Source organism: Camarhynchus parvulus, chromosome 6, assembly GCF_901933205.1.
Source record: "Camarhynchus parvulus chromosome 6, STF_HiC, whole genome shotgun sequence".
NCBI lineage: Eukaryota > Metazoa > Chordata > Aves > Passeriformes > Thraupidae > Camarhynchus > Camarhynchus parvulus.
In genome coordinates this window covers 7,441,079-7,585,257 of record NC_044576.1, presented here as the reverse complement: position 1 = coordinate 7,585,257, position 144,179 = coordinate 7,441,079, and the positions used below count along the sequence as shown (strand labels likewise).

Here is a 144,179-nt window from a genome sequence, read left to right as displayed (position 1 = left end):
ATTAGAGCTAATGAGAAGATCAATCAAAGAAAATTCAAAGACTTCCAGATATTACTCCAAATAGAGATCAGAGGAAAAGTGCTTTCACATCACTGGGATTTTCCAGTGTGTCTGAGGGACCTGACTTCACAGGTTCACAGTACCTGTCCTGAATGTGGGTAGAGGAAGCATCACACAGCACCAGCTGCACCTACCAGTGGGCTGGGCAGCCTGAGCTCCTGTCCTACAGTGAAAATAAAGGTACTGCACTAAAGGAGCAAGATAAAAACTTGGCAATCAAGAACATTCTTGAAAAACTTTTGCGCCTGTGCCAAGGGAACATCTCAGCTGGTATCATTCCAGACAGGAGCTCAGAGCAAACAGGAGGAAGGGCAAAAGGCAGAGGCTCTAGCAGAAAGTCCATCAATGATACCTTAAGAGACTTGAACTGTGAGCCAAGAAATTAATAAATTATGACATCAAAGTCTGCACTGATATAAGTGACAGGGGGCTAATTTAATATTTATTTTTATGTTGGGGGAACTCATTACCTACAGAAATGTTTATGTGCTCTCTAGGGAAAAAATCACTTTTTTCTTCTTAAATTACTGTTATTGGCATCCCTATTGACAGGGAGAAATACAGAAGCACACAAAACTGCCCAAACCACAACATAACACTTCAATGTGCCCATCAGCTAATGCTAATCTATAATTGAACACAGTGTAGGTACTCAGGAAATCCATTAATCTATATAGATTGTTCCTTCAGGATGAGTGCTTCAGGTTACTTTACATAAGGAAAGGCACCCAAGGTCTAGGACACTGTCAAAAAACTCACAGATCTACAGAAACACTAACTAGGCATTTAAGGGGAGACATCAGACAGCCAGAATCCTCAATAACTTCAAAAAGAACACACTCGGTGAAGATGTCCACCACAGAAAATGCCTGCAAAGATATAAAAGGACTTAACTGGCTTTGACAATCAGTCAAAAGTTGTCCAAAATTGTGATCCCAAGGTTTGGCCCTAGCCATTTCTTTCCTTTACACAGATGGTCCTTCTGTTTGACTGAGAAACAAATTTAGCAAAGACAAATACATAAATGCTTTAACAGTTTTTAATGCTATTTTATAATTGTCTCTATTACCAAATCAAGGTGTGGGGCAATAAAATTGAGACAAATCCCATGAAAATCACAACTGAAATTAAAAAAAAATGAAGTTCTATCCCCAGCTTTATCCAAAGGAGACACAGCATTTCATGAGACTTATTAATATTCTGCTATGTCTAACTAGCAGGAGGTGTCTATAATACACCTTTTATAATAGGAATGCTAGTGTGCATCTGCCCCTTGTTCCTCTTCTGCTCTGCAGTGTTTTCAGGCTATATCTGAATTTCATTTCCTGATTCCATTGGTCTCCTTGGTACTTAGAGAGCCAAAGCCATCACTGAAACCTTGGCAGAGGCCAAATTTTAATTCACCAGTAATGCAATCCATTAAAAATACAAATAAACTGCTAAAGTGCAGTTTACATTTATGCCAGTTGTGTAGGAGATCTTGTCATTGATTTATCCTTTGCCAAACTGTTTAGCACTCTGGAACAAAACACAGACTTTCTGAAAGCTGCTCTCATTCCATTCAACAACACAGTGCCTGTGAGTGAGAGGAAATGCTACTTCTACAGTCATTCCTCCTTACCCTGAAAGGGAAAGGAATACAGATTATTGCTATGGTACGGAGAACTTTTATTATTTATTCACTTTTCTTTCATTTCTTGACTTCACAAAAGCATTCATTAATTTATTTTTTTTAAGTCAAAGCCATTGATGACAGTAAGGAATCACCCTTTACTGTACCATGAGGTGTTGCCTGCCACCCTCCAAAGGCACTGCTCCAAATTAAAACATGATTAGACTCTAGGGTGACCTTGTGAAAAAGTAGGGGTGTGTTCACTTTCTCTGCCTTCCAAATCAACCTTGCTAATTTAGAAGTAAAGAAAAGATGGTTTTCCTAATTGGCAGCCCTGAAAACTCTTAGAGTTTTCTGAGACTCTGAGTATGTGATGTCTCAGTAACAATAAAGACAAGGAAACAGTTAATGATTCTCAATGAAGAGCACAAATACTTAACAAGCCTGGGAGCTACCTGCAAGCAGACACCAGCTCACACATCCACAGCTGGGCTGAAACTGCGAGGCCAACAAATAAAAAAGCAATAAATACTTATTTTCTTCAACAAAACATTAAGCCAAAATTTACAAAACAAAGATTTTCAGAGCTGCTCTGCAAGAAAGTGCCCTATCTGCCCCTTAATTCCATACAGCAGTTTTAGCCAAAGGTTTTCTCTGCCTATTTGCTGAAATGACACCCATTATAGGAGAACTATGTGAGCATGGGCAGCAACCCAAGAACTCCCTGGGATGGGGGAGGCCACAGACCCCTGGGGGCCACAGACCCCTGGACACAAACTCTGGCCCTTTTTTAGGGGAAACAAAAGCCACCAGCCCTGTTCCCTGATGTCAGTTTGCAGGAGGTGCTTGGCACTGCCAGGGCAGCCTGAGTTGGAGGTGGTGGCAGGTTGGGTCCGGAGATGTCCTGCGCTGTTTGGAATTTTAGGAGGCACAGCAGACTGATTTTATTTTAGTGCATTATCCCAAGGAGCTGGCTTCAGTCACGGCCAGTGGATTTAACTCCATGTACTTGAGGAAAATCTGAAATTCCCCTCAAGAGCAAAGGACCAACCTGCACTCCCAGCAGGCTCTCCAAGGATTACCAGGAATCAGCCTTTATCCACATGAGAAGCCAGAGCTACAGAGCAGGGCACTGGGTCACCAGGTAATCCCCTGCTGGGACAGGAGCAGAGGAAGTTGTCAACTTGCTTCTCTGCCACTGAGGCTCCATGCTTTGGCCACCACAAAACTGACCCTAAGAGAACTTGGCTGAAAATGCTGAGCTGGGAGTGCAGCATTGATTGGATTGCACTCCCAAGCCCTGTGAGTAATCAGGAGCAGCACTTGCTGGACAACTTGCAGCACTTGAGTCAGTACTTACTGGACAGTGGTAGCAGCCACTGTCCAGAATAAAACATACCCAAATTACAGCCATTCTCTATCTACACATCAAGAGTCACAGGACTATCTTTCCCACGACACCACTTACCTGCTTTAAGCCCGTGCTGTTCCTTGCAGCACGACACAAACATCCCTTCGTGGTTTAGAGGGTGACACTGGAAAAATCTGCTGCTGAGTGGAAATTAAAACTTTAGCAGCCATTAAGCCAGGGAAAAGATGTTAATTCCAGGAGCTAAATAGGGCAATGCTCATTCTGCCACCATCTACATGAGCTTCATTTAGGTGTTCCTGACAAGGTGCATGTTTCTTGCTCACACACAAACTCTTCCACCTTCAAATGCAGCCCCTGCCTGATCCCAAACTGGTGTTTGCATCAGGGGCCCAAGGTGAATTTGGAGACTGGTCTTCTTTAGCCCAGCCTTCTCAAGAGGGAACACACTCTACATGTCCCTGTGCTGGTGGGAAAACTTCCAACAAATCTACTCCTGCTTTTTGCAAATGTCCAAAATGAAAGGTCATATGGAATGTGCCATGTGGAGCAAAATAAGATTTGCCAGCTCCATTTTCCCATGTTGGTATCTAGAACAAAGTCCACACAAACCTTCTTGTGTGTTTGTTTTAATGCAGCTCCCAATCTGAACAATTGTGGCAACCAATATACACTAAATATAACACTGCTGATTACTTTCACATGGCATCCCTTCAAGCCCAGGTGTAAGCCAGAAGCAGATGTGGACATTCATCTTCTCTTTATTTTCAGGCAAGCAGGCCTACCTGCCCAGCTTCATTCCCCACCCTTGGGAGGTATTCCTGCTGCCTTGGATTTACAATGCCAAAAGGTAACTTCTGTGAGGAGACTAACATCCCTGCAGATAAAGGAAAGAAAGGAGTTCTCCTGGAGGGTACTTCAGAGCAGGACCTGTAACCAGGCCCTCAGAGTATCACTTCTGATAAAGTCCTTTTATTCCCACTGAGGAACAAGGGAAGGAGAAAACTTGGCTTCTTAAATTATGCCCCTTAAATCAAGATATCTCAGTATCTTATGATGGAACATTTTGGGGTTTGAAGCTTTTCTTGTTTTTTTAATACTTGAATTCCATCAAATCCAGGCTATTTGCATAAAAAACCCATTTGAAAATAACTAGCTAGAAGTGCCAAATTGCCAGCCCAGGAGGTGAAGCATTTTTTATGAGCATTATGCTGTTCTCATGAGCAGAAGGGCACATTTTCAGTACCCTTCTCAATGCCTGGCACAGAAAGACCACCAAAAGGTGGGAAGGATTCATTTCAACACTCTTTGATATGGTACAATCTTTACAAAAAATGCTAAATGGCTTTAAACATGTATCAACTTGTACTGTCCTTGGTTAGGAACTTGTAAAAAAATATTTTGATTAATTTCCCATTGATTTTCAACTCATAATTACCTTTACAGAGACTACAAGATATATAATGTGTAATGCAACTTCTAACCATTTCCACCCTGAGATGTATCAGAAAAATGGGGAATTTAATGGCAGAAACTTCTTGTGACTCCTGGTAGGTTTATGAGTTGTCAGAGTGAAGAATAAATGCAGTAAGTTGATGGGAAAATAGAACAGCCATTGTCTACATGTCATAGCTCAGGTGCAGTTTCAGAGCTGAGAATTTCCTTATCCAGCACAAGCAATTAAATATATGCTTATCTTTAAGAAATCCCACAGGAATTTAAGCAGTAATGATGAACAAAATTTTTACTCCTCACTTTGAAGGAATATTTATAAAACAATGTCCTAACTGAGGCAGAAGAAGAATTTCATTGTGATTTTCTCACTGTTGAAATTATTTCCTCAACTCTGAACTATTAGTTTTAATGTGTGTGTATGTATCTCCATGAAAGAGAACAAAAAAATACCCTGTCTTCCTTCTGGAACCCATTTGCCCACACGTTGAAAACACCAGAGTTTCTGGAAAGGGAAGCATGGATTACAACATACCTCTGAATGGCCACAAAATGAGTGGTCGAAGCATTTTGCAATTATCTTTCTCAAGTCCATTCTCAATTCTGATTATAAGTCACCTTTAAGTCCACTCCCTTGGACTTTTCTCATCTATCAGCCCCTCTGGCAAGCAGGTATTTTGTTTGTCAGCACAAGCTCCTGTTCAGCTGTGCTTTGCAACAGCCCCTGTCTTTTCCCACAGCCAAGCAAAGCACCGAGCATCTCCTCTGCTTTGCTGGGAGAGATTTCTGGAGAGATGGTGCGTGGATATCTTGTTTAAACAGTGGCTGAGGGAAGAGCCCCATGATGGATGAGTTGCTCAGTGGACTGGCTTCCCTAATAACTCACTAAACCCAAACAGCTCATGAATTTCTCTTTCCTCACAGGGCTCAGAAATCCATGCAGGATTCTGTCTTTCAGCTGCTTAGAGAATGAACCACTGCAAGGGTGGATGAAGGGTGGAAAGCTTCCCTTTCTCTCAGGTGTTTTCTGATAATAGGAAGTGTAGAGAATGCTCAGGATCACAGAAAGGCTCCTGGTGTCCTTATTCAAGGTGATTACAGCCAGCATTTTGCACACACTGAACAGACCATTCACACAGGGCTGGGGCTGGGTGAGAAGATGAGTCAAAGAGCATTCTCCTGGCTGCTCTTTCATTTCAAGAGCATTCTCCTGTCTGCTCTCCACTGCTCACACCTGTGGCAGTGTCCACTTGGACAGCACAGTCAGATGCTCTCATACAGTTTAATCACAGCCTGTTCTGAACTCTTGCTCCTGTTTAGGCAGCCCAAAACTCCTCCTTGAACAAAGAAGGATACCTGTCTGATAACTTGCTTAACATTTGGGCTTCCTAAGAATCACCCATACTGCAAACAAAAAAAGAGACACAGGACAACCATCTCAAAGATCCTCACATGTGCAAGACCTGTTGTTCCACTCCCACCACAGCAACACACATCTTGAGGTCTTGCCCCTTCTCCCTTTTATCATATTTTAAAATGTAGCAAATCTGTTAATTAGTGTCAAAGAAACAATGCAAGCTAGCTGAAAGCAGCTTTTCTGCCACTGATCACTGACAAGCTAATAGGCCTGACATTTCCTTCAGCACACTACTCCTTTGATTAATGCAGCTGCACAATTACTTTTTTTTTGAAAATTTGTGTAATACTCTCCCATAGCAGGAATTGATTTACAAATATAAGACAAAGATGAGGAAGAGGTGGACTTTCAATACGGGGGAAAAAGTTATAATGAGGTTCACAGTCAGGGAGGCTGTTAAACTGAATCTTGGGCAGTTTATTACTGACTTAGGGAATAGCAAGGATCTCTTTAAAGGCAGAGAGGGGTCAGCAGCACTTTCCAGTGATGGGCACCTGTTGCTAAAAATTCTTGGAGGAGAATTCTCTTATGTGAGACTGCCAACACTTTTTCAAAATACTTGCACAAAAATAAAACCCTTCTTCGGTATTTCAATCTAAATTATTGAAAATAAATTGCTTTTTTTGTTATCTTGTTGTTCTTTGTCAAGTCAAGCTGCCTCCAGATGTCTATCCCAAAGCTCAAAGGCTGCTCCAGCATTTTTGAGCAAAACAGATTCTCTTGTCTTCAGGCTTATATATACCAAATGCAATAGTGACTTTACATCCAGTCTGAACTTTGTATTTTCTAGTGTGACTGAATTTGCCATGTGAAACACTCAACCTGAGAGGTTCAGTCTGGATTTTTATTTTCAGATTTTCCTTGGCAAAAAGCCACCACCCTCTCTGCTTGTAAACATGATCCCTTGTCCAAGATCATCAGTGGAGTTAGTGGACTGAAAAGTGGAACATTTGGTTGGTTGTAGTTTCCAAAGTTTTTTAGAAGAGTCATGGTAAAATCAATACCCTCTGATGACTCTGCCTGGGGTTCTTTCCTGAGGAAAATATCATATGTGACTTTACAGTATGTTTGTGCCCATCTATCCTGTTCTCACACTCTCCTTTCCTCCAAAACTTTCCCTTACCAAATTAGAAATATAAACACATTCAAAAATGGCAGCCACATAGAAGAGAGTTTTCTTGGCTGTAAATTTTTTTAGCTGATTTTTTTTTGTGTGTTCCCTACATAGTAAAGAGATGAAAGGTGTAAAATCCACTCACTCCTTAACACACAGAAAATCCAATCCCCACCAAGGATCAGCCATGGAAGCAGATTTGGGAAGACTGGAACCCTTCAGCAGACCCTCTGCTGGCTGAGCTGTATGAGAAAGGCTGTGCTGTGACCAGAGGGAGATGACCAAGCAGCATTCCACACCTACAGACAGGGATATTCCCTTGAGAGGGACAGATTGAAATCCCTTTCCACCACAGTTCCAAAAGTGAAACCTCACAGGTCTCCCCTGTCCACAACAGATGTCCTTGCCACCAGGCTCCTGGCTGCTCCTTGCTACAGCATGTGACATTTTCCTCAGCTTCTGGAGATGCAGAATTTCCTGGACACTAATGAGTTTCCATGAAAGGTTTCAGTTTCAGTGAATCAGCCTTTCCTAATGAAAAATGACACTGACAGGAATTTTTCTGCCAGCTCTCTCACATTGGATAACCTTCAGAAACTCAATTCACCTCTGTGTTTCTCCATCTTGAAACAGGGCACTAACACCAACCTCTTTTTTAATAACCTTCTCTGAGATGTATGGACAAAAGCACCGTGTAAGAGAAAAGCATCATTATTATTTACTAATCTAAGCATCACTGAGATAATAAGGAAAAGCAAAACACTACGATACTCACTGAGGTAATAAGGCCATTCCTCCGGCATCACTTTTTAAATGTTACAGCTTAGGCTTTCTTTTTATTTTCTTTTGGTAGGTGCCTAAAGGATTGATATAATTCTCCAGTATCAAAACTGAAAAAAAAAGTTTCTCATCTCTTAAAGTAGGCAAAGCAACCAGAAAAAAAAAATCTATGAGCATACAAACAGCCTCTGATGGTTTTGTCTCAAAGCAAGATCTTTTTGTTGCTAGCATTTTCTTCAGCACACAAAGAATCAGTCCTGGAAAACATCTCCATATTGCAAGAGCCATATCCGGAATTTTACATTTCAGGGATAAAACTCTTCCATATCTCAGAAAACAACTTAAATTCCAGTAATAAAAGCAGATTAAGCATTCAGTATCCTTCCACTCACATCATCAGCAAAAAAAAATCCCCACAGAACAATGTTTTATAGAATAAATCTCCATATCAACAAAGCATCTATATATTTAAATGCCATTCAGCAGAGATTACCACCCAAAGCTATTTCTCAGCACATTTCAGTGAGATTATAAAATATTCATACAGGACACAGAAATGTTCCAGACATGCAAAAAAACCACTCTCTTCTGCAGGGAGCCTTGAAAGCACAAAAATGTAACCCAGGTTGGGAGAGGACTCTTCATCAACACCAGCTCAGGCTCAACTCCCATCCTGGACAGTCTGGCTATAGGAACAAACTGGGACCTCTGGAACAAAGGCAGTGGGAAAAGTCATGAGAGGGTGGTGATATCAACACAGATTAACCAGCTCAGACTGATGTTGAGTGCAGACAAGCCCATTAGCTTGAGATACCCAAGAAAGCACACAAACACCATCAAATCTCCAGAGAAAAGGCCTCTTTTAGTTATTACAACCTGGAATTCCTCTGGAATGGGGCAGGCACACCACCGTACATCAGTACTTCATGTCCTGTTTCCTTGCTCTTTCACAGTGATCAGGACTTTAGCATATGAACTCTTTCTCATTCTAAAACCTCTGCACACAGGTGCCAAAAAAGCCCCAGAAGTCCTTGCAAAAAAGAATGGGTGGCTACATATATCCCAATACATTTTGTAAGGGCAAAGTTCCAGCCTACTGTCAATAAAATCATAGAAAGCAAGCAAAGAACAGTTTGTATTCACTGACATTCACAGCCTGCTCCAGCAGGTTTTATCCTGATTCTCTACCTCCCCACAGTTCCACTGTCTTTCAGTTATTCAGGTATCAAAGTATAAAAACCCTTCTGTAATCAAGGAAAATACAAAAAAAATGAAGTCTCCTTTGCTACCTACATCTTCTTTCCCTACCTCTTCCATTTCCAGAGAATTTTTCAATCAAGAGGCAATATAGCATGACCATAAAAAATATTACAGGCTCTTAAAAGACCCTCTTGGCGTTGGAAAGAGAGTTTAAAATGTTAAGTAATTTCTGTCAGCTTTCAAGTCATTAAAAACCTCTGGAAAAGATTCAAACTCTGTGCCTGGGAGAGAGAATTATTTCCGTAATTGAAAGAAGAACAGCAAAACACAAGTCCTTTAATAGACACAGACTCGTGGGAGATTAAACAATCAGCTATCTTGTCAACTCAAAATGTACACCTGGGCTTCTTTTTTCTTGATTTGTTGGTTTCAAGGTGAAAACTTATTATTTCATAAAATACAATTAGAGCATTTTGCATAGGAAGTTCCAGATCCCTAAATTTAAAAAAAAAATGTGTAGAAGCGGTGAGTCTTCACACAGAGATTAATCCACAGAGAGGGGAGATGGAAGCTAGCCTTCCTGCCAGCCCGTAATGAGTTTCATACTACCTACAAACTGAATGCATCTACTTGTGAGGTGCTGTGAGTTATTCTCATACCTCAGGCACAGAGCAGATCGTTTAAAGTGACTTTTCTTATCTGCCTGGCATGGTTAAGTGGCTGCTGTGCAAGAAGCCATGCAAGGAAAGAAAGGTGTCCCCAGCAGGGGACATCGAGCACAGAGACAAAATAGGAGTCTGATGTGCAGCATCATTGGGGCATCTCTCTGGCCTTTCAATACCTTCAGGTACTTTGCTGAATTTATTGTCAGAAAAGTCCCTTGGTTTCCATCTCTCAAGCCCAGCTCTGCTTCTCTCCAGAGGGTCAGTCTGTTTCATCACTTCCACTCCAGTCCAGGTAGGCAGCTACACAAATGATGAATGAAAAACTGAACTCATACAATGTTCAGCAACAACTCATGGTCAGTTCTAGCCATTTTAGGCCTGGGGAGTTTATTTGCTTCCTTATTTTGCTGGGACTTTGTTGTCATGCTTGATTTGGGGTTTTGTTGGATTTTTTTTGGGTTGTAGTTTTTTGTTTGGTTTAAAATCTTTTTTAAGTTGGCTTATATGGCCCTAAACAAATCACAAATCTTAATTTGTCTTTTCTAGATGTCTTTCTAATAAACATTCTCTCTTTCTTTGGTAACTTGCTACAGACTCACTCTCTAATCAGGTTTGCAGCCTGGGGTTTGCATGTATAAACAGTTTCCATTGGCATTAAGAGGAGCCATATTTGCAGAATCAAAAATTAAATGCAGCCATTAATGACTTGCCTGTTTTTGTTCATTCACTGCTCATTGTCTGCAAGGCTGCTCTTTTATGATAGTGCTGATTGAGGGGATCAAAGCACTGCATCTTATATATATACATATAAAAATTAAATTCAAGATTTTTCTAGTGCTATTGCTCCACAGAGGTTTTTATCCTGCACTAAATCCCTGCAAGACAGACACACAAATATTGGGAAGATTTATAGGGTACAAGTAACCAAATAAAACCAAATCCACTGGGCTGGAAGTTTTGGTGTCTACTCTTCATTAACCAACAAATACAGGGAGAGATGAGTTAGTGCAGAGAGATAAGCACAACAGAAGCAATTAAAGCAAAGTGCCTCATGAAGGACACTGCACAACGTTCTAGCAGAACTTCAGAGGAGCTCAGAATGCCTGTTTTACCCTACCTTTTGATAAAAAAATACCATCAAAAGGCCCAAATACCTATCCAAACAAGAGCCTTAAGACACAGCTGGCACAGCCAGTGCCTCTCTGCCCATTTGGCTGATAAAGGATACTCACTCTATGCTGCTTCTCCTTTTTATCTTTATATCTCCTTCTCCTTTAGACTATCAAGGCCACAACAACCATCAATTACATTTTGCAAAGCCTAGTGACAGAGATTATTCAGATTCTCACACTGGCAAGTGTCAGCCCCAGACAGAACGAACCAGTAGCTGAATCCTTTACCTTGTCCTAGGGCTTTGTAGCATGTATGACTCACAACATGGTGCTTGCAGAGCTGTTTCAGAGTATTCGGGTCTCATGAGTGTATTTGAGCTGTTCTGTTACTACTGGATGACTAATTCTCAGGATATTAACCTTCCAGCAAAGGGCCATGCTCAGCTGCACTGCTCTAGTTGTCTTTCCCCCATCTAACAGTGATGGCCAGTGAGAGCCAAACCTCTGATGAGAATTGTAAGAAGGAAAAAAAAAGAATCCTTACCAACATCTCCAAGCACCAGTGCTGCTTAGAGCAGCATTTTTTCCTTCGAGAAAAGCAGTCACAACTTTGAGAGCACTGAGTGAGTAGTGATGCATTCTGAGATGCTCCCAATTACATAGAATTGGTTTTAAGGCTGCTTTCAAAAGAAATGAAGGGGTCTAAAATGCAAAAGGTTATTTGAGAAGAGGGAAAGTAATAATAGAAAACCAGACTGGATCTAATGAGATCTAAAATTAGAAATTAGAAGATGAAGTAGCAACATAATACCTAAACTGTTAGCAAATAATCTAAAGAGGATGGAAAATAGGAATATAGCAAAGGAAAATTGGCAAAGAGATGGGCAATTCAGGGTTAGTAAAATATTCAGAAAAGCTTCATTTTTATAATCAGTTTGTGGTAATAAAATGGAGGTGAGCTAAAATGTAGAAATTCAGGTAAATATACATGCAAAACACTGACTGTCTGGCAAAACACACGCCAGGTAACAAATCATGCCAAGAGCAATCTAACTCTTGCTCACCAAGCACATGAACTCCCCTATCTCTGTGCTGCACCAACACATCACACTTTGATTCTGCCCCAGGTAGACACCCAATAAAAAGGCTTTATCAGGAACATTTCTCACAATTCTTGCTGCAGTAAGTTACCTTGGTGAGCTCCTGGTGGGTTTTATTTCTTCACCAAGACATCCATGGTGCACAGGGCCAGGACCTGCACTTCAGCACCTGCCTGCTCTCCTCCTGTCCCCGTGAAGGATGGATGTGCCTCCAGTGCTGCTCTGAGCAAGCTCTGGCCCCAGAGCAGGGACACTTCCACTGACAAGCAGCACCTGCAGTTTCTTGCATGCCTTTCTTTTTCCCATGGCTCCAGCCTCCATCTTTCCAGGCACAAGTGGTCTAGCTCCATCTTCTTGATTTCCCGCCTGCGCACCTTTATGAGGTCCCCCTGAGCCATCTCTTCCCAGGATTTGCCTGGAGTTATTATTGCTTACAATTCAAGTCAATTTTCTGAGTGCTGAGCTCTGATGAGAAAGGTTTAATATTTTCAGTGCTTTTCAGCACAAACTGAATTTCCCATGTAAGCCCAAGCCCTTTTCCTCAGTTTCATAATTAGAGATCATGTACATTGTAGTAGAGCTGGTAAGACCAGGTAGAATTATTTAAGATCCAGTTGCAAATCTCTCCAGTCCTTACCACAGGCTTTTTGACCTTTTGGATCTCTTACTGCCCAGGTGAAAGCCCTAATCATAGCTACAAACTGAACCAAACACCACAATCCCCCTCAAAGGAACATGAAACCCAAGACAGTCTTACAGAAGCTCTCTCCTAACCCCCTCTCACCAGCATCACCAAAGATCCTGTCTGACAGCTAATCAACATTAGTTACCATAACTACACTGCATGAATTACCTTGTGAAGGGAAAAGAATCCCCAGCTGTAAGTTACATTAAAACACAATAAATCCCCTATCAAAGTCATTATCTGAATCACTGATGCAGTCAAGTGCAAGAAGCATCTGATCTGTAAAAGGGATTTGTTTATCAAGCAGAATTTCAAATCTTTAGGAAAACAGCATCAGCAGGAGCAGCCTCACAATTTAAATCTCAACACAGAACAATCTCAGATATCAAGTAAACATTCTGCCAACAATTAGTTAAATTTGAAGAGGCAGGAATACTGAATGCAGAGAGCCCTATTTTCCTGTCCTTTAATAGCACAGAGGGTTTTCAAAGATTATTTTTTCATTGCATTACATTCAATCAAGTCATTTAATAGTTCAATTTTGACAGGGCCCATGAATGTACAGCTCCCATTCTCTCCCTCACCAGTCAAAGCAGCCCCAAATTTCACTGCAGAGCTTTCTGAGGCACTGAGATGCACAGAGGAAAATGTGCTCAGCTTAAAAAGATAAATGCTTGTCAAAAGCAACTGCATTTCCTGCCCATTGTTTCCTCCCCTATTCATTAAAACTTATTGCTCTTCTTTTATCAAAATAAAAATTCTGTCACAGCAAACATAGTCCTAAAGTCTACAGTTACCAGATGTGAAAATGTCAATATATTAAACTTGTGTGTACACAATGAAGAAACTCCAGCCAAGCCACCAGGCTTTGTGTTTCTTTACTCAGTCTTTCTCTGTAAAAAATGTGCTCTAGAAAACTGAAGTGTAAATAAGAATGTGAACTACCAACACCCTGAGTGATTTCCAATAAATAGGGAAAATGAGATGTTCTCTCTCGCATTCAGCAAATTAACCAAATAAGAAGAAATCTGTTGTGATCCTAACAGAGAAGGGAGGTTTCTTTACAGATGCTTGCATCATAAAATGGTTAAAAAAAAAAAACAGAAAATTTTGCAGGTTTAGTAGTTGATTAAAATGTAATGGAAAGCATATTTTAAAAATACTTTATTATTTTTCAATTAGGATCCTTTAAATCATGATACTTCTACACTGAAGATAAATGGATTTTCCAGGGAGCTCGGCTGCCTTTCAGGTAGTTGCTTATTTACCAGTACCAGAAGCAGGGAAATATTGCACCTATCCCCATGAACCCAATCATGAAATTTCTCCATTATCTCAAGTCAGCCTGGGCTTAAAACTTAACCAATGTCAGATGTAATTCCGTGTAGAGCACAGGATTCTCTGCCTGCCTCAAAACCCTGAAGAAGAGCAGCATTTCAGCATCTGTTTTTCATGCTCTCCAATTCAGGACTGCTCACTAGTACACTCACTTGGAAATTTTCAAAACCATTTTCAGCTTTGGATTACAACATCTGAGTCTTATTTTTTTTTTCAAGTGAAAAACAACAATTGAAAGGCATTTGCTCAAGTGGGAGTTCAAGTCCTTTTCTCAGGGAACAGAAATTATCTGTGTGGCAAATGAAGAGGGTGGGTTGATTTTAGCAGAGTTAGGTGGAGGCCTGTGATTTGGCCAGGTTTCAGGAAAGACAGCAAAGTCTACACTTACAAGAGAATTGTCTCCAGCAGCACATGTGGCATCTCAATCTTCCAAGTTATAACTTGACCTCCACATTTTTCAAAGTGAGTTTAAAATAAAGTATTTTTATTGATGCAATCCATGAGATAACCCTCTGAGAAATCCAATACGCTATTCAAACATTACCATTATTGAAGTTCCCAGAAGTTCAACTAGACACTTTTCAGAAGTGAATCTTGAAATTTCTCATCCTGTCCTTTTATTATGATAAGTGCCCATTGATTGAGACTATGATGTGCATCAAGCACAAAGGGTTAATTGCTGTGCATCACTTTTGCTTAAAATAATCCCAGTAGAAAAGGCAGCTGTAACAGCCTATTGTGTACTTACTTTCAGGGAGTCTGAACACATTTTCTGTGGAAACCATGGCAATTTGAATGTTCCTGGCAAACAAAGAAATAATTACTCTTGCAGTCATTGAAATCAACTATGTGCACATGATAGAAAAAAAAAACCTCGGAAAAAAGTGTCCATTCCAGCCTTCTTAGACTGCAACAAATTACCCAAACTTAAGGTATAATCAGCTTGAGCAACAAAACTTGACAACCTTCTCTCTCACTCCTTTTTTCATTCTATTAACTCATTGCTGAAACAGCTTAAAAAATCTGTATAAAAGTAAGGCCTTTCAAGTACATACAGGTATTTTAAAATCTGCCTCTCTTGTGTGCTCTGGGAGTCAGAGACAGGTAAAGGAAAACACAAAAGGAAGCTAGAAAAATGGAGAAAATGGAGGAAAACTGAAATAATAAAATCTTCAGAAAAAAGCCCCTCCACACATAAAACTGCTGACTGCTGGGTAGCTTGGAAAGCATTCCTGCTTGTTCACAGAAACAAGAAATCCCCCTGAAAGTGGGATCAATTCTAATGAAATTCATAAATCCCATGGAGCAGCTTGGAGAAGGCAGGGACAGGCTGTCCCTATGGTAGGACAAATGTTTGCAGAGTCTGGAAAGCAAAGATAATAGCAATAGCAATAAATTATAGCCATTCCCAGCCTTTCCTGAGCTTCTTCCTTTGCTCTACAAACTTAGAAATACCAAACACAAATGTTTAGCTCTTCATTATTTCATTTGCAGTGATTCCTCCAGCCAAATCACAAAATATAAACTGAGAGCTAAAGAACAGCTGTCTCAGAGAAATGCCAACAAGCACAGGGAATTTGGGAAGTACCACTGAAATCTAATGGAAAACCAGGCTTCTCCTACCACTTCAAAACTTCTGTTCAGCCAGTGCCTCTCTCTGAAGAGAATATCCCCAGAATACCTCCTTGGCTGAGGATGAAGAGGAACCACCCTGCCATATTAGCAAAAAATCCCTGCTCAGTGCTGACACACCACAAGAAATTGCTTCTTGCTCCTCAGAGAATCAGGTGGCAGCAAGGACAAACACTTTGCTCATACCCAAGGTCACTGGCCCAGAGCACTGGTACCTCTGGAGCTCAAATCCAACACGTGCACAAGGTTTGAGGCACAGAAGAGAAGGGCTTGAAGAAATGATCAGGAAGGCTAGAAATAATTTATTTTCTCGGGAGAAGCAATTGTGTGCAAATGATCTCCTTTGTACAATTAAGCTCTTTTTTCTTAGCCTGCTAAGAAATGTAAAAGGATGGACAGCCTAACAAAATGGTTAGCAGAGGGAATGGGAAATAATGCAGTTTATTGTATTTCAGATTAGCTATGCTTTCACAAAAAGACTGCTCCAGCAGGCTGAACAAAACACCATTCCCTTGTGGGTTAGATAGGAGAAATCACCTTTTCAGGTTTTAATTTTAAGCTTAAATTTATGAAACCCTAATCCACGATCCATTGAAGATAGCATTTGCCAGTACAGCCAGCAAAGCAGGAATGCTTACAAGCTTTCAGAAGAGTGTATTTTAAAGGAGAAAAAGCATTGGACTCAGCCTTTTCCATTGTTCCCATAGTTCTCTGTTTGGCAACACTTCAAAAAGGAATTGGCATAAGAAGCTGTACAATCTGTTCTCCTTAAACAAGCCAAAGATTTTGCTTTTTTTTCTTCATCTTTTGATATATAGGGACTTTTTGCAAAGGGAAGGGACAAAACAGAAGACAGAGATCTATTGTTTCTTTTCCTTTTTTTTTTTTTTCACATGCATCCAGATATAACCATTGAACAGATCAAACACCCCTTATGTCCAGCAGCCAGCCCATCCTGACAGTGGGATATGGCACACTACATGTTCAGGACAAATGTTGTGTTATTTCCCCCAAGCTCCCCTTTAATCTCCAGAAAACTGCAGTTAGGAGAGTTCTGGAGCCAGAAACAATGTTTTTATATTTCCAAGCCTTCAGAGGAATTGTCCCATTGCTTTTCTGAACTCATGTCAACTTTTAGCATGGGGAGCATTCTGCAAGCTCTGTAATCAACTATTGCTTTTTATCAGTGCTGAACCTGCTGGTTTTATTTGCTATCCCTTTTCTATTGGAGGAGGGGAAAAAAAGAGAACAAACTCTTCCCTCTCTCTGCCTTGCTGTTATATTCCCTCTCAGCAACATCTTTTCTACCCTAAAGGTTCTTCCTCTGTATCAATGATTGTGCTGAGGTTTCAGGACCTCCTTTACACCTTCCTATGTAATTTTTCCAGCTATACCCAGAAGTAGAGGGAACCAGGAGTATGGATACGATTCTGGATGGGATTGATTTGTTCTAGTCTTTCTAAAATATATCTAACACATTATATGTATTTTTAGGAGAGTAATGAGAATTGAGCTAATATTTATCTATCAGGGTGCTAAAATCTGATTCCTAACTGAAAGAAACAGCTCAGAATCCATTTTTTTTAATATGTACAGATGGGATTATTTTTCTCTTATGTTCATCACTTGGCATTTATCTCCACAAAGTTACATCTGCCATTTCTTTCACTCAATGACTTCAGCTCAAATAATCTCTCTGCTTTTCTTTCAGGCTGCCCTTGGTCATTAATATACTGACATTCTTAGGACTGTCAACAAACCATCTCCTGTCTATTCAATCCACTTTCAGAATTGTTTTGACCATGATTATCTTGAAGATCATACGTTAATCAGCACTGACTCAAATACAAGCTTCTCTCTAATAACAACATTCTCCACTTGAAAACTGATCATCCATTTCTATGTTCTTTCCAACTTTTTATCCATGCAACGGCAAGGACATGCAACCTATGGCAAATCAGTGGGCACCTTCATTCTTGAAGCTGCTTTAGTGAAGATAAATCTTCAATATTAAGGTAACCTGCATTATTGGGAATGCCCATATCCATTTCTTTTCCAGCTACTAAAAAAATTAAAATTGACAAATCTGTGAGGCTTAAAAAAAATTAAAATTGACAAATCTGTGAGGCTTAACCTTATCAGAAAGTATGCTATTTCTGCACTATGATCTCCTGTAGAGCCTTGTCAATGGTTCTGGTCAAAGGGTCAATGGTTGATGTGCTCTGATAGAGGTTCAGTTTGCACCTGAAACCCCAGCTAAAGAGCCACAAAACCAGGAAACAGAAAATACTGCAAGCACTTCAAGGGAAAAAAACTAAACAGGAATTAGAGTCTTCCATATACCATTAAAAAGTATACCATTAATGTTTTCTTTAACTCTACAGCTTTAACCCAGCTCCAGTTTTGTGCACTAGACATTCATTAGCCATGACAAATCTTTGTCTTTGGTAATAGACCAATAGCAGAATTTTCAAGGATCCAGTTGCCTTCCCTGTAGCAGTGGCGATGACATTTGCCCCTCTGTTTCCACAGAAACTGAGACAACAACAGTAGTACTTGCAAGAAGTATCACACTCAAATACACTGTGGGCTCCATTTGCAGAATGTCTGACAATGAACATCATTCTGGACAATTTCACAGGAGCAAGAGATGGAAAAAATTTACTCATTCTAGATTGGTACTTTAATGTTAAAGTGATGCATTTATCTGGAAATGTATGTTTATTGTACACATCCAGAAACTCTCTCTGTATTTTTATGATGTGATTAAGCAGCCTCAGTTTGCTAGTACTTGCTCATCAGTCTTTGATGAAACACCTTTTAAAGAATGTTGAAAGATGCTATTTGTCTCCTAACTACTGTAGGAGAATGGAACTGGAATTGTGTAATTAGTTAATTTTATTTATTCTGCCATTAGTTTAAGAACGATGCACATTACCTCTCCCAGGCAGTACAACTTCACTCAAAGATTAAATAAAATGAGAAGTATCCACTCAAGATGCAACAGAAAAAGCAGAGAACAGATTGTCTGTGTCCCTATTTAATTATTGCTAAGACTTTAAAATCAATACCTAACTCAGAATATTCATGTCAGCATATCAAAATTCAGAGAATTAGACAGTCCCACACAAAGAGATATGTGGTTTGGTTTTTCTGGGGTGCAGTAGCAGTCAGAGAAGAAAAGCTTTGAAAAATTGATTATTGTTCTTTTCCCAAAATATGAAAGAGAACATCTGAAGTCTCTCTTCTATTTCCAATTCCGAACGCAATGTTTAAAATTAATGAGTCATCATTTTAATACCACCACCTGAAAGATCCATACAAACTACTGCAGAAGAGCCTTTGTGAAATAGATGCTGGAGAGCAAGTGGGCCACTGACAGTGGTCTCATCTTGATGGCTTTTAGCTGAGGCTGAGCTTTCAGCCGATCTTACCAGGCTGGGCAAATCACCCCATCCAGTGATCACCCCATCTCTGAGCTGCTGGACTGACAGAGTTGCCTTGTCTTCTCTGTGCTGGGCAGGAATGCCTTTGGCAACAGCACATTGCTAAACAAACTTGTCTGAGCTACAGCCATTGGTAAAAGTGTGTCTCCAGCTTAGTTCATCTGGCTTTGGAAGTGAATCAACACCAACTGAATTAAATTTCAGTTAATTAAGTTTGAGAGCACCAGCAGAAGGATTAGTGTGAAGTAACTATTCCTCCCCAAAACACAATTCAGATTATTCCCTTTTGCTCGTGTCCCCCCCACATGAAGAAGTTATTTCTAAATCAACCACCCAAACCCCACCCAGCTAAACCTGGAAAAATATATGATTTAGAAACACAGTAATTCCATCAATTCTAACAACTCTGCCTATGTGCTTAAAGGTGCTCACCTCTAACCGAACTAAATTAGGCCTTATGCTTATTTTGCATACTTTTCTCTTCCCCATTGCACAAGAACTTCTGCATTAGTATTCAGAGGAACCAGAGCTCTCTATTTGAGTGTTCTACTCTAGGGAACACAACTCCTGTCTTGTATTATTACCAGCACACTCAAAAGTCTGTCTTTTTAAGAGAAATGCCCTAGTCAAAACAGGAGTTTTGGTTTCCTGCAGAGATTATCAGGAGATAGCCTTTGGTCCGTGCTGTGAGGCAGGTCTGATCACACCCTCGCAGCCTCCCCTTCCAGCCTCACACCTCCAGGAAACCACTGGAAAACAGCTATTGTTTTAATCACAAGTTTCAATAACCAGCCACGCTTGTGGCAGCTGCTGTACTAGAGTAAGAATAAACCTCTGTCTGTATCCTTTCTCTATTTTTAGTATAGTTTTAGTATAGCATCATATCATAAAATCATAAATTAGCCTTCTAAAAACATGCAGTCAGATTCCCAATTCCTCCTTCATCCTGGGGACCCAGCAAATACCACACAAGAGGAAGAAAATCTGTGTCTTGTGCAAGATTATATTAGAAGTACCAAAATGTCATCAGCTCCTTTTTTTTTGCAGAGCTGGAGAGAAAAGTGTCAAATATCCATACCTTTAAAATGTATTTACTCTGTGAGGAGCATGAACTCAGGAAAAAAACATTTCTAAATGCCAAAATCAATTCTTTTAGTGGAAGAGAAATCAATCCGTCCCAACCCTACTGGAAGACACAGTCCTGTGGCACAAGGTTGGACTGTAATGGATCTTCTGGTGCCCATGTGTCCAATCAGCCTGAATTCCCAAACTTTTAACCATCCCTCCTCTCTGGCCAGGCTGTCCTACACTGGCAGGTTCCCCTGAGCCCAGGTTGCTGGAGTGCAGCTGTAACACTCGGATACTGTGCAGCCATCTGTGCAGTCTCGCAGCAACTGTTCATCTAAAATGTCTTCAGAATGCAGCACTGATGAGCCTTTTCACTTCTGCTCAGTAGGTGATAAGAGGGCATTTTACCCCAAGCTGTGGCCCAGATGTATTGGACACTAAATGCATTGCTTCTGTTCTGTTTTCATTTTAGAATGAAAATTAATAAACACTGCTATTTGCAATGGATCAGCTCACTCATCCGCCACAGGATTTCCTCTGTGGTTCTTTCCAGTCACTTCTCAACACTAAGCTATCACAGGGTCATTCATAAACCTTCAAAAAAATCTATTTTGCCCATTTTAAGAGCAAATTTTCTGTCCTCAGAGGAAAAGGCCTGTACAGATCCATGCCATCCTCTCTTCCCCTCCAAGCTTCCAAAGCTGACTTTAACGTGCTGTCCAAAACAGAAAGCTCTCAGAGGAAATCACTGCTTCACTAACAGGCGTCTCTCCTGATATTGCCCAAACGATTTTATTCTCATTTGCATACTTAGTTTCCTATTGCATGTAATTGTGTGTCTAAGTGGTTAATGCCAGTGTAATAATGCCAATTGCTATCCTTTCAAAATTACTCCACTGGCACGGGTCAGTGACTCACCTCCTCTTCACTGAGCCTTTCGTTAGAAACTCACCCTGTTAAGCTGGGGGAGAGCAAAGGTAAACCAGGTAGCACTCAAAACAGGACCTACAGAGAGCAGAAACAGCTGGGCAGGCTGACAAAGTGATTTTACATCAACACAAAGAGGTGATTGGTTACACAGAAAGACTCTGTGTCATGAAAAATCTCATTCCTTCGTGTTCACTCTACTCACTGCTCCTACTTAAAACCTCAGAGTTTGCTCTGCCTCATTGGTTTTCCTGTTAATTGCAGAGTAGAAGGTGAGAAAGTAGTACATTATCTGTGCTACTAGAGATAAACAGGTTATCTACCTGAACATTTGAAATCTGCAGTTGAAGCAACAGCAAAGCATGTTATATCTAGTTTCAGACTTTCTTCTTTGTTTAGGAAGGCAGTAGAGGAATGGTTCAGAGGAGCTGGCAGTAAAACCAAGAAAACTGGGCTAGAGGAGTATGAGGAATAGCAAGTTTGTGGAGTTCAGTAGCATGTGAAAAATCTACATGAAGCATTTAGCTCATTTACATGATGTTCACCAACAGCTGTTCACCAAGAGCTCATGGCACTCAGGAACAGCCACTGTGACAGCTCCAACAACAGAGGTAATTTTCAGGGCAGAGAGGAGCAACCATAGGCCAGCGCACAGCCTGAAAGGCAGGTGAGGTAAGGGCTCAGTCTGAGCACAGGGAGCCTCAGCAGACTTTCTTTCAAAGGATTCCAAGCAATTCCCTCTGTAGATGAAGTCCAATGCCTTCTTACAAAACAATTGAGCAATTCCTTGACTTGTACAGAAGACACAAAAAGGACTCTCCTCAACACAAAAGCTCATGAGGACAGGGGGTAAAATAGAACAGTGTAACAAGTGTGTGCACACAATGTGTCAGAGAATTTTCATTTATTTTCCTCAGACTAAGGTGGAAGGGAGATAATCAAAGCTGTTTGTAGACCCCAGGTAAAACTGATAGCTGTGTGCAGGTCTATTGGCCAACACCAGGTTCTCCTGGTTACCAGAGGATCCTTGAGTCTATTCCCTTTCCAGTGAAGAAAATCTAGAAAGGCATCATTATATAATTTCATAGTTCATGGAAAGAAATAGATTTTTCTCCTCTTGAAATCCTGTTAATTCCCAACAACTAAGTAAACCTGATGGCAGAATTTAACCACAGATGTGACAAAACCAGCTGGTCTCAAAGGCAGAACACCTTTAGGTGACAATCTGTTTCTAGTTCCTGTTCAGATTTAACACACACACTTCTCATTTTCCTATGTAAGATGTCACAGGAAAAAAAGACATCTGTCTCCTACACTATTTGAATTTAGGAATTGGAAGCCTGCCACACTTTCATTTGCACTGAGAGATAAAAATCTAGTGGGTTTGAGCAATTTTGGAAAATGCAGTAGTAGGTAAGGAGATCTTTGGAAGCACAACAAAGATCATGTTTTTGAAGCAGAAGCTTTTGACTTTCACTTCCCACTGCTGAGAAGATATTGCTTTGGGAGAGACAATGCATTAGGAAAGGCAACTCTTGGATACCTGTTGGGAATACAGGGACACAGAGCAGCATAACAACATAAAGCGTGAGAAGTTTTCTCCCTTCTGGAGCAATGAATGGGATGACAACCCAAATTTTGGGATAGGCTCAAGGTTCTAAAGCCCTAAGGTCCATACCTCAACACATAACCACAATTCAGCCTAAGAAAAAGTTCCGAGACATCACCCAGATACTCCTACCCTGGCCCAAAGGACAAAGCTGAACAAAGTTCCTCTGTCTGCTGCTCCCACTTCTAGATAAGTAAAACTTAATGCTCTCTACATAACTCCCCCCTTTGTCAAAACACACATTGCCGTGTTTTATCTGAGCTTGCATCCTCACCCAGGACACTGGCTGGGAGAATGCAGGAAAACACTCCAAGAGGTTCCTTTGAAACCAAAAAACCTGTTAACATAAACCACAATGGCCAACAGAGAGCCCAGATCAGAGCACAGCACCTGTGATGTGCTTTCTTTCTTGGATAAACCCATAAGGGTGAGGGCAACACTGCAGACAAGACCATGAGGAGCAGAGTAAAGCCTGCCCCATAGAGACACAAATATAAAATAGCTACACTAACTCAGCAGAGTGACACTGCTGTGCCTTGCTGCATTCAAACAAGATGGCAGGAAAAACCTGCTGGAGGAAAAGCTATTCTACTCTGCACTGATAAGGGCTTAGTGATTTAAAGGATCATCAGGACAACTGCTGAGGTTTTGAATTGCCTGTTAGAAATAACTCAAGGAAGCTGTGATTTATAAAGATCCCAAAACTCGCCTGGATGGGCTTTGTTTTATTGTTTTGGTGATTTGCTCTTTTTGTTTGTTTTGCTGTAGATTGTTTGTTTCAAGACAGTAGGAAATTAATTTCATTAGTTATTTTAAAATGATGTTTTGAACTTTTTTTTTAAGTCTGATACTTGCAGCTGCGATTTTTTTGTCTGTTTCTTTGATTGGGTTTAACTCTCGCCTCCAAAAAAAAAAAGCCAGCCATACTTTATGCTTTACACAGCCTTATCTTGCGATCTAGTATTTACAGCATTTACATCCTCACCTTTTATACCAGCAACTGTTGAGCTATCTCTCTGCCCTTTACTTGACTTTATTACACACAGTGAGAACAGGGTGGATCCCAGAGGTATTATATGCTCAGTAAAAAAAAAAAAAAAATCACATGCTTTAATCTGCCCTGGGTCTCATTTCACATCACATTTCTTATTTTTGTGTGAATAATCCACTGACTTTGCTCCCCACCCACCCATTACCCACCACTAGGTAATTATGGTCTAATGGTTCTGATCCACAGAGCATGGCTGCTGAGCACACTGACATTCTTCACAGGCTAAAACTGTTTCCACGAGGTTAAATCCTGACAGTTTAGCTGTTGGAAGCAAGCCCCACTGCACATGTAGGACAGGATTACCACCTGAGGGAAAGGGGAAAAGCTGTGCATTAGGCCAGGTGTGTCATCAATCTGCATCTCTCACAACAGCTTTATTAGAGACACGGGGCTTCAGGAAGGCTCCCCTGCACCTCCTGGAAGGACTCAGCCACTGGAACTCCAGCTTCCCCCTGCTGTGGCTCACAACAGCACTTTATCTTCCATTTGATGTGCTCACGGCCCTCAGGTGGAAGACAGCAAAGTGACCAAGCAGATACTCTGAGAAGTACAAATTCTGTGGTGGTCTGACCTTGCTTATCAGCAGAACTGCTTAGGAAGATTGTGACAGCTTGATTCCAAATGCCACCTGAAGGGGAAACAAATGGGATCCAACAGTCCCAGCCTAGCAGTAAGATTACATCTGTACATAAGCTTGAGCAGGAAAGATAACTCAGAGGGGTTCTCTTTCCAGACTACATGTGAACTTTGATTAAGCACTGTTTTATTATTTTATGTTTTATTATTTCAGACATTACCTTGGAAAACTGCTAGATGGTGCTAGAATATATACATATGCAATACTATGCAAATACAGGGGTTAAAGCTGCAATCCTGGCCCCTGGAATTAGCTTTTGGTGAAATTGCCTTGTGACTGCTTGTTGTATAAGAACAGAGAGCTGTGCCCAGGATGGCAGAATCTTGTTTTCTCATGCTTTGCGGGAAGTGAACATAGAGAAACACTCAGCTGGACCCACATCAGAGCCCAGGTCAAGGACATTGACTCATCCCCACACTGCTCAGTGAGAAAGGGCACAATTCTGCACACACTTAACAAACATGCAGCTCTATGCATTCTGTATTCCCAAAAACAAGCCATCCTGCATCAAAAGAGCATCTTCCAGAGAACACTGTGTTCTTTCTCAATGAAAAATATTCTTGGAAAAAGGAAAAGAGGCAAAAGAAGGGAAAAGGAGGAAAAAAATGCAACCAAAAAAAAAAAAATCTGTTCCTAAGCATGTTTACAGCAAAGGAGAATTTGGTGAAGACACCAGTTGTCTGCAACTGGTAATTGTGTTACCAGTCAAGCTAATATTATTGATTTTTGAAAGATTTGTATGGGGAACTTCAGGCATAATATGTCATAAATATACGGGATTACAAATGAGAGATGCAGTTAAAAAGAAGTATGAATACAGAGGAAGTATCACTGGAGCAGTTAGGTTTACACAGTACAGACTTGATCCATAATTTACTAGAGTTTTCATATGGGGAAAAAACTATATAGACATTTTAAAATGGTATTAATAGACTTGAGTCTTAGCATTAATGGCTAAGCATGTGGACACTGAGGGAAAAGAAAGCCCCAAGCAGACTAAGACCAGCTTTAATTGCTGTTAATCTGCAGAGACATTCACATCAGAAATATCACCCTGGCATTTTCCTGTTTACCAGCTGCAGATCAAGCTCTGTAACATTTAATCTTTGTAAGTACTTGCCCTTTGAAAACCTCTCCTTCCCTCATCTTTTCCCCAGCAAATCACCTCCTGTTCCTGCCAGCTTCTCCTGGCTATTCCCTGCCTGGGCAGCCTTCCTTCCAAGCCCCTCTCTCTGCTCTGAAGCTTTTCCTTCCTGGGAGGGGAATATAAGCTTCCCCCTGACAAATGAAAGCCCTGGGAGCCCAGGGCACTCCTGGGCACATTCCTGGAGGTGGGCACTGTGTGTCTGGAACAGGAACCAGAACTGGCTCAGCAGAACTGCAGGGCTGCCATCAAAGACAAAGCAAGCTCACCTAAGGGAGCTGCTGAGATTAAAACAACACTTTTGTGCATAAAAGCACAAGAGCTACTTCAGGAGATCCAGAGCTGCCTTGTTCCTAGAAAGAGGCAACATTTGCACCACCTCAACCAACAAACCTACCCTCAATCTTTGGCAAGCACCAATGACCACAGTGGAGCAATGTTTACCCTTCAGGCCAGCAGCATCTGAGAAACCTAACACCTAATTCTGCCAAGCTACTGCAGCCAATAAGTTGCAGTGTAAATTGATTTGCTTTCAGCTTCTTATGTTTGTGCGGTTCTCCCATATGCAAGAGATTTTCTGCAGAAAATTTCAGGAGTTCCTGAAATATTTCAGAATAAAACGTCAAATAAGAACTGAAATTATAAAGTAAATCCACTTCTCAGAAGTCATAGTGCAAGGTTAATCCATTTGCTCCCAGAAAGTAAGTCTGTCATCACATATCCCATCTCTTGCACTCTTTCAGACCCCTAGGTAACTGGACCCACCTCCAGAGGAGTGCTTCCAGTTATGCTTTGTGCTTTCCAAGAGCAAAATTACATGGAGCTCCTTTCGCTTGACCTTTCCTTTTCCAACATGTTATTTCTACATTTTTGAAAAAAACATGTACAATAATGATAAAAACATCCACAAAGACTTCTTTCTATAGGTCTTTCTACTCAAGATTTTATAGTAGGTCTGTGTGACTTTTCCAAGAAAGCAAATTACTGGCATTGAGGCACTGAATTTATCAAGTTCTTTTTGTACTTTCAACATGAAGTATAAGAGAAAGTTTTCCTTTCCTGGAGGAAAAAAAATCTTAGTTGCCATTTTGCTACTTTAGTTGAGGTAAGGATCTCTTCTTTGTATCAAATTGGAAAAAAAAAGGGGAGAGAAATAGTCTGTAGGATTAGTAGAGTTTATCTAAAAATCATATTAACTTTCTTGACTCTGTGACACTATTATTATCTGCAAGACACCCATTAAGAAAGATTTTAATTCTTTTTTCCTCTGAAAAAAAATATACCCCATTTGTTCAAACAAGTCTAATTGAGGATTCAGGCAAAGCATTCCAGCACATTTCCAGCTCCTGTTCCTTACCTGTGATTGTCTATGCAGTCATGCTGTACCCACCACACCAGGCAATGGCTTTTCCCATAGGCACTTCTTAGATAAATGGCTGCACCTACAGAGAAACGATCCTTTTGAAGACAGAAGAGAGCTCTAAAGTACAAATAAAACACCCAAATCTGGAGAACCACGGCCCTTGAATGGCCAACAGAATTTCCCAGCTTATAAATGCCCAGGCCACACAGCTGATGAAATTAGCACTTGATCACCTAGAGCTCCAAATCAGCAGATGAGGTTCAGGTGGCAGGTGGGAGAAAATCAAGATCACCTGATGCTCATCAAATGAACCAGCTGATTACCCAAACAGTGTTCATGTGAGGTTAATTTGACATTAATGGCATTAATGACATTCACATGTCACTCATTTTGGTCAATTCTGCCCAAAGTTACCTCATCACCTTACACTTCACTAAGCACAACTTCTCTTGCTCCCACACCTCTGCACACCCCAGGGCTACTCTTTTATTCCAGATAATTAAAAATAAAATTTAAAAATTCATTTTTCCACTGCAGAGTCTCCCTATTCCTCCTCATAGTTTCTCCTAGAAAAAAAAAAAAAAGCATTATTAGGCTGTAAACATTATGCTCTGCCAGGCATTTCATTTCTCTTCTGGCTCTGCTGGCTCAGAAGCCTACTGCCTTAGAGAGGACATTTCCCAAAACAGCTTTCTCCAGATCCATCAGGAGCTGGGAGATGCTGGCTTGCAGGCAGCAGAGAACTGGCTGCATGCTGTGGTGCCAGCAGTCAGTGCTTAAATGGAGCTATTTTACCAAGAATGCTTCTCCCAGCAGCTCTGGGCCTCACTAGAGGCTGGCACAGCCCTGTGCAAAGCAGTAATTTCCTTGTCTCTATGAACACATCAGGAGTCCTACTGATTCTGGATTCCTCCTCTTCCCCTATCCCCATTTTAATGCCACTTTTAATCCCACTCTCTTTTCCAGACCATGCTAAGAAACTTGCTTTCTCAGTTCAACACCCTCCAAATCCTGCCTCTCCACTCTCCCAGCAGACAGCCAAGTAGCAATTACTTACCACTGGGCAATATGTAACTACAGGTCTGTCAAATATCTGACAAAAGCTGAAATATCCACATATCAAGTTTGGTGCTCTCTTGTTTTCTTGCAAGGAAACATCATGTATTTTTCCCTTCTGACAGCAGTAAAAAGATGAGGCAAGACAGGATGTCATGTTATTTTCACTAAAATGTTCTTACCCTAGTGCTTATGCTATAAATGTACTTACTGCCTCATCACTAAACTTTATCTTGCTGACAAAAGTTTCCATAACAGCCATAGGATTCCCAGTGGGAAGTATACGGTCTGGATGCCAGCAGCTCCCAAAGAGCTACTGAAAGGCCAAATCACCTCCTTCAGGTACTGCCTCAGAAACAAACCTGAGCTGCAGGAGGAATGCTGGAGCAGTGGAGGAGCTCTGGGTATCAAAGGATGGCAGATGTGTGAGGGATACAGACTGAGAGCCTGGAAAGGCTGAAAGCTGCTGCCAGTGACCAGGAATAACCTCCCTTGTACAGGAGGGGTCCCTCAGGGGCTCTGCACTGCACCAAGGGGACAAGCCTGAGCTGCCATAGATCTCCCCACCCTCAAGAGCAGGAAAAGTGCCTGGGGACACAGGGACAGTGACCAGGCAGCTGCAGGCTGGAGAGGGCCCCAGTCCAGACATTCACAGCCCTTTGGGTGTCTGCAGCTCCAGCCCTTTGGTTGACTGGCAGCAGCTTTCACACAGTGCTGGCTTTGTGGCAGCTGTGTTACATCACCACCACAGAAAAGCCCTGACTCACCATAAAGACCCCCTGCCACATACAGCCTCTCACTTGGGAAAGGGAAAAGAACTCATCAACACAGAAATTAATTTGACAGTAACCTTGAGAGAGTTTGGGGAATTCTGTAGCTTGCCTAATGGCTACAGAGGGACTTTTTGCATTGGGATTTCATGTAATCTAACTGTTTGCTATTTAAACAAAAAATAATCTTTTAGAGCCTGCAGCTACCTCAAACTGAGTCCCCTTGCAATTACAAAAGTGATTGTGTTTGAATAGCTGGCTTTCTCCTTCACTGCTCCACTTCTCTCCACTCTGGTGACTTCTACAGGGAATTACTTCTTTGGACATCGTGGGTAGATGCTGCAGGCATTATTGGATTGCCCAAATCTCAGTGCCTCAGCCTCACTGCTAGTACTAGTCAGGCCAGAAGAGAATTGAGCTGTTGCAAAGCAGGGCAGTTGTTTAGACACCTCTGAGAATCTTTATGCACACTGGAAAAGTCTCTCCCTATTAGCACTCATAACTAGGAGTCACTTAAGCTTTGACTGTATAACACAGTCAAATTCCATGATATATTGGGTTGCCACTGTAGAAATAATTAAGGAAGACAGTGCAGGAAATAATAATTTACACTGGCATGCCTGCAATCCCAAGTTCTCAGCTTGTTCTACAACTGTTAATGAAAAATAGGCAAAAGAGAATGGGTTATGTGATTAATGATACAGTTCTTCCCAGTGCAAAAGTGTCATGGAGGGAGGGCAACACTGTTCAAACTGACAGGAGAAGGGAGAATGCCTGGGGTAACAGAATGCACCTCTCCCCTTGCTTGGTCTCATTTTAAAAAGGTGTGGGGCTGTTATAATTTCATGCAAGCTTGCAAAGTTGACTGTCCTTATAAAAAGAGCAATTATACACACACCTTAAGCACGAAGCAGCACAATAATTAAATGAGTAATTACCTTCCCACTTTTAAGCTGTCATGCAATTAAACTTAATTAAACATTCTCTATACTTCACTAATCTTATACAAACAGAAGAAGGTAAGAAGGGTGTGGCAAAGAAAGGGCATTTGGCAGAAGGTTGAGCCTATTATTCTGTCTATAATAAAAAATAACAGCGTACAGTGAGCTCTAGGTTCTCATGCCATTGCCTTGTTCCTGGCCAGAACAAGGGTTCTGTTCCTGGTCTGAGCTGCAAGATGAGCAATACACTGAGGCAATTCCACACTGTTTAATTTTGGGTGGCATTCTTCTACACAACATTGCAAAATGCTCTTCAAAAGAAACAAGTCCAAGGAAAGGGAAATTCTGTTTTTTAGAGGAGAGGGAGTAAACAATTCTGTACAGAAAAGCTGGTGCAAATGTAAAACAAAATCTTTAATGCAAACACAAGTCCAAGGTTTCTCTTTTCCCCAGCAGAGGAACTGTTGTAGGCACACAATAGAGGAAGGACCAAGAAAAGACATGGGAATTTTGTTGACAAGGAGACAAGACAGCTGTGGTGCAAGAACAATTGTGAACTTGCTCCTATCCTGAACTGAAATACAAATAAGCTTTGTAAAAGCACAGCCCACATATTTCTGCTAATTATTTATTCATTCCCAGAAAGCTGTATCACATCTACTGTCTCTAGTTGCATGTTATGTTAAATGACAAAATTAAGACAAAACATTCATTCTCTCAAGTAGCAATGATTCTGTCTTCCATTGCTCCCTGAGGCAAAGGCAAAAACAGGCAGCAAAACAGGTACATCTAAAAGCAAAACCTGACCAAACTCTAATAGAATAGAATATAGAATGTATCAAACTAGAATATAATGTTTAACTCCAGGTGTCCTCAGATTTTGGCCCACCCTCATAACCCACATGTGTGCACACACCTTTCTGCTCCTTTTCTTTGCTACTGAGCCCTGATTCCAAGTGTCACAGAAGAAATTTGAGCACATGACAGCAAAACGGAGCTGGAAAAGTCAATTTTGCCCTTTTCCACCCTCATTTCTTCCAGCATGCAGAGCAGTTCCACAGAACTGAGACCTGCCATTAATACTAGCAGAGGGGTCTTCATATGGTTTGAAACTATCAGCATGGGATATGATGATGGGACAAAGGATGCTTGAAGATAAAGTGCTATTATTAAAACAATGGAGAAAAACCCAATAACAATACTGAGCAGCTTGCCAAAATGCTGAGCGTGTCTGAATGCTGAGAAAGTGAAAAATGGATGAAAATCACCACATTACACACCCGCCCCTGCTGCCCCATACTCTTTATTTACCATTGCCTGATGATAAACTGCAGCTGTGGTTAAAATGTGTCAAGAAAAGTTTTATGTTTGGTTCTCATTCCAACTCCCACAGCAAGTAAAACATCACAGGTTGATAAAGTCTAAAACACCAATTGTCCAAAACACAGTGCTGTATCAGCTGCTGAGAAGAAATTCACTCTATTCCAGCTGAAAATAGGATAGAAGCATTTCTTTCTGGAAGATGATCCTGGTTTTTATGCTTTGTAGACCAAAACAAATAAATGAACATGTTGAAAACATTGGCAGTGCAGTGTTTAGGAAAAGGCTGTTACAGCCAGTCTGTGTTAGTTTGCAGACAGCCAGCAGCAACGCTGGTTTTGGCTGCTTTGCTCCTGCTGTCAGCCCTCTGTGCCACCAGAGGTGGGCAGGGCCATGCAGCCCCTGCCAGGGACACAGTGACAGGGCCAGTGCTCCAGATCCCTTCCTCCATGGCTGATTTAGAAGCTGAGGACACTGAATCCAGTGCCAGCTACCTCACAGCTGCAGGGAGCCTTCAGGAGAGCCAGCCTCAGCTGTTTAACCCAACCTGGCAAGTTCCAAAGGATGTTTTATTTCCTCTCTGGGACATTATATCATTTTGTTAACGGCCTAGAAGTCAACAATCCTCTATGGGTGGCAATGATTAAGTACTCTGTGATTTGAATTCAGAATCAGCAACATAGAAACCATATTAAAGTTATGGCTTCTGCTTTATGATCCACTGCCCCACCCACACCAGCATGCCTAAAAAAGAAATTCCAGACCTGAACTTGTCCACAACTAACACTTTCTTTCCCACTTTGATTTAGGCTCTGGTTCATAATTATTGATTTTCACTCCCCCACCCCCCTGCTTGTTTTGTTTCCACAAATCTTCCTGTTAGATTTGGTAGTGTTACCTCAAGTCCTGCTACTTTCTGACACAGAGGCTGCACACGTCCTTCCAGCCCCACGAGTGAGACTCTCACCTGCTGCTGAGGAGCTTTGTTCAGAGGGACAACTTCCATGTTACCTTCACTGTGGGAACAAAGAAAAGAGTCATATAAAACTCATTTCCCAATAGGAAAGCTCAAGGCAGCGCTGTGGGGCAGCAATGTCAACTCACCCACACCATCCTGCTCTGGCTGACATATCCAGCCCAGCCTAGTTTTAGCAGATCCAGAAAGTACCTGATTGTTTCTGTGCCAGAACTTTCTTTTTGTATGGTTTCCATGATGGGCCTGACATATTTTATTGCATATCTGTAAATAACAAAGCTCCCCTCTCCTGGATTTACAGCGTGCAGGGAGTGAGGCACAGGCAGCGCAGGGTTGTGTTTAAGGCCAGGGAAGTTACCTCAGGGATGTGTTTAACTATGGAGGTCATTGTCTCTTACTGGTAGGGGCTAAAAATACACTGGGATTTGTTTTTTGCTGGATTTCAAGGAGCACTGTGATTTTTATCAGCCAAATTTGGAATATCACAGAAATACTTAAGGAATGAACAGCTGGGGCCTGCTCACACCAGACTCAGGCCTCACTCTCCTGTTCCCTCAGAATTGCTCAAAAGGCACAAGCAGCCTTCATTAAAGATATATGATTTTTTTCAACTAGGCTTTCACATTACTACTCCAAAAGGCACAAGAACTCTCAAAATTAGAGGCAAAAAACATGGAAAAAGTTAAGTACAGGAAGAATCTTGAGCTTCTCTAGGTGCAATGTCCCCCTCAATGCAAGGTGCTCTGAGGTCAGCTTAGCAGCTGAGCTTGCTCTCAGGATAATCTATTTCAACATTTCACCATCCTCATGACCCATTTTTCTTTCCTAATAACTAATGAGAATTTCCCTTGCTGTAATTTGTCTCCATGCCTTTCATCCTTTCCTTAAGCACCTCCAGGAAGATGTTGGCTCTGTCCTTTGTACGGTCTCCCCGCCATTCCATTGCAAAATGGTCTTTTTATAACTGAGCCCACAGCAGGGCAGACTGAAAGAGCCCTCAGTGCCACTTCCATCTTTACAGTGAGACTGCCATCCTGCCACCATCATCTTGTCTCTAATGCATTGCTTTTCCACTGCACATATAAGCAAGGCCTGTCCTTTTGGCAGCTCACACCACCTCAGGTCTTCAGGTCTAACCAGTAAAGCACAGCTCTACATGTTATGTGTATGTCTATATATATATATCTGTGTGTGTATACATATTATGTATATATATTTATATATGTGTGTGTATATATATATATAAAATATTTCACAATTAATAACTGCACTAAACATTAAGTGAGAAAATAGACAGATACGGATATGCCCTGCTGGAAACTGCCTCCCTGCCACTTTAACAAGCAGAAAAACAGAGTAATAATAACCCCCTCTAGCTTCACTCTGGTGCAGCAACAAGATTATTGGCTGTTCTCGCAATCTTCGTTACTGCAACAATAAATATGGGATTGAAAATAAGAAGGAAAAAGAAAGCCACTTGGCTCAGAGACTACTACTTGGCAATCAATACATGTTGAATAACCAACAAAATTGTGGCCTATGAGAGGTAGTCAAGTCTCACTGTCCATCTTCCTTTAAGCACTGATGTTCATAATGATCCCTCATTTAAAAGTGTTCGTTTCCATCTGGAGCTGCTGGAGTTCAGCTCCATTCTCTTTCCCCAAAAGAGAAGAAAAAGGGAACAGACTGAGGCAGCCTTTGACTACACACTTTCACTTACCAGGCAGTTCTTAACCTTGCCTCTCTGAAGTCTCCCCTAAGCTGATTTGCAAAGATCCAGGGGTACAGAAAATGGGGGGGCAAAACCTGTAGAATTACTCAGAGACTAACAGAGCTCAGTAAGGAGAAAAAATGTTTCACAGATCTCTTTTTTTTTTTCTTTACACCTGTAAATTGGTATAGGGAAGAGTTCTTTCTTTGCAAGCCAATGCAACTGGATCATGAACTTTCATACTTCAAACCCAGCTCAGGATATTAGGACAGAAAAGCACAAACCACAAAATATTTCAGAATAAAACCCAGCGAGATTTACCTTTTACAAACATGCATCCAGAACTCTTTTGTTGGACAAAGTATTTTTTCTGTGGAGAAAAAAAGACCCCTTACTCCAAGAGGTGCTCACTGCCAAAACAAGGAGATGCGGTCTAAAACACTGTCAGTCCTAGCACAGGTTAAGATGTGATCTAAACCTTCATGTAAAGCATGAGACAAGGCTTGTGAAAGCGGTTTCATACTACCAGAAACAGAGAGCTCTAGTTTATAGACTGCGCTTCCAGCTGCCCCCAAGTGCTCTCCTGTATAACACATCAGGCTGTAGGAGATCGTTTCAGACACTCTGAGGGTCACTCCCTTCCACACTGTGCCACATCTTGAACCTTCACTCCCCAAGGCAGCTCTCCCAGGGCACTCCCTCCAGGCCTCCAGCCATAGCCCTAGGCACAGATTTCTCATCTCTTTTGGCAGTGCCTCCCACAGAGTCCCATTACCAAAGCTATGAAAGAAAAGCAGCTTTAAGCTCCTGCACGAAGCTCTCCAGCAAACTCAGAGCTGCCCTGCCGAGCTCCTCACCAGGATCATCAGCCTAGAGCAGGAGTGAGAAAGCAACCCCAGGCACAGAGCAGCTTCAGAGCCTCTCAAAGCACCCCACAAGCACAGAGCTCATTGCTGGATGTGTGTTAGACACCCACGTGCCCATGCCAGCTGAAAGTGCTTCAAGGAAGGCACAACAAAGGAATGCTGGAGAGTCAGCTCAAGGCAAGGAGAAAGAATACTTTGGGAAGCTTCCAACAAAAAGCTGTAGACAAGCAGAACTCCCTCAAGCCTTCTGTGGCTGCTAGGATGTTATGTGACTGCTCTCTTCACCCTCTGAAGGAGTGTGGGTGTCTGTGGACAATGAGCGCTCATTAACATTGATTAATTAACTTGGAATTAAGGATGTTGTTCATCATAGCAGTATAAATGCTACAGACTGAGAGATGTTGTGCATTAGGCAGCAATTGCACTGATCAGAAAGACAGGTTTAAACTGCAAACAGCTGTCCATTAGAGGACTGGCACAGGTGACAGATCAGCATGTGGACCCAGGCCTCATGCAGCAAAACACATTCATGAGTGACCCAGGCTCAGTTCATAACCACTTAGGGTAGGAACCTAAAGGTGGCAAGTTTGGTGTATCACAGTCCTAATCCTCTAAGGCAGTTAATCCACAGTTAAGATTTAAATTCAGGAGAATGGCCCAAAATGCTGTTAAGCCTTCTATTCAGTTGGCAGCTTTTCACAATCTAATTCGCAAGCCTGGGTCCCCAAGCATAATTTGGTCAATTTCGTTTACAGAAACAAAACTCGGGGGAAATAGGCAGCACTGACTGAGGGCTTGTGAAAGGCAAAAGGGAAGTAGATCCATGCATCTGAAGCCATTTCAGATATGGGTCTGACAATGCTGTCAGCCCTGAGACACAGTTCAGCCATGCCAACTGTGGCAGCAGCTGAAAGCACAGAAACAGCTACTTCCCAGACTGGAGAACAACCAATTTATTGTTCATTGGTACACTGAACCAAATCCAGGACTAAAAGCAGAGGGAAGCATATGTAGCAGCTCACACAAAGTGAGGTACACCCAGTTGTTGCACAGAGTGGCAGAGTTGTAAAGTCCTATCCTCTTGTTTGGTTGGATGCTCAGCTCTGACTCCCTCCAGGTGAATAGCAATTGCTTCTTGTGAATGAAAGAGTGTATCATCAGCTTGCTGTTAAGAGGTAATTAATTGAATACTGAAAATTAACATTTCTCCTTTTGACCCTTTAACCTTGTTCAGTCATATTACTTTGACACAGTATTAAATCTCTATCTTATTTGTGCCCACCATCAAGTTTGTAAAAGCTAAACCCAGCAGCAATACATTTTTCTTTTAAGAAATGTGCATGATTGAAAGCCTAAAGAAAGCTGCTATCTCCTGTCTTATAATTCTTTATGAAAGTTCTCTTTGTGATTTCAAAATGGCAAGAAATATGCAATGAAATCCAGTGATAAAATATCTGAAAATGCCTGAAATACTGGTAGTAACTAAAGTGCTTCAGCATCCTCCTCCTTTAAATATCCCCATCTATGAGTGGATATATCATCTTACTTCCACTGAATTCTGTGAAGTCCATGAACAGAACAAACTGCATACACATAAAAATAACACCAAATAAGATGGAATAAGATTCTAGCACTTCTTTTTATTCCAGAACTGAGAATAATAAGAAAATCAAACAAAGCCTTCACTGGAAGTACCCAATTATTTAAAACCCAAAAGGAAATGGAGTAGCTTTTGAGGATAGGAAGGTCCCACAGTGTCCATCACAAGATTTGACCTACCAATTCAGAACTGACCACTGATGACTTCTACACAAACTGAAAAGATTCATAATATCAATCAGAGGGAGAATCCTTTAAACACTTACTAGCACTTTTCAGGCTGTTTTTATTACCTTACATTGATAAGTGCACCTCACACAGGCTTGAATTAGTTATACTGCAATTAAGATGCTGAAAGCAGCCTCTGAAATGGGCATCTATTAACTCTTTCAATAGTCTAATTAGGACTGCAAAACAAGGAATGCATCACAAGGCAGTACACATTTCAGCCAGTTAAAAGCAGTAACTGTCTGAAATTGAGATAAAATTACTACTTGTAAAAACCTTGGAGAAAAATTCCACAGGAAGTGTAGAATTTAAAAGCAACTATTTAAAAAAACACTTAGCAAATTAAAAAACTTAAAGACATAAATTCTTCACTAAAGTAATCTGTCTTACTTGACCCCCTACTTGACCCTTTCACATAAATTCCTAAGGGATTTATTCAAGTGCTTCTGCAATCAAGTCACTCCATGCTAATAAGGTACAGCTTTAGCCTGTTAATATTCTTCCCCTAGTAAAGTTGTTTTCCAGCTTATACCACAAAACAGCCTCTCTGCCATTCATCCAGCAGCTGAGATCTCTCCAGTTCACCTCATATTTGGTTAAGACACTTTTCAATTCGAAAACTCACTGAAAGCAAGTCCATACTCAGTTGTTTTCAGAAGGTGGTCCTCGCTAGGACCACGCCCCGCTGGACAAACTTGTGTTGAGCATTCTCTGCCCACAGCCATGAGGCTGGTACTTTGAGCAGCACGATGACTGATGGCCCTGCTAATAGATCAGTGTCACACAGGCTTAAGGAACGGCTCAGCAGAGGCAGCTTGTGCACTAAACACTGTCACCACTGCTCCTGCAGGCACAGGGACAACCTCAGAACACCACACACCTGGAATTTAACTGCCTTTGACCTTTTCAGGTTTTCAAGTTCAGGATTTAACTGCTTGGCTCCATTAGGAACAGCAGGAAGTGAGCAGTTAAAACCCCTAAAAAGGCTTTGAAAGCTACCTGCTAAATGTTCAGGTGTCTCTCTGCAATTCAGCAGCTGCAGGGGGGAAGGCAGGCTGAGGGATGAGGGAGCAGTTACTGTAGGAAAGGGGACAGGGGGAATAGATGAGCTAAGTCTGGCCATTGTAAAACCAGCAGCTCTAAAAAGACATTGAGGAAGAGTCTGGCAGCTCCCCCTTCATGCCTCATTACACTGGACAATACTCTTCTGCAGGGCTTCCCAGATGTGAGAAAAGTTACCGAGGCTTCCAAAGCAGCAGTTTATTCTGCTCTTCCAAGGCAGTTTGATTTGGGCTTTTTGCCCACTGCACCCTGCAATTTGACACTGAACCTATACAACTGCCCAAGCAGCTCTCGGGGCAGGCTGGATCCTCCAGGCATCTCTGGCAGGAAAGCAGCAGCTGGAAGGGCTGCAATGCATGGCATGGCTAAGGCCATCCTGTGAGCTGCATCAGGGCCACTTAGAGCAAGGAGGGTGCCTTCCAATGTCACACTTCTTAAATCTCAGAGAGGTGGCATGCCATTTCAGTGGGGTGATTATCTCAGTTATAGACAAGTCTATCCACTCCCATACAGTACCTACATTCCTCCTGCCACTGCCTTGCCACCTGATTTGTCTCTGGCCAATACAGCTCGATTATTTTCTAAACCTATTTGTAGATCAATTCTCCTGATTGATGCAGAGTTCTGGATGCTGGGAATAATGTTGTAAAATTTACATTGAGGTACAAATTCAGGTTGTTGTTGCATCACCAGGTTCCTGGAATGATCACAGCAGAGACTGCACCATGGCCACTCCTCTGAGAGGGCTGGTTACTCTCTCAGTTGTTCAAGGACTACTGAGAAGGCCAGGAATGATTACCAACAGAGGAGCCATTTGAGCCTACAAGCTATGGCTCCTACAAATATGTAGAATTTGTTTGCGTCTGTTGCAAAAAAGGAAGAAAACCACCAAAGTATGAAAAATTAGGCATAATTTTCACGGCTATTTAACAGCAGAAAAACTCTTTTGGGTGTTTTTTTTACAGTGATTTCTAAAGACCTTTGGCTTAGGGTCACATATATGTACCCACTTGAGAACACAAATGGATTTTACTTTAATTACTATTTTAGTAGCTTTTCTCATTGCTAAAGGAAATATACGTGTGTTTAAATCAAGGTTTCCCTCCCACAAACTATATGTTCTTATATCACTGGAGTGGCAGTGTCAGATACTTACAGGTAAAATAAAATGTCTAGAATAGTTAAAATCCTTAATGAGTTCAGGTTTTTCCCCTGGTATGCCAAGCCCCAGTGACTATTCACAGGGCCAGGTACAGCTGTGACCCATGAAAGCTGTAAAAGAAAACCAGCTACTTGCCTGAGTAAATCTTCACCATCAGAACAGAGCTCAAATTGACAGGTTCCAGTTGATTTCCCTCCCCAGTCCCCATTAATTACAAGCTCTTTTAATTACTACATGCATGCAAGGGGTGGAAACAACAAGATTTAATTACCGAGCTCCCACCAAGAGTGACCCAGCTTGGGCACTGCAGCAGGAGCTCTCACAAAATGCTGCTCAATGACAGGGCAGGTCTCCAGCATGGCAGCATCATCCTCTGGCACTCAACCCAGGATTGCAGCTGCTGCTGGAAGCAAAGAGATCTCTTTTCTGCCTGTTCCTCTTCCTGTTCAAGCAAAGGGGTGGCACAGCTGGTCACCCCACAGCTGGAACACTGCTGACAGCAAGTACAATCCTTGCAGCTCTCTAGATGGGCAATGTCCATATTGATTTTCTCTCCCCCACTTCTCAGACTCTCTTTCCTAACTCCCCAAAAGGGAGGGTAGGAAGTTCAAATGTTCCAGGAGTGTGCTTTTCCCCTCCTGAAACACACCCATGGCTGCTGTCTGAAGTGGACTTGGGCAAGACCAGAGACCCTGCAGGGAGCTGAGCACCCTGGAAGCAGTTATACTTGGGAGCGGGGCAGACAGGAACCCACACATCCCCAGCCCTTTCACTGCAGGGGATCATGCCTAGAGCCCTGAAGAAGAATGAATAGCCCTGGTGGGCCCACCTGCCCTGACTCAAAACAACCTGTAAGTTTTAAATAGTGGAGGAGAGGGACCATCTCAGTCCACATCAAACATAGCAAGGCATGCAGAAACCAGAAACAATGCAAACAGTGATATTTTCACCTTTACACATGCACCAGCACACCCTGCACTCTGCAAGACCAGTCAGCAGTAACAACTCCCCCCAAAAATGCAGGATGGATTGAAACAGGGACCCAGCACTGCTCAGCCCCTCTGAACAGTGCCTCCAGCCCAGCTGAGGTTGTGTTGAGAAAGCTCTGCTGTGCAAGAGCTCCAAGTGAGCTTCAGGTAGCAGCTTTATGGGTCCCAAGCTGCAGCATGATAAACAGCGTGTACAGAAGCCACCACAGGCTATCAGGAAGGATATTAAGACCTTCTGGTAAAGAACTTCAGCACACACTTAGTCAGCTTGAATTTATGATCTGATCCTTCAATTCTTGGCTCTAGAAGTGACTCACCCTTGGCTCTTTCATACAAGCTGTGCTCATTCCTGAGTATGGCTTCTGGAAAAGACAGACAGGAACTCAGCTGAGCACCAGCTCAAAACTTTCAGCTGCTGCTTTACTTAACTGTTTTCTATTAATTCATTCTTTAAAAAAAGAAAAAAAAAAGTGTTAGCTTCCTGCATGACCAAGGAGAAGAACCAGCAATAAAGGCAGATAAAAGAATAATTTAGAGCTGTGAACTCAAATCAATAAATAAATTGGAGATTGTTCAGTCACCATCTCCCAGAGCTGAGGAGAATTAAAAAACCAATTAAAAACTACACATCTGCCTCCAAATCAGTCAAATGGAAAGTGAAGGACTATTATAGGGCAATGATTGTCAAGAGAAAGTAGATCTTGCTGGACCACCTTTCATGGCTGATCACATAGCAATAAACTTACAAATAAAGTAACCAATATTATAAACCAGGGGTTCCAGTTTTAGAAAGTAATACTCTTATTGATCAGCTCAGAACAGTTTGCATTTGATTCATGAAACTGTGCCTCAGGTTGCCAAGAACAGAGCTGCTTCTTAATTAATAGTAATGAACACCAGCTCAGAAGCCGCACACTTACCAGACCCCAAAGGGGCAGCAGCTGAAGCAGGAATCTCGGTGGGCAGCTTTTATCCAGCCAGAAGCAGAAGCACAGAGATTAGTAAGAGACAGTGTTTACAAAAGATGCATTAATGATCTTTGATGTTCTTTCATAACGTCTCTAGCACTGCCAAAAATAACATCTTTTTGGGCTTTAGCAAAGCACCACAGCTCATGAACCTGCCCAGAAGTGGCTGCATCCCTAATTTTCATAGTCACAACTCATTAATAAGATACCAGAGAGCAGTGAGCAAGCTCATTGTACCTGAGAAATAAAATGCAGTTGTTTTTCTATGGCAGAACCTTCTGGAAATAGAGGAAAAAATTATGGCCATTCATGACTCATTAACATGATGCAAAAGCATTTACGCAAATACAGACAGCAAACCCACTGCTCACATTAGGCAGGCATCATTCCACTTTGGTTTAGGACACCCAGCATCAGCCATTTGCATAGAGCAGATCACTTGCCTGCAGAATTAAATCCACTAAAGCACAAGTGGTGATGTCAGGTCAGAACTTTGTCCCCAGCTTCATCCTCAGGAGTACACCAGCTAAACTCCAGGTCTACCACCAAGTCTGACATTCAGCAGCTGCTTGGCTCAAAGTGCTGGCACCCAAAGAGGGAAAAGGAGCATCTTGTAGTCAGGGCACTCACGTCAGTGAGCTCCTCGAGAGCCCATAAGGTGCTGTTCAGCTGGCAGCGAGGCAAACGGAAATGTCACCTGAATGACTGATGCTGCGCAAAGTAAACATAGACTGAACCGGCTTCCATGGAGCACCTGAGGCACCAAGACAGAAAAAGGTAAAGCATTTCCTTTTTTCAATCTCAGCAACTCTTTTCTTCAATCCCCCTATTTAGAGGGGAAAAGTAACAGCCATTTCAAAGTGCCAAGAAACCCTCTGTACCTTTCAAACCCCTCATGAATCACACCCACATACAGTAACACACATTGCTAATCCTTTCCATGAATCTGGTCCAACACCAGCTGCTCCAGCTGCAACCTTTTAGCTAAAAACCTCTGCACAGAGCACCATGCACCTCAAGACCACAGGGCTACAGCACCTCTTCCAGAAATTTCCCCAGCAGCTGATTATTCAAAGCCTTGTCTGCAGTGCAGCACAGGGAGCTCCCCCACTCTCCCATGCACTCAAGAATCCTGGCTCCTGCTCCTGAGGGTGTCCTGTGTCACACAAGAGGAGGGAGTTACCCAGTCAGTTACCCTGTCACCCACCAGTATGATGCCTGCCAATGGCAATTCCCCTTCCAGAAACCTCCAGAGATGTGGATCTTGGCACCAGAACAATGCTGCCTTGACCTGGCTGCAATGTGCACTTCTATCCTGGTCTAACACACTTCCAGAGTTCACAGAAATCTCAGGGCTGCCTTCAGCAAAGCCTCTGCAAAGCATCAGCCCCCAGACCACAAAACATGCCAGAGAAGCACAAAAATAAGAGAGATCCTGGGCTGAGGAAGTGAGGGATTCATTAATCCCTGGCACTGGTACAGCTGGCAACGTTGAGCATCGAGACTCATCAGGTCAGTCATGAGACGAGGTCACTCTGGTCACCAGAGAGCCAAGGCATCAGTGTGCATCCAGCCCAAACTTTACAACTGCTGAACAGGCAGGTAGCAAAGTCTGCAGGACATCCAGCACTGGGCAAGTGGCCAGAGATTTCCATGCACCTTCCAGCATGGTAGGAAGGCACCTTAACATTGTGCAGCTAAAAACCCAAACAAAGCAACAAAAGAACCCAAGGAACCCCCAAGAAATCAACCATGGAGACCATGTCAGAATAAATGGTCCATTCTGGGAAATGGTCTTCTTTGAGCCATGGCCATTAACTTCCAAAACAAATGAAAAAGACAAGGCACAGCTCTGTACAGAGCTGCCAGCAGCTGGGCCAGTTGCTCTGGGAGTAAGAGCTGTGAATTTCCATCAGATCTCACTCAGGTGCCCTGCCATGGCAGCAGGCTCAGCTGCAGCCAGTCAGAACACAGGCAGGTGCCAAAGGTGTGCTGAGAGGTCAGGCATGTCTTAATGGAGCAAATTAAAGGAAGAAAAAAGAGGTGGAATCCTTATCGAAGCTGCAGCTTGAAAAAGGCTTATAAATAGCATTCTTAAAATGAATCCATACAGTGTCTGCTTCATTTTTCCACAAAGCCACCCAAACCTCAAAGCTGAGAATTAATTATTCCCACACCTTTGATAGCACACAGGCTGACAATAGGGCTTTGGACAGCAAGGAAACATCTCTGAGGAGCAGACTCAGGACACATCCTTGGTTCCACAAGTAAGAGGTTAATTCCCTGTCAGTCTGCTCTCTGCTCTTGAAAGGTTTGTGTCCTCTGTAGTTAGGCAATGAAAAGACAAACTCAGTAATGCCCATGGCTCACTGGGGAAGAGAAGAACAATGAAGTAGCTACCAATAATCAAATCACAAAGTACAAAGACCAAATGTAATCTACGAGTGACAGGAAAGGCAGGCAAGGTGACATGGAGATCAAAAGCTGGCCTGAGTAAATTAGCTGCAGATTGATTTAAAACACAGAGGAAGGGAAAAGATTCAGAATTACTTAAGTTACTGGGCTGATACAATTACAATTACAAATAAAATGAATCCACACATGTAAGCAGCTAGAATACTGTGCAGTTGCATGACAGGAGAGAATGTGGACATGTATGAAAATATCCCAGGGAAATAAAAATAAAATGGTTTGTTTGGGTTCAACTACTATGCATTGTCACTGAGCTGGGACAGGGATAATTATTAACATAGTTGCTCTGTTACTGGTTTAAAAGTTACTGCAGTCTCAGTTAAGTCTGCACTGGATCCTGCTGCCCTGTCCTTCCTCCAAGATATTTTACAGGATTTGATGTTACAGCTTTCTCCTACACCTCCACTGATGCAGCATCCTCCTGCCCCTCAACAGCCACTGCCAAACCTACACTGCCATAAGGCAGCAGCACCTTCCTGCTCTTCAGACTGGTGGGAGAAACCAACAATAACTCATACTACGGTATCTGTGGAACATAAGAGAAAAAACCATCACTACTTAAAAAAATCCTACCAAAAACCCAAAATCTCCCTCTGGTGGATTCAGTCTGCAAGAAATGAATTATTTTACAGAATGGTACAGAGCTCAACTGGCCTGAAAGGTGACACAGATCCAGCAGCAGCATGTTTGCTGAGTACCTTGTTTTATTTCTACAGAGCTAACATAAATAAAGCCCTGGTTGCTTCCTGCTAAAATTAACATAAATCATCATTTAAGCGTGATTTGCTTGCTATTGGTTAAAATAAAGATTCCATCTGGAAAGAGCAACAAGGAAAAACCTTCTGAATAAATATAATAAAGGAAAAATTGTATGTGAACATGGGAACAGGCAATGTGGACTCAGTTTACCTGAAGAGTCAGAGAGACATTTTTTAATAGTTAAACTTCAGGGGTTATTAAGAATCTTTTCATTGTGTACTGGAATAGAACAGCTAGAAAAAAAAAAAAGGTTGAGTCCAAGGTTTCACAGAGCAACAGATCAAACAAAAGAGGCTCCCAATGAAAAGACCCAGGTCTAATACATCACTAATTAAATTCCCTGAAAAATTGCTTGCTTATATCTTTCTCAATTCAGATCAGTAATTGGTAAGTTCTTCTAACCTTAGTTCATACTTGCTCTACTTAAAGAAATCTTTAAATGAAATCTGATCACAACAGGCTTCATCTTTCATATGAATAAAATTTGAATAAAGTTTTGACCCCAAGCACAAGTGATCACTTCCAAGGTCTGAGAAGGAAGTTTTACCTACTGGATACAAAATTCAAGGAACCATATGAGCAAGTAATTATTTCTTTTTAACGATGTAATAGAAGTAAGCTCAAGAAATCAGGTTCATTTAAACCACAATGAAAACAGGACCCAACAGTGAGACTGATTTCTATTTACTTCATCTGTTTTATGTACAGGAAAGTTTATAGACAATTAAACAGCAAAGTAAATACACAGAGGTTCTCCTTGAGTAATTTTCTAACAGTGACCATCAGCACAACAAATTGTGTTGGTGTAGTGAAATGATAATTTCTTCCCAGCAGGATTTGCTCTTCAGGGTTTGTGCATTGAAAGAGCAGTCAAAGATTTCTACAGGGGCTTGGAGTTGCCAACACATTTGAACATTTAGTCTTTATCTCCCATCCCTCTTGTGGACTTCCCACCTGAGCAGTCAGTGAGCTGAATGATCAATATAGCAGGCTGGAACAAGACAAGCCTGCCACAGAGACCAAGCAGGGAAAACAACCAATTTATTCCCGTTCAAATTACACAGATTCTTCAGGGAGGTTTCCAACGTCTGCTTTACCCCTCCACTGCCTAACAGTGGATTGCTTCTCCGCACTGAGCGCCAAACAATAAATCAGCAGTGCTTACTTTGGGGCTGGCCCATCAGAGCAAGGAGGAGAGGCTGAGGCTGCTCACAGGGCCGGAGCCGCAGCTGTGGCTGGGAAGGCGTGTGACACAGGGGACAGGAGCCGGCAGGGCTGGCTGCTTGCATTGCACTGCCCTCTGCTGTCCCAGCAGCCTGGCAAGAACCGACTGCTGCAAACATCCGCTGGCTTGGGCTCACCCAAAGGGAAAGGGAATGAATGCACCGGAGGATTTCTCCACGGGGTTTTTCCCCACGCAAAGCATTTCATCTTGCTCACTGTTATCCACCTGCCTCCTATGAATTTACAATTAAAGTAATAATCCTAATTCTTGTCGTCTTCTGTTAGTCGAGCTCCAAATGCTTTACAAAAAAAACGTATACTATCAGATTTTGGGGTTAACCCTTCAGACACTGCCTAAAACATATTTGCTAAGGCCTGGGCAGTTGATACTGAGCTTAGGCCACTTAGCACAACACAGAGACCCATGCTCCCACTTAGAGTAACAGCTGAAAAGCCCTTCTATAGCATTCATCGTGTAGCCATCAGCGTGTTTCTAACATCCCACCTCAAATTTGCTTGCTTGTTCCTGTACTAGCACATTGCAGGATGGGACACAAGAAAGCATATAAAAAAAATATGCAGTGTTCTGTGTCAGTAACATAAGAAGTGTAATACAGCTCTGTGAAATAAGACAGACCCTCTGTGAAATAAGACCCCTCCATGACCCTTTTTTCCCTTTAAAACAAATAAATTTCTATGAAATCAGATAATATTACTTGGCAGAATAACTCACCAAGATAATCCCTTGAGAAAATTAACACCCTCAAAGCAGCTCAAAAAGGTGTCATTAGAAGCACATTTTAAAGGAAATACATATTTTTCATGCCTAAATGCAAACTCCAAACATACAGTATTTTTGCAGTGCCCTGTATGTGCTAGAAATGCCACACACAGAGCTTTTAACAGCTGTTAATATAATGCTCATGCACAGATCTTAACTAATTCCTTTGAAGTCGGGAATTGAATGCTGGGATGAAAAGCACAGGAGCACGATTGGCAGAGAGCTTGTGCATCATTAGGCTTCCTGCACGGGAACAGCAGATCTGCAACAGCTTAGAAGCATATGGTTTGAACATCAGACTTTGTAGAAACATAAGCTCAGATGCTGGCAGATTAGCTCAGCCTGACACCCTTCTGCTGTGTCTTGTGGCAATAACTGCTTCCCTGCTCCTGCCTGATCCAGCAGCTCTCACTAGGGGCTGTCCCCTGTGACTGGCGGCTGCTGCCACCACTGGGGGACAGGAAAACACAGCAACAACCCACAGAAACCACACAGCAGAGAACTGTAAACCAGGGCTGTGCTCAGAGCTGCCTGCAGCAGTCTCAGTGACACGGAATCACTTGGTCAAAGGTGAGTGGAATTAAAAAGGAAGCATCCCACAAACTCACAACTGTTTGCATAAACATGATGAGCACCTTAGGGATCCTCCTGGAAGATGGGGCCACAGGTTCCTACCACTCCCTAAGGCTGCCAGTGCTGTTTGGGATACAGATTTCCATGAGGACTTCCTTACAGAGCTTCAGAGAACTTTGCTGTGCTGCATGTAACTCACACAGAGAGACCATTCCCTCTCATTTACACTTCATGAATTCCTTCAAATGACTGCCATGGAACTCTTAAAAGATGGAAATTCACTGGATCTAATAAAAGAGTCTCAACAAGGTCCACAAAATTTGTATGCAAGGAATTACTTAAAAAAAAATAAAAATTAAAGACTCCCAAGCAGGTAAATTCAGGAAGATTAATAAAGTGTTCAAGAAAGTAAGGGTGGATTTTTTTCCTCAGGGAATTTTTTTCATGCTGTCAGCATAGAATCTTGCAAGCATTGACTTTGCTAACACCAGTACAATTCTGATTTTATTTATGAGGACACTAAGGCAGAGAGATTAAAGGTAGCGTGGGATAATTAGTACAGTTTGTCAAACTGAGTAGCAATTAAAATGGAATTGTGGAAATAGCTGGATTTTTGTATTACTAAGCATTGAAACCTATCACACCAAATGATCCAATTCCTTAAAGGCTCATAGTTTTTATATACATATGCTTCTGATATAGCTAGATTAGTATATTTACCACCCCTAGACTGACCACTGTGTACACAAAGGGTGCTCTGATATCGTGAGCAAATGAGGGAATGCACAGGCTGCTTTTCTGTAGCACCCGAGATAATGATATTATCAGGTCTCTTCAAAATAAAATCTAAATAATTGTTTTGACTGGAGAGGTGCTGAGAACCCCATGTTGTCAGAATGTGAAGCTCCACTGAAATCTAAATGCTTCTACCAAATTGCTGCCTTTCTATGGAATTTTCAGGAAAAAACCCAAACCAAACCAAAGTGAAGTAACTTCGAATATCCCACGTCTACAAGTGGTTTTAAACACCTCTCATCTTGGACTATTTCAGGGGCTTGCACTGTAACAGGCTTTAAAAGCCAACCTGAGTCATGAAACACTGTAGGCAACTGAAGAGATTCTCAGAGCCTGTGATGGAGGGAGCCATTTTAAACAGCTCAGAAGTTTTCAGATTGTGCTCTGCTTTGGAATAATCAAATTCAAAATCCTTCTTAAGATAGGTTTGCTGGTCAATTACTTCTGCCTTCAGCATCTTACTAAGAACTCACTGTGTTTTCAGTGAGGACTTGGAGCAAACCTGCAGTGCACCCCACATAATGTATGAGACCCAAGAGCTCTTACTGCCTGTGGCTTCAGAGAAAACTATCAGAAATCCTAACAGAAACCTATCCTTTTAACTTTTAGATTGACTGATTAGCACTAAATATCTGAGCAACTAATTTGTAGAGCTGGAGTATTTATGTTCAGTGCCTTCTACTACAAGCCAATTATTGTTGAAATAGCAGCTAATATCCATTACCCGTAAGGGCAAGCAGCAACTGCACAAATCTGGTTGATGTTACAAATAGTTTGATATTAATTTGTCTTGTGGTTCAGTTGTATTCAGTGGTGCTTATAAAACCCCCAGACATTTCTGTCAAAGGGAAGGTGCCAGGGGTGTTCATTCTGGGTTGCAAAGGAAGGGAAATGTCTGACACATCTCACCCTCTCTCACCTTCTCCCCACGTGTAACATTCTGCCCAACAGCAATAAAGCAGCTCTGCTCCAGAGTCAGGAGACCACTGTTCTCACTTTGGACAGCAGCAGACTGAGGAAGCCTTTGTCTCTGGAGGAGGAAGACAGGGAAGCTGTCAATCACAGCTTTTAGGGACACTATTTCCATAGTCATTGCATCAGCTGTTTAACACCTGATGATCACACTGATAAGGATTAAACATCACAGTAACACAGTCTGGGCCACAAGTAACAAAGAGCACACTTATCCAGGAGGACTACAAGAGGAGGATTCATTCTCACTCCTTTCCTTCCTTCTTAGTTTGAACTTGGAAACCCTGTGCAGCTCTTTCCACCCCCAAAACCCATGCAAATTTTCAAAGGTCATCTTGAAGCTAACATCAGGTTAAAGATTACAAGTGCCTGCCTGCAGTATATTTTAAATATTCTTACTTCAAACTACAGGATTTTCCTCCCTTTTTGATCATAATTTCAAACTTGAACTTCCATCCACTGAAATAGGTCAGATTAATTAATGGAGCAGATTTCCTTTCATCTCAAGAACAGCAAACCATTCAAACCACGGGCAAAATACTGACACGCAATCAGGACTTGCATATTTGCCCACGTTGTATTCATTTGGACTTCTGTGAGGAAATAACTCTCTCAGAGTATCTTATGATAAAGATTTTAACTCGTTAAATACTTAGGAAGAGTACTTAATAGTTGTCTTAACTGCACTATAGGTGCCATAACATACCTTTAAGAATTAACCATGCCAGTCCATGTTCATCTGCAATCAATACATTAAAATGTTTAGCTCTTCTAAGACTTTTTTTCCCCTCCTTTTCTTTCTCCTTTTAATAACAGTCTCATGCTAAAAGCCTGCCATTTCTATTGGAAAAAGACAATTCCAAGAAAAAATATCCATTATAACTCTAAGCCTAATTTCCCTGTCTTCCCAGATTTTCTGCTTACAGTCCCGTCTGCATTTTGCACAATGACTTGAAAAAACATAGACATGAATAGTCAAGACAAAGAGATACTTATTAGAATTATGACTTTTATTTTTATTCACTAGAGCAACATTGAGGAAAGAATTTTTACATACAGGTTTTTTAATCAACTTTACAAGCAAATTCCAGTATACAGTATTTACTCTGGCCTGGGTTAAAAAACCAAAAACAACAAAGCAGACAGTAAGGGTACCTCTTGTTTCAGCTAGTATTGAATTGAAGATTTTGCTACACAGGAATTATGTTGGTTTTATGGTGGTGCTTTTACAATTAGTAGGCAGTGAGCAGCTTTGCCATAACAGTGACTGAATTTCCTTGAAAGCACAGTTGTAAGATGACTACACTGAGCCCTACCACCAGGGTCACATGAAATCCACTCTGCTCAGAAAAAGCCTCTGTAACGAGATAAGGAACAGCTACGGAAGCCCTATTCAAGAACTGATTTCCATTTGTACGGCAAGAAAATGTCCATATTAAGAGGATTATGTGCTGTGCAAAACCAGAAATACCTCCCCCCCCAACATGCAACCTACCCCAGTATGACACTTTAGAATGTGCATATGGCTGTGACATGCAAACAAAGGAAATCACGCAAATGGTATTCAGTTTTCAGGCATCGTTACAACAAATCAGCATGTAGATCAAGGCTGAAATGAACTGTACTGACCTAAAATGCAGTCTGGTTGCTATGCCTACTCTCACTGCTGTAAAATGGAAAGTTGAGGAACCCCTTGTTTTTTTTTCTAAACTGTATCAAAATTGTGTCGTTTTGGATTTTCAGGGCCTTTGTAATTATTTCGAGAAAGTTGGAGAGATAATATTGCACTTGTTTCCTCACAACCATATTCTGGGACCATTATTCTTTAAGAGCTATGCTAGTCCTAGGGAAATTTTGCCACTGGCTTTGATTGGCAGTAGGAAGTGCTAGCTTCAGGGAAGGGGAGGGTAATAATGATCTGGCTGTAGCATCAGTGTTAGAATTCCACGGTTAAATTAAAGTCATTGCACAACAAAAACTCAGTACACTATATGAATGCTTTTAAACATGCTAGAGTGCATATCGATCCTGTGAAAGTGATGTGAAAATACCTTGGAAACAGCAACATTACCGGGGAAATTTGTTTCAAACAAAAGCCACACACAGCAGGAGGCATCTAGATTATTTTAGGCACAACTCCAAGCAATAAAGCTCATTTAAAGTGCAATTCTGTTCTTTTCTTTTGTGTTTATTCACTTGTTAAAATGCGTAATTGCCTCTGTACACATATACTGAACAGTAGTTTAATACTTTTGTGAATATTGCACAAAAGAATGAGAAATCAAAACAAAAAAATGGCAATAAATCAGTTTTATAAACCTAAAAAAAAAAAAAAACCCTGAAGATATCAAATACTTAAATGTACACATTTTGGATAATCTGCACCAGTACTGATGATATATCTGCACCTTCCAGAGGGTAGATATGATACCTGCAAATACTCACTTAATCCCATTTGACAAGCGCTCTCAGTGCCTCTCATCTATCACTCCCCAAACCCCATCTTTCACTGAGGTGAAGCTCCAAGCCTCACTTCACCACTTCTCTCCCAGCTGCCCATCTCGTGACAGGCTTTGCCATACTCTGGACTTACTATACGTGCAACAGAGCCTTCCCTGGTAAAGTCTGAAGAGCCCAACCATGCAGTTGTCCTAGAGGGATGCCAGGTTAGCAGCTGAACACAAACACAAGCCAGGCTAGCATCTGTCTCATCCATGATCAAATCCTGCTGGCTCCAGCTCAGTGTCTCACTAACCTGTCAGAACAAAACGGGGAAATGCTATAAAAAAGCACTATAATCTACTTATGTTCCTTTAATACATATATACATGTCCATATAAATATAAGATTTTCTTCCGGAAAGAAAAATTAGGAACTGTCTTTTTAATGAAAACCTTGATCATCTCAATATTTTTTGCTTAATTTGCTTTGATTATCTCCTTAATTTTCAGTAAAGGTGCAGATATGAATAAAGGTATAGATATCTATATTTTTAAATGTAAACATAAAAATTGAAACATCACTAAATCAGGCTGGCGATACCTCCAGAATATGAAGCAGAAGATGATGAATTTCTGTCAATAACATTAAGTGAAAACTGTATTTTTACACAAAATAATATACAACTAACAATAAAATCAGCTTCTCTTCAAGGAAAGTAAACTTAAAAAACACACTTTCCACAGAAATCTATATGGACCAGAAAATGAACCAGGAATCTGATCATTCCCTCAGCAGTCTTTGAACTCCTGAGAAACACAGTTAGCTGCCAGGAGCTAGTTTTGGGGAATAAAAAAAGTGAGTTTTATTTTCTTATTGAAAGTAAATACATACACTAAATACCACTAATTCAATGCTTTTCATGGAAATAAATTATTACCAGAGCATAATTGTTACTGCAATCTCAAGTTGTGGTTTCTGATCCTATACCAACTATAACAATTAACAGTATTTGTCTTGCTATGTCTTGCTTACATTGCCATCACCTCAGTTCACAGAAGGTCCTGCAGGTCCCTTATTTCAGACTGATCTGTAGTTCAGAAAAAGAATCTCCCCCTACCCATTTCCCTCCCCAAACTTTTCATTTTTCCGCTCTATCTTCAGTTAAATAAAATTACGGTGTAAGAAATCCAAAATAATTCTTGAATATCAATGATGTACTGAAAACTCAGGTGAGATGACTCTTTTTTCCTTCACCCAACTGAGGTATCCACCAGGATACCCCCAGTTAAAGGGCTTATATTATAGAAGCTGAATATTGAATTCATTTATGAAATGTCTACACCTACTCACTTTAATTCTCTCAAAGAAAATACTGTAATATGTCAATGTCCTACAGCCAGAGCCTAGAACAAACTAACACTGTGTTGCATTTTACTGACATTATGTGCTCTTCAGGAACAGATTTTGGGCCAAATTGTTGCAGCAGCCTTCTGCTGCTGATTTTAAAACCAACTTGACAACAGGGAAAAAAAACCCAAAACCAGTAACATCCAAGAGAGTCATGGGAAAGATGGGAAGAATTGGAGATGGGACATAACAACAAATTTCTGGAAAGCTTCGTTGGATATGCGCACATGTAACTTGCATCATTCGTGTCATGGTCCCAGAGTGCACCAAGACTACTTTCAGAAAGAATACTTCTCCTAGAGAGCACAAAAATGTAGATTTTTTTTTCTGCTTAGTTTCCCCAAGAAGCTCCTTACCAGTTATGCACTAATTCAGAAATTACCAAAAAAAGAAAAAAAAAAAAAAGACAAAAAACCCAAAATAACACATTTTTGAAAAACTCTTAAGAGTACCAGCTCTGGATTAGACATAGTAAGATTGCTCAAAGCAAATAAGCGGGGTTTTTTTTTCTTTTTAAAAAATAGTTGCATTTTAAATATAAGTTTTATTCTGTAAAATAGTTTCAAATTCTTACACATATGGCAGAGTCTGTGCAAAATTTCAAGTCAGGTACTTCAGAGCCTTTCAATATTAAGCAGAAATCAATAAATACAAGCAGAACAATAAAAGTTTAAAATATTAATTAAAATGCATGTTGTGCAACCTCAACATAGGTGTTCTGGACCCCTTATTCCCAGAGGCTCCCTACTTACCAATTCCTAAGAGCCTGCATTGGAAGGTTTGGACAAACATCCTTAGCACTGCATTTCAAGAATCTACCCAGTAATGTGTCTATTCAACACAATAGAAACACACCACAATCATTTAACAAATGAGGATGTTTAAGCGAGAAGATTCATTTCACCCTGTGAAATCTGCCTAACGTCTGTGAACAGTGAAAAGAGGATAAATAAAGAACAGAGCTACTTCAGATTACAGCAAAACAAAACAACACAACCCATCCAACCCATGAGATTAAATAACATTAAATATGTCAGTCTTGAGAGAATGATAAATACAAGGATTTTTGCATAGGCCTCTGGAATACAGAGTCAGAATTATGGCCAATAAAACATCTGCTAGTCAGTCTAATTTTCTACCACTCTGACCTAACGAGTACTCAGAACCAAGAAGTTCAACAGAACAGCAATTTCATTGTCTAATAACTCAAACAGAGGTAAGAAATAATTTCTGCCATCCTGAAATAAATAGTGCAGCATTCTGGCATTTGTGGTCATCACAGACTTCAGTATTTGCTTAACTACAAAGATTGCAATACTATCTTTATTACAGACCAACGATAAAATAAAGCACTCAAGAGAAACTGCACAGCTCGTAACATCAGCCTCAGAACATGGCAGGATGGAGAATGCAAACCCTAAAGAAGATGCAGTTTGGAACAGTGACAGGATTTGCAGGCTGCAGGTACAGCAGGCTCCAAGGCAGTCACAAGAGGGGAAGTGGGACACGGCGCGGCAGCGGGTGAGGTGTGGGACGGCCTCAGTGTGTCTTTGGTTTCGGGAGGCGGGAGTGCCGAGCGGAGGGCATGCTGTCCCCGGAGTGCGCACCAGCGGAGTGCGTCTGCCCGCCCTCCTTCCTCTGGACTGGTGGCCTTGGGATGTTGGACTTTAGGGAAGTGTTCTGAGGCTCTGGAGGTACTGGTGTGGATTTCTGACTGCTCACTTGCTTGGATTTGATGAAGGACGTAGTTGGTGGGCGAAGTTTAGACACTTTCTGACTCTGTTTACCCTTCAGGTTATCCTGCCCAGATGTTGGCTGTGGCTGAGTCGAACTCCTCAGTGGTAGAAGCTCACATTCCTTGGAAGCAGCGGAGTGATCTGCAGATCGCATGGGAACGGCCATGGTAGGAGGCACTAAAGCAGTTGGGGGCTTCACGATTCTCGAAGTCTTTGGCTGGGAAGCCTGGTTTGTGAATGAGGGTTGAACTTTCACAGGTAATCCAGTCTGCACCTCTGGAGCATCAGCTCGTGTAGAGGTCTGATAGTGGGAACGAGGTGGTAATGTACCTTTCTTATTACTAGCCACCTCTCCAGGTTCTTCAGTGTTTTTGTTTTTCAAATTGTCCAAATATGATGTATTTTCATCTTTTGTGTTTAACTGTACGCTTCTTGAAGAGTTTACGTCATTCAGGCTATTTGGGAGAGAGATATTTGCAGCATTTCGATTCTGATGATTCCCATTGTCATGCAGATCTGGTTTAGGATATTCACTGTGGGCCTCGATATGTGGAGTTTTTATTAGTTTTCCCTGGGCGAGGTCTGTGGAATTGGGAAGGCTGCTGGAAGGCTGTAGTACTTGAGGCTGTTAAAGAGAAAATAATACAAGAATATATTAGGCATAGAAGACACCACATACACTCAGAATCCAACGTGAGCTGACTGGATGCTTGATAAGGGCTGTATATCTGGGTTTTTAAATCAAAACTTTGACTTCAGCAAAACAGGATGAGTCATGGGACGCACACAAATGGAACTCGGAACCGAAGTGGAAAAAAATATACCAGCACTGAAATAAATAACAACATAAAGACAAAAAGGAAACCGACCGGCTTCAAAAGGAAAGATGAAGAAGGCATGGTTGATTGATGGTTCACCTAAATCTGCAGGACAGCGCAAGAATCAACGTCGGTGCAGACCAGTTCTAACCAAGTGCTTAACCCAACACAACAGCTCTGTCCAGCTTCAAGTTCTGCTCACTGCATACTGACCTCAACTACCCCAACCCTTTACTGCACAGGCAGGAAAGGAGTTGGATGGACCACAGGGACTTACAGGCCATTTCCTTGCCTTACTGAGGCCAGAAAATCTGGTGGAAATATGTGCTAATCAGGCTAGTGACTAAGCTAAAGTAACTGTTTTATCTTGAACTGATTTTAAATGGGCTGATAAAGAAGCAGAGTTCATGTGAAAGTAGAGACCACACCCTACCACACCATGGGATAAAGAGAATTGTAGAAGATTTTACATTTTATCAGAAGATACAATCAAATCAGACATGCATCAGACAAGAGAATTGCCAGTACCTCCTCTGGGTAATTTCTATTCTCTTTGCTGTGCCCTGTAAAGAGACTTAAAAGATTAATGGTGTACTACTTTCACAATACTTCCTAGACCTGCAACTTGGATACAGATCTTGGAAGCATTACTAAAAATTTTGCAATTCGTGGCAAAACCAAAATCTATTAAAACCTAAACAACAGTTTTAGCAGGTTTGGATTATTTTTCTTTACAAAGGAGGGGAACTGAACTCCTGCCAACTAGCCATCACTCAACTACCTGGATTCTTACCAGTTGACAGGTTGCAGGTACACAGTAAACAGGCTTATTCTGTTTACTAGTTAAATAGAGTAAATAAAAAAGAAGCAATGTTTGTGTTTGGGAGATTTGACTAAAAGTGACATTTTAGTCACTCTCCTGAATTATTCAAAAGTTCTAAAGAGAAAACCCATCATTTGTCTGGTCTTTTTAGCTCTTCTTTGAATCAGTAGGAAGAATGCAATTATTGCTGTGCATGCCAGATTACTGTTACACATTTAGGGCCACAGCCCATCTCAGGACTCTTTAGGCTTTTCATCTTTTCCCTGGCAGGATTACTACTGAAAACTGAATCCTTAAAATTCTTCATCAAGAAAAAAAAAAAAAGGTTAATGCGAGGAAAATCAAGGTTTCTCAGTCTATTTTTTACTTATGGGCAGTTTTTCCCTTTAGAATATAACAGTTATCTCAGAAGGAAAGGCAAAATCTGGACCAGTGACATCCACTATCAGTGACAGACATGTAAGGCAAATATCCTGAGCAGTCAGAACATGATTGTTTTGGAAAGAGGGAAAAGATTTTTAAAAAAGGCAAAAAAGTCTCTAAAAAGGTTTAAAATGAGTACAAAAACATTATTCCTTATGTTGCCCAAAACTAGCTTAACTTTGTAAATCCTTCATAACCATACAATCCTACAGGAAGGAAATGCTAAACACAAGGGGTAATTGCATACACTGAGAGAATTACAGCTGAAATAAAATTAGCCCTCCAGATATTTTTTCCATTTTCCAGTGTTTATTACAGAAGTTATTATCCTTCCAGTCTAGGAGCTGACAGCCAGATGTCAGCCAAAATGATTTACTGATTTCAGATCTCACCTGAAAAACCAAAACTGCTAATGAATGCAGAAACCAAAGCAATATGTACCCAATTCCCATGCAAATACTACAACAAATAAATCCTATTTTCTAATCCTACTAGAAGTAAAAAGAAAAATTAAAACATTTATAGCCCACAGTATTGTGTCAAATGTGGAAAACATAACTGTCAGAAAATTCAGAAAATTTTTCTCCCTCTAGGAGCTAGAAAGGGTTTTTAAATGCTACTCTTCAAAAACACAGGTAAATATCATCAATAAAAATTCTGACTTAATATCAAATAATTCTGGCAATACTAATCAGCAAAATTCAAAAATTGGTAAATTACAGAAGAAACTAAATTTGTATGGAAAGTAGAGTTAAACACATATGAAGTACAAAAAAGCTATCAAGGTTTCAATAATGCTGTTTTGAATTCTTCTGATAAAGGCTAGGTAGTATTTGAGCTCTTCTCTTCAGGCAATTTTGCATTTTACATATAAAAATAGCCAAATACACGTTTTCCTCATTATCCTTCATAACCTTAAAAAGTCTAAGCAGCTTATTACCCAGAAAGTTGGTGATACTAAGGTAGAAAATGGCTACGTGCTCAGAATTATGAGGACACTAAAGCTCTGGTATCATCTTTGCTCTGCTGTTTTAAATACTGTACTGCTTTATAATTGTGTATTTCTACTCAAGATCTGTCCAATTATCACAATGACAGATTTTAGTATCATCGAATTTCTACATGCATTAACATTCAAAATGACACTAAAAGCAGCAAAATGCCACTTGCAAAATATGCATGTAACATTTCACAAGGTATCCAACACTGACATTATTGTCACCCACAGCTCATATCTTGGTACTAAATACAACTTCTCCTTTTACAAAGAAAGTCTTTGAAATTCTGACCCTGTTATTGGTAAAAACAATAAGCCAGCTGAAGAACTGAAGTACTTGGTGAATTCCATCACACGAAGGAGGAGAAATAGATAAAGAAGCATTCTGCCTTCCAGGCACAGTATTTTACTTCACACAAGTCCTAAAATAGGGTTTTATCTGCATTGTTTTGAGTGCATTTCTGGTAGTATTTCTGGGATGGGACACACCATGATTTGGAATTGACTGCTATGCTACCCAGACTTCTACTTATGTCCCATGAAGAAAACTTGCAGGTAGACAAACACTTGCACTCCGTCGGGATGCTCCTAAAATGCAAAGTTGGACTCGAACATTTCAAGTACAATGGAACTGAAGACACTTACTCCTCCTCAAACTGGAAGTACATTTGACAAAGTGCTTTGTGCACAATGCTCCTTTCTGCACAAAGAAACTGATTTTTCTGTACTGGCAAGAGCTTCAAAGCCTTCCAAATACTGATGTAACCAAAATTACCCAAGAAATAAAGATTTTCATTCCCTACTTCGTTAGCCTAAGAGATTTTTCTATTTCCCTCCAGTACAACTGGCTGTTACATCATCCAGAGAAAGATGACATCCACGGCAACGATTACCACTATTGTACAGTTATCAAACTACTGAGGTCATATTAGCTTTGTGCTGGAAACTGACACATCATGTTGTACTGTTAAAGAAGTTAAATGGACTATTAAAGAAGTTAAAAATGTGGTCATGACCGTGATATACATTCACTAGCTGAAAATTCCCTTCAGTTTTGCTTTGGTTATCTTGATCCCCATCTCAATTCCCTTTAAAATACCTCTGTAGAATGAAATAAAGTCATTTTCTCCCTGCAGTGTCTTGAGGAAGGAGGGAAGCGATGCAATGGAAAATCTGAGAACTGCATGCACATCTCCCACAGACATGCATCATGCACAGGGCAAAGAAAAAACCCAACAGTGAAAATGCGTGAGGGAGAGATGGGAATAAATCTGAAGTTGTACTGTACCACGCTTTATCACAGAAGTAATGGACTAACTTCTCAACTCCTTGCCAATGGCATAATGGAAAGCAGAGACAAGAAAAAGACAAGGACAATGATGTCAGAGGACCAAGACAAAACAATGAGCAATTGCCATGACAAACTGCAACTTTTCACCATTTCAATTGCAATTACCGTGTCCCCCATTGGTTTTTAATCCTCCTTCAAGAAACAAAGGAAGCAACAGTATTTAAATAATGCAGTACAAAAACATTTACAGCAAGACCTGCATGGAATATCTTTGCTCTTACAACTTCAAGGTTTTTAGCAGTTAATTTCTTATACTCCAAATACTGCAACTAGAAATTGTGTGTATTATTAAAACTGTAGAAAAGAAAAAACTTTGCATCCATGTATATGTATGTTCAATATCTAACCCTGAACAGCAAGGTCATTAAAGGCGCAGCATTCCATCCTTGGATCATATTGCCCTCATTTTTCATAACTCAATCTTTCTAGCAACTCACTCACAAGTTGGAAGAGACAACTACCATGGGTTCTTTTTGGAAAGGGGTGGAAGGGAAGGATCACAAACTCTGCTACATAATTCTTTCATTTCCTCATCAGTTCTGCCATCCCTCCTCTCACTGCCTTGGCACAGGATAAGCTGTCATTTCAAACCATGGCCTGTGCAGACGAAGTCCTGCTGAAAGGCTGCACCAGACAGCTCTCATTTTCCACCTCTGTAAAACATCACCATTTCACACCTTAAATCTGTAGTATTTGCTAACACCTTCTTTTTGAACTTCTTTTTGAACTTTTTTTTCTTCTTTCCCTTTGATCTAGCTGTTTTATATCCATATTTCAGCATTAAAATATAGGATTCTGCAGTATGGAAAATGACTTCAAATAATGACACAACACAACGGTATTTTTTAAGCATCATTCACCACAGCCATGAGGCTAGTAAAATAATTAGTAATGTGGCAAAGCATTATTATTCTTTCTGCATAGTCTGTACAGAAATCCCAACTTGGAAAATTTTGCGTTTTCAAAGAAAAATTACTTCAAGTAATACGTAACTACATCAAGGCAGCTATTTCATCCACAAATATGGATATATGTGCAGCAAGCAGATAAGTATGACCATATACAAAATCAAGGGGTTTTTTGCAAACATAAATTTAGTTTGGTACAAGAGTCCTTTCTCTTGTAGTTGACTCTGCAAGTACTGCAGTTGGGAGGAAAGGAATTTTTCCTAAAAAACTCTTCTTCATATAGCTGAACACTCTTGGAGCAAAAATAATTACATAAAAAAGGCAGTAATAAAATGATTCCAGGATGTTTTTAATAATTTGTCACAGAACTTCCCAGCTAATGCTCTGGAGAGCAACTTGTTTCTGCTAACACAAAACTCTGTACACCCTACAAAGCTGTAGCGGTCCATAAAGCTTTGGAAACATTTCAGCAACGCGTCTTTGTTTAAAAGAAAATACATGAAAAAGCACAGCCTGGATCGGATTTATATCACTGGGCATAGAGCAGCTTTGTTCCTGATGATAACAAGCTGTGTGTCACTTGCTAGCATTGCTTAGATTATCTCTATCTGTAATACTTACATGCAAAAAGTCTAAATACTTCTTCCAGGACGTGCACAGTAAGTGGATATGCAACAACTGCAATGCTTGAATAACAAAGTGGTTTTGATCAGCATTTCTGTGTGGAGAAGCACTTGGGGTGAGGGGCCTAGAGAAGGTGGTGTAATATTCCTGTATATTACAACACAAATTCATGATTGCTTCCTTACTAATTTGTACTCTAAATCTTTATTTCTAGAGCTGTATCATTGAAGCTCCAGAACACAAATGGAAAGGGTTTAACTGTATTGAACAAAGTTTGAGATGTCATCAAAATATATCCCATGATCAAAAGAAAAATAAATGACCCTTACATTGGAGTTTAGTTCAAGACACGTGGGAATTACAGGAACAAAATGATTTGGATTTTATTCCTAAAATGAAAGAATTAATGTACTGTTATCAAAGTGTTTATGAAATGCACGCTGCTGAACTGTTTCCAAGGCTGGTGAAAAAACATGAAATTAATAAATGTGGAAGTATTAAAAATTAATTGTTGTTAAAAGTGAAAAACATACATCCAATGCTGAAGTGTGTTGCAGTGCAGTGATATGCCAAGGCAAGTTCAGCAGCAGGTGTGCTGACATTGTGACTGGTGCTTAGAGAGAGCCATAAACCTACACTAGTGTAATATTACCTAGCAGGGATATATTTCCTGTCCTGTACAGCAGGAGGGAAATTATTTTCAGTTGTTTACACACTGTAATATGAACAGTTTACAGATTTACACTCTCATAATCTACAGTGCCTGTAAATGATCTATGTATCCATCAGCTATGAACAGCACAGTGAAGAAACCTGCAAAATTCACATGCAGAGATGTATTTTAGGTTCAGGATCCAGAAGTTAAGAAAGAAGTGCTTGACTTCCAAGTCTATACTGAAAACACAACCAGACTACACTTTGTGTTTCCATCATCATCTCATTAGTGCAAAAGAACACTGACATTGGTATTTTAGGCTGTCCTACACTCAGTGGTGATGCTCAGCTCACCATTTGCCTTAAAACCCCATATTTGGCATTTCATATCAGCTTCAAAACCTGAACATTGAAACCAGTGAACCAAGTGGGAAAGAAGGAAAGAATTAGTGACTGTTCCAGTAATGTTTTACTTTACAGAGCTGTTCACACAGTGATAAATCATTGATTTTTCAAGAATTTCATTTAAAATGTCTAAGGAACCTCCTAATTTATAGTCTATTTTTATTCCTGGTGTTGCTCTATAGAGTAAACCTAGGGCTTTAAGAAAAAAGCTAAGAACATTCCACTAGTGGAAACTTACTTTCCTAAACAATACATTAGTTATTTGGTTAACCAGTCAAGGGCCCATTTTCATTTACTTTGCTTCCTTTACTAGCAATTCATTGAATGCAATATATAAGATGCATACTAAAAAATCCAACCTGCTTTAGTAATAAAAGTTTACTACAGAATCCCAAATAAGAGACTACCCTTGTTAGTGAGGGATGAGGCAGAGGCTCAGAAAACCAGCAAGGTTAGCAAGCAAAGTTTTCTTCTTGGGCTAAGCAGCCACTGAATTATGTGACACCAGAAGGTCACGGGGCAGCTGGGACACCATCCTCCCATTCTGACTCTCCAGTCAGCCTCCAACTCCCAAAACCATAACATTTGTATGATCTTCAGGTCAAAAACTGAGCTCCTTGTAGTCAGTCTCTGTTGATAGGATAGTGAATCACCCAGGCTGTGCTACTGCTGGCCCCTCCACTCAGCAACAGAAGGCACAATCATCAGATTTTGGGGTTCTATGTTCATTACACACAGAGAGTCCCACATCAAACACCACAGAAGAATGAAGCACATCCCTTATTGCACAGAGAAAAGCCCATGAAACAGGTTGTGCATTCCTGATGAGTTGTTTACATGAATATTGTCACAGAAGCATCAAGAGAGTATCTGAAGCACAGTTTACAGAATATTAGATTTTTTTCCCTGGTGATTGATATAAGTAAAGATTATTGCAGTGTGAAATAAATGTAAGCTTAGCTCTCCAAGGAGCAGCAGCTTACTCTTCAGATCTGCACTGGCCCTGGAAATCTTACTTTCTTTCCATAATTTTACTTTGCCTTTATTTTTTGTCCAAATACACTCTTGAGCTTTGCTAGGCAAACACTGTAATTTGCAAATTACAGTACATTTAAAAAATATAACTTTAGCATTATGAAGTAGTTATATTTCTTCAAACACTTATCTGTTCAAAATGCAATACCAAAGCACAAAATAAGACTTACCATTTCTCTATGTCTATGTAAGCACACAGTTTTAAAATCAGCAATTGTCTTTTGTTTTGCAGATCCAAGCCAAGTGAACAAATGCATCTTATATCAGCCCACATTGTAGCTAGCACATAAGGAACGTTAATAAATCATGCAAGTTGTGCAACAGCCACTTCAACGTAAGAGAAGCCTTTTTACAACAAATACTGAGAGATGGGGGGAAAATAATTAGTTTGAGGGAAGCCATTCTGAAAAGTTAAAACTTTTTGTGAGAGACAATGCAAGGGACACTTTCCCAGCAACACTTTTCTGTACAACCACGACGCGTTGACGTGAACGCGCGCACAAGACGCGTGTGAGCAAAAAGGACAGACACACGGACAGGAGAGTGCATCACAGCCATGGAAAACAGGGAAATGCAGCAAGCACGACTGATGTTAAGACAGGACTGGAAACAAGGGCCTACTCGGGTTTGCCTGAAGAACTGCTGAGGTCTATTGGCATTTAATGACTGTTACGAAGCTATAAGTGGTAGCTGCTGGTAGGCTGGCTGGAGGAAGCGCTTTGTTAGGCACAGACTATGGTGTATGCCTGGAGATCTGCCTGAGAGAGGAGGAGACTACGAGATGAACGGTGCGTGCAAAGGGGAAGCTGCTACTGGAACACGGTGAGGGAGATGAGTGAGAGGGACAGACTCACTCTGTCTGCGGTGCGGTGGAACACTCCGAGGGATGCCCTGGAATGAGCCCTGCCAGGGAGAGAAGGAGGGAGCAGAATACCCACCCTGTGCAGAAAGAGAGAGGGGGAGAAGTATAATAAAAAAAGAGAACAGGGAAAAACAAGACACCAAAAAGCCACACCATTCTTTTTCTTTTTTTCCCCAGAAAGGTATCATTATATTTCCAGGTGTAGACTTTGTAAAAGCAAATGTTATACACTACTAGAGCCCAGATGTCCTAAACTAGTTAGAAATCTTACAAAATACCTCCAGGTTTTTTCAATATATAGGCCCACATTTCCGTCCCAAGTAGTTTTAGGAAAGAGTATAGAAGCTGAGCTTTTCATTACTAAATATATATGATAAAATTGTAATTATACAGCCTTCAAAAGTATTTTAGAAATGCCTCACCAAATAGTAGCTTGCTTCATTCTAATCTACTGGAAAACCAGTCAACTTTAGTTTACAACAAAAATTTCTAATGCATAGAAACTAATTTTCCAGCAAGTCCTGGTGCTTTAGAGGCCACTTTACTCCCATTTCATCAGTAACAGAAGAGGTGACATAGAACTGTTTTCCTTGCACATTCCTTTTGGAGCTTGAGTCTTCCATGAAAGGATCAGGGAACTGTGCAGATCCATGCAGTGCAGGTTTTGTCTGTCAGAACTCTCAAATCACCACAAGTGTGACACACTGTGGTTGCTATGTTCTCAAAAGAAGAAAAAGTAATTTTCTTATTACTTTTCCTTTTCCCCACATCCTTACCTTTGTAAATCCAAGCTGCAACTTCCCTCTTAAACAACACAATTGTGATTTCAGCAGGGCAGGTTTAAGCATTTACAACCTTTTGCCATTTAAGCAGCTGAAAACTGCTTTTCTAAGTCCTGGAACACTGGTACTACAATAATGACTGCCCCACTGCCTCCTGACCAACAGCAACTAACTGTGGCTACCCTGTGAGCCAGCAGGCTGAAGGTATCTGAACAGCATCCACATCACAGAAAACAGGAACCCAGTTTGGGCCCCCACTCCAGATTTTCTGCTGCAGACCATACTGCCACAGCTGGACAAATAATAAAGTATTTGACTTCCATTCTTCTTTTAAAACAATGTTAAACATCACATTATTTCTATAAATAAATATTATGCTTTTATTTGTCTTGGGAGAGTTTTAAAAACCTCCCCGATCTTCCAGTTATCCTTACCTAATCAGATTTTATCCAGCACTATACCAGGTTTCAGCACTGCTAAGATGAAACTTAACATGCATTTAACCAAGTCTTAGAATCTGCTAGTCAGAACACATTTCATCTAGAACAGGAAATAAAGAAAAAAGCCTGACAAGACTCCTTTATTATTCTTCAGAAGCTGAGATAAAACAATTATTGCAGCATAATCTAAGGGGAAAAATGAAACAAGTTCTTCAGTCTGATTATCTCTAGATGGAGGAATTGATTACCTAATGGGTTCTTATAGTCCTCCATCAGCAGTCATTAGGATCACAATTTTTAGACTGCTGCATGAAAGTACTGGAACAGTATTAGCTTCAGTCAAGCAATGTGACAAAAGAATATCATGTGCTGCATCAGCTGAATAGGTACATACATTAAATACATAAATAGTCCCATAAATTATCACTCAGTGACTGATGAGAAAATTATCAAACGCTTTGGATTTTGATAGCATGGTACAAAAGAACACTACATTTTACAGGTTTGGTTACATTTCATCAAAAATTGTGTCAGGATACTGGAACACCAAGAAAAACTCTTTCCATTCCCTAAACATAACTGAATCTCCACATAGTAGAAAGCAAATTATCACCAGGCACTGATTTTGCAGAGACTCATCTGAGTTGGCAATGGGCTTTTTTCTTTGAAATTCTTAACACATTAAGAAGGGAGGTGAAAATTTTATATCTCTCCCTTTTACACTCTGAAAAGAGATTAAAAGAAGCACAAACTATCTGAGCTACATAACAGTTAAGACACTATTGTAAAGGCATTGAAATATTTACATGTCTTGATACGTTCCAGAAACTTTTAAGCATCCATATTAGCACTTCAAAGCCCTGCACTAAGTACAGCCAATTCAATAATTCTTCATGCTACTTTATCATTGCTCTGACTAGAGAGGCAAATGAAGAAAGTGCAAGTAACTTCCTTGAATCTTTTGCCAGCTGAACTGGTCTCCAGGCATATTTTAATCCCCTTCTTCCAAATGCTGCAGTTGAAATTGTTCCACATAGGTAAGTTTCAAATAAATGCCAGATTTTTTTATTGTAATAGATGAATAAATTAAATATTTTTTTTCTAAAAATACTCCAAACCAGGGTTGTTTAATCGTACAACAAATAAGGTAATAAAATCAACATAAATTGAAAAAGTAAGAATCGGCAGATACAGCACTGGAAATGTATTAAGATGTGTGTTATGACTTTAACTGATTATAAAAATTATAAAGGATGCAGCAATCCCATTGATATAGCACATTAAGATTTAAGTATCTGCAAATATGCCTGGCTTACAAAAAGATTAATTTTCTTTTAATAGTAATTATTGTACAAAATTCCAGCAAATTTAGCAAGCTTTCTCCTTTAAACATCAACTCATATTCATCTCCTATTACTCAAATGTGCACTAAGGTTCCCAAGAAATCGAAAGAGGAATAAAAAAGAAACACACTGAAAAACACATCTCCTCAGATGATACTACATATTCAAAATGCACAGATAATGTGGCAATTTCCTACTAAAACTAAGAAATAAGAAAAACCTGAATCACCACTTATTTATTATAATGTCTATAAAACTCATAAGCAAGGAAATCTAGAATTGAAAGATGAGAACATGACTTACCTCAACTTCTATTAAAAAAAAGAAACCCAAACAAAAATATATGATGGGATTCTTCTGGGTTCTGAAGCAACTTTTTCCTCTAAGACTTTAATGCTAGACAGCAGTTTGAACAGTCCCTCCCCACAGCTATTATGTGTGTCCAGCTACTACTCTTAAATCCCATTCCTCTTATTTTCAGACATTGGATTTGTGAAATAGCAAAGGCATCCCCAAAGAGAAGTGAATCAGAATTTTAAAACAACATGAGATTCAGGAGTAGAAAAATAACAGCAGCTGGGATAGAGCAGACTACAAACCAGAAGGACAAATGTTCTTCTGAGATCCTGATGAATTGTACTACTGCATTATGTTGTACTAAATGCTTTATGAAGTTCTAACTCTAACTGCACTGGGAAAACCTGGTGGCTGTTTCTTCTTTTAAATGCAACAATGAAGATAAGGCCAGAGTTTTCCATTGCTAGTTATGAGCAGACTTCAAACTTAGAATAAGAAATCACACGAACAAAAGCAATTGCTTCTGCCAGAAAAGGAGAAGCAAAATATTTCTAAGCTATTGCCCCACAGTCATTTTAGCCCAACGGCCAGACACTCCAGTTCTTCTCCTAAGGATACACTAACATGCAAAACTGCTACTGCTTTAAAAAGTCTGTTCTGCTGCAGAAACAAATACAGCAAAGATCCCTTTTTTAACCCATACAACTGGAGCATCTGAGCACTTCAATGAGGAGGTGATTTTTGCTGCCTCTCACCAAGCATTGCCAGTTGTCTCATACACCCTCAGAGCTCCACATCATGAACAAAGCTAGAATGACCGACTCCACTACTGAGGCAAACAAAATGTTTCTGCAGCAGTCTTCTCTGACTGGCCTAGCACTCAGAAAGAGATCATGAACAAGCAGTTCTGGCATGCAATAGTCTTTCTGAAAGTATTCAGATGAGAAACTTCACCAACCCAGTTTTATGTGCTGGTTTACACAAAACCAACAAGAATTGCTTGTGAAGGGTTCAAGGACCTCTCTTCTCTGCAGTCCCTACATGTCATGCATAGACACAGCATAAGAGACAGGTGCACAATATGACCACCTAGTCCAGCTATGGCTTTGTTTCACCAAGTACATGTACAAGAACACGAAGCAAACAGCAGAGCATTGGACAGTGACAGAAACAGAGGCTGGCTGTCAGGATGAACACATACAGTGACTGGACCTCAAAAGCTGCAAGCTTAAATTAATGATTGTGACACTGACACATACAGGATATTTAAGGCTAAGGAGAAGGAAGATACTAAAACCAGAAGGCCAACAGTACACAAAGACAGAAAAAGGATTACAAAGGTTCATCAAAACAACTGGCACGGAAGGCTTCGCAACGACAAAGTGGAACAAAATTCAAAAGGAAGGCAAAGAATATCTCAGTGCAAAAGTAGAGAAAAGATGGAGCAAGGAACAAGACCGTGCACGCTCCCATGCAAAGTGAGAGGTTCTGTTGTCATTTCAGCAGAGACAAGAATGAACTTGTATGCAAATTTAGGCAGCAAAGCTCATCTCACCACTGTGAGCTGTTACCAAGGGGAAATATCCAGGTTTTACTGTACACACTATCTACACTCTTGCAGGGAGCAGAACAGCAACCAGCAATTAGGAGGAACTGGTCCTCACAGGCCAGAATCTTCTGCAGGTATCTTGGAACAAATTCAGGGCTTTGCAGTTTGCTTGCTTGTCATTTATTTCTCAGCATCTGCCAACATCCTCTCCAGCCCAAGAAACCAAATGATTTATCAACAAAAACTTGACTTCTAACCCCTTTACCCTCAAAGTCTTAAAAACATCAGTATTTACTATTAGAGAAACAATCCTGCAAGTGTGGCAATGGATGTTCACATTTTTCTTTCTTCTAAGTTGTCCATTAACATTAACTTCTTCAGATAATTTTTATCTTCTTCCATGATAGTAAAATCCTAAGACACACTAACTGGAATGAATTCTGTATAACAGACCTGTAAGAGATCCTTTCCGAAATGTCATGGTCTACCCTGCCAGCAAATATCTGTACAAGCCTTTACCCCAAGGATGGCTAACCAAACATAAAATACAAACCTAACTTAGAAGTTACCCAAATTTTGAGCATCCTACCAGGACACTTACAAGAATACCATGTCACAGACACAGTAGACAGGCAACAGGTAGCTACCTATCAATTTTTAAGAAGCCAAGTTTCCCAAACATTTCTTTTCAGCCCCTAGTTTTTATTGTGAGCACTAAGTTCCAAGGATTAAGTTAAAGTTACACAACTTCCACTTATGTACATATTTACCTTTAAATATGAAAAAACCTAAAAGTATTTTGAAAAACTGTGGTCCTTGAAGAGAACACCAGACAAGTTTATAATCACATCAGAATGGGCTATTTTCTGGAAATATTTAATAAGTAAGAAACTATGTGACCATGACTTTTAAAAATGAATATGTTTAATGATATCCATTTATTTACTTAGCAGCAGAACCATGAAGTGATCAGAAATACCAGCTATTTCAAATGGCCAGCTGAATTGCTGCAATTCATATGGTCTTAAATTCCTAACTGAAATAGCTGCTTTCCACTCTCATTTCTTCCTAGTTTATTCCAGCATCTATTCTTTATGACACACTACATTAACAATGTTTGTTAGGCACATTTCAGTAAGCATTTAAAGTATTCCTTGGAACACTAAGTCACTGCGTTCCCAGACTGGCAGTAAACCCTGAAGAATAAACACATTGTATCAGTTCTGATTTGTACAGAATATATAGAATTTATAAACAGTCACATGAATTTTGAAAATTTTGATACTTGAAATACCTAGTATTCACCATAATTTAAAATGACTGGCAGGTCAACACTAATAGGAAAAACTGAAATAGTTAAATATTCATGAAAATTGAAAACTATTACAAGCTTAAAGAAGCAAAAAGCTAAGATGCCTCAAAGTAACCACTTTGTCATTGCCAAGACTTCAACTACAATTTGGTTTCTAAAAAAAAAACCAAAAAAAACCTAGTCTATATAAAAATCTGATAATTTCATAAACATTAATAATATTTCAAGACTTATACTGCATATAGGACCAAGAAACATGATTTTTCTTAGTCTTTACTCTTAGGCCAAGACCATTAAATTAAACTGAACAGGAATGTTAATAAACTAAAAGAATTTATTTAAGAGATTTTTGGGATTTGAGTAGTGAGAATACACCTTACTTAGGTGTCTCCTTCTGCTTATTGTACTCTTACCTCAAGAAAATAAGAGCTGATTGTGTCTCCTTTCTATTGCAAGAGACGTTTTTTGTTATTAGGTTCAAATCAAAAACTATTTTATACATTTATATGTCTATTAAGCCCTGCAAGGAAACATCCAAATGCATGCTAGCAGAGGAAGCATGAAACCAGAAAGTTGAGGTCTGACCATTAGAACTGAAATTTGGCTGCACCAGCCAGATCATTGTCTTCCTTGGAGAAATCCCACATTACAGAGTTCCTGCTTCTGTTGGCTGAAAGCAAGCCTGTAACTTACAAATATGCACATGAAAACATTGAAAAAAACCAAAAAACATGCCCAAAATATTCTGCCCAAAACTTCCCAGCTATTAAAAGGTCCTGAAAAGCAGCACAGTTTCAAAATTTTTAAACACTTCATGAATTTTCCTCAGTCCTTCATCAATTTCACAAGAAACCTTGCACATGGATAAAAATACCAAGATGTTTGGATTGTGTGTGCAATGACCAGATGCCTAGGAATATGTATGGGTATCATATACATATATCCACACACCCAACCATGAATACAGCAGAGGCTCTTTAGCTCTTCTTAAGATACTGTCCCTTAACCCAAACTTCCTCCTGACAAAGAAAATGTCTTTTTGAACAAAACTACAATATAACTTTAAAAAATATACTGGCCAACCTGACCCCAACCAGACAATTGTGCTGAGTGACTCCTTGTGCTTGAGACAGCAACTCAAATTCCCCATCTTCTCCAGTATCTTTGTCTAATCAATTAACACCACAAGTTGCACAGACTAAAACTCCTGTAGGTAGCAACTAACTTTCCGTGACTATTAATCTTGACTCTGAAGCCATGTGATAAATGAGCTAGAAAAAAAGGAAGATGGAAACAATAGCCACTAACCTTGTAACAGTATCAATGCACAAAGGCTTCCCATGAACAGCACACACACAAAATTAAAGTGGGAAAAAGAAACAACGCAAGGGCTCAGAAGCTCCAAAGTAAAAGGAGAAGAAACACATGGGATGAGCCAAGAGGTTACATGTACATGGGGGAGCAGAGGAGTCAAAGCAAACCAAAGGCTACTTAAGGTTATAACCTTTTGACAGCCTCTTATGACAGAAAGAAGGAGGTTGGAAAACACGGGTAAAGCTGTTTGCCAGTAACTGGTGAACACACAGCATGGTGGTGCTTCAGCCCTAGAGTGCTATATATTTAAAAGAGCAATTTTAGAAGGATAACAGGGGTGATTAATCTTTATTACAAGCTTACATCAAGTAACTCAATGTAGGATAGAAACAAAGAAACAAAAAAAATCAAACCAATTTTTAACTTTGAATAAAATGTCCTAGGTTTTCTAGCTAGAGCAGTAGCTTCAAGATCCAAATGCTATTTGGTGGTGACTAACAAAATCTTTGTTTAGCAAAGGTAATTTCTTCTTATTATATAATATCAAATATGTTGTCCCTCCCCCGTCTTAAATATTCTATTGGTGTTTTATGAAGAACATAAATTTTACATAGTGGAAACAAATGTGATCCATGCAACAACATATGGGAATGAAGATGTCTTTTGTCAAAGTGATTTTCACACAATTATTTTTTTAATGATTCAAGTTATTAAAATGAATTATAAAAAAAACAATATTAATTTTTGCTTTTACACTTATGCACTGAAACTTAGAATATACTGTTTCTTTTCCTCAACAAATATGAAAATATCAACAATGAAAATCTGACCAGGAAAAAACCCAAAGAGATACTTTGAAGTCAGGATATAAGAAAAATCTCTTAAGTATGACTAGATATACAGGATTGACTAGGATTGACTGTAACTTAAATACTACAAAGGGTGATTATTTAAAGATAGGATTTCTAGAGTTTAATTATTTATTTTGAAATAAATGTTTGTAATATTTGTTTACATAACAGGGCTGCAAAAGTATGCAAGGGTTGCACAGTGGGAAGGACTTTACTCGCACACAGTACAAAATCTCTTTAACAGGGCTGAGTTGTGTGAGAGCCAAGGTTATAGCAGTGGGGAGTGAAAGGCAGAAAGAGGTGCCCGAGCATGAAGGGCTCACTTTACTCACAGAACTCCTCCTCCAGGAGGTTTGTGTGAATTTATCAGCACGCGCACGCACTGCCCCTGGAGGCTTTTGACTGTCCTTCTGGCAGTTACATCTAGTGGCCTTAATCACCCCCAAAAAGAGAAAAACAAACAAGAATTAGTTAGAAATTAACCAAGTGAGCCTCTTGAAAAGCACAGTCAAGGTCCAGTGTTCAAACTTCAAGCATGACTTGACTGTAGAGCACGAAATGATTAAAGGTTAGAAACCACTATTTACAGTGCTGCACAACTGCTGCTTTTCCCAAAGGATAGTGAGAAGTAATCCAGAATAAATATTGACTTTTGGAAAGAGTTTTTCCACTTAAATTTCTGAAGCACTGAGTTCTTCAAGTCATCTTTCAGTCGTTACAAATGCAAGTTTTACCCATCTCTACAGCAGAGTTCCTCAGCTGCAGCAGTTACAGGTTACTCCAGCAATCAGGTACATGACTGAGCAGGGAAGGAGAAACTTCCTTCAAGGAATTTTGGCTGATTGTTAAGAGTGAGACCAAGTGTACCCAAAACCCAACACTTAAGGCTAAATGCTAACAAAAAAGGTAATTTGGTTTAGTATTCTATGATCTGTGATTCTGCTGTTTAAACAGCAGAGCAAACACCAAATCTTCATCTTTCAGTTTTGTTTTGGAGGGAACGTTCCCAAGCCAGAGAGGGAGAGGATGAAGGCCACAGCTCAGTTTTACTGCACACACCTACAAAAGCACATGTTTAACATTTCATTAGAGATTATGGTCACACAGGTACTGTCTCCAGCTATGATAAACATGTATGGTGTGCACCTCTTGGCATCTCATCTACCCTGCCTGGAGGATCTTGCTGTGGCTTGAAAACGTGGGGTTGTTTTACAAGAATTGTCATAGCAGGTGAATTTAACAAAACCAAATGCAAAGATATGCATGGCAAATCCAAACTCAGAACAAGAGCAAAAAGGTAAAAGGCACATGTGACTTTTGCTTGAGGCTTTGTGCTTCCATGAACCTAATTTATGATGAAGTGACCCATAACTTGTTCCTAGCTGGCAGATTTAATCTGACTTTTCAACATTCAACTTGTTTTGTATTGTTTCCTATAAAAACAGTCAACTTAGAATACTACTTTGTTCAGCTTTAAATTTTATGGTGTGATTCTTTATTAAGATAATGGACAGTAGAGGAAGAAAAAAAAACAGTAACAAAAACTTTAGGCAGAATGATAGGCCCAATCCTCATCCATTTTTAAAATACTTTAAGTGTAGCCTTATCTTTTCCTCACTGTTTTTTCTGAGCAGCTTCTAGAATTTTATGTTCAAAACTGTTTCAGAAATTAAATACTTTCAACAGCATTATAAACATCCTTGCTTAGTGCCACACAAAATCATGACCAGATTATGAAATTAAAGATCCAGGAGCACAACTGGGAACCCAAACCTACCTTTATTACAGTAAAAGTGCAGGAAAAAAATAGCTGTCTAAGGTCTCTTAAAGCCTTCATCAGTACTGCCTATTGAAGTTGCACTCTGCAGTGCACACCTGGGATTTTGCTGAACATTTTAGATTATACTTACAAGCTGCTGCTCGAGTTGGTTGATTGTTTCATCCTTTTTCCTCAGTTCATCTTTAAGCTGCCTGATCTCGTTCAGGAGATCATCCATCTGCAACACAACAGTGGTTTTGTGTAAGGACTGCATGATCTAAGGAACACCTCTACAGGACATATGAGATTAGACATGCCTGCAGGGATGGCAGTGACACAGCACAGGCTTTCCTCCTCCTATTCAAACAGAGAGAGGGGCTGCAGGAACACGGGCTAAAGTGTGAAGAAACTTGACCAAAAGTCCCTTTTAGAGGCCAAATTCAGCTGACCCACTAAATTTCCAGGGTAAGTAGATCAGCTGCATTTTTGAAGCAGTAATTCATCTGCTGTGCAAACAAGTGACATAATGCAGATAAAAAGGCCTAGTCAGCAAACACTACCTACAGTCCTCTTTATCAACGACAGAAATTACTGAACTCAGACCAACATTAGATTTTATGTGTTCTTCAACTTCATGAAGTATTTACAGCCTTGTTATATTTCCAGTAAGTAATGTTTCTCTCTCATAAATACAGAATTAATGAGCTTTGTATAGTGATTTTGCAGTAAGAACCAAGTAATGCTACAAAACCTTACCAACACAGAAAACACAATATTACAAGTCTCCAACTAGAAAAGATTATTCTATTTGCAATACCTATTGTGACTTCTTCTGCCTTTAATACCCATTCTGAAAAACAATAAACTTGCCACTGACTTTGTGGGGTTCACCTAGGTTAGCATTTAACAAAGAAAGAAGCAGTACTTCAGTAACAAACAAGCTTTGGGTGTGTTTTCCAAATACAAACAGGTTTGCATCTCTTATTCCTTAGAGTTAATCAGTGTAATTTACCTTAAAAGTTGACTCAGGTTCTTGTGGCTCTGGACTCGATGGAACCGAGACTGTGATGTCCTGGAGTGACACATTTTCGTCATTCTACCAGGGGACAAAGACAAGAATACAAGTTTGAATCACCTGTTCAAACAGCAAGTTTTCTTCTTCCCCACAGGAAAGCCACACTTGCTGCAGCCTGTGCACAATGCCCAGGTGATGCCCATGCTACAGACACTTATATTTCATTTCTATAACTTGACAGAACTTACATCCCAGTTTTTTGGTGCTGTTTTGGTTTGGATGCTTTTGGGGTTTTTTTGTTTCTTAGGCTTTTATATAAATTGACTGTTAATTTAGAGATCAGTCAAGTTTACACTGTCCAGCACTCAGTTGTATCAGTTCTCAAGCAGCTGCTTGTCCCTTCCAGGCCCATGGCCAGCAAATGAAAGACTGATGAAGCAGCAGTTTACACACCATATTATAAGGAAGTTCTACCAGAGTGCTTTGAAATAATTTGCACAGTAATACAATAAAAACACAAATATTAGTTAGTTCAAAACACTTGTAAAATGCTAGAGGAAAAGTGCAGCAATTAGAATCCTAGAATTACTTTCAGTTTTACAAATTATTTTTTGCATATTTATATTGCATTTTATATTCATTGTGGTTTTATATACAATGTTTATTTATATTTTATATTTATATGTTTTATTGTATTTTATATTTACCTTATATCCCCCAATTAAAAAGTTCCACCAACATTTTATTTTAAGCAATGATTCAAACAAATACACACACTCAGAAGTCACAGATGGTTACAGTTACAACTGTGAAAGAATCACCTTGGGAATGGGAAAAAATACAAAACAAGACAAACTATTTCAAGCAAAAGTATCTCACATGACTTTTCAAAGCTCTGTACCTCCAATATACCTTTTACTGCTATTAAAATGCAGGGAAGTGGAGCAATAAGGCATTCCACAACAGCAGATTAAGACCTGATTGCAAAGAAGGTTAGTATGTCACACACTCCCTGGTGATTTAAATCAGCACTCCAGGCTTGTGCTACACCTGACTCATTCACCAGCAAAGCAGGGACAAAGGTCATTGCAGCAATTCCCTCACCACTGCTGCAATTACCTCAGTACACATGGAGAGAACACAGCACAACTGGAAAAGAAACAGTTCTAACTCTATCAGTAGGAACTCAAGCCTCCATTTGAACACATGCTAGGATTAATCTATGAAATCTGCCTTCCTGTGTTTTTTGGTTTTTTCTCATTATACTGCTAAAATGAAACAGGGGAAATCAGCAAAATAGAGCCATCCCTGTACAAAAAAAGATATTAGATTTACCAAAAAGATGATAGAATTAGCCAAGAAAATGCACCTAGTTATATGCATATGCTATTTTTGGTAGGCTAGAAATAATACTAAGCAGTATTATTTCTATTTGGAAACTTGGAGAGGACATAACTTCATAAAGGTATCACCACATTGCATATCACACTACAAGAGGCAATATAGAAAACTGCTACTGCTAACATTCTTACAGTAGCAGAACACATTATTTATTTTGGTATAATCACTTATCCAGAGCAGTAGGAAGTTTATCGGGGTTGACTGAATTTTTACCAAGGTCTAGGTTTTGATTCCCAATTCCAAGCTTTATTCAGTACAAATCACTGATATGAACAGACTCCTTTGCTAAAGGCATTTCTATAATGATGCAAGCAGAAGCTGTGTTAAGTGTTCATCAAGCAGAGGGTGCTATTCACCTGCTGCCTGCTTGGCCTTCTGGGTGCAGTTTCATCCAGGCCATGTCAATCTCACTGCCACTGTCAAACACTGTCACAGTGACAATCTGACAGTGAAAAAACAGCTTAAACCTACAATTTGCCAATTTGATTTGCTACTGTTTGTTCATCTCCTTTGGTTCTGCTTCTTTCAAGCACAATTAAGTCACTGAGGTGAACTATTTTGTAGGCAGTAAAAAAAAATGGTAGAGGCAATTTATACAACTTAATGCATGACACAAAAACATCTTTTTATTTTGTAACTCTGTTTCTTTCTAACTTCAGGCTTCTCATAAACAAAGATGAATCTCTCTTGTGGATCTCACCAGACACAAAAAAAGAACACAATGAATATGTATTTCAAAGATACACAAGTGACTTACTGATCTAAAGCCTCAGCAAAATGTACTGATGCATTTAACAAATCTGCACTACATGGTTCACGTTTTCATTCAAACCTCTTCATACAAATGAGCCATATCTGATAAGTTACAGTGAAGAGCTGTGCTTGAAAAATAGAATTTCATTTCCATTCATGAAAGATAAGTTGAAATGAAACATTTTTTATAAAACCTGCCTCCCACAGAAAAAAGAGCTTCACAGATCTCACAGTTCTGTGAACTACTTCATGTTTCAGTCCCCCGTACAAGAACAGCAAGTGCAAGCAATGCAACCAAGTTGCATTGGGTTACTACAGAGGATGGTCAATCCTTGCAAAGATCAAAGGCTCAAGGGCGACAAAAACAGAAGAACTTTGTTTAAAATTTTATTAACACATTGGCCTCCACCCAGAGTAGCAAGTTTATGAAATTAATTGAGGAGGAGGAAGAAATTGTTAAGATCAGAAGAAAACTTATTTCTTAATAAGCATGCAAATGAAGTACCGTAGTCAATGTTTAAGAGGCATTAACATTTACATGTCAATTATTACTAGAATTAGACTTCCAAAACATCATCTTCTCACAATACAAAGTTAGCACTCCAGTTAAGCATTAAAGAGAGAACACTCTCAGGCAGTACACCTCTCTGCAAATATGGCTGCATTTAGTACAAGAACAAGCCACATTTTTCACTCCATGTAGGTTGTTTTACGTTACATTACTGAGAAGTCAGAGAAGGTTAGACTCACTACTGCGAAAATCTTCTAAGCTCTGTATGAGAGAGACTCCTATTGCTGATTTCACTGTCTGAAGGCACAGGAAGATGGCAGGGAGTAAGGAGTAAGCAGCCAGCACGTGTTCCTGCTCACACAGAGCTCAGCCAAGGCTCTGTTACTCAAACAACTATTTCTTTTTCCAAGCTGAACTGGGAATGCACCAACCCCACGCTGCTGCAGCTATGCTGCTAGCAGTACTCCAGCTAATTTATATCCAGTCACAGCAATGAATCCATACAGCACATTAAATCTCCCCGGGAATCTGCTAGGTATACATTCATTACGTGCTGTGCTCTACACTAAGTCACACTACAGCTGATTAGATAATTGTATAAAACTGAATTTAATTGCTAACTCTTCCTATTTTACTGTAACTGTTCCTCTGGGACCTCGAGCCTAAGTCCTGACTACTGCTCTGTTTCTATCTATCTAAATTAAATATAATTGCTGACTGTCACAACTGGAGAAAGGCAACACATACATTTAAACGTGTAATACTGGTGGAGCTAATAGAAGAACTTCTGATTCCATAATAAAACCAGAGTTTGAAAGCAATTCGCTTTGTACCTTGATTTTTTATATTTTGCAAGAAGCTGCTTGTGATCCAGTCTTAGTTCAGAGTTCAGAATGCTAAAGTTCAACTATTTGTTTTCAAAACTGTATTTCTGTTCAAGAAGTAAAGAAGAATTGTGGTATTTTTACTCATTCCTGTTGGTATGAAGCATGATGTTTACAGTAAAGGCTTAACACTTTAATGCAATGAAAAAAAAATTTCATACAAGTTCTGCCTAATTGTTTAGAAATTTAGGTAGTAAAGGTCTGAAGTTTCCCCCTCTGTAGCAGGCTAGTTTACTTTTACATTACTATTCATGTTCTTGATTAAAAGACTGGATTATACACAGGAGAGTAGAATAAATATTCAGAAGTCCAGTGATGAGTTTTGGAAGCAGTGAGTCAAAACAGGGTTGGTTTAGGTCAGGAAAATACAGTCAAGTATGCCTGACAAAGAGTGAAGGGAAGAATAATACCTGTTATTACTAAACTCACTGTTACAGGGAAGAAGGATCAGGCATTTGTCAAGACCAGGAGCAAATTTTGAAAATGAACATAACAAGAGTAACTACTTCATTCTGTGCATTTAAGTTCTTTTAAAAAACTAATCTGAGCTACTTCAGGCAAAGTTTTTATTCTGCAACCTGGCTATTATAAACGAGATCAAGATTTTACACATGATACTCTGCAGGGTCACACATTACTTGGCTATAATGTGCAAGCCTTTACCCCATGAACCACACACACAGATCATCCATCAGGCTGCCAAATTGTCCTTGTGTTAAAGGCATTAAATGTCCTAGATAAAGGTTCCCTGCCACCTCTGTATTAATGCCTGGGGCTGTTGGGGGGCACAGTTTATGCAGCCCACCACTCAGACATTGGGTTCTAAGAACACACCTTCCCTTTTCGGCACTGCATCATTTTTGTTACAATTGTTTTCCACCTGACAAAATCAGGAATACATTTCAGCACAGGAAGCAAATGCTCTCATTTCTAAAAGGCGCACTCACACCCTTGAATTAGCCTCAAGGTTGATTTGCTTTTTGTTCTGTTGTTTTTTGTTTTAGTGCCTTACTTTTAAGGCACACAGTTACTTTCATTACATTATCCTATTAGAAAAGAACAGCAATGAATGTGGTATTAAAAGACAACATCACACACTTTCCAATGCTAATCTGTGTATGCCTCCAAAAAAAGCCTCATGGACTGTTCTTTATTATGGTAACAAAGAAATTTTTGTAGCTGAAATGCCATACTTCTGCTAAGTCATCCAGCAGTTTACCAACTCCCACAACTTGCCAAGTTTTGAGGTACATTAAATAAGCTCCTAAAACTTATGACAATTTCATAACATAGGAAGGTTAAATTTGAACACTACCAATAGAGATGACCCAGCAGGATTTGCTAAGCTTTTTGTCAAAACACAAAGAAAAGATAAAAAGAATGAGGAAAACAAAGCTTTAAGAAAAAGCTGCTGGCATTGACTTGCTGAATGCAAGTTTAATCAATGGGATCAATTTTAATTATTTTTTTTAACTCCCAGCTTTTTTGAATCTTATTAGATAAAAGCTGGTTTTCACATGTGCTGATTTTTTTTTAATTGGACATCTCCTCAGAGAAGTAAATTATAATAGTGAATAAATATTAAAAATTAAATATTAAAAATTCACTATTAAAAGAATAGTGAATAAATATTAAACATTTTAGTATATAGCATGTTTAGTAGTCAGTAAAGTGCTGACAAGGCAGAAAAGGCACTATTGGAAACAGCAATAAAAGGTATAATCACTTTCTGGAACGTTGTAACTCAATGTATAAATGAAATGCCAATATCCTAATAAGGCCAAACAGAACATAAGTCCACCTAGGCCCAGTCCCCAGTTTATTTTAGTGCTTTAGTCCCTGTGTGTAAGAGTCTTAATGAGAGATGTAGGATTCTAGGAGGCCCTTCAAAATGCAGTTTATTACATCTAAGACATTATAGCAGTCTAGGGTCATGGATGACAGAGCCTGTGCCTATAGCTGTCAGCTCCAGCTGTAGGCAAGCTTAGAGACTTTTAGTTTAAAAGTTACAAATGTATTACGTACTTTTCTTTGCTGAGCAAAGAATCTTTACGCAGTAGAACTAATCTATACTTTAACTTTTATCTATAGCTTATCATAACTACTATAATCACTATATTCATATTATTATTCTCTAATCACTAAAAGTTAGTACATTACACTTTAAGCTAGAAATTGTTTTTCAGTTTTCTTGCAGCAGAAAATTCTGAGACTTTTTTTCTACTTGCAACATTTGCTGACTTGTCTGCCTGTGTTATCTTTCTGCTTATTAAAAACATCTTGTTTGAAGTGAGTTTATCTTTAGCTCTAAGTCATAAAAACCCCTTCTAACTAACATACTCTTTGCCTCTTTAAAGACTAACTCAACCATTCTTTTCTTCTATATTCAAACTTGCTTCTATCTCTATTCTTCATTCAGATTCTACATTCAAAAATCTTTCTGCTAAGCACACATATCTGTGAGACATTCTTGCCAAACTTTGATCCTTCCCAGCACCTGTGGAGAGCTCACCTGGTGCAGCAGCCTCTTGAGGCGGAGGAGCTGTGTTTTGACAGCGGTGCAGTCCTGCACCATGTGCCGCAGGGTCATCTCGTCCAGCATCACCGTGTTCTCCGCCAGCGCCCGCGGCGCCGAGCAGCTCCCCAGGGCACCCACGCTAGGCTCCAGGTAGCTTGAACCCCTAAAAAACCCAAAACAAACACACAGAGATGACAAACTGGAGCTAGGAAGAGGTTGGTAAAAAGGAAAGTGTTATGCAATGTGGGCTATACTTACATACTGTGGCACACAGCAGAAAATAAATGAATAAATCAGAAAATGTCAATGCTATTTCACTTAAATACAGAGCTTTTCTTTCCACTCCCAGAGACCACTCTCAGACTATAAACTACAGTGCCCCAAAACCAGTTAGTTCAGCAGAATTTCTACAAACTGTCATTCACCCCTTAGGACTATACGGTTACATTTACTTTACCAATAAATTGAACTGCAAAAAGGTGCCCAAACTTAAAAAATGCAAGTACGAAGACACTGCAATGGTCTTCCATGGAACACACAAGCTATTTTAATCAACATGTATAATATTGGATCAACACGAGCAACAAGTACTTGGACTGAAAACAGAAGCATAAGTTTTGAGAAGAAATTGTTACAACCCTCAGTGGTGCTTCCACTCAGACACACAACTATTCAGAAAATGTTGTACTTGTACTCAATATCACTTGAGATCCCTTAGTGCCAAAAAGGAATTGCTCACTGGTGCTTTAAATGTTTGTGAGAATACAGAAAAGTGCTTTACCTGTTCAAATCATTTTTACCATGGATATAATGGTCAGTATGGCCAAGATGATAGTGCTCCTGTGTATTCCATCGCTGTTGTGGTGCTCTTTTCCAGAATCCCTCTTGATGCTGCCTCGCATTTCTGTCTTGTCTCTCATAGCGGCTCATATTTTCACGTTCCTCTACAGAGAGCATAATGGTAAAAAAATCCTAAGACTTGTTCCCAGGACCTTGCAAATAAAATATTAACTATGTGTTGGTAACAGATGTAGTGTAAAGTCTGTGGGGTTTGTTTTGGTTTTTTTAACTGATCCAAAACGATATGCATTTTACAAGTGTCAAGTGGACTTCTGCAACAACGTCACGTTTTTATTAAAACATAAACTTGTTACAAGAATAAGAGCAACCTGTAGCAGAAACTGAAGAACCCAGCTTTAACAGTATTTCCACTTTTGACAGAAAATCATTTGAAGTAGGTAGAGATTATAGACGAAAATAAATTTAAAAGTAACAATTTCCTGTCTCTCTTACTGATGGTATCTCCAGGCCTTTAACAAGTTCTAACAATACACAAACATAAAAAGGCAACATTGTAAAAAAAGGCCAGGATGGCATTGCAAGAACAGCCTCGTTACTTAAAATACAGATATACCTCCTCCTATTCACATGGCTTGGTTTTCAGATTCAGACACATTTAATCTCTATTTAACTGGACAACCAGCATGATTTAAAACGAGGAAACCAAACAAGCTCTTTAAAACACGAACTTCTGCAAAGCCACAGGAATTCCACAAACGTCTTAAGGGAACAAATGCTAAATTTGGCAACAGCCCGGAAACGACTGAGAGAAAGCCAAAACAACTTCTACCCAGGAGTCAGACCCGGCAAAAACAGTCCTAAACTGCTATTCTGCCACCACACCGGGTCCTTCACTTACCCAGGGAGCTTTTCCTCACATTGTCAGTGCGTTCCTGGGAGCAGCTGCACGCAGGGGAGCAGCGTTTGCCCCCAAGCCCCGCTGCGCACCCGGCTCCGAACGGGCCCTGCTTCCTGCTGGGTTCCCAGCCTGCGTGGGGCTGCGAGCCAGCCCAGCGTCACCCTGTGATTTACACGGCCCTCCTCACTCCCTGCATGCTTGTGCAGCTACCACTGCTGCTATAAATAGTGGCCAAGCAGCATCCCAGGCTCCAAAGTGAAACCAGGAGAGTTTCTGAGGACCTGGAAAGTCTTAAGAGGCTGACGTCAGTGAAGTCGCACATAATTATGGAAAAAGTGTTGGCAAAAAGTGCTGTTAAACATTACTAGAACAAGTACTCATACCTCCAATTCAGTTTTTATCACCTAGCAAATAACCAAAAAATTGCATAATAAAATAAACTTATTCACCTTAACTAACAAGATTTATTTTCCTTTAGCAGTGTCTTTCTACAGCTCATAGCACATGAAAATTAGTAACAAAATAAGCGCTCAGTAAGTTTACAAGCAATTGTGATTTTCAGCTTTGGAAAAGTAAATATTGAGACACTGAGTAAAGACAGGTGGAGATTAACCAAGAAAAAGTTTCACTTTTTCAAGTGGTCATGTTTACATAAGGGAAAACCTGGAGGTGGTTTTTGAATTCTTCTTTTCAGATCCTCTTTGCTGAAAATACAAAATTTTCAAGATAAGCAGAGATACCCTGTTTATGCCAGGCTAATTTTATAAGGAAACCCAACCTCTAAAAAATGTCAAAAGTAGCAGTAATTAGCTTTTAACGTTTTTGTGGCAAACATTTACCTTTAAAAACATGCCCTTCTAGCAGTTTTCAAATTAATCATTTGTAATGGAATTACTGATGCAAATGCAGTGCATGTTTCATATAAACAAGGAAACTTAGGAGAAATTGATCTACCCTTTAAAATTGTTTCTTTCATTTTTCCCCAACAGAATTAAATTACTCCTACTGAAAGAATATGCCTTAGGCTTGCATTGTTACCCATTCTGGAAAATGAGTAAAAAAGCAAAAAGCTCCTTCCTGTCAGGGTTGAAAAGTTGCATGCTTGCAATACTTTCAATCATTTCACACCAGCACTTTGAACAACTCATTCTGAGATTTAAAAGATTATGTACTGCACTTCACACATGCACAACATTAACACACAATGAGCCACCATCATCACAGATGGAAAACTGAATTTTATTTACTGTAAATTTGGCTTCATATCTAACATAACAGGAGTCTTCACCCAGATAACTCAGAGGTGCTCTCAAAAACCCCTGAATTTACTTCAGCAAGCAGCTGAATGTTACACAAAGTAAGTAAAGCCCTCTTCCTTTCAGGGCCTGTTTGCACTGGGTAGGGCCTGACAGTGCTCCACATTCAGTGTTTCTGTATGAAGACGGACTGCCCTCCACTGAACTTGCAGGTAAAACAAATGCCCATATTCACATAACAACAGCTCATAATAACAACAACACTCATCAGTCCCATGAGTAGCTCGGGAATAAACAAAGCAAATGCCTCAAACTTTTCCAGTCTGAGATTTGGGAAAGGGCAGCCGTAATTTCCTTTATCAAGTTCATTGTATTCTGAATTTCTTCTATTTCAGGGGCATCTAGGTGCCTCTACCTTCTCTGTGAAAAGTCTGCCAGCACCCTCACTAAAACCAAGAGTGCATAAAACACAATTTGAAAACACACATCTTAAATTTGACATCTCCTGCTACCCTGAAGTGTATGTATATCTATTAGGAGATATTGTCATTTTGTTGCAGGAAATTATTTATCTCAAAGAATAATGCTGCCATTCAGCCAAGATGAAAGAAAATACTGTCCCAGCATTTCCAAATATAGCTGAAAACATGAGACTAGAAGACTAACTTAAAACTTTGAAACTTAAGATTATAGAAATAATCTTCAGAAAAAAACCAGTATGAAAAAAGGTTGAACTTTTATTCAAGGTAGTACACTTCTATATTCAGATTTTTTCAAGTATAAGAGTTGTATTTGGGAAAACTGAAATATCTCCCTTCCTGTATTTCACAAAAGAAAGAGTTGTTACTTTAAAAAAAAATACCCAAATTTGAAGAGTGCCTTGACTAATTAAGTCAAGAGCCAGAAGAAAGCAAGTCAAAAGTCTCTTAAGGCCATGAAGCAGTTTCACAGTGAGAGTGCTTGGCTGCCTTACTCACCTTTGTCACGAGGTGGGTCCTCGGGCAGGTCCACATCAAGCATGAGATCATCATCTTCAAGATCACATGAATCAAGATTATTCAAGATATCCTGCAAGAAAAGAAAAATGAGCTACAGCTGGTTCCATGATACTTCATACACCCTACTGTCACAAAAAGCTTTGTACATTTTTATTGTGCACACATCCAATGTGACCAGCAGCCTCCTCTCCTCAGGGAAGATCAGCCTTGTTTCAGACCATCTATACAAACAGTAATCATCACATCTCTGCTGATATGACACAGTAACAGTGCTAGATGAAACAAAGATGGATTAAAACATTTTTCTGCCTGATGCCTAAGGAACACTCCAAAGACTTTTTTATTCATTAATATCCTGCCTTCTCAGGAGTTGGGAGCATTTTGAAACTCAAAACTTTGTTTACTTGGAATTCAAAAACAGCTTTGTGAAGAGATGATGTTAATTCCTCTTATTTCAGCTCTCCTCACCAAATCATTGGAAGGAGTGAGGGAAACCTATGTTATCTTGACTTTTTGGGACAACAAATATTCAAACATGCTATTATGAGCAACAAACTCTGCTGCTTTCTGCCGTTCAGATTGTGGTTCATATAAAGCTGTTCCTGAAGGGACTAATAAACCATCACATTGCATGGGTATGCTAATGGCACAAGAAAAATGCTATTTAGTGCTAGTGATAAATGAATTATACATACTAAATATAGTCAGGTATATTAAAGGACTGTAATGAGGGCAAGCCCAGTGAGTGTTAAAAGACAGACTGACCCCTCTTGCTTTAAGAATATCAAGAGGAGGAGGAACTGAGGAGGTCAAGGCTGTGGAACAGCCAGCTCATGGCTCAGTCAGACACTGCCAGTGCTGCTGGACACCACAGCAGCCTGGGCAGAGAGCCCAGACACCCTTTCACTCCATCACTCCAAGGAAAATAAACCCATTAAAACCAAGTGACTATCACACACAGCAGGCCTGAGCAAACTCCTAGGGATATCCAGCTCCAGCTCCTGAGTTCCCAGCCAAAGTCACGCCTTTAAGGCCTGAGACCAGACTCAGGCACCACACACAGGCCTCTTTCCTAACAGCAGAAACACAGATTTTTCTTAGGTTTATTGGCTACTCCTAGAAGTGATACGTGACACCAATACTGTATAATTAATCAAATATTAAATCAAATAAGTGCTTTATAATTATTTCTCATAGTAAATTGATCATTAAATACTTACATGAATACTGGCATACAAGCTATGAACACACTGCACAACAATATTCCCTTGCAAAGCCACCCCTTTGCTGGCTGTCATTTGTTAGGTGTGCTTTGTCACAGATGCACAGGTGAAAAGGAAGAACATCAACAGGCATTTGTCTGAAATGTTGCTCCAGCTGTTCTTCAGCAGCCCTCCTACAGCACTCACAAAGCACTATTGTATTTTACTATAAATGGTGACAAGAGCTAAGTATATTTTAAGATTTTTGGGGGGATTTGGGTTGACACAGAACATTAAACATTTTGCATTTCTGCAGGGCAAGTTATTTATTGACTTAGGAGGGAAACTGTGATATGAAAATAGTTACTATCTACTTTGTAAAATATGAGCAATACAAAAGAAAGATGTAATACTTGAGACAAAACCACCTGCTTTTGTCATATTTCAAAGTCCTATCTGAATTGCTTTGTCCACAAATAGCATTCTATGCATTTACAGGAAAAATCAGGAAAACCCACACAGCAAGGCACTGGAAATAATAATAAATCCAACTATGAAAAAGCTTCACAAAAAATGGAAGCCATTGAAATGAAACATGGATTTAATATTTGGGACAACAAAATGCCTGTATATTTTTGCTACTTTTGCTTCCATTTATTCAGAAACCAGGAGCTTTTAATCTAATGCATATTTTTTCAAACAATTCTGCAAAGTACAGGCATGCTTGAGAGGCAGTTTCAGTTTGCTAGTTGATAAATTATTTCTATGCCATGCTTTCATCTTCCAAATTAGTGTGAACAAGCATTATTTTCTCCTACTGCAAGAACTTTAATGAGCATTACAAATAAAATGGAAACAGTGGCCACAAATGCAAAACAAAGAGGAAAAGCTTTGCCATCACTGTGCAAATGCAGTTAAAAATGCACAATATAAAAGCACAATATGCCAGAATTTTTACTAATAAACCTAGATAAGCCTCCTTACTATCTTTGAATGAGAACTTTGGAAGTGTAATGGTGTCATAGAAGGTCAGTATTTGAGATTCCAGACATACTTTCCTGTCAACAGCACACTTCATTATGCTGCCCTAATTACACATTCTTCACCACACTGAGGAAAGGAAACTCCATGCTACAAAAAAACCCCACAACTGCAAATACCAAGACTTTGTAATCACTGGGCCATGTGTGAATGCACTTTGAGCATTTCCCCCTGTGAGCTACTTGGGAAACACAATATACAAAGAGGTGTCAGCAATGTCATCCTGAAAATAGCCACAAGATAAAGTTTCATCAACACATTAGTGCATTTAAAAAAAATAAAATTTAGATACTTCCACTATTATTCTTTCTACTGCATAAAGAACTGCAGGTAATTACATGGGAATAACATAGTTAATAATGTGTGCTTAACAGCAATTAGCATCATAAAGTGATTCAGGGCAATGAGCTTAAACAGAACAGGAAATAAAGAAATTCTTTCCAAGTGCATCAGCTCCAACCCTAGAGAATATTACATGTTCCAGCAATTATTACAAGTCACAGAAAAAGAAGAATCCCATTGTATTTATATAGGCGAAAAGAGTAATGTGTATTAAAAGGGGTATGATTTTCACAAGGCTGTTTCAGCACTAGATTTTCAAGCTGGTACAACCTAGGAAGAGATTGAGTTTGGGACTGTGAAATCCCAGGTCCAACTACAGTGCTGTCCCCAAGCTCTCTCTCCACTGGACACAGGCAGCAGTGCTTTGCTGGCTTCCTGCAATAGAACAGGGAAAGCAGGAGGTGAGACAGATCAGCTGAGAGTCCTGCTGTAAGAACTGAGGAACTCGAGGACCCCAGTGCAGGGAGCCCTCATATTCCATAGAGAAGGGAAAAGGCTAAAAGGGCAAGGGACACCACATGTGACATACCACTTTCAGCAAGTTCACTTCAATGCTCTGCAAATCCTTTCTGGACTGATTGTCCTCAGATGCTGTGTTTTACCACAGGTCCAGCAAGCACACACAACAGCTCATCCACAACAGCTTGGGATTTAACCCAATTTTTTGGAGGCATGGAGCCCAGCACCCCTTTCTTGAAGGGCATACAACATCAAGACCACTGCTTTGAAGACTGGGGAATTCTATGCAGAAGAGCTGCTTTTGCTGAAGCAAAACTTCAGATTTCATTATAAAGTAATGCTCACCATAATGAACTGGAGTGCAAAATATTTTCAAAAAGTTCAGTTTCCAAAAATTCCTCATGCAACATGTATCATCAGCTTTTTCTTAAACTGAAGAGTGCTATTTTTCAGTCCACCAACCAATCTGAGTTCAATTTAGCTTAACAGCTGAACCTAGGCAAGAGGTTTGATTCTCAGCTTTCCCACTCCTTGCACTAAGTATTGTAAGGTTATAATCATAAAGTGCCCAAAATAGAAGACAGACAGATATCTGCATTTTCTCCCTACTAAACACAAAAATTATGACCAGTGCAAGTTTATAACACAACATATATTACAGTGGAATTTAAAAAAAATGAAGTCAGGATTTGAGGTTAGTGCAGAAATGCAAAGCCCTCAACTAATTCCAGGGAGCATTAGCAGAATTGAGGAGAGCCTGAGCTCCAAGTACCTATGCCAGGTTAGGATATTCTGCAGGAAAAGCAATTGCCTTGAGGGAGTCATGAACTGCTGGTGAGCATTAGGAACAACATTTTACCTGTTTCCATAACTCACAATCCCCGACCTCACTTGTTTGTTCCACCTTTAGGAAGCAGACAGCTGAAGAAAAATAACTAATTGTTTTTATTACTGATTTAGTGACTTAGGTCTTGCTTTTGATGATGCTGGAAAAAGACCACAATAGAAGATAAGAGTGAGTAAAGGGAAAGAACTACAGGAGAATCAGGCCAAACAACTCAAGTGAAGTACTCAAGAGCAGCACTGAAACTAAGAAACCATCATTTCAGGTGCTTGAGGAATGATAAAAAGGAACAGAAAACAAACAGAAGACAGACTGGGTAAATCAGTCATCTGAAGGGCAGCTAAAGAATAACTGCCAAAGTCAAATATAAGGCAAGGCTGACAGAAGAAAAGAGGGAAACCTCCAGGGTCTTTTTCAATGCTATTTTCAGCATTTGACAACATCTGAGAGATTAACAAAAGAAATAGGAAGTCTCCAAAAAGGCAATGTTTTATAGGAACTGAACAGAACACTTAAGTGAAGGCAGAAAACACAGAGAGAGGAAAAGCACATAGTGTACTATAGGGCTGAAGAGAAAAGCCCACTGTAAATGAAGTCCTTAAAATAGAGAAAACCACCCAGGGAAGAGGTGGGATAGAACTCTGCAGGTTGCCAAAGACAGGATAGGAAAGGAGCACGCTGTACAAGTCACATTGAAGATAATTAGGCCAAGCAGCCAAACAAGTAGTTTGTAATTTTGTCCATGCTCTGTAACTGAAGGTTGCTGTGGCAACACATGTAACAACAACTGGGTTTGGAAAATCCGAAACATTTTTGGTTTAACTGTTAAGTAGAACGGTCTTAAAGATTTACTGCTCTTGAAAACACTTTTATAGAGGCATTGTATGTTCTACCTAGGTTTACTGAAGGTATAGAGGGATTCATTATTAGTTTAATATGCTGTATCTAAGGCATCTATACTTGCTGGGGTTTTAATTTTTTTTAATATATAAAATCAGATGTCAGACTGTGTAAAAAATCTGAAATTCAATAACACAACAAAAGAGAGAAAAAGGAAAACCAGAAATATTAGCCATTCTGTTGAGACTTGACCAATTCATAAGCAACAGCACTTTCAAACACACAGCCCAAGCTACACCCACTGCCACATGCAGCATTCCTTGACTGCCATCTAGCCTCCAGCAATGAGGAAAGCTGAAAGGGGGAAGCATTGTAACTATCCTTCTATAGAATTCCAGCAAAATTTAAAAGATTTTCTATTTTGGGTTTTTTTTTTTAATAGGCTGGTGCTTTTAAATAGAGAGGTTCCTGTTTACTTTTAAACACAATCACAGAAAGCAGTCAGCAGTGAGCATAAATAGTGACAGAGGAAGAGCAGGGGAGGAGGAAAAGCAGTTCTTCCTACTCACTGCTCCAGTCTGTTTGCACAAAAAGGCTACCAACACCAGAGGTTCAGCATTGCTTTTACAGTTTATCTAACCAACAATGGAGCATATTACCCTATTAAGCAATGTGTAATTGCTACAGCTGCTCTTAACTGGCAGAAATGATTGTGATGACTCTCATTCCTCTGGCTTGCACCTGTATTAAATGTACAACGTTTGTTTTAAGGAAAACATAGATGCTTCAAATAATTCCCAGCTGAGAAAGGAACCAAACAACCTCAGAGGGACAGCATGGGCATGGCTGTACCAGGAGCTCAGTTGTTCCCTCTGAGCAAGAGTTTTAATTCTACCCTAAGAGACTTTGGGAGTAACCTGACTATGACACGTTACGCAGCATTAATGTGTTCTATTCTTACACAGCCAGCTTAATATATTTGTTTCTAATTAAAACCAAAACAATCCTCAAATATCTCCAAGCTACTTCGGGTGATTCTATTTTGACCAATCTCTCCATGAGCTGCTCACAACACAGGAATTGTTCCCTCACTTACTGCATTACTGCAGAAGTGTGTTTATGCCACATCATCCTGATACGTTTCCACAGTGTCAGCCAAGGGCACAAAAGCTCAGAACCAGCTCACACGTGGACATGCAGTTACCAGAAAACATCCCTTACAAGCCTAGAAAATTAACCTAGTGCTAACTTCTACCAGTGTTTGCTCTCATATTTCACTCAGTATCACAGCAGCTGCCACACTCTCCCCAAAACACAAACCCCAAATTAATGGATGCCATGAACAGAGCACATCAGTAAAAGTGAAGATGCCTTCCTTGGTTTTTCCAGCCAAAACAGCCTGAGAAGATTTACTGTGTTAGTTCTGAAGGAAGCAGCTCTCAAAGCCATATAAGCTTTCCCAAAGGAAAAAAGGTAATTTGCCATGAAAGGATGTTCACCAAATGTCATGTCTCTCAGACCAGTAGCACAAGAGGTTTGTGTACTGTAATAAAGTCATATTACCTCCTAATAATGCTTGACAGTAGGGACACTAAATAACACAGGACAGACAGAAGTGCCATCTCATTAAGTAATTCTGTTTCTCACCACCTCTCCTTGCTGCTACAGTTAAACTAAGAAGTTGAAGACTGGAAGAGAGGTAGGACAGTAGATGGTGGCTATTTTCACTCTAAAATCAGTCTCTAATGTAATGACTTTTCCTTTCTCTGCCATGAGCAGAAAACTGCCTGCCAGCAAACTCCATCACAGGAATGGCTGAGGAGCTGACAGAACACACTGAAATGAGTTTGTGCCCTTAGCTCTGTATTGACAAGCAACAATATAGACTGAATTTTTCATAGCAGTTGCAGTTTTCTACTAAAAACTTAATGGTGGAAATATTACTCAAGGATGTTCTCCCATTACTACAGTATATTCACAAATATTATCTGCTCATAATAAAGATTAAAGGCAAAAAGATGACACTGACTTTTGAGGCTTTGAAATCAGAACCAAGCAGTCTAGTGGTTTTCCAAACATACATTTTTAGGCATAAAAATAGGCTTCTTAGAAATTAGGAAGATAAAAAACAATTGCCACAGATTTCTGTACTTGTGTTATTGCAAAAATGAAAACTATGAAGTTAGAACAGCACAATTTAAGTGAATCTGAATAACTTTTATCAGATTCTGGAACATGAGAACAAGATACTGTGACAAAAGAACTTGGAACTTAGATTTGAATTTAGAAGCTTAAACAAAGGTTACCAATTACAGCAACTTCCAATAAGCAGCTTCCAAAGAAAAACAGCTTTCAAGGCTGACACATGTATTAGATTCCAATCCCACAATCACTACCTATATATATACATATACATATATATATATATATATATATACACACATGTGTATGTATATACCTGAGCAGGAAGCTTGACCACAGAAATGGCAGCATCCCAGATAATGTATTTCCAAAAAATCTTTCTGTATCCTAAGTAAAAATTCACACATTGTTTGCCATTTTCTAGAATGTACCAGTAAAAGCTAAAATCTCATGTGCTACTGTGATATCTCTTGCCAAAAAAGATATTGGCTTGACCCAAAAGTCAGGCTTTCAGGTAACAGAGTATGAAGGACCAACAAATTCAATTTGTCAACTACTTCAAAATCCAAGTCACCCCAACATAGGTATATAATGAGATTTCCTAAGACTAGAACAAGTATACTTCATTAAATAATTACACCACAAGAATAATGCCTTCTCTCTCTTTCCAACCTCATAACCTCACTAGAGTATTGGGTATCTAATGTGATCAGTTCTCACTGTACCACATTCACTAGCAAGAAAAAAATCTAAAATCTCTAATTATACACAAAATTGGAAGTGTGTATTTATTAATGCCATAAAGAATTTTAGTCAAGCAGTAACTGAGGTGAAATCATCCTTTGCTTTCACGTACAGAACAAACTCAGACACTTAAAGAAGCGCTCCAACTGAAGTACACAAATTACTTTCAAGAAGCATCATGGGAGCATAAAATGCAATTAATTCTCTTTATTAACTTCACCTTTTGTATTCTAAGAGAGGAGGAAATGCAGTAAGTCAACATTGCACGTTTGAGTACAGCCTGTCAAGAAATATTTTAATGCTCTTCTCTGCTTTGAGTAAGATCTTCATTGTTCTTTGGAAGATGTAAAGAGAAAAAAAACTGAATTCCATCTGGCTCATTAGATGAAAGGCTTTTAATGTGTGCTTTTTGTAACTAGCTTGCACCTGAAGGACTCATTTCATGACTGCTCTTTTAGAAAGTTACAGCAAAAAAAGAAAAGTTTGTGTTGAGAAAAGATTATGTATTTTTTTACATTTTCTTAAGCTTACTTGCTGTTTTATTTTCATTACAGCTGCAACCAAACATCACAGTTTAAAAAGCCCAGCTTCTCACAGAACAAGAATTAGTGTTTTGGCATTAACCTCCTGAAAAGAAAGTTCAGCTAAAGAAAGGAAGATGGGTAGAAGGCAATATCAAGAAAGTATAATAAATGGAAATTAATAAAATAATAAAGGAAATAAATGTATTAGAACTACACACATTACAAGTCTGAATTCATGTTAATAAATTACTCATTCGAGAAATCAGACTGGCAATTTAAACCTTACTACAGAGTCATTTTGAGAAGTGAATTATTTAAAAAATTAAGGTAATTAGCACTAAATTACTTGTAAATAACTACGGAAATAAATTAATGACTAAACTAAACAATTCTATTTAAGCAAGTTCCTTTTCTCTAAGAAGTAGAGCATATTCCACTGAGTACCAATGCTTCAGGAACCCGAAAGCATTTTGCACAGTCTCAAAAACTATTTCAGAATTGCCCTTGCCCAAGTTACAGTCACAAAGGGGAAAAAATATAACAAAGAAAAACAATGAAAATATTACAAGATTTCAAAAATTGCCTGGAAAAGAGAAAAATGTAACTATTTTATACTGTGGCTAAAATTCTGGCCATGTGTCAAACTGATTCATTCCAGTGAGATCCAGATTTCATCCCAAGAGCAATTAAATTCTCAGCAAAGCAGTTAAAACCCATCTGTCTCCTCAAGCCAGATTTCAATTATTATTCCATAATCCTATGCCTTATAATTACATTGATGTTCACTCTGCATATACCCCAAAAACACTGGCTTGATTCACTTCAGGAAAAATGAACACAGTGCAAAGATTCACATTGCTACTGGAGCCTACAGGAAAAAGAGTCAATCTGACAGTACAGGGAACACTCTGAAAGCTTCCTGTCCAAACTTATTGGCCCAAATGAAATTGCTTGAAAACAAATGAGAAAAAGAAACCCAAATCACATTGCAAAAACCTCTCTCGAGAATATTATAGAAAGAAGCCAAAATTATTGGAATGTTTTCAGTTTAAACCTTTACTTCTTGCAGACTTTGAGCACTAGAATATTGTAGCATCTTTAAAACAAGCAGATAACTCAGAACAAGAACAGCTGTACTACCCATCCTTCTCAATGTAAATAAGGACTTGCACTTGCAAAAAACATTCAAAGCTTCACTCTGAAGAAAGACACATTAAAGCTTCTGTTTCTCATGTGTCTACTTAATGTGCTGGAGATGAGAAAACACCCCAAACCTTGCTACAACAAGAGAGGGCAAGCAAAGGAGCCATGAGACTCCAGTCAGGATGCCTGTTTGAGAACACATTGCTTACACATACGGTGAACAGTATTTTCAGACAAAAATTACTGAAAACAAAAATCTAACAAAACCAAACTACAACCAGGAGTTGTACCTGGCACTGCTGAGCACCTTTCTGCCACGAAGCACTAAAGGAACTAGGCACTGCTGTCAGTGACTAAAACCCAGGACAGGAGCAAAAAGCACAGACAGAATCAAGTGAGAGCACCTATGGATAAATACTGCCCTTCCTGCTAAGTTACAGAGCCATCAACTGCTCTGCTAAGCATCAGTCTGCTCACACAGCACTGAACCTGGTGCTCAGCAGCAAAGACCAGCTGTGGGAAAAACTAAAAAGGGCACCAACAAAATGAGTGCTTAGAAATCTGAAAGCAGTTCAGCACTAAGAAAGTTATCCATAATAACCAAAATTTCCATTTGAAAGTGAAAATAGAACAAATGGAACAACAACAAGGATAGTGGAATTAGTTATTTTCTGTTATGGAATTAGACAAAAATATTTTCTTCCTTAGAAAAACCCCACACATTCCTACCAAGCTCTAAGTCCTCCCTGTTATATTATTTAGATTTGTATGGCTCTTAAACCTCCAACACATCTTCTCCACAGCTGCTCACTCAGTTAGTAAAGAACAGGAGGACTGTACTAAAAGAGGTCAAATTTTCTTTTATTCTTCATCCCCATGTCTTTAAAACCAAGATGCACTGAGAATAGCAAAGATATTGGCTTTTCTGCTCCCCAAAAGGAACAACGTGCTTCAGAGGCCAGCAAGTTCCTGCTCTTACCTTCTCATGCTGGTTCTCATTTCAGACACCCAGTTAAAATCCCCTTGACATAAGCTGCCCTCCCAAAGATGCTCCAAACACTCCTAAACTAAGATCACCCTCGTGGGGCTGCACTGCCATCTATGGAAACACTTAGGAAAAGCATTTAGCATTTAGTATTTGTTGATACTAAGAATGATACAGCTTAAAAGACTACCAAAATAACAGCAGGATGGAAATGAGGAAGAAAAAGGCCAATTGTGCAGTAAACATGACCAATTACTCAGCACACAGTTCCCTGAACTGTCACTCAGCCACACTGCTTCTACTCACCCAGCCTGGTGCCACAGGAACTCCAGAACTACTGCTTTGGTGACTGCCCTGGAAATACTAAATCCAAGGGCAGGCAGGCTGGCATTAGCCCAAGCACTCCAAATTCTTAAATCTGACTCTCATCAATTGGATTTTGACACACAGATATGAACTGCTTTTAACTCACCACACTAGAGGATAGAAACTGCATAATTTGATCACGTATCTGCCAGCAATCAAAACATCTGACATGTTGACTAATCACAATAATTATTCTCAATGCCTTCACTTTTTTGTCTTTCTACTTCCTGCTTGCAGAGAAAAGGGAAAACATGGAATAAAAGCTTACAGTAACCTACTCAAGAGTACTATTTTTCAGAAAGAATTAAAAACTGCATCAGAAATTCTTCTGCATCTTCAGATTAGAAAAGATCGCTGTTTAATCTTTAGGCTAAAGAAATCAAATATATCATAATTTCTACCAAAACCAACAAGTACAGGGAAAAAAAAATCCCACTACTAAGAGGCAATTCGACATTTCAGAGCTCTATTTTTCCCCCCTCAAAACCCAAGCTACTGAAAATACATTTCTGCCTTGCAAAAATAAAAGGTGCTATTGATGCTTTTCTCATTCAGATAAATGTCACAGTAAAGCAAGCACTGAATTCAGGAAAAGCAGTAACAGGATAAAAAATCAAAATGGGTAGCAACAATAAATGATCTTCTAGATTCAACATCATGTCTTAAAATCTCCTTTCTCCACTTCCTCCAAAACTAGTAAATACATTCTTCCATTCTTAAGCCCTCTCTAAAAACTGTTTACTTTCAATAAACAAAGAAATAATCCACAATAGTGAACAAGAATATCAAAGGTTTCTAATGTCCCTTTGCTCCACATATGCTTACAACAGCTTCTGTCAATCAGCTCATTGATTCAGTAGGAACTCATACCCATGCACAAATTAATTCATATGGGCTACACAGACCAAAACCTAGATATATACTCTGAAAGCACAGCAGAAGTGCCTTCCATTTGTTTGTTACTTTTCAGCATATGTATCAAAATATCTATGTTTAAAACTTACCAAGGACAAAGTTTAAAAACTTCCCTTTTTTCTTGGCATGTGCAAGCATGTGTCTGCAACAAGGGTATTTTTTTTTTTTTGCAGCGGCCTTCATGAAACTTTTCCTTGTAAATACCAATAAAGCTACAAAACTCACACTACAAAAAATCTTTAACAGCTTTTCCAAGCTGGCCACAATTGCCTCAAAAAGTTAATAACCACTGCTAAACTCTTTCAAGCACTAGATCCCAACATCATAATTTAAGATGGAGAGCAAACAATACCACAAGCAGCTGAAAAGATATCAGGAATTGATATTTAGTTACACACAAAGAATATAATTACCTATCTGCGCCCAATCTGAAAGTGGTATTTACATTACTAAATTGGCAGTGGTGACACAGCACCCAACATACCTGAAACTCACGAAGCGTGACACATCAATTAAACCAAACTGGTTTTGTCAAACCTTCTGATTGTTAGCATCATGTTAATAAAACCCAAGTTGCTTGATTCAGAAGTCTATGCAGAAAAAGAAGTATAAACAAGGGCAGATAGACAGAATTTTCTTCAGGCCCACTGAAATTCCAAGGTTGACTCTCTGGTCTCGGAGGATCACATCACAGCACAGCAACAACCCTCCATCCACTCTCCTCATATTTCATGATGCTTCTTGCACATCAGCTCGAGTTTAGCAGTAAGAAAAAGGTTGTGCTCCATTTGTGTATCCCACTGGAGATGCATGGAGCCCTGCTACAGTGAGCTACAGCCAGGTCTCCGCCTCAAAGATGCTATGACTGACTGAAGAGAGAAATCAAATGTCTTCTTCTGCTCACAAGGGCCCTATGAGCACACAGAACAGAATAACAGATGCAAGAAGCCACAGAGGCAACAGCTATTTTCTGGCTTTTTCATTCCTATGTTTAGAGATTGCTAGGAGGTGCTGAACCTATGCTTTGCAGAAATCAAATTCCTTTACTCTTTGTGAGCATTGGTATGAGACTGCATAAAGAAGGACATGTTTTGTCCTGACTTTAGAATAAAGAAAGAAAAAAATGTGGGCAAACAGCCTGATCAAGGTCACCTGTCCAGAAACAGGAGTTCCTAAATAAGAAGTTTCACAAAGCAATCAATTACAGTGGAAAGAGGAAACAATTATAACTTTTTTAAAAATAATGAATATTTAAAAAATATAGTTAATAAGCAATAAACTCAACACACTGCAATAATGCAAGTTGTGAACACAGATACATACTATGCTGTTCATTTCTGAAGAGTCGTAACTTCCACACGGATGGACACTTCCTATAGGTTCCAGCCCTTCTTCATCCCACATGTATGTGCCATCAGAGCTGTCAGATGGAGAAAGCTCAAAGGAGGAGCCAGCTCTGTAGTTCATCTCTGAAGAGATGGCATTCTCAGTAGTGTGTTTTGTGCTTTCACTGTTGTCATCCACTGCTTAAAGAGAACAGCATCAGTTAAGATTACAAAAACAATCCAATTTTCAAAAAATAAACATTAAAATGCCTCTTACTGGTGTGCTACCTTTGCTGGAGCTGTACTGTAAAAGAAATACCCGAAAGCTTTCTACAGTATTGTTCCCTGATTCCAGAAGGGGAAAAAGCTCAAGCTGGTTTGGCATCTTCAACCAAGGAATCTTCCAACCTACATCTTTGCTAACCTTTTACACTGCCCTAATTCACCCACTGTGGAAGCTACTTTCTAGAAATCTGCATCTCCTTAACATATTAGAAGGTAGGTCCAAAAATATATCCTTTGGATCTAGTCTTTCAATTGCAACATCTCTCAAACAAGCTATTATCATGAGAAGCCCATCAAAGATTAGAAAATGTGACTTTCAAAAGCATCTTCTTGTGTCTTCAACTCATTTTTAAAGAATAAATATGCATCAGAAAAAAAAACAAAAAAAGACCCTGTAACAATCCTGTTTATAACTGAGCTAATTCAATTACACATCCTACACTTATTTCCACTACTTAGAAGCAGTTACAGCTGTTCTCTGCCTACAGAGGTGGAGGGAGCACGAGGTGAAATTTTCTTAAAATATCACCAACCCAGAAAATGAATGGCGTAGCAAAGATATGAGGAATCCCACAACCACAACACAAATGTGTTTAAAGGAGGTCACCTTCATTTTTATCACAAAGAGCTCTTCAAAGTAATGCTTGGGAAAAAAACTATAATGCAGGAAAGGCACAAGCAAACATATATGTCAGCATAGAGCAGTTCCATTCTGAAACAAATCATAAGCAATGGGCAATTACATTAAATAACTTAATTACCATCACAGAATTTTCATTTAGCACCTAAAATTTCAAACAGAACATAAAAAATGTATTTACCAGACACATTTATATCAAGCCAGTCATCAGCATTACAGTGAGATCCTCCACCTTCCTTGAGAGATGTGAAGGGCTCAATGGACGTTCTGCTCCCATGCTCTAATTCCTGAAGGCAGCTCTCCTTCTGCTGGATTTGTACAGTTCTGTTTGCCTCTTCTATGTCTATGAAATCGTCACTGAAGTCTTCACTCAAATCGTTTTTCTCAGAGGATGACAAAGAAGATATCGATATTTCATCTCCATCATCGCTCATACACATCACTTTTGACCCATGTTTTCCCAGACTTTCATGCAGGGCCTCCCCAGGTTCTGTTCTTTGAGCCCTGCTCTCTAGAATGCTGTTTTTATCAACGGCCCTGTTGATGTTTGCTGAAATCTCCGCGCTCTCCACCAGGCGCGCGTCCGGAGCCGCGCTTTTGCTGCCATCCACAACAGTATTCCCAGCAAAGCGCTGCCTGGTAGGCTTCAGCAGAGAAGGCCGACTTAATCTGTATCCATAGGAAGGTGCTGACCCAGATCCATTTGACAGTGGGGGTTTCTTGGAACAGGGAGCTGACACAGCCGAGTACGGTCTGGTAAATCCATACTTCATCGGCTCGTTTCCATTGGGTACATCCAACTGACACGCATTCCTTGACAGCAGAGCAGACCTCTGAGACGTCCTGGCAGCGACATTTTGACTATGATAAGGCCTTGTAAGATCCACAGCTTTATTAAAGGAATGTGACCTGGTTAGAGATGCAGTGGGAAGGAAAGAATTCTGAATGGAATGTGAAAAACTTTGTGATCTTACCATTTTGTCACAGGAAAAAGCCTTGCTGGCATTGTCTGTAGATTGTGCCAGGCTTTCTCCTGAACTTGTCCTTGTGGCACCAGAATTAGCTCTAGGTCTCTGCAAACCTACCACCGGCCGATTTCCATAAAATCCATTTAAATTTGATCTTGGAGCATTGAGTCCAGAGTATGTCCTTCCTGACAGGGTACCTTTGGTGAATTTAGCTGAACTAGAGAGTCCAGGTATAGACTTTGGATTTAATTCCTCAGTAGAAGATACAAACATATTGGTTTGCTTTGCTGCTTTTGACACAACCGAAGCAGTGCTGTTCAAACCTACCCTGAGCTCATCATTGCCCAATGCTCCTTGAGATTGAGGGTACTTCTCAGAATCAATTAATTTTTCATTAGAGTTGCGTCTGGCGTTGGCCTCTCTCCCATTCTGATCGTTAAGCTGATATTTATTTGATTTTTTCCAGTTGAAAGCAAAGGAAGACATTCCAACAGTGCCATTGTGCTTGTTGAAATTTTTGCCACCATTACTCCCTGCTAAGTTCACGGCCGTCCCGTTTGGCATCGGTTGCAAAACAGCCCCTAAAGTTTTCATTCCATATTTCGGTAGCCTGGAAACCAAGGATGTCCTGTTTTGATTTTTTTCTTCCATGAGCTATTGGGTACATTGGTCCTTAAAGGGTGCTTGAATCTAAGAAAGGAAAATAAAACAACATTAAACCCGAATCAACCACACATTAAACACAGTTTTCTATGCATTTGCAGCTATATGCTTCCGAGATTTCGGTGCCTAACTCCACCATGCTGATAAAAAGTAACCCAGACATTTTGTGAACTCCAGAGTTCCAGCAGTTATCTGGCAATATGTTCTTCAGATCACAGCTCCCTCTCCCAACTTTCATTCTCTACATCAAAAAGCCATCTTTTTTTGTTTTCCTTTTGTAATCTATAAAATAAACTTGAGAAGAGATTGGATGATTTCTTTGTTTATTTTTTTTCCATTTACCCATTTTCAGCAACAAACTGAACTTTTCAACTGTTACAATTATTAAGTTATAAACTTTAGATTTAGTATTTTTTAAAAAGCCATAAATATGACACAGCAAAAACCTGTGGTCAGCAACATAAACCTGCAAAAAACAATAATGTAAAATCTGACTAGAAGCTAATTTTTTGAGATTGTTTTCCATTTCCCCAATGCCTAAAATATAGGAAATAACTACTCATCATGCATCTCACCACAACATTTTTTCTTCCCAGACCTTATGGATCTCCCCAAATCAAGATTCACTTTCCTAATCATTGTTTTCTCTTTGTATGGAGACTGTAGTCTATTTTGGAAATCATCTTATTCACACATAAACCTGAAGTACAGTGCAACAGTTGCATAAGGTCAGTGTTAGTAAGCGAATTCAAAAGCTCTACTTATTCAAAGTACACAGAATATCTTGTGTAACCACAGCAGGCATTACCCTAAAGTGAACCACTCCCCAGGCTGCAAGACTCACTAAGGAACATTTAAATTCTTAGTGATACAGCTGAAGATAAAATCAAAGATAAAATCGAAGTGGCATTAAATTAATGCTAACTGAAATACCCTGAGGATTTGTCAGTGAATAGGACACCCCAGAGCAGTACTTCTGGAAGCAGATCTACATTACAAAGGTAGAAAGAGAAAGCTACTGCAGACAGGGCATTTAGGGGCTCCTAACTTGTTAAAACACCAGAATCCACATTCTTCAACTAGTGTGTGCATTTCCATTTTGAAATACAGAGATCCTGACTTTTCAAAAACTCAGTGAATTCTTGCACAGCAGAGACACTGCCCTCACCCAGGTGTGCAAAGAAGGACACAAGTATTTCCCCCTGGGACCAGCAGAACATTTCACTCCCATGTATGACACCTGCCTGCATGTGGATTGAAGTGTCTAATGTCAGACTTCTTGCCTACCTGCATACCTTGCACAGGAATATAACTATCATCAGGTAACATCAAAGATCTTTATTTCATGTCAACTACATGCAATAAAGTACGCCTTTTTTTTAATAACTCCATGAATAAAAAATGGCCTTTAATATGCTGATGAATTCATTCCCAGCAAGCACCACAGTGCAGATCCCTCAGAAGATAACCTAAAGAAAAGGCAAGTCTCGTGAAGAAATCTTCCAAATTGAAAAAGTTAAATTAGAAAGCTGCTAATTTAACTTGCATGCTTTATGGATAATTCCCTTTTCACATCTGTCTACCATCTCTTAGGTGACTGCAAAATTTAAATGAGGCCATTTAATTAGATTACTTTAATCCTCCACCAAGTGCTGCAAATTAAACTTGAAAAGGAGACCTTTCAGTTCTCTAGGAAGGACTCTTGCTCATTTATCCTTGATTAGGCAAAGACAACACATTATCTTCAACAAAACCATAGTGATAGCCCAGAACACTTCAGATAATTAAATTAAAAAACAAACAATACTTCTCTGTATTTTATTAGCTACGTAACTGTAACTACTGTGCCACTTCCTGGAGCCGAAATGTTTCATTTGTTTCACTGAAACACAATGTCATCAAAAAAACCCCACTAAAACTTAACAGCATCATGTCTAGCAGATGTTTTCCAGAAAATGGGAATTTTCTTATGAAGTTCCCTAAAACTTCCTTAATCTTTAGCTATGTTTACTAGGAAAGATTACACCAGCCTCACAAATAAACTCCCTTATCAAGCAGCACTGTTACCAGTTAAGAGTATGATTTCTGTATCCCAGAAGATTCAAGTTCAATACAATTTAAATTGCAGCCTACTGTACTATAAAGAAATTCAAAGTATTTTTAGACTTAAGCAATCTGTGGATTTTTAAAAAACTGACGTTTGGGCAAACAAGTTTTATATTCTTTGCCTTGGGAAATACATTATCTAGTGCACACAAGCCTAATCAGGAATTAAGCTAATTATAAAAAGCCTAGCCTTACATAATGATCCAGGGAAAAGGAGTTAAAATCCACAGTCCCCCTCTGAAGTATAATCTGAATTAACTGAAAAGCTGCTACATCCTTACCTTCAAGGATGTTCAAGATCCTGGTGATAAGCAAAAGGATATTAATTCTCACCCTCCTTGGTACTTCCTCTACAGGATTATTTACACCTCAATAAAATCCTGCACTGTTAGTTTCAACTGGCAAGCACAAGCACACTGTCATTTCATTCACAGTTTGTTTCAGCACCACCAGGAAGGCAGTTTCCCATACATTAGCTTCTCAGCAAACTCCAGCTTTGCACCTGAGACTCTGCCCTACAGAAGAAGACAGCTCAAACATTCATACATTTGAAAATGTATTCATACATTTTAAAATCCTGCAATCCCTAAGATCCCTGCCACCAGGAAGATAACAGCATTTTCCAGTTCCAGATTCCTGAATGAGACTGAATTCCCCTCCTCTTGTCACAGCAGTGTACAATACCCAGCTGAGAGATGGAACACATGTGACAGGCTGGTGACAGGCCAGAGAAATTCCCCTCTGCAGTCCTACTGCCATGGCAGCAGCAGCTTCAGATCTGTGTTTCACTCACAGAAATTGAAGTGCACGTGTATTTCAGCTGTGCCCTATGCACAACTTATAAAACCACCTCTTACACCTCTGGGTTATTAAAAATGCATTAGATCAGTTATGTGAAAATATCTTATTTTCACCACTGTAGGGAGGTATTGAATGCCATCACGGAAAAGTCTGGGAGGTCCCTGCAACAGAAACAGCAAAAGGCTTCCTTAGCACTCACTTAAGAACACTGCAAGATGGGCAGCATGACTGCAAGTCAATTTTCAGCTTTAAGAGGACCATGAGAGCTTAACAGAATGGAAGAAACTGGCAAGAGATCCAGCTGGCAAACACCTGCTCTGAGCATGACAAGCCCTGGGGAATTCAAGATCATGAATCCTGAGGAAATCATGCATGCTGTATGAATTAAAACGAATCAGAATGCAACCAGAAATTCTGATGGCTTCAAGATTGAACTTTGAGTATTTACAACCTCTTGTGCTGTTTACTCTGCATAGAGAGGTTTCAGTTCAGTCCAAAGTGCCACCTTCACTCCAAGATCCAGCAAGATTTATCAGCTCTGCAGTGACATCCTCCAAGTCTGCCTTCCTTCTCCTGTCTTCCATATCTCCAAAAGATCTGCTCTTAAATCAATTGCCAATGCTTTATGAAGGCATCCCTGAATTTCAGCCACTCTCCCTTTCCTATGTCCAAACTGCAGTGATTAACACCAGTTTCTCTGACACTGCCTTCTGAAAGTACCATAGCCAGAAGTACAGCAAGAAATTCCAAGACTGTGAGGGCTTCTTATTCTATTTCTCAGAAATTACCTTGCTTTTCTGTGTCCCACATTGTGAAATTCTTTTTTCAGGTCTCAAGGCAGCTTAGAGATACACCCTTTTCTGTTTTTCCTCCCTCACACTAACAAGGTTCTACCCACTTTGAAGGGCTGATCTAGCAAACACCAAACAACCAGTTATCCAAGCTGCTCTTGTGCTCAATTTACTGTCAAAATACACTAGGTCAAATAACAGGAGCAGAACATGATAATGAATAAAGGGAGAAGGAAGCAAGAAATAAATCATAAAGAGATTAGAGTTTCAGTATTTCTAACATTGAGCAATATCTTTGGTCAATACAGCAGAAAATGTGACATCCCTTGCCATCTCTAAAAGCATTCTTGCTATTCATCAGCATTCTTAATGTTCAATAAGGCAAGAGGACATAAGCACTTACTGGAGAAAAACAAATAGGGAAATGCAGCTCTATTTTGTAGAAGAAAGCTACCACAATACTTCTAGAATCAAAAACTCCCTCTGCATCCCTCAGGGCCACACTGTCAGTTCACTGTGCCATTAATGCTGTTTACACAGAGCATCAGGCACCTCAAGGAAGCAAAAAAGGGCAAAGTGTTATCTGCCCAGAAAGGATACTTGGTAATTGTTGCCCACTTGTGCTTTTCATGTTAGCCAAACAGAAACTAGGCATTTTAAACTCAAAATTTTTACATCAAACCTAACCAAAACATTGAAGCAAAACAGGGTATGAATTATCATAAGCCCTTTTAGATTTTATTGAAAAAGCCATGCAAATTTTACCTACAGGAAAATTTTTTGCTGAAAACCTGTTTCTCAAACAAGTAAAGCTGCACTGATTTTTGTCATTCTTACACAGCTAACAAGGAGGAAAGCAGTCAAGGTCCAGATGTTTAGCCAGCTGCAGCAAGGAACAGCTTCAGCACAAAGACAAGAAGATGGAAGAGGATACCTGAGGGTACAGACAAATTACTCCCAGTAAAAGAGAATATCAGCGTCTGTAAAGAAGAACAAAGCCTTGACAGTGCAATTTCAAGTTCCTCTTACGTGTTAATGCAGGTTATTATGGTTTGCTGATAAATGAGACTTGAAATGCAATGACAGTTACTCTTTCCTGCCTTAGTGCTCACAGCCTAACTGCTGTTAGTCACAGGTCAGCTAGAAACTGGAATAAAGCATGGAGATGCACAACTCCTCTCTGAACCTGCTCTTCATCTGATGCATCCTCTTGCAGGAAGTCATCAATTCCTTTCTTCAGCAGACCTTGTTCAACCTGGATGAGCAATGTCAAGCCTGTACCTGCAGATACAAACACCAGGCAGCCCTTGCATAACCAGCTCCAAAACACAGGACCAGAGCACAGTGGCTTTCACTGGCATCCAAGGAACACAAGGCCCAGATGATAACAGCACTACATTAGGTGTGCTGACCCCAGAAATGCTCAAGAGGTGGGAGGGATATACTGCCATATATCAGAAAATTATCATAATCATGGCCAATACATCTGGCTCCAGTGCAGAAACACCCCAGCTAGAAGGAACTGAATTATGTGAATTACTTCACTCCCTATGTTATGCAAGGAACAGCCTCCTGTGGACTGAACCAACCCAGGAGATTCCACCCCAGTGAGCAAGTCAAGCTTCTTCACTAGGGCTGCTTAATAGCTCCTAAATAGCAAAAGATGCAGATGTTTTCAACATCTTTGTTGGAGAAACAAAAAGCCTTTAGTTGTTTCTCTTGTTGATGATACTTTAAATTGTTACCAAATTTGCAGGGATAACAAACAGAAAGGGGAAAAACTGAAGTAAGAAAAGACAGACATTGTCTGCCTGCCTTACAGATCCAATACTCTGCAAACTAGAGACAAAGTCAGACACCTACAAAGAAGCCAGCTGTTAATCATTCACCAGCACCTCCCAAGCCCCTCCAAAAAACAACCCCAAACAAACATACTGTGACTATAAAGCACATTTATATCTAGGTTCCTATGCTATCTTAATATTTCCCTGCATTTAGCAAGATTTCTGTCCTGGAAGATAAGCCATAATTGTGTATATGCTTGTGTGCAAGTACAGAGATTTTGGAAAGACTCTCCTCTTTCCCATCAGAGTCTTTTTTCCAAGGTTTCTCAAACATTTTTGGCATTCTTACATGAAGAATAAGGCAGCAGGTAATCAGAAACCTGCCCTTCAGAAGAGTTTTAAAGGCGCATCACCATCATAAAGGCAATTTAAGTTTTATGCTGTGGCTAAGATTGACTGGAAAAATCCCAAACATCAATTGCAGTCTAGAATTAAAGCTTTCTACCAGTGAAATGTCAGATCCAGATCTCTCCTTAAAGCATTTTGTGATTATGTCAGCATCAAAGCAATTGACAGCAGAAACAGGCCCCTGCTTCTGCTGATGGTCTTAGTCCTTCAGCAACAGCATTTCACATGGATAATTTAATCTGTCTTGTAAGAACAAATCCAGAAAGATTGCATCTGTCTCAAAAGCAATGTCCTACTGCAAACCAGTAGGAACTACCTGCTGTTCTCTAGCAAATATTTCACTTAAAAACAGAGGAATAATCTTTTTTTCCTCAGCACTATCCACTGTTACCTAGTGATTCAAACACACTATTCCCGTCTCTAACTCTTCTAGGAAAGATTTACTTCACCATTGACTCAGTAACAAACTCAAAGAGCTGGTTACCAGTTACTGTCTTCTTACATACAAACATGTTAGCTGGAGCAGGATTTTCTTGTTGATAACAACAGGCAGGCTGAAAGCCAAGTGAAACTTGGTATACAGCTAATTATAACTGGAAATATCCCTTTTTAGACTGCCATGTTGTCCATCCTACTCCCCTGGTTTGTTTATTCAACTGATGTATGTTCTACAGGCAAAAACACTGAGCTGTCTTGCGCTAGAAGCCTCTCACACTGGTAACTAACATATTTTTCAAAATATATTTTGTAATGATTAAATAATGACTAATAACAGAAACAATACTTCCTCTCTGAACAGCTGTTGAGCATTTTTTTATGTGGGTATCTCAAGACTAAGAATTTCCATGGGTTTAAATCTTCAATGAGGCTGAGCTTTCAACCAGTATGCAAATTGGTTTTTTTCCCCCCCTCTAGCCACATAAACTCATTCTTTCTTTTTCTTCTGCTGCCTGAGCAAGAATTCTAGTTATAGCTTAAGCTGAATGGCAAGCAGAGATAATTGGAAGAGACTGCATGTAATTCATAGACTCACTGGTACTGGGATATCTTCAATAAGCCTGAAGAGGTTCACACGTGATAACTGAGCAAGATTAGACAAGATGAAGCAGAAAGAAGATAGAAAAAAATAGTTTTGAGATTTTCTTTGCTACATATTGCCAATGCTATTTCAGCATAGTTCAGTTTTTTCACAGAAGATCATGATCTTGAGACAAGAACACATCAGCACATTGCTATGTATCTAAAAAAATCATATTGTTAAGTCAGCTACTGCTGGATTAAAAAAAATACTAGAAAAAGGACTGACAGAGAAAATCCTTAACACTGCTATCATGAAAGACAGACAGTGAATCCTGCATAAGCTGGAAATATTATATAAATCATGGAATTTCACTGTGTGTGGATCATGGCATTTCAATGCCCAGTTCAATTCTCCATATAGTTCCTCCAGTCAATTCTATTTTAGAGGTGAGGATGCAAAAGTCCCATTAACTCCTGTGGTTGCCTTAAAACAAAAATGCACCAGGGAAGGGATGATTAGGGCAAAGACACAATGTGACTTCCTCAACCTTCAATGGCTCTCAATTCATAGAATTTCTTAAATTTGATGCAGTTTGTTCAGGAACCTGCCACAGATCTCTTGTCCACTATTTTGTGTAACCTGTCCTTGAGCCCCCAAACCTTCTGCATCCTTGACTGCCTTAAGTAAGGAGTTCCAGAGCCCCAATAACAATTCTTTCAAGGTTATTTCATTGTCTTGCAGAGATTCTCAAGGAAAACTACTAAAACTGCTTCTAAACCCCCTACATGGCAAGAAGAGGCAACGTACCTACTCTCCTTGCTACCAAACACACCAGTTTGTTTCACATTTATGTGTTTTCATGAAGATACTGTATTATTTGAAGTTGGACTTCTTAACATTCATCCTTGATGAAAAACACTGCAGCCACACAGCTGTGTATTACAGCTTTCAGCTGAAACTTGCTTATTTGTAAAACACATCTTCAAAGTATCATTTTCTCGCTATTGGGTTTCATTTCGTTAGTGCTGGACTCAATACAGCTTCTGTCTATAATTCCACTGATATAAATCAGTTTCCAGTCTCAAAACCAGACTCCCTGAAAATGTCTGAGTACCAAACAACTTTGCAAGTTTCCCACAGCATAACAAATACCACGATGTTTTCGACAACAGACTGGCAGCCTCCAGGATTTTAACGTGTGTTTTGTGTTTCCCTACCAGCTTTCTGATACGCCAACAGCTATGCTGGAATGTACTTCTCAAGGTCAGTTTCCTACAGCGTGGAAGACACAGATATTCGTTATGTCCCCAGAGGTTTGAAACCGAAGGAGAAAAAATCAAAACAGATTATCCAAGAAACTGAGATGTAACTTCAGTTACAAGCGACAGTTCGTCACAGGATTAGTTTCAGAGTTAGTCATCTATGTTGTGTTTTATTCAAATTTACAGGAAGGCAATACATATTGCTTGTTTTGCTTAATCAGTGCTCAATGGAGTCATAGTAAAGCTATACATATCCAAATTACCATTTCAGAAAGCTTCCATGATTAAAAGATTTACACAGAGATTTTTTTTCTGTTTTTAACTCTGTTTACTGATGGATAAGGCTATGCAGGCTGACAGATTGTGCTCCTCCCCTCAAGTGTCCTGCTACCAACAGCAGCAGCCTGGGCCTTGCCAAGTTTCTACCTATGCAAGACTGCTTTACTGAGATGAAGGTTACTCAAAAGCCACAGCAACACTCAACTCATCAAAAATATATATCCACATGACTATGTAATAATTTTAACATATAAGATCAGAAAAAATAGCATTTAAAAAGCCAATTTTTAAAACAATTTACAAAAAGAGCGTGAATTGAATTACCATCCAACTCCACACTAGTGATAAACTCTGCATCCATCTAGAAGAGATTTTTGAATCTCCAGCTTAAAGCAGGCATATTATTGAGTCAAGAGGAGCTGGGACATTCAGTTCTCCCTGGATGTTTCCCTTGTGCTGTGTGTGTCACAGGCCATCTGGGCTGATTAGCCTAAAAGCACAGAATTTCTTAGGCTTCAGGGAATAATTGCAGAAATTATGTACAATTTAAGGGTTATTCCTGATCCATAAGCTGTTCAGCCACCTCATCAAAGCAAATCCTTATCACCCATCTCCTCTGGCTAAGAAGGCAAGCCTCCTTGCAGTGAGGACATTGCCAGCAGTGCCAGTACCTCTTCAATAAAGGCCATTAAAATGCACTCTGCAGAGCAGGACCTCAGCTCAGCACAGACTAAGTGCTCATGAAAAACCCAACAATCTGCAGTGAATCAGGCATTTTAGCAAGAACTTGCGACACCAGTTCCCCATGTGACCAGGGATAAGCAAAACCCCCACCCTGAGGAGACTTTCTTCAATTCCTATAGGATATTGTCAGCAGAACTGCTGCAGCTGAATCCTCCTTTTAGAACAGAGAATGACTACTGAGCAAAGCCCAGAACTCTGCAAATCCAGCTACTTTTGAGTAAGGAGGAAACAACATTCTCAGTATATCTTCCAAAATGCACCTACTTGGTAGCAGTTTCAGAGTGAGCTGGGGTGTGTGTCCGAGAGCTGGGAAGAAAAGCAAAGACCTTTCCTGACCAGCCAAACTTCAACATTGGGATAACTATTTAATGCTCTTGGGATTTTACTGCAACATACATGTGTGCAGGTATCCAGAGATTTACATAATCTGTTTTTATTGCTCCAATTGAAACACAATACAGGATTTTCAACCTAATTATCAAAAGCACCATTAGTATTCTGATCTCCTTAGCATCCCTGTTGGCACGGGGGACTTAACCCTGCCTGAAAGCTTCTAATTAAGAAGATGGTGCTGCTGTTTACAGTGAATAGTGGTTGAAAGAGAACACCACAACCACTGTTGATATATTTTATCATATTAGTTTCTGTAATCTTATATTCCTTCATCTCCTCTCCATTTTGAGAGATCCACACTTTCTAAGGATGCCAGGCAAGCAAGGTTCATCTCAAGACTGACAGCACGATGGCTTTTTACCTAAAGAGCCCGTGCCAACATTTCCTACTAACTGGTTTATTCCAAATAACCAATCCCTCTTAAAGGATGATCAGGTCCAAAAGTAATGGATTTTACTCCGATGAGCTTTTACATGAACAGTTCCATTAAACAAGATTACTCATTAGTATAACAATACATTAAATGAGATCATTATGTTAATTGAGGCTATTTCTACCCTTTCAACAGCTTTACAGTTAAAAGACAATACTGGGCAGTTTTTGGAACCCAAACATTGATACTTTTATAATGAAAAATACTATCCATGAGCAGAAATTAAACCTGAACTTCAAAAACAACTTTTCTACTCTAAGTTGTATATTGACACAGATCCTTGGTTGACATTTGGGTTACTCATGTCCCATATGTTAGGCCATCACCTCTTCAGCTTGGAGGCGCTTAATTCAAAATGGGCCCATAGAATTTAGAGGCATGTGATCATTACAAACATGACAAAACGTCTTGTCAATTTCATTCATTATCAGCAAACAACGTAAATATTTACCGCCTCAGGCTAACCCAAGAGTATCGTATATTTCTCTGGAAGAGAGAAATTTCCTAAAGTCTCAGTACATATGTGAAGTGGCTCTCAATTATAAAAATGCAACAAATTGAGAACTTAGATTCAACTTCATTTCACTTTTAACACTTTCGTAGCAAAAAAATCTATTCTGCACCAAACCAAGGGTCAAAGCCCACAGACACCAAGAACAAACCTGCTGTAGACATGAAGCTCTAACCCTGCAAGATGCACCAGCTCCTCTGAAAAGTGCTTTACATCTTTACACAGCATACCAGATCGACAATCCTTACCTTGATTTGATGTCTGGCCTGGACACTAACGCTCTGCTAGAGCATAAAGTTCCCATGCAGTTTTGCTTTCTTAAACTGAAGATAAATAGCTCGACCTCCTCCAGCTCAAAGTTAAAGGCTGAGGTTGCCTACGTTTCATTGTGTGCCAAAGTACATTTGACAGAGCACGAAGTGAACAGCAGGCTCTGGGTGACGAAAGCAAAGTCTCAGTGTCATTAAAGCGAAATCACCACAACGTACAGAACATCCCCTTGGTATAAATCTCAACAGATCACTGCTAAAGCAGAAATGCCACCATTATAATTCTTTTCCACCGTCGCTATTTTTTTTAAACTGTTATCTTTGAACACACACTGGGTGCTTTTGCTTCTTCCCCTTTTCGGAGATTAAAACCCTCGAGATAGGAAACCTCACGCTACAAGACCTCTGCGGCCGGGGCGCTCGCAGCAGCTGCTCCCAAGGCACCCGCAGGCGCGTCTGCCCGCACACCGAATTACAGCACAAGCCAAGCACCGCAGAGCCGGCACCGGGGCGCTCCCGGCGCCGGGCCCGCCGTGCCGGGCTGCCCCCGAGCCCGGGCACGGCGGGCGGCTCGCCCGTGACATGCAGCGGGCCCGGAGCTGAACGCTGAGGCCGCCCCGCCCGCCCGCCCGGCCCCGGCCTCCCGCGGCCCCCGCTGCCGCAGCATCCCCGGCCGAGCCGCGACCCCCCGCCCCGGCGCAGGGCGGCGGCGCTGGGCGGAGGACAGCGGCCGCTCCCCGCGGGCACAGAGCCCCCCGATGAGGGCGCGGGGTGGCCGCCCCGCACTCACCGCCGGACGGCGCGGGCCGTGTCGCCTCCCGGGGCAGGCCCGCTCCGCGCCCTCGGGTCCCGCCGGCCGGCCCGGCCCGCGCAGGGAGGGGCGGAGGGCGGGAACACGCAGCCGCCCCGCGCCCCGCCGCCCGCCCTGACGTCAGCGCGGCCGCCCCGCCCTGCCCATGGCGGCGCCGCCGCCGAGAGGCATCGCTTCATCGCCGTCATCTCCCTCACTGCCCCCATCGCCCCTCAGCCGTGTTCCGGGAGCCACCGGGCCCCTGGCCCAGCGCGGCCGCCGCAGCTCGGCCGTGTGGCGCTGCCGCTGCGGGCCGCCTCTGCCAGGCTGCCCCAGCAATGGTCGAGCTGGCTGGCAGAACCAAGGGCAAATGGGAGTTGTTAAAAGCATTGCAGGAATGGGCCTGCGGGTGTCCCGGCCCTGCGGCATGGAAGGGTGGAATCATGGCATCGTCAGGGGTGGAAGGGACGTCAGCCACTGCGGCCCTCCGCCCAGCACTGAGCCATCCCCCAGCGCCAGATACCCGTGACAAACACCTCCAGGGATGGTGGCTGTACCACCTCTCTGCACAACCCACTCCAGTGCCCAACCATCCAAACAGTGACAAAATTGTCTTCTAGGATCTAATCTGAATCTCTCCTGTTTAAGGCCATTTCCTCCTGTCCTCTCTCTGCGGACACGGCAGAAGAGATCAGCCTCACCTCAGTACAAGCTGCTTTCAGCGAGCTGCAGAGAGTAATGATGTCCCCCACACGAGCCTCCTCAAAACTAAACAACCCCAGCTCCCCCAGCTGTTCCTCACAAGATGTATTTTCTAAACCTTTCACAAGCCTCGTTGCCCCTCTCTGGACACACTGCAGCCCCTCAATGTCCTTTGTAAAGTGGGGGCCCAGAACTGAGGACAGCACTCGAGGTGCAGCCCCAGCAGTGCCCAGCACGGGGATTGGGATGGTCCCTGCCTTGGTCCTGCTGCAGCCTAAAACAGAGGCACTCGAAGGAGAAAGGTGGTGACCCAGCTGTGCAAAAATCCTGAAGGACTTGCAATCATCCATGGCAGACCAGGAATTCTCCATTCCAGGGCTCACAGTACTAATTGAGAGTTTAATTTCCTCAAATTTTCCACCTGTGCTAGGAATTAGAAGGCACTGACAGAAGGTTCAGGAAGCTCCTTGCCAGTGAGGTGGATCACTGAGTCATTATTTACACCGCAATGCTCTGCCTTGGGGATTGAGTTTCTGCATCTCCCCTGTTTTGGGGCCTTCATTGTGACAGCATTTCACCATCTCATACTGCTGTGCTTCAGCATTGGGTGTTCTAAGTTTCTTTTCTCTCAAAAGTTGTGACAGCCAATTTTTCTAAGCTTTTGCCTGCCTGCTTTGCCAGGCCTCCCAGAGGGAGGAAGCTGTGCAGTCACCTCAGGTTATGTTTGTGTAGAAATAAAACCAACACCCTGTAATTGATAAGCCTTCTTCACCTCTTGACTAGGAGCTGGGTGTGCCCAGATGTCAGCCCAGGCACTGCAATGCCTCCTCATCTTTCGAGACACAGGGCATGAAGAGTTTGGATCATTTGCCCCATAGGCAGCAGAAAGGCCTTTTTAGAAAAAGAAAAGAAGGAACAAGAACTGAAGCTTTTATATGGGTTTTTTTTCTGCTTAAACTTAAATGTACCGGCCACATTAATGCATTTATTCTTAGAACAATCTGAAGTAAAATGACTCTCCTGTGGTAAAGGAAGCAAAAAAAAAATCAAGCAGAGAGATTAAATCTCTTGCTCAAAGCTGAAGAGATAGCAAGGCCAGGAAATGAACTCAGATTTTCTCAGTCACGCATGGGTGCTTTAACCACACAATCATCCTTTCTTGCCAGTCATTCTCAGCTTCTGAGCATCAACTGCATTAGCATAGATTTGATTTCCCCCTTCTTTGTTCATCAAAACTTCCTCATTCCCCATTAAATTTCTTCCTAATAAATTTCTTCTCTGTTTCCTTCCCCAAAATTAAAGAAATTCTATTAGAGCCTCACTGGGAGAGTTATATTACCCACTGCCTTTCTGCAGGCACTGGTGGGTATTTCTTCCACGTCAGTACTTGAAGTTCTCTCTCACAAAGCAATTGTGGAGCTCCCCTGGTGCATCTCTGAAGCACAGTGGGCAAGATCAAGGAATAGGGATCAGAGAAGCAGGAACACTTGTAACCAGCACAAAGGAGGCACATATGCTGTGTGTGCTGACCTGGAAGTGGTGGTATAACCACATTTTTTAACTCCAGCTCATGCTTTTATAATCTGGAAATAATTATGAAACAGAGCTCTGAAAGAAAACTACACATGTAAAAGAAGAAAGCAACCTAGAGATATTTTAGGACAGATTTGAGAACCTCCACTATCTGTTTAGGCATTTAACAGATTTCCATATGCTTATATAGACTAAAGATTAAGATCTAGACTTGAAGAAGAGCTCAGAGTTTTTGAAAAAGGAAGTATTACATACAAAACTCCAGCTTCTGACTGCTTGCCTCAAGAATTGGTGTTAACCCTCCCACAGACAGACTGCAGACTGAGGGCCAGCTATGATCAGCTGCACTATCTTTTCCTACCAGTTTATTATCAGATGTTTTCAGCTTGAGGTCTTCACCTTGAATTGATTTTCTATTAAATTGATTTAAATGGGCATTTATGTTACACTGGGAGATGGACTAAAAGCTTGTTATTATCCCCTTTGCTCACTGACCTGGCAGTGTGCTGCCTCCAAAGCCAGAGACCAGTAGTGGGTGACCCTGAGAGGAGCTGGATGTGCAGTCAGTGACATTCACACAAATATTCTCCCAGCCCCAAGAGTTCACTCTAGTGGAAAAGGAGAGAAGGAGTTCTCAAATTTGACCGTGTAGCAGAGCCCTACACTCTAGAAAATATGAACTAGATATTCCTAATTCTCTTCATTACAATGAAGCTGAGTGAGTCTGCTTGAGTTAAATTATCCTCAAAGCAAGGACAGTCTGCTTCCTGCATCACTTCATAAAAATTATCTTTGCCATGATATCCATAAAAATCCTTGCTCCATAGCTCATATGCTGTGACTGCTGCAAACTGATCTGTTCATAATAATTTGACTTTTACTTTGTGCATCCACTTTCTGTTACTGCATTCAAACACATTCTGCTTGAACTCAGATTCTATGCTGTCTGACAGATGAGTTATATTTTCTTGGTTTGCATTCTTTCAAGTTCAAAAGGGCTGAGCATCCAGGTGCCACCATTTTTTCATTTTCCACATATAAGTAATAATGTATTCATTGTGGGCATTTTACTTTTACAAAATACTGCAGCATGGATTCTCCCTAGCTCACCAACATTCAAGAAAAGGAAAACAGATGTTAAAATTAGAAACCATATGCTTCTTGGGGTCTACGTGCACTTTTGATTAAATATATGACAGTGCATGCACTTGGATGGTTAGGGGTTGTAATTCTTCATTTCAAAATGTCTCATGATTCTGTAAAATGCATCCATCAACAGGCATCAAAAATGAACTTTCAGCTGTCTTCAGAATCTGAGTCTCTACAATTTTTTTTTCATTAAGGAATATATCCCTTACATTTTCCACATTTTCTTTTGACATTAAGGAGTCACTGTCTCCAAAATTACCTATTTACTTTTCAACTTCTTGTACTTTTTAAACTCTACAGGTAATTTCATTTTTGTACTACCTTAAAAATATGTAATAAAGTGGTTATTTCAAGTTTATGAACTTGTTCACTGAGTTAATATGGAAAGATGTGGGCTAATGTCACATAGAGAAATACTTAGTATGAGTGTGGTCAAATGTGTATATATGTATTATTTCCATTTATAGTGTCCACAAGTAATGAAACTTTGTACTATTCTTCAATAAATAATTGTATAAGAATAAAATTATTCCGTTTGGTTCAAGTTGAGGTCTTTACAGTTGTTCCCCATCAATGCATCTTCTTCCCTTTTTACTTAAGGGAAAACACAAAGGTGAGCTCAAACTCATTCTGCTGAAATACACGTTTACCTTGTCACATTTAAGACTAAGTCCTTTGTTTTTCTTAGCTTTGAAAAAGAATCCAAATCAAGTAATTGAAGATTTGATATCTTTTCAGGCCTTAGTGCTATCTACCACTTTCTAAGTAATATTTAGTTAATAGGGCAATATTTAAATGAAGACCTGTTCATGGCAGTTTCAGCTGCTTTGTTATTTAAATAATTGTCTCAGATGTTTACCTTGCAAAGACAGTGTTGCTGTATTTATGGGTTTGGTGAGCTTTCATACCCTTCTCTCAGGAAAGTTTTTTTTGGCCAAACTTTTCTTCTGAACATTGCTGAAAGAATACTCAAACATCAGTCCAGGATGTGTTTTTAAAACTCTGTGATGTGTTATTCTGTGGCCAGCCCTGGTGAGGTTCAGAGATGCTCAGGATGCATTACACTGTGTGTTCATGCTGGGAAAAGCAGTGAATTTACACAGGCTTAAACTGCTCTTGTTTTTCAGTGGTGCTGAAGTAGAAGTAGCTGGACCAGTTCAGTAAAATCTGCCATTGAAACCCACCTCGGGAATCTTTACACCTTGCTGCTGCTGGGCTCTTTCTTCTAGGGCTGACCATGCATGATGTTTCAAAACACTACATTAGTCTAAATAATTTAGACCTACTTAGATCTAAATTATTTAAGCAGACTAGTTAAACAATTTAGGAAGCCTGGTTAAAGCTGCTTCTAAAATACAGGTTTTGTTTTCTGCACTGTCTTTGGCAGCCACATTCCAACCATCCACACATCCACACCACTTTTACAAACACAGGGAAGCTTTTCTGGGCAGCCATTAAAATGGTGTGGCACATTTCTAAAATCCAAGTATGCTGTCTTTCATTTCTTCTTACAGAAGAGACTGCTTCTCAGTGTCTGAATGCTAAAACACATTAGTGCATAATGTATTTCATTTAAGTCTGATACAGTTTCCTCCTTATTTTTCATTGTGAGTTCATTTGTATTCATGTAAGCTGAAAGGCCAAAGGAATCCAAGTGCCTGTTGTTTCCATTATTCAGTGGGATTTTGGAGGATTCTGGAACATAAATAAAACTCCTTATTTCAGCTTGATGTACAGCTATGGAAATTATTTCCTTTTGTGTAATTAAAATTTTTTTCTAAATCAGGACAGATTAACTTTTTTGTTGCATTTTATAACTGAAAGGTTGACTGATAATCTCAGAACTCAAAAAATAGCCTTTTACTAATGGCATTGTTAGGGGACTTTATCTTGTGTGTTTGGGATTCTTCCTTTATCTGTGAAGGCATTCAGTTACACAAGAGAAAAGACAACAGTCATGTTTCTATTAATGGCCTTCAAATTTAACAGAATGAGAAAAGTTAACTGGAATTCAATGAAATCTCAGTAGAAATCAGTAATAAAGGTGAAAATTTATTTGCACTTGTATGGCTTATCTTTATGTAAACACTGTTACAAAGGAGCCTGCTTTAAATTAATGCTAATCCCGAACTGATTGATGTGGATAATTTGTGGGTTTGCTAATTTTGTCATTTAATAACATTTTAAATTCTACAATCCTTAAAATGTTTAAGGAAGATGAAATGATAGCTTTTTTGTTTGTATAGGCAGTGTCCTCCATTTTACGATATCATTACAATTTTTAATCCTGAGATTTGCCAAAGTTGTAATCTATTTATAATCAGCACACAACACAGTGGATAATGGACCAACTGAGCTGTATATTAAGAAATGTAAGAGGAAAGAAAGCCTCTAGGACAAGAACAGAGCAAGAGCATCATATTTATGTGTTTTCATTTGACTGCTTGAAGAACAGCATTCCTGTTAACATGCATCCACAGGGAAGACTCACAGCTGGAAGTGAGCTAAACATGATTCTTCTGGGTCTTGTTCAAAAATATTTAGAAAGAACAAGACACCTGGGTGGTGTGGTGACCAAAGGTTCCTACATGCTGATTGCACACAGTTAAATGTGATACACAGAGAGCAGTTTGATTCTTGGCAAACTCACTGTCACCTTCTCTTCTAGGAGTGCCAGTCATCTCACAGCCCTAACAATAGCTTGATTATATGATGTTCTCTCAAATCTTTTTTAAAATAAGATACCTGCATTGTCTCCTTATCTGTTTCACTGTAACATTTGCTATTTTGCTACAAAGGTTTAAGGAGTGCCTAGAATTACCTTTATGAGCTATAATTTTGTTTCTTTAGATACTGTACCAGTGACAGACATTCTGTATTCATTCAGAATGACATCACTACAGAAGAAGGACAGAATGATATCACAGAATGGTTTGGATGGGAAGAGACCTTAAAGATCATCTCATTCCAGCCCCCCTGCCATGGGCATTAACACTTTCCACTAGATCGGGTTGCTCCAAGCACCATCCAGCCTGGCCAAGAACAGTCCCAGGACTGGAGCATTCTCTGGGCAGCCTGTTCTAGTGCCTTACCACTCTCACAGTAAAGGACTTTTTCCTTATGTCTAATCTAAACCTGCCCTCTTTCAGTTTAAGAATCCTAAATCAGACAGATTTATAGATTAACCCCACCTTCCTTTGTTAGGAAAAAATCCCACTCACTGATGAGGCAATTATATGAGAAAAGTATTACATGAGATGCTTTTGCATATTGTAAGGAGGCGCTAATAATTAAAATATGTCCTCTGATCCATTTAATTACCTACTTCTCATTGCAGATAGATAAGAGAGCTCACAGGGAAGAAAACAGATCCTGCACTGTTGCTGTACTTCACAGGGATTCTGGCCACAGCAACCTGAAATGATGAGGCTACAAATCCTCCTGGAGAGCAAAGTCACAGCTCAGTCTCTGTCCTGATGGATGCAGATCATGTCCCCCTCCCTGAGCCTGGCTCCTCTCTCATCCCTCTGAGGAGTCCCTGCTGCCTGTGCACCAGGCCAGTCCTTGGCTCAGCCCTTGGTGTGTGAGCAGCCAGGCCCTGTGCAGAGCAGGATTGCAGCTTACCAGGAGCTGGCACAGGGAACACTTCCTGCCAGCTCAGATGAAACATGAAGATGTTTCAAGAGGATTCATGTATTTTTCAAGTCTTGATTCATAGCTGAATCAGACTGCAGAAAGGAGTTGACTCTAAGTGATGTTGTTTCCATGAATACTACTCCAGTCATGCTATTTTTTTATATGCAGCTAATTAGTTTCAATTAACTTAAAAATTACAAGTAGACTGCTCCAGTAGCACACAGAGGTTTCAAAATACAGGTCAGGACTTTAAATATAGTTTTATTCCATGTATATATTTGATCCTAATCTTTCTTGTCTGAACATGTCAAAGCATCAGAAGAAAAAAATGAAAGCTCAGATTCCATTACATTTGCAGTATTAAATGGCAATGAAAACCAAAGATCAGATTAAAAGATGCAATTGCTTTTCCTCTGGGCACGTGGCAGTAGCATGTGCGCTGAGGAGTGAGCTGACCTTAGCCCAAATCATGTGTGACCAAGCAGTAATTAACTGAATAACAGTGTTTCAGAGCTCCACAGGAACATCAACAACAGTAACGCTACATGCCCAAAATCATCATAGCTTGGAAAATCATGGAGTATTATCTCACAAAATGTTTTATAAATATTTTCTTCTTCTTTGATGTTTACTCCATCCCTCCTATTTTATTAACCCTGGTTACTCAGGAAAATAGTGCTTTTATATGGACATGGATACAAATAAAAATATATTTCTGTAAAACATAACTTTTACATATACCTTCACTTTCATGTATGTGTATATGTATGTATAGACATACATCTGTGTGTGTACATATGTAGAGATATAAAAATACATAAATTATTTTAGGTATTGGGAATCATATGGAGAATGGATGTTTAGATTATTGGTAAATAAGGACCCTGGGCAGCTGCAGATACAATTTACTGGATCATGAGTGGCTGTTCCTCCACATGGGGTTGGGATGCCCAGCTCAGCATGGGCCAGAGGATGAGCCTCAGTCTGTCTCCAGGGTCCTTCCTAAACACTGAATCTTCCTGGACACTGTTTTCAGAGTCTGACATAGTTCAGTTGCAGTGAGTGATAAGTGCTTGCTTTCCTGTCAAGAAAGCTGGATTCTCACGAAGACAAACCAGAAATTTTATTACTATGCCTGCCTCTGATACATGGGCTTCTGAAGGAATTTATCCCCAGAGATTCTGACAGCTTCCTGAAATACTGGCACCAGAGAATCAGTCACTACTCTGTCTAGGAAGGCACGTAGCAAGGGTCTGCTGTGCTTTTAAATCAGGAGGTGTGGAAGGGGTTTTTCTCTGAGTTGATAATTTCTAACTGTAGATAGTGACAAGCTGGAAAGAAACGGAACTATTTTAGAAATGCATGCAATAAATAATAATGCTTTCCCTGGTTGTCACAAGACTCAAGGACAAATTCTTAACTGCATGACTCTGGCATTTTAATGGCTAAAAACATGTTTTAGGATTAATAAAAATACATTTTATTTTATGCTTGGAAATAGAAAATGCTGGCAGACAAAAAGTTAAATGCAAAATCATGGGAAGAGCTGCTGCTCTTTCAGTCTCCCTATCAAAACAGTTGTGAGAAATATTCTGCACTCAAGATCTTTTGAAATCAAGGAATTCCTGGTGTACTACAAACTTGAATGTACCCTCAGAATTTGCTTTGACACAGTTAGGGCTACTTCTAGTAAACTGTAAATAAAGTGAGGTGTAGAAAGGTGCCAGGATCAAGTTGGCAAGTTCGTGGCAGAGACAGAGGCAGAATCCACCATTCTTCCCTCTCAGATCCATACATTTAGAACTGACCCATGCAGGCCCTATATGGAACTATCCTGTACCAAACTGATGCAGAGAGAAAGAAAACCAAACCTGATACACTGAGTGCAAAACAGCTTTAACAAGAATAGCTGTGAGTAAAGAGAAGTAGTATTTGTGGATGTTTGCCTAAATGTTGATGGTTAAATCCAAGGTCCCAGAAGTCCCAGGGGTGCTCCCAGAAGGAGAGGCCAATTCAAAGAAGCTGGGAGTTATCTCCTTACTGAGAGGGCAGCTGAAGTACAGAACTAACTCAGACTGCAATGATGCACATATTGAAAGTATTAGTAGATAAGCACATAGAAAATTAAAAACCTACGTAGAATGCCCAGATAAGTGGATAAACTTCTAGGGAACGCCTGGCTTTCTTCCATTTAATATCACTCTAAGCTGTTTATTTGATTGCAAACCTGTTTTATATGTCTGCTGGGGTTTTTTTGTGCTACATTTTTATAATCCATCGCCATCCTTTTTCAAGACCAGGATGGTACTCTGGCAACCTGACTCTAAGTTGCAGGAAAAGGTGAGGACAAATATTTTAGAGAATGAAATCAGTAATACAATGACAGCTGCTGGGTTTGAATACAGCATCTATGGGGAAAGAAGGACCTTGGTGAAAGGGGAATGTTCTTCTGCATGATTCACTTAACACAGTGAGAATGGAACTCCTGAATCAAGGCTTTCCCAGTGCACACAGTGACACACATCACTGGATGCTTGGACTATTTAATTTCTGCTAAGACTCATGATTTTGCTGCTGTGTGAGTGACACTCAGTGTTACACACCTTTGCATGGAACATAATCCTCTTGTGCTCATCAGAAAGCAGTTTAGGGGAAAAAACCCTTTTGGAGCCAGAATGTCTAACCATAATTAGCTCAAGATGTACTGTGGTGTCCAGAGGGAAAAGGGGTTTGGAGCCATTTTCATTATAAAAGAGATACCTTATCAGTCCTGTGAAAATGTGCCAAGATGCCAACTCTCACTGATGTGAAAATTCAGCTACTAAAGTTCTCCTACTGATTCCAAAATACGTCACTAGAGAGAAATTGGATGGGAAAAAAAAAAGGGTTTATGGTAATTTTCCTTAGAAAATAATTCTTTACAGGTATAATCTCCTAAATAAGTAACTGCACCCTTCATCCTGGCAGAGACAGTGTGACAGTGTGCATTTAAAGTGACTTATTTCAATATTAAGGAAATAGTGGCCTGTGCTGCTGATGCACCTAAATCATGAGCAGTATTGCAGGCTCTAGCTAAGAAAAATGAGCCTTAGTTTTCCCTGGAGCTGTGTTTCTCCTGTAGTCCCAGTGAAATAATTTTGCTTTGGAAAGCACTGAAGCAGTTGCAGATAGGAATGTGGAGTGTCATTTCTCCAGATGCAGATGGCCCAGAGTGGTCCAAAGATGGGAGAAGACAGAGGGAAATGAGAGATTAGGAAGAATGGGAATCAGAAAATTACAAAATGAGTCACAAAATAGTTTTTCAACTCAGAAGGAGAAGATGGCCTTGTTAATAAGAGATCAGGTCTCATGAAATGTTGAAGAGAAGTGAAAAAAAACCAGTCCTGTTATTTTCCCCTGCAGTGGTGGAAGCTCCTACTTTGCACTTGCTCCATTTGATTTTAATTCCTGAGGCTCCTGGAGGGGCACCCCCTAATGAGAGAGATACACAAGGGGATCACTGGGGACACACAAGTACAATCTGTAAAATTTTACACCTGAGGTCAATTTCAAGTACTTAGCTAAATATACATTTTGCATATTCAGTGAGTGAATTAAAATGTAAGCATGGGATAGAAGCATGATCATCCTTAGATCTGCTTTCTGAATCAGTGTTTATGTGACTTTCCCTTTGTCACTGAATGAATAGATGCCATCCCATGAGTCCTGGGAGGCCATTGTAGTTCTAAATGCAGAAATGCTTACCTGGCAATGTTGGTATGTCAGTAACCAAGGTTACTAGTTTTTTTAAAAAGCTTAAGCAAGAATCTGCAGTTCTTCTCTGACACTTCTAGTTCTGTCCTGCTCCTCCAGGTGCAAACTGTAGATCCAATATCAGCTTGGATAGTATTTTATTTCAAACATTTTATTTTAAAATATTTTTTAAATTAATTTATTCTTAATATGTATCTCCTGTAGGTGCATGATGGATATGCAATCATTTCCTCATAAGCTTTTGACTTAGGCACAATGAACATAGAGAATTATTGCTTAAAATAATGTGCCCTCATAAATTACTTTTAAACATTAGTATTTTAATTAAGGGTATATTGGAAGACATAACCATTTTTCCTGCATCTCAACAGGTCTTTATTTTAAAAAATATGTATACTTAATCTCTCACTACTGTTAGGGATCATGAAAGTCACTGAGCTGTCTGCTTTCTTCCCCAAGATGTTGCCCAAAATTATGTTTATTCCAGCTTACTGTCACCAAGACTTACTACAGGGGTCCACAGCTGATGACAAATGTCAGCTCTTACAGTAAAAGTTAATTTGGAAAAAAAGCAACCCACAGATATGTTGATGGATCTTTTCAGATATTTCCATGATTAATAATTCAACAGAGGATGATTTCAGCTTCTTACAAATTTAGAAAGCTATGATGATAAATGTACCAGGTTAAAGAACTGGAAAACCATAATTCTCTATTTCTACATGACTTTGAAACAGCTTTAGGGAATATATGTTCCACTGCCAACGTGACTCTCTTCAAAGCTAGGAAATCCTCTTCAGAGGAAAAGACACTTTGGAGCCCATGTCTAATTAATCTGTGGCCTTTTTGCCAAAATGCAAAACATTCAATCTTAGAGAACGAAGAGCACATGGTCACAAGACTGAAATGCTGATAACCACTGAGAAAACCATCCTTCAGTGGTACTTTGATCTCTGAGGACTAGCCTAGGACTAAAACCTACTCTGTTGCTCTTTTAATAGCCATCAGACCATATTGTCTGTCAGAAATAATACACTGCCTGCACTGAGATGTGACCCATTTGGTGACAGCGAATTAAATCTCACTATGTTCCTTTTACAGCTCCTTTGAGATAAAGATCTTATTATCCATTACCTCTGTCTTCGTTGAGCATGTAATTTCATATGAAATTTACCATTTAAAGGCTAATAATATGCTTAAAGCTCTGTATTAGATGGTCTTTGGTCACTGCCAAGAAGGAATGAAGCTGGCACTCAAAGTTCATCCATGTGGATAGTAAACAGAAAGAGTAAAACCAGATCAGGGAGAATGGAGTTCATATTTGCTCTACAACACAAAGTTCTGTTAAATAATACATACAAGTGAGAATATATTTCTGTATCAAAATGCAGACAACAGCAGGAGACTGTACTTTAAACAGCATAGTAAATTCTGTATTGTTTAGCTTACAGATAAACTAGGGGGAAGGATGAGAAGGAAGGAATATACTGGAGACCTGTCTATAAAAGTGTTTCTTTTCTTACTGAAGGGGAAAAAAATCATCATTATGATACATCTGGTGCTTCCTTGTTTGGACTTAAGAATAAAAACTAGATACATATTTTATGCTTATTTTTAGCATTCATTTTCCTGTCTCCATTTTGTTCATCTATTTATATCTGTAAGGATATACATCATCTATATGTATCTATATGATAGCCTTGGCAGCTTGTTCTCAGAGGAATGAACTCAAGCACTCAGTCCTGCTAGGAGACTTGGCAAAGGCACCCTGCTGAGCCATTTCAGGCATTGCTCTCAGATGCTTCTCAGGCCAGCAGCTCATGGAAATACTGAGACAGAGTCTCCCATGGCTTGCTAATGCCTAGTTTTTAAGAGAAAGACCTGGAAGATGTAAAATAAGGCAGAAGACAAAGAAGAATGAGGCTGCAATCTCAACATTCCTGATCTCTGCCTTATCTCACCGATGCACATCTCTGGGTCAGGCCCAATAAGGATGCAGTTTTGAGGAGGGTGTGGGGGAAGCAGGTGTGCTTCTCCAAATCCCAGGGATGCTAAAGATGGCAGAGATGACAGCAGAATTCCTTCCATCCTCCCAGCCTTTCTCAACAGCCACTTCCCACACTTTTTAATCACTTCAGAAAACGCAAGGAGCAGAGTCACCGCCCCACTGCCCTGCCTGCCAGTTAGTTTTAATTGCCAGCACATCAATTACCATGCATTCATTTCTGGTTCCATTCCTCCCTTGTTTACCAGACACGATGTCAACCCAGTGCTGGTTTTGTTTCCTGGCCTTCGGCATGCACCCTGTCCACCCTCTCTCACAGACCATTCTTACAGGCCAATAGGACATTCTGTGAAATGTCTCTCACATAAAAATCCAGCTTACAGTCTGGTTCTAGTGTGAGAGCATCCCCTGTGAACTGGCCATCTTTATTTAAATGTTAAGGCTAATGCCATTACAAAGTCAAATTAGTCTGCCCTCTAGACCTGTAATAACATTTAAGTAGGAAAAGTATTATGCTCTGTGTTCACTCTGTCAGGTCCTGAGTGCTCCTGGTACCAAGAGCATTTCCACAAGGGCAGGATTAGTTTTATTCACCCACTATAAATGCCAAGTCACTCTTTTCACATTTTGCACCAATTAAAAAATAAGCATGTAGCATGACAAGTTGGGTTCAGAAATCTCTGAAGGACAGACCTGCATACAGCACATCAGCTGATACTTTGTGCCCTCAGCTATGACTTATCCCTATTCTCTTAAATTACATTCGACTGGCTGATCAGTTCATAAAGTAAATGGACAGCTGCAGCAGAGAGCAGACATTTTAATGGCAGAGTGCTGTAGATATGGCTGCCTGCCAAAGAACACATTGTTAAAGCAAGCAGCATAAAATGAAAAATTAAGATATTGGCACCACGACCTACTGGTAAGAGCTGAGGGTCAGTAAAGGACACTGCTATAATCTAAAAGATTTCTTCCACTAGATTAAATTTAGGACAGGCAAAGCATCCTTGCTTTGGAGAAGTGTTCAGCAGTGCTGGGAACTGAAGCAAGTCTCCAAACAAACATAGAAGCCCCTGTTGCTGTCCTGGCCACCTCGGCTTCTCTGCTTGGCAACTGGCAGCTCGGTACAATCTCTCTTTATGGCACAGCTGTCACAGCTGGACATAGCAGCACTCAGATCAGCTCTGAAATGTACATTCTCAGTAATCAATACTTATTTTAAAGTATGGGCTTCATTTCATACTCTGCTTTGGCTATTGTTTATTTATTTGAAAAAAAATCAACAGTTTATTGAAATTGCCTTTTGACTGAAACAGATGCAGAATAACAGCAGAGAGAGAAAAGAATATATTCTGATTCTGTGTCTGCCAGTGTTATCACCAGTTAACAAGCACTGCATAAAAAAATGGTTTGGAGAAATTCTCTAGTTAAACGGCTCAGCTTTCATTATTCAGGAGCTCCAAGCATGAATGCACATCCCTTCCTCTGGGTGCACATACATTGTGCTCCAGTCTCTGCTTACTTATCATCATGTGCTGCTAATAGAGTTGTGAGTTTTTTATTGCTGTCCTATACAATGACTACAGTACAGCCTGTGATGTGTCTTTATTCCCCTCAGTAATTCTTCTGTCACTGTGACCTACTGCCTCGTCTTTGATTTCTTTGCAGAGTTGTGTTTTACCCCACAGACATGTTTAAATAGCTTGTCAGCATCTCTATGCCATCCCATTTATTCCTGTGCCTGAGAGTACTCCTTCCTTTGGAGCAAGTTGGACCTGCACAATTAAGCAAATGGCTGAAATCCACATGATGAGATTCTTCAACGATGTCTTATAGGACCTGTGACAATATTACAGTATGAATTGAAATATTTTTTGTTGTTTGTTTATATGGAGTCTGTCTAGGAGTATTCCCAGTGATCCCTGGAGAGCACAGCTAAAAACTGGAAGTCTTCTTGACCTGTGGCTGTTCACAAGCGACAGGCAAAAGTATCTACAGATTTCATTATTTGCAATCACTTAGCCAAAACCAAAGGTATGAAATACAGCCTGTGTGTGTGCCAGGAAATCTTGTCCCTTCAGTGCAGTGAGATTTTCCTCTACAATGCAGAACAGCTCAGAAATTTCTAAGGTGAATCACCAAGAGTGTCCTTTGGTGAATTTTTACAATAAAGCAGGAGCATTACTAATGCTTTCAACATTTACAAGGTGTGCAGGAGCTGAGCCTGAACATCTCCAGCACAATATTCATTATTCACAAGTGCTCAGCTTTCCCCGTGCTGCACGGAGCAGGAAAGCAGTGTGTGATGATCCAGAAAGGCAGAGCCAGCCCTGCCACGTGAGGTGGTGAGAACAGGGAGAGGAAAAAGCAGCTCTGCTCAGGGAAGGGCAGCTCTGCTCAACCACGTGGTGCCAAACACATCCCAGGATGTGGGAGTTCTTCTGCCACATCTCACTGTGCTCTCATGGGAGACCAGCAGGTGTAGACCTCCCTTGGGCGTTTTTTTCTTTCATCTTCAACCCACCTAAATTCAGCACATTTACCTGTAAGTCTGTGGGTTCAGACCATCTCTTTATAATTCCTGCACTTTAAGGTTAGGATTTTAATGTGAGGTGTTTTTCTGACCTTGCCTCAGATTATTTTTACACACCAGGAATGAATTACTGTTATAAATAATGGTGCTTTCAGATATTTTGGGTTAGGAAGCTATTCAGAAGACCTTGAGAAGCTGACTTGTTTTCAGAGCCTTAATAGAAGCAGATGAAAACAGGAAAAAAATAACCTTTTCACATCATACATTTTAACAGGAAAGCATGTGATGTTTGTACCATGATCTAAATGTTCTGATGCAAATCATCTCAACAGGGTGTGAAATAAAGAGCTGTTGATTCATTCCCCTAAGCTTCCTCCATGAAAGTTTCAGCTTGGATAACCCAGAGTCTCCCACCCTAATCAAAAGGTGTTTAAAAAGGCAAGTGTCTAACATACATAATCTATAACACACATCTATAATATAGATATATATTATACATATATATAATATTATATATATCTATATATAATCTATATATACATCTATAATAATAGATGTTTTGTAACTCCATCCATAGGGATTTTTTGGGCTTAGCTACACCAGCCCTAATTGATTGTGACTGTCCACTCACTTTATTTTAGAACAGATAGGTTGGGTCAATTTCTTGAAAAATTGAATTACATTTGCATTATGTTAACACAGGTTGACAAAATAGGCTGGATATAAGGAAAGGTGAAAATCTGGGACACAAAATTCAGTCTGCCCCTGCTTACACACAACTTTGCTGTCCCAAGCTGCACCACTCAGCACTACTACAAACACAGATACTAAGCTCCCTTCCACTTCAAGCAGCATTATTAAGACCTGAAAAAGTGGGACAACTGAGCAGCTTAATATCACTCTCACCATGTGGAGGCTAATCTCTCCTGTGTTTATTCAGGATGCTCCTTCTCAGGGTCTCTGCTGACGCCTTGCCCTGTCTGGGCCAGGGAAGATCTGGGTCCTGCAGTGATTGAGGTCACTGGGGCAGGCATTCAAGCACCAGGCTGCAAACCACAGGCACCTGGCCCTGCTGCAGACACAGCCACATGGGCACAGGGACACAGGGACAGCCACAAGGGCTCCCAGCTGAGCCTCACATCCCAAAGGATGCCCCAAGGCCACGGAGCTTCTCACTGATCCTCAGCTCAGTGAGGGCAGGCAGTTTTTTAAGCACCATTTGTCACTAGGATCTGCATTAAATAGGCTACAACAACACTGTCCTCACTGAGAGCTGTACAGAACAGGGTAAGTCTGATCAGGGGCTGAAGACCCAAGGCAAATATGAACAATCTTTATCCCAATGGCTCCTCCACAGCAGACTCCTATCAGCATTTCTGCTGATAAAATTGAGCTGTGAATATGAAAGGCAATTTTAAGGAGAAAAACTTAAAGCACAGTTGTAAATTAGCAAAGCTGGAGTCAAATATAACAGTAATGAGTGCAATTTAAAAATTGCCAATTTGTTGCATCTTCTAGAGATGAGAGTCTCAGAGTAATAAAAGTAATGTACATGCTAAGTATGATCAGGGTTAAAGTGACAGCAAGGCTCATTTGTTTCAGTTCCTCTGCCTTCTGAAATCCTCTCTTAAATCTTAAGGCTTCAGTGACATCTGCTGTTGAAGACCTCTTTAATTAATTAGTTGTAATTTAACAGATATTCCTTCTAAGTGAATTCTCCTTCCATGGAGTTTCTACTCTTCAACAATATTTGCAAAGATTCCTACCACAACCTTTTAATCTGATCAAAAAACCTCTGAAACTGAGCTCTTTTTATGTCCTGCTCATCCCACAAGGTGTTAAATCCCTCTTGCCTTTTTAAAGCAACAGAATTTGTCTCTCTGCCTTGCTCCTGCCCTCCCTTCCAATTTTAATACATGGAGATTGCATGAGCACATGTTTAATGCCCATTAAGCTGTTCCCAACGTGTTCAAATCCATTGGTGGAATACCAAGATGGAGTTCATGATCAAAAAGCATCCTTGACAAGAGGAAACATGATCCTAAAGCTTTGTAAACTAATGCTTCTGTGCTCTCACAGTAGCCTTTAAAGAGCAGAGAAGAAGAATTAATTTGTGGTTCCCTTTCATGTGTGACTTTAATGCTTCCAAGAGCAGAACAGAAAGCCTTTAGTCCAAGAAGTTCAAGAAATGCTTAAAGTAAAGGCTAAAAGTCTTAGTCTGATTCTTCACCTCAGGGCAGAGAGAGAGAATTATTCAGAATTAAACTCCCTGCACTGCAGGTCACACCTCCAGTAATGTGATATGGTGATTTCTATCCTGGATAAAAGGTGTTGTGTCAACATAATACTCCAAGAACAAAATATGGCCCAGCAGTAGACAGGATGCTGCTGTTTGCTTGCATCTTTTTCTTGACATTCTGACAAAGAACCCTTTGTCACACTAAAATTGATGGCCTGTGATGCACTGGAGTTAAGGCCACAGAGTTGGGCACCAAAATTTTGCACCCTGCTTATTGGTGTTACAGAAACTGTTGGTATTGAGCTGTCAATAATAGAAAGTAAAATGTGATGCAAAATCTGAACTACCACAGCCCAAAGCAGAAAGGGACTTTTAAATTTAATTTCATCAAAGTATTCCACAGGTGAGAAGTGACACTTGAAGGAGTGAAATCAAGCAGCCAAGGGGAAACCTGCCACTGCCTCACCAGGCTTTCAGTCTCCCACATCACTGTAAGCCACTGTAAGTAAACATACGACTGTATTATTTATTTCTGATCTTTTTTAAACTGTGGCTGTGACTGAAACATCCTTTCTCTCGAGCATTTTGACCTTGGATAGAGCTGTAGTAAACAGAACTAGTTGAATTTAATGTTTTTTCCTCACTGGAAGGGATCCAGGTTGGACTTTAGCACCATTTGGAGATGCTTAAGAGTTCCTGTACAGCTGCCTAGGCAGAGCAGGGTGCAAGGGTGTGAAAAATAATTGTCTGAGGAAGAGAGACCCCTCTACCAAAGAGGTAAGCATCAGCAATCCATAAATTGAAACAACTGAACTAAGTGGGGTAGGGAATCTAAACTCCACTTTAGCTAATCCTTTTAGGAAAAAAATTGATGAACAGTGTAGAATTACATAGAAAAAAAAATAAAAGGCAAAAAAAGAAAAAGACAAGCCTCTGCCTTCCCAAACTGGTTTTACAATGTACTTTAAAGTTGGCTACATTATACATTGCTATACATTATTCCATTTAAAAGCTGTGGTTTTCGTAAGACTTTTTGCCAACATTTATCAACTGAAAAAAGCTTCTTTAACATGGAAAACTTACTCCAAGGTTATTTCCCTATTTTTGGAATCAAAACCATGCAAGTGTTATACCAGTGAGAGGTTTCTCTTACACAAAATAAACAAATATTGCTCAGTTTGTATTTTGGACCTTGTCCCTTCTTTAACAAAGTATTGATTGTATTTTTTATTTATTTGTATTTCTGTTAGGTTTCTTAAGCCAAAAAATACAAAAATTTACAAATGAATATTTAAAAAAGGGATATTATTTCTTATTCTCAATTAAATATTATATTCTAACATACAAGGTCCAATTAGCAATATTCTATTAGCATTATTTAACATTCTGCTAAGTCATAAGATACATTATCCAAGAAATTTTCTTTCACATCTGGACTGTATGAAAAAGTCTTCTTTAACTGATTTATTTTTCCATTTCAACAGAAGTGGGATATGGACAATAATATATACCTCTTCTAAAATTCCTGATACTCCAGAATAGCATATAGATCCCAAAAAACCCCATTTTGTCAGCTTATATGGCAGTAGATTTTCATTATCAAATAATTTACAGTGAGTGTGTGAGACTTTTCAACATATGTTCTTCCTTAAATATCTTTCATTAGCAATTAAGACTTCATCCATAAGGGGAATACTTAAACACAAAGTCTCTGCTTATCACCAAGACCTTGACTGCTAATCACACAGTTTCATAAAAGTGAAATATTCCAAGGTTGACTTGCAAAAGCCACTGCAAGTATGCAACACTTCCTTGCTTTCATTTTTTTCAGGACCCTGTGGGACTCCAGCTGGGAGCACCTGGTGACAGTTCTCCATCACAGCCCTGATTTCATGTCCCCCACAGCCTGCCCAAAGGCACCCAGGCTGCTTTAGTCCTTGCTAAGAGCTCTGAGTGCAGTGGGACGCTGTCCCCTGAAAGCTGGGAAGGGCTGAATACAGAGGTGGGCAAAACTTGAAATCCCCTGTTTTCTCAGGTTTGCTGTGAACCCTGGCACTTATTTACCCAGCTGGTTTAAACATTCCTGCCCCCTTTCTGCATCTGCTGTAGTTGATGTGAAAAGCCTCCATTCACTTTTCCATTCCCTTGCAGTTATGCCCCAAAGTTAGCATCTCCTTTGAAATAGCTTAAACACTCTTTTTTAGCCCTTTGACTTGCAAAAATGACCAGAAATATGTGATCAGAGGGGAAGCTACTATGTCTGTACCTGCTCAAACCCAAGACCACCCAAACCAATCCATGAGTCTGAGCAATGAAGACTGGTGTTTTCATCTGAATGAACTGTTAGCTCTATCTATTACTTTCAAATGAATATGAAATAATACTTAGCTGAAGTTTCCAGCTAATGTATTCATGATAATTCTGAGCTAAAATTTACCCAAACATTACAATGATCTAAAGTAGAATTAAAATGATTGCCCTGCAGAAGCCCAGCTCACTCCCATTTGTGTGAGACTGAAGTTTGAAACACCAGAGTCCTAGAAACACCCTTGAGCACACTTTTTTAAAAGGCAGGAAGGAACAGATGGCTTTTGAACCCTGATGCTATTGGTGCTGTCGGCATGATGGAGCACTGTACCCTCATTTGTACTGATTGGGGTCAATTCAGCTCTAGCCTGTAATTTACCCTAACCACCGAGTCCTTTTTTCTAATTAGAATATCTGTCATTACCTATTCCTACAGCAATGATAACCTACTGAACTCTAATGATTCAATCCCATCTGCCTTGCTGTGCATATCCTCGGCCATTTCTCTGCTCAGAACCAAAAGAATTCACTGTGGCCCACAAGCCAGCAATCACAAGTGCTGCTCCTTGTATTGGGATGTAAATGGAGCAGTTATCCTGGGCTGAGCTGTGATTTTCCGCAGGATTTTATTACTGGAGGGTTTGTAAGGTCATTCCTGTGAGAACCTTTGACAGTCTGCAAAGCTAAACACAAAATACCAAAGCACAGGCACTGGTCTTTAGCTGAGAATTGATGTCTTGTGTGAAGGAGAGAGGTGAAGGGCACCCAACAGCTGCAGTCCATCTAACCCCAAACTTTAACCTCCAGTCAGTTCATCCATTACAGCTGGATTCCCCCAGCTTTGACACCTGGCTTAGATCAGAGGCATCTGAGCATCTCCCAACAGGTAACAGATGTGATCCAGGCAGCTCCCACACAGTGATGTTCAGAGCCCTCACAGAGCCATCATGTCCTGGAACACTGCTGGAATAGTTCATTTTATCCTACCAAAGATGCCTTCCAGGCAGGAAAGCTGTGGAAGGCCCACGTGCCATGTGTTAAGCTCAAAAACAATTTGCAAACTGCTGCTTATTTAAAGAGGATTTAACTACTGATTCCAGCTCATTCCGCCATAGACAGGAGAATTTTGCAGGATAAAGAGGACAACAGCAGTTGATTACTAACATGGCATCCAGTTTAAAAACAGTTTTTACAGGTCTACATTTTGGGGAAGAAGAGATTTGCTGCATTTTTTCCCCTGTAATTGTGCATATTCAATGTACTTTATTGCCTTACAATTTCTCCCTTCATGCTTTTCTTCTTGCTTTCATGCACAACTTGCTGTTTCTTTCTGTGATGAAAAAGGCTCATGAATGAACCAAATGGATTCAAAAATTCTAGAAACTGTTGTGTATTTGATACCTGCACTGACTACAGTGCAGGAGGCTGCATTTTTCTGGAAGAGATGTGCTCATCCCCATTGTTTTGCAATAGAACATTATCAGCAGCCACAACAAGAAAGTTTTAGGGAATCTGGAGACCGTGGTTCTTGAACCCAAGCCTCCTGAAAGGATGGCAAAGAAAGGACATGCACCTTTCTAAATGATGCTTTTAAACTTTTCCCCATTAGTAGTATTTTTCCCCATTACACTATTTTGCTGTAAACCGTACAGCAGCTGTAGTAGAGCAGGGAGGCAACTTGATGTGGGAAAATGATTGATAGATTGGGAAAATTTAGAAATAATCCTTATCGTGCACATTATCCATTAGCTCAGAAAAAAAATTCTTTTTCCATTAACTCAGGGAAGATCCCAGGTGCCTGAATGAGTTACAGCAGCGCTGCAGAGCTGCACAGAAGTTGCTTACTTGTGCAAATCAGCAGTGGCAGAGAAAATCTGCTTTGATCAGCCTCACAAGACCTTTATGGGAATATTCTCTTTCCTCATGAGGGTTTTCTGTGACACACAGCCTAGTTATGCTGGCAGGAAGATTTGAAGTCTCAAGACTGGCTGTTCTGCTCTGGCCTGCAATTACACTGGTGGCTGAGAGGGAGGATTGATTAAATTGTTACATTCTTTTGGCTAAAGAACAGTTGGGCTGACTTTATGTGCAGCTCAAGAGTGAAAAGAGATGCTTCTAGCTTTTTAAGTTCGTCAAAATTCACCCTAAATGAATCACCTCTATCATTTCCCAAGGGAAAGGCTTAGGAAAATTCAGCTTGACAGGTGACACCTTTTCCAACCAACTCTGCACTGCTACATCTTGGCAAGAAACTCAAACTTAATTTCCAGGTCCAGATATTTGGTTCTGGAGCACAAAGAACAAAAGGCTTGTTTCTGGATTTCTCCTCTGGCAATCAGTGATCTGCCAATAAAACACAAATGCAGCAGCAAGCCCCAGATATTTTGTCAGGATCAGACTGATGAACAACTAGAATTCTGTAGTGACAGATTCCATACCCAGTTCTCCAGAAGGGATGCACCAGGGATGCATTTTTATAGGGAGGGATATTAGATAAGTGCTGTCCAGCTGGCCTGAGCCTCTCCTGGGTCCCACAAGCCCAATGGCAGCAGGAACACCAACATCCCATTAGTATTAATTATGAAAAGAACAAATTGCTTTCTAACAGTTTGATATACTATTTTTCTTTCTAATCTTTCTAATTTGGAGTTAGCAAAGGAATGGATGGCAGCTGCCAGCTCCAATAAATCCTCAGGACAGGATTTGGTGAGGTCTGTTGGTTTCTTACACAACTGCACCAAGCAGCCAGAGCTCAGGAAGTGTTTGTACAATGATCTAAAGGCACAGGGTGTGACTCTTGGGGCTGCCCTGTGCAGGCCAGGAGTTGGACTTGATGGTCCCTGTGGTTCCCTTCCAGCTCAGGGTATTTTGTGCTTCTCTGAGCTGAACAGCAGGCATTGCCTGGGACTTTAATGCTGTGTTACACTTTTTCATTTCCTGGCTTCTCTGAGATTTTAAAATTCAAAAACTGTGCTTAACTATAACTTATAATATAATCCAGTTCTATTTACTGTACTGTAAGAAAATACATTCATGTTCACAGAATAATTATCATATAATTTAAAGTAAAGCTTGACCTATACTTAGTTAATCATATAAAGGAAATCTCATTGTACTTGTACATCATTCCCATTTGTACTTCTCAAACATCTACATAAAATCAACATTTTATGTAGGGCTGAACTATTTTACATATTGGCTATTTTATACCATAACTGGGACAAATTCAGACAGAGAATTACCACACTGTACCCTCTAAAATGAACAAACAAACAAACCTAAAGAAAAAACTAATCAAAAAACCCAAGACTTGAGTTTCTGTGGTGTGTTTTCCAAGGCTAGAGATGAGTTACCCACCAAAGCCCTTATCTGAAAAATATTAATGAGTTATTTCACCATAACTGTTATTGCAATTATTACACATATTATTCTCCCTTGTTTATCAATGATAACTCATCTGTACTTATAATATTTCTGCTTCACCTTGACAGATACATAGATACTAACTTCATATTTTTTGCATTACCTTATTTATGTGGAGCTTGTAATCACTAAACACTTTTCAGTCAATGGGGTGCTTGTCAGCAAAGCCAGGTAGCATGGAGTAAATCCAATTCAGCCAGTCACTCTGGAGAAAAAGCTTCAGGTGGCTCCTAGCAAATACTCTGGCACCAGTGATGAGACAGAACAAAGTCATTGTGGTCTGGAGGTACAGATTTGCACAATATACTGCTTCAAGCTGCCCCAGCAGAACTGGAATAGCTCTCAGGGTCTGTCTTCCTGGTGTTAGAATGGCAGTAACAGGAGCTGCTCTCATGTTTTATCTAAAGCTACTGAGCTACAGTTTTCAAAGCAGCCTATGAAAACAAAGCATAGTGGAACACACCTATGGACACTTATTGAAATCCCTTGCAAAAGCAAAGCTTTAGATAACAGTAAGATCAGGAAAACCCTCCTGCAAAAGCAAGAAATCCTATCCCAGCTCTTCCCCCACTAATTTCCAGGCAGTCTGATAGATAACCTCACTATTAGAATGCTTTGGAGCTGCAAATGTTAGCAGTTACTTCCAGTAGGATCATGGACAAACATTTTGCAACAAACCCAAGGGCACACTTAAACTGCAAAAGCTTTTACCTCCCATCAGCTTCAGGAATACTCCTGATGTTTCCCACAATGCCAATTCCAGTAAGACTCTTTGTTTTCACACTTTTCAATTACCATAACAGCATATTAAAGTGCAGAACACAAACTTTTCTTTCTAGACCACGGTAATGAATGTTTATGGAAGGTCTAAACTATTATTTACAGGAGTATTTGCTTATGAATGTGAAAACAGAGTTTCAGTACACCAATCAAGCTCTGCGGTGCTGCCTGTGTGTTGCTCACCATTGGTACATTCTGTCCTTAGCAGGGAGCTCCTCTTGTGCCATCACAAGGACAGGAAAAGCTTCTCCATGTGCCAAGGAGGTACCAGAGCCCCGTGAGTTAATGGAATGGGCCAGAGAATTGATTTGTCTGCAGTGATACAGCAGAATGGTGCACCACAGGATGACACTGCAGAATGAGGGAGCTGTACCCCAAGGGATCCAAGAGGAATTTTTCTGGTATCAGAGCACTCTATGTATCTATCTAAAATAGATTTTAATGTGCTTATGAGACTGAAATGGACCTATATAAGGGCATCCAGCAAATTCTGCATCAACGAAATGTTTGCCATACAGAAGTTTAACTTGCAAATGCTACAGAATTTTCCTTATAGTTAATACAAGGGACAACAGCTACAGGACATTGACAGAAAATTAATTAAAGTTCCCCCCCCCCCCCAGTCTGTAACAGCTCCACTGGCTGCAGGCTGGAAGGCATTCAGCTCAAACACTGCCTGATCCAATTTCATAAACCAGCTTCTCTTTTTTCCTCTTTTTTCTCTTTTGTCCATTGTATGTAAATAGCTTGAAAATTCGAGAAGCTATCTCAAATTGGATCAATGGGCTAATCTCTTGGGCTTTTGGCTCTTACCATCACCATAATTATGGCAGTAATAACAACCATCAGAACAGTAATAACAGTCATTTCTGCAAAGCATTTACCCTGTGGCATCCTAAAACCTCTGCGGTCTCAAATGGGAGCGCTCTCAAGGCTGGCTGCAGAGAGGCAAGGACACAGCCATCTTTTCCAGGGACCTGGCCAGCTGCATGAGGGTCATTTGTTTTTTTGTCTTAGTCATTTGTCATCAGTCTGGGAGCTCCTGAGCCAGCAGAGAAACAGGCTGCTTGTGCTAGAAGCCTGCCCCTAGCCACTCCAGAATATTACATGGGTTACTTCCTTCATCTGGCCATGGGGGCTGTCCTTTCTGAGACACCATGTTCAACAGGAGCACAGTGGATGCTGAAGTTCCCTCCTGACCACCCAAAGAAAGAGCAGGGAGGGCAGTTTGTGCCCAGCAGCCCTGGGAGCTGTGTGTACAGTGAGTATATTGCTACCCTGTGAAGGCACTCAGCCTCCCAAAGGTCCCTTCCCAAGGGCACAGTGCAGCTCTGGAGGAGAGCAGAGCATTAGTGCTGCTCACCTTGGGCTACAAAGCAGATTAAAGCTCCCTCTGTTTCTCCAAAGCACCCTTTATTAGTTTAAGCCTACATGCAGTATGAGGAACACATTGCAGGCTAACTCCTCCAAGTGTATGACAGTTCATGGGAGCTGCTTGAAAATACCCAAACACCAAATTCTGCCTAAGCAAAAGGGGAGAGAAAACTCAAGGAGAAAAGGAAAAAAGTTTCAGCAGTTACCACATGAACAGAGCATGCTGTCCATCTGCTCTTCAGTTACTGCAATGACATTTGTAGCTAAATTGCCAATCTAAATAGTGATGCAGTAATTATAATTTAGGAGTTTTTCCATTCAGAATAGCCATTTTCTTCCTTTTGTAACTGTCTCAAGCTGTACAATAGCCTGAAGTAGATCATGTAAGTTCTAGCCCAGAAATGCCAAATGAACAGCACAGCCATTTTTAATTGAGTAAAAAAAGTTTAATTTTAAAGTATTCACATGGTCCAGTTGGTATGTCCATCTACCTAACCCAGCTCATGGGCCTGCTGATGGCAGTACCTGAGCATGGGAGATTAATACTCCCCACTGCACCCAGGCCCTTTTCTCCTGTACACAGGCAGTCTTTAATGGCCATCCTGATCATAAACAGCAGGAATCAGCACAGGACATTTCTATGGACTGCCCCACCAACATGGGGTACTGGTGGAATGTGCAGGTTTTGGAGATTTCTGCGTGAGTCACTTCTTTCTATTCCAGTCACAAGAACCTCAAGGACAGAGATCTTTTCCTCAGCTGACAGATAAGATGCATCAATACCTGGTGTTGTGATAGGGTTTATATACAGAGGGATGTTGGGATCTACAGCATCCTAGTATATGATGGATGGATGGACATAAATATAAATCCTTGGCACTCAGAGACATCAGAGCACCAAAAAGAGCTCCTATCATCTGCATATCTGAGACAGAGACTGCACCTGCAACAGAGGGGACACAACCTGGGCTGCACCTGCTGGACACTTCATAGTGAGGGTGCTTTTGCCCCACAGGAGCTGGGGAAGCCCTGGGGTCAGGCCAGCTGGCCCCAGAACAGCTCAGTGCCTGCCAAGTCCCTGCGCAACCCAGCCCTATCCTGACGCTGCTGAGAGCTGTCACTGATAGCTGCTGCTGCCCAGGTCCAGTCACCCTGCTGCAGCTGGTGATGAACCCCAATTCCCTGTGCTGGGAGCTGTGCAGAGCCAAGCCTGGTGTAACCCCTGCGCTGGCGGCTTGCAGAGCTGTGCTGCAGCCCCTGCATGGGGAGAGCAACAGCTGGGGCTCATTCCCACAGCACCTCCAGGAAATTGAGACCTGCTCACCAATCTATTCCTTCCCTGATCTACTCCTTCCCTGCTTGCCTTCTTTCAGCCCTTCCTTCCAGCCCTGCTGCAATCAAAGCCCTACCCAGCCCTCCTGAAGTCCATGGAAAACTCCCATTGAAGCAGTAACTTTGAAGGCTTTTCTCCTCATAGTCCATTTATATTTTAATTAACGTTATGAATTTTCTACTGTATTAATTTAATCATTTAAGTCCTGTTATGAAGTTCAGTAATTAATTTCAGTTCTCAGTAAGGGCTTCCATTAAAGCATTTCTATTGTTGAAACCTTATTTCTACAAAAGAATGGGGTGTTCTCTGGAAAGATATTTAAATGGTTCCTCAATTTTAGATAAAGTTACAGTGTGATTGCAATTACTCACTCTATACTATTCAATTTAAGTTTTATGATGCTTCCAGTCCCATATCTAAAAATAAAATGAAGACTGACTCCTTTCACAAGCTCATATAGGAACTGTTTTGTTGCTGACTCCTTTGTAGCCAGTTGTTTTGATTTGAATTCACATTGCACACTATATTGCAGACATCTATAACAAAATAATTTAACAAATTGGTATGCTCTACTTAAAAATTTCACATTTTAAAATAAATAAAATAAAAGTGAGTGCCAACATTTTTTAATATTGCCTCAGCAGCATGGGATTTAATTATCCTGTTGAGTTTTATAGATAATTGAAATCTTTTTTCTCCTTTTTATGTGCCTATGAGGCACTGACCAGCACTACAGCATTTTCTGCACATGTATCAAAGGCTGTGAAAAGCCAGCGTGTGAGATCCCAATTCTCCAGGCTCCACACGGGGAAAGGAGCAGGGAAAAGAGGCTGCCCTGTAAAACCTCTGTGCTTTGAAGTTGTTTTAACAAACCTGGTCATAATCCATACTCTGCAGAGCCACTACAAACTGGAACAAGGTTGGGGCCTCTCAGCATCCTCTGCTGCTGATGTGCTCTGAGGGGGTGAAGAACAGCAGTAGCTCAAGGTGCTGACTTCCACCCTGCCTGCCCAGGGCCAGGCTCAGAGATGCTCACTCAGTGCCTTAATTGCAGCTCCAGGCTCTCTCTGTTATCCCCAAACCCTCTGCTACCTCCCATGAGATCAGTGAGAGGGAGCCATCAGAAAGGGAAGGGAGAGGGAGAAAGGGAGAAGAGAGAAAAAAGAGAGAGAAAAGAGAGAGAAAAGAGAGAGAAAAGAGAGAGAAAAAGAGAGAAAAGAGAGAAAAAGAGAGAGAAAAAAGAGAGAAAAGAGAGAAAAAAGAGAGAGAAAAGAGAGAGAAAAGAGAGAGAAAAGAGAGAGAAAAGAGAGAGAAAAGAGAGAAAAAGAGAGAAAAGAGAGAGAAAAGAGAGAACTCTACCCTAAGGTATGGAGCAGAGGAACAGGGGCCCATTCCTAAGGAGCGTGGGATAAATCTTAGTGCTTACTATTTAACTTCCTGCATTGTTTTTCAGAAGCAAGCAATGTTTTTTTCTTAGAGAAAGAGTGGAACACGTATTTATTCTGTAAGAACAAACATAATTTTTTTGGTCTGTGTTTTGAGAAGAAATAAAAGGGCAGCAGTAAACAGCAAAGCTTCAGATTCAATAAGCTACTTAAAGCAGCTGTGCTGCTGCCTGCAGCCAGCAATGTGCTCATTCCAGCAGCTGCATGGCATAAACAGGAGCTGCTCCCTCTTCTCTCCCAGCTAAATCCAGACCATCCATGGGGTTTAACCCTGTAAAAATGCTGTACTGTCCCTTCAGGGGAGAGGATTGTTTCCTCCATCAAATGCCTCTAGCCACATAAAGAAGACCCTAAATCACCAGAAGTTGCATAGCTTCCTCTTCTGCACATGCTGGGAGCCCCCAGGGTGTGCTGGGGGCTGGGAGAAGGGAGCCTGACCTGCCAGCTTATCCCAGAGGGGGATCCCTCAGCTCTGGAGCACAGGACAAGGAGGAATCAAAGAATGGCTGCAAGACAGAGAGGGGCTGTCCCCACAGAAGCCTCACATCAACAGAGCCAGACTGAGGGTCTGATGGAAAAGGACCATGGCTGGATACTGCAGAAGCAGCTAAAACTCCAGCATAAGTTATTTTAGACTCTTAAGCATTACACCAACAAAATAAAATGCAAAATGTTACTTCTAACACTCACCTATTACAAGAAATAAGCAAAATATTCCAGCTGCAAAACAAAAAGTGTCTAGGACAGTTTGCATTGCTTTATGCTAAATAAAATCTTTTTAGACATAAGAAAAATGGTTTCTAAACATAATTTACACAGTCATCTCCCATGTCTCACATAAATTGCTTTCCAGTTTTTGTTAAATGAGATACTTTATTGGATAGCCCAATCTTCAGTGGTTTCTGAGAGTTTCCTAGGGAGGTGTACAGAAAAGAAATCAAACGTGGAAGTGACTGTTGTGGAGTCATTGCAGTTTCTCTGTAATGAAGGGAGCTGTTTACCAGCATGCACTGGGATGGGGTTTTATGGCCTGTATGAACAGGGGTGTTAAGTTCCACTTCAAGGGGACAGAATCTGCAGTGCACCTGACACTTCCTCAACACAGGAATAAGGTTATCCTAATAATATAAAAAATACTTTGGAAGATGTGGAATTTTACATGAGAAAAATGAAAATACAGTTGGAGGAGCTTTCTTTCTCCTACCTGCTGAATTAATGGTATTTCAGAGTATTGAACAATGTCTTACAATCAAAAGTTGATGCATAAACTGTGAAAGCTTCTTTTAACAGCAAAATCCCAAGGGACTGTTCACACATTCTCTTCTCTGTGCTGCAATCTATAGCTTTAAAATCTGATAGTGATTTCAAACTGGAAAATCATGGCAAAAATAGAGGTTAGAAGTATTTCCAGATGCAGCCTTGTAATTAGCATCAACAGCTACTCAGAGCATTTTGGTAATTATGTCACCCAAATACATGCAAATAATATGAAAAATGGTGGGGGGGACACATGCTTAGCTGCCTTTACAGCACAGGGTGATTATCCAATTAGACTAAGAGATGCCTCTGGGCTAATCCCTTCTTGGATGCTCAAGACAGCCAGGCATTTTTAGAAACATTACTGATGGTCTGGAACTGTAATTTAGTTGTGAGGCTGCCTGGATTTTAAGGCCAGGGATGGGGAGAAGTCCCCATCCAGGCAGGATGTGAAAGCAGCCATTACAGAAAAAGCTTTCCCAGTAGAGAGAACTGGTGAAACAGGAGCTTCAGGGGATTTTTAACAGGAGAGCAAGCTTTTTACCTTGATGTCACTGGTTCAAATCTGTCCAGATGGGAATTGAAAGCAACCAGAGGCCCTGAGAGCTGGCTAAATGGGTTTGTATTCTCAGACCAGTGTTAATGGATGAAGCCTCTCCTCCAGGCACGGGCCCCTGCTCAGAGCAGGAGTTCCTCCTGGGTGCACTGCAGTTGTGAGGCATTAGTTACTCTAATTACCAGTGCAAAGCCCTTTAAGGGACTGAAAAATGTTTTGCAGTGCCTGGCATAGATGCTCTATAAACCTCAGCACAGTAAGCAGCTCCTTGTGCTTCTCCTCACACGAGCTCAGGATGTGAAATCACAGCCGAGCCAAACTCACTAATTGCTGCCTGGGCCAGCATTCTGTTTGATTCTGATGTGAGCAGGACAAGGCTGCTTCATGTTTCAGCTCCTCCTCAGACAGCAGACTAGCTGTAAAGTCTAGCCCAAAGTGAAAAAACAAGCCTGGGGCAGCAGGATCAGTTACAGGGCTCTCGGTGATTATGTGGCACTGTACAAGACGATTCCTTCTCCTCCTGAGCTCCTGGCACATGAAAGCTCCCAGTGTTGGGAGCTGAACTTTGCTGACCTACCAGGCCCACAACAGGGCCCTGGGAGGGGTTCACAACGAATCTTTATTTTGTGTGTAGCTGTGTTCCACACAAAATGGGAATGAAGGGTGCAGCTGGCAGGATTTATGGCAGGCTGCGTGCACACACGTCCTGAGTGCACACACACACAAGCAATTTCTGTCACAGCACAAGGAGTTTTGACCACCAGCCTTATTAATCCTGAATAAATAATGATGATAATCACTCACTGAAAGCTTAGTTTATAGTTCAGTTAACCTACAGCTGTTCCTAAGAATCAAAGGTAGAAAAATAGTGTTGAAGTATTAAATGATATCTGCAGTTAAATGATAGCTACAGTTGCTCTTTCAGGGCAGTGAGACAGAATTAAAAACACACAGCTTTTTACTGATTTTAGAGATAATTGTGTGGCTTAAATGCTAGAAGGCTTTGAAAAAATCAAGGAATTAGAAAAATCCATCTGACTTGCTCAGCACACTGAGCATCCAAGAGCAGAAGTGAACACTTAGTGCAAATAACTGAGGGAAAACAGGATTGAAAAATTATTGAAATTCCTAAACTTCACTTAAAGATTTAAGTTGTATAGACATCTAAAGACAAACCTCTGAAAGAGGCAAATAAAACTAGGGAATTCAAGAATTAATCTAGCAGTACAAGGAGGTAGTATCAGTAAGGATTATGTCACAGCTTAATATATAATACAGCAGCACTATTAGGTGACACATAAACCTCCTCAATGGCTCAAATCCCCCCTCTGGAAGCAGGTTTGTGCACCAGCTGAGCATCTGATCTCAGTCACAACGTGGCATTGTGGTGCAATCTATAGCTTTAAAATCTGATAGTGCTTTTCAAACCGGAAAATCATGGTAAAAATAGAGGTTAGAAGTATTTCCAGATGCTTATTTTCTAAATCAAGCACCCCACTTTTACTTTTCCCATTGCCAATCACCTTTCCAACACAGCAGAGCTGTTCTATCCCTGCAGTGGAGATAATCTCCCCAGCTCACACCTCAATTGAGTCTCTCCAGGGAGATTATGCTGCAAACAAAGGCAGTTATGGCAATCTAGGCTTATAAGTTAAACTCCTCTAGTTATTTTTTAGGTGCTCATTTTAGGAATAGTAGTGGGGCTCATTTTGTCCACTAATCTCTTGTTTTCTATCAGTTAGAAGGAGATTCAACACAGAGAGAAAACCTGAAGGTGTGTGTTTGCCAGAATCTCACATTCTAGTATAGAACAGGAGTGGCAGGGGAAAGCAGAGAAGTGCAAACTCAATAAAACAGCACTGGTCATTGTGACAGGCAGCAACCCCAGCACTGTCTGACTCTTAAACCTCTCAGTTTGTAGTTGAGACACAGAACAGCTGGGAAAATATTCAGATGGAAATTCACATAAACTTTTTCAGTAGAATTTTTGCTAATATTTGTTATGGAAAGCCCAGAGGAATTAAATTTGTTGTACTGAAATCAAACATAACAAGAACTTGGCCATAGCCAAAGGGCTGGTGAAAGCTGTTGTGGGCCAGTCAGAAACAAGGTTTGGTATCTCACTGCCCAGGGGTCAGGGGCACTAGACTGTAAAAACAGCCAAAGGAGAGGTCAATAACATCCCACGGGCTAGAACAGAGCAGGGGGAAGGCAGGAAACTCAGACCAGACTGAAATCAAGACCAAGTCCTTGCCTCAGCCTGCCATGAGTGTGCAGGAAGCTTTGCTAAAGATGGAGAGGAGCATGGTGCACTCAGAGAGATGGGCAAAGGAAGGACTGGATCCTTCACAGCTTTCCCTCCAGGTCAGCTTGTGAAATACAGGCCCTTTTTGTACATAAGGGCATCTACACATAGCAGACACCACCCTGAGTCACACCAGGACATGGTGGTGCCCACAGCAGTCAGAAATGAAAAGCTCAAAAGCTGTGCTAAGGTGGACACTGAGAAGGAGCCAGCAGAACTGGCCAAGGGAAGGGATCTCAGAAGAAAAGGGTACAAGTCTACATCTACCACATCAGGCAGTGGTTTTGGGGCTTTGCGGCAAGACTTCCAGCAGCCAAGCTGCAGAGGAGGAAGAAAATGGGATCAAAACTCCTGTAATCTTGCCAGCAGCCTCTCAGACCGTTCCAGAACCTTCCAGCAGACTTTGCTGAAGGGCTGACAAAGGGCTGGACAGTGGCAGGGTCACAGAGGGCAGAGGACAGACTGGGGAGAAAGAGCACAGGGAGGGATGTTGAGGGCAGCTGACTGGCCCAGAAGGATGAAGAGGCTGTGCTTGATATGAGCTCTGTGGTGTTCAAGAGGCTTTGGTGGCATGGGAGAATCAATAGAGAAAAAGCCAAGCCTCAGGAGCAGGCTGGGAGGAAAGGGGCTGCAGACAGCAGAGACAGACGGCAGGGACAGATGGCAGTCACATCACAGCACTGAGCAGGAGAGCAGGCAGAAACTGGAGAAGCAGGAAGAGATCATGGGAAGGTCTCTGAACATTCTTTCCCATTTTATGTTACCAGCCAGCAGACACATGCTTCCCATCATCCATGTTTCCATCCTAACATCTCTTTCACACCCTCTCACTTTCTGATACAAAATCCTTAAAGGTTGTGGCTTCCAATAGCTTTTTGCAGCTTAGGGGGTGAAAGGTGCAGAGTGCTGAGACTCAAAGGACTGTGGTTGTTCCACCCCCTGTGCTACATTTCTGAGGGTGCCTCCACACAGCCATGGCTTACCTACGCTGCTGGCAGTGTTTGTTCGATACTTAACATCCAATTCCAACAGGTAGTGGCACCTGTTGTCAGGGGAGAAGTGGCATTTGAACCTCACCTGGGATTTTTTAAACCCCATTCTCCATTTCACTCCCATTTGATTTCAACCTTAAATTGCATTTCCTGATAAATACTTGGTTGTCACTTTCACTATTCATATTATTGTACATACAAAACAGGAAGACAAAAGGATAAACACATTTATATATGAAATATACCAAAAAAATACCATTCTAATGCTAGATGAAAGAATTTCCCAGATGCAATATAAACTTGTATAAGAATTCAAGTGGAAAAATTCCACCATTATTTCTTTCTAGCCTGTTTTTCTAACAATGTATCCTGAAAGGCCTATCTTTTCCTGGCAAACGTTATATTTCACTCTTGCACATGTAGTTACTCCCAGATAGGAATACAGGGTTAGACTGGAGAAGTTAAAATGGCAATAACATATTTAAAAAAAATATTAATGCAGGTCACAACTTTGCAGTGAAATGTTACAGCATTAACCTTTGTTTTGCAGAGGTGGCAGGGCAGGGGGAACTCAAACCCATGGATGTGGTGTTTGTGAGGTCCCCAGGACAAAGGGAGAGATGAGAATCTGACTCCAGGGTCTCAGAAGGCTGATTGATTATTTT

General features: G+C 40.3%; 1 protein-coding gene across 8 annotated transcripts; it reads right to left on the bottom strand.

Annotated features, from left to right (window-relative positions):
* Window positions 1–48,994: 48,994 nt before the first annotated feature.
* On the bottom strand, window positions 48,995–110,298 carry CCSER2 (coiled-coil serine rich protein 2). Of its 8 annotated transcripts, none has more exons than XM_030950789.1 (12): window positions 110,193–110,298; window positions 97,151–98,627; window positions 96,043–96,245; window positions 83,152–83,242; window positions 80,001–80,163; window positions 79,214–79,382; window positions 73,150–73,233; window positions 72,289–72,375; window positions 70,711–70,809; window positions 62,483–62,567; window positions 57,940–57,979; window positions 54,008–54,215 (listed from the first exon to the last, which is right to left on the bottom strand). In XM_030950789.1, the coding sequence occupies exons 2-12, from the start codon at window positions 98,586–98,588 to the stop codon at window positions 54,152–54,154; spliced, it is 2,523 nt and encodes an 840-aa protein (XP_030806649.1). In that variant the 5' UTR covers window positions 98,589–98,627; window positions 110,193–110,298; the 3' UTR covers window positions 54,008–54,151. The 8 variants fall into 8 exon arrangements, with proteins under 8 accessions (XP_030806646.1, XP_030806645.1, XP_030806647.1 ...); XM_030950791.1 differs by having other exon boundaries at window positions 96,043–96,242; XM_030950786.1 differs by lacking the exons at window positions 57,940–57,979; window positions 62,483–62,567 and adding an exon at window positions 109,382–109,566 and having other exon boundaries at window positions 48,995–54,215; window positions 110,193–110,276.
* Between the last annotated feature and the right edge of the window lie 33,881 nt (window positions 110,299–144,179).

What these genes read in the sequence shown, in the direction of transcription:
- CCSER2 (XM_030950785.1), bottom strand. Translation starts at nt 98,588, where the DNA reads ATGGAAGAAAAAAATCAAAACAGGACATCCTTGGTTTCCAGGCTACCG. An exon ending in CTTCAGAAATGAACAGCATA is followed by an intron (nt 83,243 to 96,042) that starts GTATGTATCTGT and finishes CTTTTCTTGCAG; the next exon opens with GATATCTTGAATAATCTTGA. An exon ending in GGACCCACCTCGTGACAAAG is followed by an intron (nt 80,164 to 83,151) that starts GTGAGTAAGGCA and finishes TGCTCTCTGTAG; the next exon opens with AGGAACGTGAAAATATGAGC.